Source organism: Mustela nigripes, chromosome 6 (genome assembly GCF_022355385.1).
Source record: "Mustela nigripes isolate SB6536 chromosome 6, MUSNIG.SB6536, whole genome shotgun sequence".
Taxonomy (NCBI): domain Eukaryota; kingdom Metazoa; phylum Chordata; class Mammalia; order Carnivora; family Mustelidae; genus Mustela; species Mustela nigripes.
Window position 1 is genome coordinate 85,924,431 of NC_081562.1, and position 142,987 is coordinate 86,067,417.

Sequence of the window (142,987 nt, forward strand, 5' to 3'; positions counted from 1 at the left end):
ATTATCATCTTGGTTCTGGTTCTAAGGTATACTTGGAGAAAGTATTTGCCTATTTTAAAAATTCTAATTGAAACAATTTTTAAAATATTAATACTTCCCTCCTTAGGCCAAAAAAGAATGATGATTTAGACAACCCCAATAATTTACTTCTTTTTTTTTAAATTTTTAATTTTTTATAAACATATAATATATTTTTATCCCCAGGGGTACAGGTCTGTGAATTGCCAGGTTTACACACTTCACAGCACTCACCAAAGCACATACCCTCCTGAATAATTCACTTCTTTTTAAAAAATTTATAATGTGACTTTCTTAGAGCTTTCACCTACTTTCTAAACCTATTTTCTTGAATCCTGTGCTTGAATTTTATATTCCTTGGGCTCTTTGAACTGTGAGGGAAGGTGGCTAAAATGCTGCTGGGTAAAAGAGGGAATCCAACCTGGGCTAAATTTTATGATGACTAACCTATAAATTAAATTATTAAAACAAAAGAACAAGTTGATTGAATTAGTATCTACTATTAATAAATTCACTTCTCCTTTGAACTTTGGGAACCCATGTACTAAAAGAGAAATTATTTTCTCATCCTTTTTTAAAAATTAATTTATTTGACAGAGAGATCACAAGTATGCAGAAAGGCAGGCAGAGAGAGAGGGGGGAAGCAGGCTCCCCGCTGAGCAGAGAGCCCAATGCGGGGCTCCATCCCAGGACCCTAAGATCATGACCTGAGCCAAAGGCAGAAGCTTAACCCACTGAGTCACCCAGGTGCCCCTTATCCTTGTTTTTATATTTAACTAGTAAGAGTCATCTGGGTGGGTCCACTGGTTATATTCAACTAGCTAAAATCAAGCACTTTGTTTTTGTTGTTGTCCTTTTGTTTTGCTGTAGCCCAATTTCAAGGTTTAACTGAAAGTAAACCTGAGTTTTCCCTCTATTAATTCTCTTGGCAGGGGTACCTGGATAGCTCAGTGGGTTAAGCATCCAACTCTTGATTTCGGCTCAGGTCATAATCTCAGGGTCGTGAGACTGAGTTCCTCCGTATTGGGCTCCATGCTCAATGTGGAGGCTGCTTGAGAGTCTTTCTTTCCCTCTCCCTTGGTCTCTCCCCTCCCTATTTGTGCTCACGGGCACGTGCACACACACAGCTAAGTTCATGTACTCTCTCTCCCTCCCAAAAAAAAAAAAAAAATTTTCTCTTAGGGATCACTACTGGTTTAATGCTCAGGAGGTCGAAGACTGTGGTTTTTACAGGCTTATAAGCAACACCGCTGGGATACTGACTGTTCTTTCTTAAAAGAGACCCAGGTTATCCATTAACAAAGTCTTATAAGGAATTACTTAGTAATGCTTGCATAGCAATCAGCATAATGTGTTAGTCTTTTCCTATTTATACCACCTGAGTACCATTCAGATTCACTTGATAGCCCTGAATGTTAATATTAAGGAACTCTTCTAAAATACATTGGCAGCAAGTTCTTGTTTTTCACTTCAAAAAGAATATCTTAATTACTCTTTAGGTATGTATTTCTAATTAGGCAGGAATTACTACAAGTACTTTCTTGTCTTTTGTCCAGCTTGGATCACTTAAGGCAACTGGAATTCAGTTATATAACATTTCCCACCACCAAAAGAGACTATTAGAGTACAGACTGCAATTTTATTTTTATTTTATTTTTTTTATTTATTTATTTTATTTTTAAAAAAATTTTAGCATATCTGACACACAGTAACAAAATACGTACTTATCAATAATTACTTTAAATAAACTAAATTACTTCAAATGGACTTAAATTACTAAAATGGACTAAATTCTCCAATAAAATGACATAGCGTGACTGTTGGATTAAAAAAAGACAAGACACACCTATATGGAACCCACAAGAGACTCATTTCAGACAAAAAGGCACATGCAGACTGAAATTGAAAGGCTGGAAAAACATACACCATGCAGACAGAAGGAAAAAAAAAAGGCCAGGGTAGAAATACTTATAACAGACAAAACAGACTGTGGATGCAAAAACCCTCACAAAATATCAGCAAACTGAATTCAACAATATATTAAAAAGAGTCATTTACCACAATCAAGTAGAATTTATTCCAGAGATGCAAGGATGTTCAGTGTTTGCAAATCAATCAGCATGATATATCACATTAACAAAAGAAATGATAAAAACCATATTACCATCTCAACAAATGCCAGAGTATTTTACAAAATACAATATCCATTCATGTTTTTTAAAATACACCAAAAAACAAAAACAAACAAACAAACAAAAACGCTCAACAAAGTGGATTAAGAGGGAACATACCTCAACATAATAAAGGCCAGATGTGACAAACTGAGAGCTAACATCATACTCAATACTGAAAAACTGAGTTTTTTCTCTTATATTGGGAACAAGACAAAGATGTCTACTCTTGCCACTTTTATTCAATATGTTACTGGCACAAGTTGGATACTTGTCCCAGACAAGAAAAAGAAATAAAAGGCATTCAAATTGGTAAGGAAGAAGTAGATCTATCACTATTTGCAGGTGACATGACATCATATAAGAAAAACCTGAAGTCTCCACCAAAAAACTACTAGAACTAATTGAACTTAATAAAGCTGCAAAATATAAAATTAATATGTAGACTTTGTGGCATTGCTCTACACTTAAAATGAAGTAGTGGAAAGGGAAATTATGAAAACCATCACAGAAGTGCACCCCAAACAATAAAATACCTAGGAATACACTTCACTAAGGAGGTGAAAGACCTGTGCTCTGAAAATTTTAAAACAATGATGAAAGAAACTGAAGACAATACAAATAAATGGGAAGATATACCATGCTGTGGAGTAGCGTGCACTAATTAATATTGTTAAAATGTCTCTATTATCCAAAGCAATCTACACATCCAGTGCAATCCCTGTCAAAATACCAAGAGCATTTTTCACAGAACTAGAACAAATAATCCTAAAATCTGCATGGAACCAAAAAAACACCCTGAATAGCCAAATCAATCTTGAGAAAGAAGAACAAAGATGAAGGTATCACACTCCCAGACTTCAAACTGTACTAAAAAAGCTATAGTAGTCAAAATCAACACATAAATCAATAGAATAGAATAGAAATCCCAGAAATAAACCCGTGGTTATATGGTCATTTAAAAAGAGGCAAGAACATACCATGGGGCAAAAGACAGTCTCTTCAGTAAACGGTGTTAGGAAAACACATGCAAAGGTAGCATATATGCAAAAAAAAAAAAAAAAAAAAAAAAAAGACAAAAAGAATGATACTGGACCACTTTCTTATACCACAGAGAAAAACAAGCTCAAAAGTCAATTAAAGACATAAATGCAAGACCTGAAACCATAAAAATCCTAAAAGAAAACACAGGCAGTAATTTCGTGGACACTGGTTTTATTATTTTTTTTAATATTTTATTTATTTGCCAGAAAGAGAGAGAGCACAAGCAGGGGGAATGGCAGGCAGAGGGAGAAGGAGGCTCCCCACTAAGCAAGGAGCCTGATGAGGGACTCAATTCCAGGATCCTGGGACTGAGCTGAAGGCAGATACCTAACCAACTGAGCCACCCAGGCATCCCTAGATGTTGATTTTAGCAACTGTTTTTTTTTTTTTTGATCTGCCTCTTCAGGCAAGGGCAACAAAACCAAAAATAAACAATTAGGACTACATCAAACTAAAAAGATTGTGCAAAGTAAAGGAAACTTTCAACAAAATGAAAAAGCAACCTACTGAACTGGAGAAGGTATTTGTAAAGGATATATTCAGTAAGAGGTAAATATCAAAATATACAAAGAACTCATGCAACACCCAGAAAACACGATGTGACTTAAAAAGGGTCAGGGGTTTTTAAGACAGCGGTGCCTGAGTGGCTCAGTTGATTAAGCATCCAACTCTTGATTTTGGATCACATCATGATCTCACGGTCGTGGGATCAATCCCCACGGCAGGCTCTGTGCTCAGCCCAGAGTCTGCCTTAGATTCTCTCTCCCTCTCTCTACTCCTCCCCAAGACTCTCAAATAAATAAAATCTTAAAAAACAAAACAAAAAAAATAGGCAGATGACCTGAATAGACATATAGATATGTCTATATCTATATGTGAATGACATATATCTGAATATCTATATCTGAATGACAATAGATATGTCAAGGAAGACATCCAGATGGACAACAGACACATGAAAAAATGCTCAACATCACTCAGCATCAGGGAAATACAAATCCAAACCACAATGAGATATACCAAACCTCATACCTGTCAGAATGGCTAGTATCAAACCCTTATGCACTAATGGTGGGAATGTAAATTGGTGTCACCATGGAAAACACCATGGAGATTCCTCAAAAAATTAAAACTTCAGCACTTTCCATATAATCCAGCAATTCCACTACTGGGTATTTACCCAAAGAAAATGAAAACACTACTTTAAAAAGATATATGCACCCCTATGTTCCTTGCAGCACTCTATGAATAGCCAAGATACAGAATCACACCCATCATCAGATGAATGGATAAGAAAGTTGTAGTATGGAATATTACTCCGCCATAAAAGGGTGTAATCTTGCCATTTGCAACAACATGGATGGACCTAGAAGGTATACTAAGTGAAATCAGACAAATACTGTATGATTTCACTTATGTGTAGAGTCTTACAAAAACAAATGAACAAGCAAAACAGAGACTCATAAATATGAAGAACAAACTGGCAGTTGCCAGAAGGGAGGGACATGGGGGAATGGGCAAAATAGGTGAAGGCTATTAAGAGGTACATACTTAACTGCAATCAAATAAATGAGGATATAAAGTAAAGCATATGGAATATAGTAAATAATGTTGTAATAACTTTGTTTCCTTGAGGGGACATTCCTCATTTTCACAATCAGAAAGTCAAATAGCAAATATCAACACTTCTATACCAGCAAAGACCTTTCTACCTCTCCATTCACACAAGCTTGTACCTTGCTTTTAAAAAAAAAAAAATATTTTGTTTATTTATTTATCAGAGAAAGATACAGCAAGAGAGGGAACACAAGCAGGGGGAGTGGGAGAGGGAGAAGCAGGCTTCCCACTAAGCAGGAAGCCTGACATGGGGCTCAATCCCAGGACCCTGGGATCATGACCTGAGGCAAAGGCAGACGCTTAATGATTGAGCCACCCAGGTACCCCTTGCACCTTGCTTCTTTTGCTCATTACTTAATGAGGAACCATTCTGAACTGCTGGGCTCTGAGAGGGCAGGGGCTTGGTTTCTTTTTCTTTTTTGTTTTTCAGTAATATTTGTAGCCCCTCTTTTATTATTCAGAATCTACAAACATAAAAGGAAGGTGGTCATATGTGAAATACTGATAAATGAATTAAGCAGTACAAATAAAAATTCTTAAGTTAGTCCAAGTTTACATTATTTTTTCTTTAACAATCTCTACACCCAATGTAGGGCTTAAACTCAGGACTCCCAAGATCAAGAATCACATGCTCTACCAACTGAGCTAGCCAGGCGTCTCCATTATTGTAATAACTTTGAATGGTGACAGGAGGTAACAACACTTATGGTGGTGAACATTTTGTAATGCATATAAATACTGAATGACTACACTGTATGCCTGAAAGTAATATAATACTGTATTATGTATGTCAACTGTCCTTCATTTAAAAACAAAGAAACCAGGGCACTTGGGTGGCTCAGTAGGTTACATGTCTGACTATGGATTTGGGTTCAGGTCATGATCTCAGGGTCATGAGACTGAGCCCCACATCGGGCTCTGTACTCGGTATAGAGTCTGCTTAAGACTTGTTCTCCCTCTCCCTCTGCCCCTCCCTCCACACCCCCACCCCAGCACTTTTACTCTCTCTCTCTCCTCCTCTCACTCAAAACAAACAAACAAACACCCAAAAAACCAAAGCAAAACTCTTTGACAAAGCAGGAAAGAATATCCAATGGAAAAAAGATAGTCTCTTCAACAAACAAGTGTTGGGAAAATTGGAAAGCAATATGAGGAAGAATGAAACTGGACCACTTCCTTACACCATGCACAAAAATAAATCCAAAATGGTTGACAGACCTAAATGTGAGACAGGAAACCATCAAAGTCCTAGAGGAGAACACAGGCCAGCAACTTCTTTGACTTAGGCACAGCAACTTCTTACTAGGTAAGTTTCCAGAGGCAAGGGAAACAAAGGCAAAAATGATCTATTGGGACTTCATCAAGATCAAAATCTTCTGCACAGCAAAGGAAACAGTCAACAAAACTAAAAGCCATCCTATGGAATGGGAGAAGATATTGGCAAGTGCCATACCTGATAATGGGTTGGTATTCAAAATCTATAAAGAACTTACCGAACTCAACACCCAAAAGAAAACAAATAATCCAAATAAGAAATAGGAGATATGAAGAGACACTTTTCCAAAGAAGACATCCAAATGGCCAACAGACACATGAAAAAATGCTCCACATCACTCGGCATCAGGGAGATACAAGTCAAAACCACAATGAGATACCATCTCACACCAGTCAGAATGGCTAAACTTAACAACACTGGACATCAATAGATGTTGGCGAGAATGCAGAGAAAGGGGAACCCTCTTACACTGTTGGGGGGGGAATGAAAACTGGTGCAGCCACTATGGAATAGAGGTTCCTCAAAAAGTTAGAAATGGAACTGATCGGCAACCCAGTAATTGCACTAGTAGGTATTTACCCAAAAATATTGATTTGAAGGGGTACATACACCATTATGTTTATAGAAGCATCATCAACAACAGCCAAATTATAGAAGAAGCCCAAATGTCCATCAACCGATGAATGGATAAAGAAGTGGTCTATATATACAATGGAATATTATTTAGCTGCTGAAAAGAATGAAATCTTGCCATTCTCAACAACGTGGATGGAGCTAGAGTGTATTATGCTAACCAAAATAAGTCAGTCAGAGAAAGACAAATACCATATGATTTCACTCATATATGGAATTTAGGAAACAGAAGAACAGAGGGGAAGAAAAAAAAGAGGGAGACAAATCATATGAGACTCTTAACTATAAGGAACAAACTGAGGGTTGCTGGAGGGAGGTGGGCAGGGGATGTGCTAAATGGGTGATGGGGATTAAGGAGGGCACTTGTTATTATGAGCACTAGGTAATATATGGGAGTGATAAATCACTAAACTCTACTTCCGAAACCAATATTACACTGTATGTTAACTAACTAGAATTTAAATAAAAATTTGAAAAAAACAAAAACCTCTAGTTAAATTGACAAAAAAAGACACATACTATCAGTATCAGTATGGAAAAGAAAGCATTTCTATAGATCCTACAGACATTAAAAGGATTAGAAGAAAATATTGTGAACTCTATACCAATATATTCAGCAACTTAGACTTGTTAGGTGGCAAACTTCTGAAAGACACATTACAAAAACAAACACAAGAAGAACTAGAAAATCTTAAGTTCCTATATTTACTAAAGAAATTAAATTTGTAATTAAAAATATATACAGTATGTGTATTTATATAATTTTAAAATGTCTAAATTTTATTTTAAATGCAAACTACTCAGAATAGTCAAAGCCATTTTGAGAAAGAACAAAGTCAGAGAACTTAAACTACCTGATTTCAAGATTTTCGGTAAAGCCACAGTAATCAAAACAGTGTGGTCCTGGCATATGGGTGGAATAAAGACAATAAAGCAGAACAGAATTCCCAAAAACAGACCCACACGTATATGAGCAATTGATTTTCAACAAAGTTGCCAAGATAATTCAATTGAAGAAAGCATAGTCCTTTCAACAAATTATGTTGGAGTAACTACATTTCCATATGGAAAATATATTAACATTTATGCAATATACTTTAAACTTATAAAGTGCTTTCTGTCAATTATATCTCAACAAAACTAGAAAAAATTAAACTTGTCCTTTATCTCATATCCCATATATTAAAAAAGAAAAAAAAAACTTTAATAGAATCATAGGCCTAGCCTAAATATAAAAGCTAAAACTATAAAACATGTAGAGAGAAAATATAAGATTAACTCTTTACAACTATAGAATATGCAAGGGCTTTTAGGGGGGAAAAATCATGGACAAACTGACTTTATCAAAAGACACACTAAGAAAATGACAACATGGATGGACCTTGAGAGCATTCTTTTTTTTTTTTTAAAGACTGATCAATTTTTTTTTTTTAAAGATTTTATTTATTTATTTGACAGAGAGAGAGATCACAAGTAGGCAGAGAGGCAGGCAGAGAGAGAGAGGAGGAAGCAGGCTCCCTGCTGAGCAGAGAGCCCAATGCGGGACTCGATCCCAGGACCCTGAGATCATGACCTGAGCCGAAGGCAGCGGCTTAACCCACTGAGCCACCCAGGCGCCCCAAAGACTGATCAATTTTTAAGATTATTTATTTATTTTAGCGAGAAAGAGAGGGAGAGGGGCAGATGGAGAGGGAGAGAGAGAACCCCAAGCAGACACCCTGCTGAGTGGAGAGCCTGAGTTGGGGCTTGATCCCATGACCTCCATATCATGACCTGAGCTGAAACCAAGAGTCAGATGGACACTCAACGGATGCACCGAGCCACCTCGGCACCCCTTGATGGCATTATTCTAAGTGAAATAAGTCAGAGAAAGACACATACCGTATGATTTCACTTACATGTGTGAGAAAAAAAAAGAAAAAGAAAAAGAAAAAAAACCCACAAAAGAAAAAACAACAACAAATTCATAGATGAACAGATTGGTCATTGCCAGAGGCAGGGGGAGCAGAAGAGAGGGGACAAGATAGGGACACTGCTAAAAGAATTAAAAAGACAAGCCACAGACTAGGAAAAAAAAAAATCACACATTTGATAAATGACTTATACTGAGAATATACAAAGAATTCTTGCTCTTCACCCAATTTAAAAATGGGCAAAACAGTTGGACACCTTACCAATTAATACACACAAATGGCAAATAAGCCCATTGAAAGAAGCTCAACATTATTAATCATCAGAGAAATGCAAATTAAAGGTATAATGAGAGACTACTATGTATCTTTTTAAATGGCTGAAGTTTAAAAAGACTACCATACCAAATATTGGTGAGGATGTGGGACAGCGAAATCTCTCATACACCTGCAGTGGGAATATAAAATGGCATACTTGCTTTGGAAAACGGTTTGGCAGTTTCTTCAAAAATTAAATATTTGCCTACCATGTAACCCATCCATTCTATTCATAAGAATTTATCCAAGAGAAATGAGAGCCTACGTCCACACAAAGACCTGTACGCTGATGTTCACGTTAGCTCAATGTGTGATAGCCACAAACAACCCAAATGTCCATCAACAAGTGAATGGAAAAACAGTTACGGATCCATACAACAGAACACTACTTAATAAAATCAGTGGATTCGTGCAACAGTGTTGCTGACCTTCAAGATAATTACCCTGAGTGGAAGAAGTCAGACAAAAAAAAAAAGCAAGTAATGCCTGATTCCATTTGCTTATAATTCTAGGAAGTGCCTATCAATCTCTAGTAACAGGAAACAGATCAGAGCTTGCCTTGGGATGGGGCAGGCTGGAGGAAGGGAAGACAAAGGAGCAAGGGGAAACTTCTGGGGGTGATGGATGTGTTCATTATCTTGATGAAGTGATGGCATTACAGGTATGTACATATGTCAAAATGTATCAGGCTGTACACTTTACATATATGGTTTATTGCATGTCAATTCCACCTCAAAAAAGCTGCTAAAAATGTAAAAGATATAACATATGTATAGGATATAACAATAGTGAAACAACAGAACACTCCTGTATCCATCACCCAGTTTAAAAAAGTAAATGTTACCAGAGCCACAGGGGTGGCGTGTGGTGTGGTGGGGTGGGGTGGGTGGGTGGGTGGCAGTGGTGTGTGTCAGTGGATAAGCTTCCAATTCTTCATTTCAGCTCAGGTCATGCTATCAGTCCAGCCCAGGGCTCCCCAGTCCCGAGAACCAGCTAGATATCTTCTCCCTCTCTGCCCCTCCCTCTCCCCCTGCTCATGCTCGCTCTCTTTAAAGAAATAAAATGTTTCAAAAAGTAAAAGAAAAAAGTAAATGTTACTGTTATTTTTTAAAATTTCTGCCTTCCCAGACTTACTCTAAAGCCAGGGCTCACTTTTTTTTTTTAATTTATTATTAAAAACAGATGACTGCTTCAAACTACTTTCTGTGTGCTTTCGGTTTTTAGGTTCCCAAGGATGAATATTCTGGAGACGATTTTTATCTAAATTAGTTGAGTAATGCAGCAGTCCCACACAGTCTGAAGTTCAAACTCACCCTTTGAACCAGAGGGGAGCTGAAACAGTGACTTAAAAATAAACCCGTTGGAGTTAGGAATGTCTGAGAGCCTCAGCCCAGAATGCAAAAGGGGTAAATTCTTATTGACTGTGGCCAGGCAAGCGCGTCTAATCACCTCCTGTTTCAAAATAGGAAGGAGAGGGGCCAAAGGGTAAGCAAGACCGGGACACTTGCCAGCAGCCTTCTGGTTCGGTTTCACCAGGCTCCACCCACAGATTGTTTTCTTTGCAGATGTCATTGGAGGACCCCAGAGGGCGGGCCTAAGCGCAGAGAAAACTCCCGCAGGAAACTCGCAGTAGTTCGCAGAGAAGGAGAACTGCTTTGGAGTTAAGGGACTATAATCAACTTTCCTTCTAAGGGAAGCTGGGAACCTTCTCCCTTGGCTTCGTGAAAACTAAGCTGAATCTTTTGCCAAACGCCTGTAAATTAGGTGAAATGGGCCCCTCACCCATGATGTGACTTCAGCTGCGTCTCTCTCTCCCAACAGGTTCTTTTTTCCTCTGTGGCTGATTGTCCTTGGAGTGTGGCCAGAAAGGGTCCAGGGCTAACTGGTCTTTCTCTTTGGAGTGATGGCGCTTACCATCGTTATCCTCAGGCTACTTGTCTGCATCCTGGCATCTCCCATGTTCCTGCTGAACTTTCTGGGCTTGTGGAACTGGATATGCAAAAAATGGTTCCCCCACTTCATGCAGAGGTTCACCGTGATCTACAACGAGCAGATGGCAAGCAAGAAGCGGGAGCTCTTCAGCAACCTGCAGGACTTTGTGGGCCCTTCTGGGAAGCTGTCCCTGCTGGAGGTGGGCTGCGGCACCGGGGCCAACTTCAAGTTCTACCCGCCTGGATGCCGGGTGACTTGTGTTGACCCTAACCCCAACTTTGAGAAGTTCTTGATCAAGAGCGTTGCGGAGAACCGACACCTGCAGTTGGAGCGCTTCGTGGTGGCCGCAGGGGAGCACATGCCGCAGGTGGCCGATGGCTCTGTGGACGTGGTGGTCTGCACCCTGGTCCTGTGCTCCGTGGAGAGCCAGGAGCGCCTCCTCCAGGAGGTGCACCGAGTGCTGAGGCTGGTGAGTGGGGGGTTGTGAGGGGGACTAGTTAGTGGTAACCACATCACCAAGGGCAGTTTTGTCAATTTCAGGTGGCTCAAACATTCAAACATAAAAAGTAAAACCACTAGAGAAGGCACTGTTGCATTTTTAAAAACCTTAGAGTCAGAAGGAAGCTATAAAGGGAAAGACTGATTCTGAATACATCAATTTTTAAAAACTACAGAGAATAAAAAAAAAAAGTACCAAAACATAGAAGTATTTGCCAGGGATGACAGACAAAAAGATTAACTTCCTTCATTTTAAAAGACATTACAAATCAAGAGATCGATAGGATTTTTTAAAAAGAAGAAAAACACAAGAGAAAAATAGGCAAATGGGAACAGAAATGTAAATACAGATAACCAATTACAGGGGTGCCTGGGTGGCTCACTGGGTTAATGGTGGGACTCTGATTTTCTGCTGGGGTCCTAATCTCAGGGAAGTGGGATCCAGCCCCCACCTCGGGCTGGAGCTGGGTGTGGAATCTGCCTGGGATTCTCTCTCTCCCTCTCTCTCAGCCCTCTCTCACTTCATCCTGCCCTCTTTAAAAAAAGAAAAGAAAAGAAAAAGCAAGCCAATTATATGACAAAAATGCTCAGCCTTCCAAACAAAGAAATACAACACAATACAACACAAGATACCTTTTTTACCTATTATAATGTCAGAGGCTTTTAAGGTCAATATGGTATTGGGGTTTGTTTGGGAAGCAGTACACCCCATACTAGAGGCACTGCCCTCTTTGGAGGGTAATTTGATAATATTCAAAACTTAAAGTGAACACAGTCTTGTATCCAATAATAATTTATCCTATAGCTACACTGCACAAATATGCAAACACTTGCCTATTTGCAAAGACATTCTGTGGAGTATTTGTAATAGCATAAACTGGAATTATCCTAAATGTCCATCAGTAGGAGGCTGTTCAAGTAAATGGTCACATAGCATAAAAGAAGAGCTATCTATGTTAATATGAAAAAATCCCCAAGAGATAATGTTAAATGAAAAAAAGCAATCAAAGCATGGACTATTACGTAGTGTATAAGCCCACTGTGTGAGAGCTAACACACACACACACACACACACACACACACATACATATATGGTAATGGGAATGATAGACATGAAACTTTTTTTTAAAACACTTGTCAAAGAGTTATCCATCTATTTCAGAGAGACAGCACATGAGGGAGGGGCCGAGGGAGAGAGAGAATCTCAAGCAGACTCCACACTGAGCACAGAGCTGGGCATGGGGCTGGGATCCCATGAACCTGAGATCATGACCTGAGCGGAAATCAAGAGTCCGGCGCTTAACCAACTGAGCCACCCGGGTGCCCTGAAATGTTCTGATTCTTATATTCAAGTGCTGGGTTCTTGAATCCTAAGGCTGGGCAGTAAATGGGTAAGGCTGGTAAGTGTTTTGCCTATAGCATTACTCCTACAAAGTAACGATTCCCTGTATTTTCTAGCACTCTCAATGAGATCGCATTCATGATGGTCCTCCCTAGCTCCTGTGAAGCCCCGGCTCTCTGCTGCATTTGACCAGGAGCTGTATTACACTGTCCTTTAACCCTCTCAACAGTCCTTTATAACAGATACTGTCTTCATGGTGTGAAACTTGCCCAAAGTTACACAGCTAGTAGGTCTGACTTTCTTTAACGCAAATATTCTCCCTTTTGCACCATATAGCGCTTGTCATTAGGGCCTTTTTATCTCTCCGACTTCAACACTTCCACCACTTTTACTGGCTGTTCTTCCTCTGCCCATCTCTAAGTTTGCCAGTACCATGCATACACAGATGGTTTCCAAATGTGAACATCTAGCCCAGATCTTTCTTCTGACCCCGCACCTTTGTATTCATCACTGTATTCAACCATCACCTGTACGGGTGACATGCCATCTCTAGCTTAACCTGTGTTACCCCAAGGGTGACATCAGCCTCCCTAGACCCGGGCCGCCTCCTGCTCTTGTCTACCTGTTCTCGTCTACGGAAAAAAAAATTTTTTTTAAAACCACTCAGGAAATTCCAGGTTTTCCATTCTGAGCACAGGTTTTTAAGATTTATTTTATTGTTAGAAAGAGAAAGTGTGAGCACAAGCAGGGGGAGCAGCAGGCAGAGGGAGAAGCAGGCTCCCCACTGAGCAAGGAGCCAGATGTGGGACTCAGTCCCAGGACCCTGGGATCATGACCTGAGCCCAAGGCAGGCGCTTAACCAACTGAGCCACCCAGGTGTCCCCCTCAACCCAGGTCTTCTCTGCCCCCTCTCAGCTGTCTGTCTGGTATAGGCAAGACTAGAGTAGCCAGAGTGTGACTGTCACCACGGGTTTTGGAGGGGATTTGCTCCCCACAGAGGTAGAAGGGGAGAAGACTTCCAAAGTCCTTCTGATAATGTAGAACTGTGTCTACACTGCACCCACATTTATAATAAATAAAAATCCCTGAATAAAATCCCTAATGACACAGTGGTACCATGGCTTCAGTAATGCTTTTAGATGCTTCAGTATTTTAATTCATCATAGAATTTACATCCTCGTGACAATGGTACAAAAGTATAAGACATGCTTGTTTAGTCTCAGGCAGTGCTGGGTGTGGATTCAGACTCTCCCACAGGTTTGCAAAGCAGAACCCAAGAAAAATGTTCAGATGAAGTAAAAAAAAAAAAAATTTTTTTTAAGAGACATTAAAAATTTTTGTACTTTAAAGGCAAACAACTTGGGTGCCTGGCTGGCTCAGTTGATAGAGCATGTGACTTTCTTTTTTTTTTTTTTAAGATTTTATTTACTTATTTGGGAAAGAGAGTGAGCACAAGTGAAGGAGGGGCAGAGGGAAAAGCAGACAACCCATTGAGCAGGAAGCCCAACATGCAGCTCGATCTCAGAACCCTGGGATCCTGACCTGAGCCGAAGGCAGGTTCTTAACAGACTGAGCCACCCAGGTGGGACTCGAGGTTGTGAGTTTAAGCCCCACGTTGGGCGTAGAGATTCCTTAAAAATAAAAAAGGCAAGAAACTGGGGGGAACATATATGGTCTTATACTAAATTACCTAAGGAGTAAGAAAACTCAACACCCTATTAGAAAACTGAAAAAAGACATCAACAGATCAAGCAGAAGAGAAGTCCAAATCACCAATAAGATTTAGCAAAAAAATGTTATATATATTAAGAAATTAAAGATATGCATATTATTGAAAATTAAATACCATTTCACCCATCAAATTGGCAGGATACAGAGGAAAAAGTATAGATGGGAGTTTGTTGGAAACTGGCACTCACACCCATTGCTGGTATGAATGTAAACTTGCAATGCCTCTTCCAAAGGGCAGTTTGACAACCTGCACCAATAGCTTTAAGAAGGCACAGACTTGGGTGCCTAGGTGGCCTAGTCGGTTAAGCATCTGGGGTCATGATCCTGGGGTCCTGGAATCCAGTCTTGCCCATCACAGTTGGGCTCCTTGCTCAGTGGGGAGTCTGCTTCTCCCTCTGACCTTCCCCCTTCTTGTGGTCCCTCTCTCAAATAAATAAAAATCTTAAAATAAGTAAATAAGTAAAATCTTTAAGAAGTAACAGATTTTTGACTCAGCAGTTCCCCTTTTTTGCAAGTTATTTATTTGGAAATAATTAGAGATGGGCACAGAGATGTATGGATAAGGATAGTCACTGTAACAGTATTTACAATAATGAAAAGTTGGAAATAACTTCAATAAGTAAGAGATGGTACCTGCAGTGCTATGAAATACTGTGTAAAGAGCTTTTAAATCACATTTTAGAATAATATTTGAAAACACAAATAAAGCAGGTTACAAAACAGAAGGTACATTCTAGTCCTAGTTTTAGGGAAAAGATACATATTCATACGGTGTGCACACAAAGTTTTAACAGTAGCTATATTGAGATGATAGAACAGTGCTTGTTTTTCTATTTAAACTTCTTCATTTCCTAAGGTCAGCATATGGTCAAGGTAGTATTTTTAAAGATTTTATCTATTTATTTATTGATTTATTTGACAGAGAGAGAGAGAGAGAGATCACAAGTAAGCAGAGAGGCAAGCAGAGAGAGATGGGAGCAGGCTCCTTGCTGAGCAGAGAGCCCAGTCAACCCTGGGCTCAATCCCAGGACCCTGAGACCATGACCTGAGCCAAAGGCAGAGGCTTAACCCACTGAGCCACCCAGGTGCCCCATGGTCAAGTCAGTATTACTAGCCTCTATCAGCTGGAATGTCCAGGGTCAAACCAAACCTGATCTGACATTTACAAGCTGTGTGACTTTGGGCAAGTTGCTCATTTTCTTTGTGGCTCACTTTCCTCATCTGAAAAATAGGACTGATAATACTTACCAAATAAGTTTATCATAAGATCAAGCAAGTTGATGTGTGATAGGCATTCTTGCATCATGATAGCTAAACCTGCAGCAGTTCCCACATACCTTGCATATAGGAACTGCTACCAGGTTTAGTTGTCATTATGCATCACTTCTATGAACAGAAAATACATGTTAATTCCATTAGATTGGCAGCTCTGGATAAAACTAGACCGAAGGTGAGACTATTGGCCAAAACGGTGTCTTAGTAAGTGCTCATTTATCCATGCCTTCTCATAGAGTTAGCCTTTAGGGACCACTGAAATTGAAGATTCCATCATCTTATAAACCTGTACTTCCAAAACTAAAATCTGTGGGGCTTTTTTGTTTTTTTTCCCTTCTCAGGGCGGGGTTTTCTATTTCCTGGAGCATGTAGCTGCTGAGAGCTCAACCTGGATTTACTTTTGGCAACAGATCCTGCATCCTTCCTGGTACCTGCTGTTTGACGGGTGCCACCTGACTAGAGAGAGCTGGAAGGCGCTGGAGCGGGCGGGCTTCTCCGAGCTCAAGCTGCAGCACTTCTGGGCGCCGCTCTCCTGGGAGCTGGTGCGCCCCCACATCTGTGGCTATGCCATCAAGTAGCCTAAGTGGGGAGTAGAGGGCTGAACAGCTCATAGCTTCAGGCTACGCTCTGACACTTCAACTACTAATTGGAAGAAAGAAAACTTTTTTTTTTCTTGTTTTTAAGGTAAAGTTGCATTTCATCCTTAAGGATTTATGTTATAACTTCTTCAGCCATTTTCTGTTGTCTCCCAGGGAATCAAAACCAAGCCAAAGCAAAACAGGGTTCTCCCTTAAAAGGAAACGCTGGGCTTCCATAATTGAAGTTTACTATTATCCCCAAACTTTAGTTTATGGGATAACTTCAAAATCCTTCTGGTTTATATGGCTACCTGGCAGATTTTCATTTCACCCCTCTCTTTGAGAGCTTGGTGCTAAGAGGCAGTGAAATCACTCAAAAGAGGATTTGAAAAGGGAGAAGTGACAAGATCTTGAAACTTCACAGACTGAACCAGGGAATACTGATTAGTTGAAAATCCAAATCTCAACAGCCCAGGTCTTTCTGAAAGAGAAATCTGAATCTGTTTGTTGTTCTTAGTATCAGCAGGGCTGGTGTTCAGAATTAATGGACTAGGAAGCCACACCTAGCTCTGCCCAGTGTTGTTTTTACTCCCGCAGTCCACTGACGTTTATTTTCCTGCATTCCAGTCTTCATTTTTTTTATTACCATATAATGCAATCTTCAGTACTTAAAGATTGTACTTGACATATTAGTGTATCCAGAAAAATAGCCGAGGCACTTAAGATTCTTGAGTACATTTTCCTTATTATGTAGCATATAGTTTGCTGTCTCCTGTCTTAAATTGTAGGCCAACTGTAGTTAGGAAAACCTTGTTTAATTGGGTACGCTTTGTAAGACCCCCTAAAACCTAGGCAGTCTGGGAGTCTGTAGAGAAATAGACACATATTTGGGGGATTATTCTGACCAAATTTCCACTCCTGTCCCGAGATGATTTCTTTGTTCCTTGCCATCGTGGAAACCTCTGAAAATCATAAGTGCTTTGAAAACAAGTGTTGAGGGGCGCCTGGGTGGCTCAGTGGGTTAAAGCCTCTGCCTTTGGCTCAGGTCATGATCCCAGGGTCCTGGGTTCGAGCCCCACATTGGGCTCTCTGCTTAGCAGGAAGCCTGCTTCCTCCTCTCTCTCTCTGCCTGCCTCTCTGCCTGCTTGTGTTCCCTCTCTCACTGTGTCTTTCTCTATTAAATAAATAGATAAAATCTTAAAAAAAAAAAAAAGAATAGCATTTTCAGCAACTGTGTGTATTTTAATAAAGTTAGTACATTTTCTATAAAGTATAATGACTTTACAAAGGGACTATTTTAAATATGAAATCAATCAATAAATTCACATTGATTTTAGAGATGGAAATAAATGGTTTGTGTCTTTGCTGGCTTGGCTTCACTTTTTTAATGTCTCTGGGAGGGGAAAATTAAGCTATTTGAACATATAGATTTTTCTTTCTACTACCAGGTAGCTAGTGGATTTTAGAGAAAGCAATTTGGGAAGGATCAGAGTGAGTTTTGGAAGGTTCAAGCCCAAAGACCCTCACTTATAAAATCCATAGAGAAGAAAGAAAGGACACTTAACTATTCTAGCTCTCTCGAATGTGAAGGCAGTTACTGTTAAGGTGAGGTTGGGACCTTCGTCTAAGGCCTCCTGAGCTCTACAACAGCAATCTCCTCTCTCTACAGTCTCCCCAAAGGAGGACCCTCCTTAATCAGCCACCTCACTATTGGTTAGGTTACTCTAGCGACTGAGAAATTGTAAAAACCATGCATTGACATGCTGATATGTTACTAGCATGTAGGAAGACAATACCAAAGTACTAGACACATTCTTACCAATTCCTTCTTGTCTAAGTGGCATGGAAAATATTATCCTCACATTCTGTACAAAACTAAGACATGGAGAAATAAAAAAAAAAAAAAGGAGTTTCTTATATGCCACAAGTTACTGAGTAGGTGTTAGAAGCCCCAGTTCCCAGAACTATAAAACCTGTTTCGACATGATTGGGGCCGTGTTACCTATGCACTGCTTTCCTCCCCAGGCCAAGACGACACACGTTTATGGCCATTCCAACACCCCATGGAAGTGACCTAAGCCCCTGCAAAATGGAAACAGAAAAACGTAAAACATGTCCAACGTGCTGGTTAGGATTTCTCTGATGGCAAGTGGCACAGCTCTCAACCAAAAAAGGCTTAAGTAGAAAAAGGGCTTTAAATACTCAAGTTAGTGAAAAGACAGGGACAGAAAGCCTCAGGCACATCTTGAGCAAGGCTCAGCTGAAACTCCCTGATGTCACAGTTGCCCTCCTGTCTGCCCTAGTAGAAGTAGGTACCAATCTTCATGCTTTCAGAGTCCGCAACCAGTAGGAAAGATCAAGTCTATTCTTGCAAAAACTCCAACCAAAGTTATGGATTGGGTCTCAGTTGTCTCGAGTTGACAATACGGAGCACAAGCCATGTGTGAACCCATTCTAATGTTTAGACCCGATGGATTATGCCGCATGGCTCAAGTGCAGGTCACAGCGCCTCATTCCTGGGGCTGAGCACACCCAGACCACATGAGCTGAGACAAGGAGAGCTGTATATCCTCGAAATGAAAACAGGGCCAGTGACTGGGGACAGCAGGAATGCATGCTCAGAGCAGGCACACCACAGGCGGCCCCTAGAAGCACATCGCATTTAGGTCAGACCCTCTGCCTTCTGTCCTGTGGTAGGTCACAAAGCACCACATTGAGAATGCTGGCTTCTCAAGAGGCTATACAACAAGGGAAATGAAAAACCAACGACACTGGCTTTGGCACCAAAGTGACCAAAGTCAAGTCCTGGCTGTGTCCTTTGTTGGTTATGTGACCTCGGGCAAGTTATAGCTCTTGTGTCACCTTCCTCACCTGTCAATGAGGGTACTATCCTCCTACAGGGTTATTGTGAGGAATTAACGAAGTGAAGCACATTCACATTCAAGCCTTCACATTCGAGAGAGTTAGAATCTGACCCAGCCAGGGAGGAGGACCACAGGCTTTCTTGAGGAAGTAACATCCAACCTGAATTCCAGAGGATATTAATACTGGGGCATAAGAGAACAGCTTGTGCCGTAGACAAATAAAAGGAGGAAACACAATCTGTTTGAGGAACTGGCAGGGCCAGGCGGCATAGCTGGTGGGGAGAATTGGGAAGGAGAACTACTTTTTCCATTAGCTTCTTCCTTATCTAGTTAAGCCCCGGGATCCATGAGCAGGATAATTGACTTCAACTTAACAAAACAAAACACCATTGAAATTGCTTTTATTTATATTATAAAACATTATGGTCCTAAGTCTTCTAATATTGTAATTGTTTCTTCTGAATTCCTATATACTTCAGACTTGAATAGCAAGTGAAGTGCACATTGCATAATAGTTCCTTTTGGACTCTTGAACCTTAAGAGAAGACTTTCCCTTCAGTGTTGCTTTAGAAAACACAGAACTTAACACAACTGAAATTCTTGTTAATCTGTTAAGGCACTTGAGAGTGGAATGAATCACAGCTGCCCAATGTCAACAAAAGCAAAAAAAAAAAAACACACAAAACAAAACTGTTTAGTAAGCATCATTTTAATGACTTCAGTACCTAAAACCAAGAGTATTCAAGCTACTTTAAAGAATAATCAGAATTCCCTGACCCATGGAACCACTGGAATCAAGAACAGAGGTCATGTTCATTGAGGGCACAGGAAATGAACGCAGAGTGACCAATGTTCTCAATTTCTAGTCGACAAACAAAAAACAAACAAACAAACAAAAAAAAAACCAGAGCAATTGGCTGACCAAGAAAGGTATTATTTTGTTCCTAAAAGAAAGTATTTGGAAACCTGTAAAGAATTACATAGAACCAAGGGAAATTGCCATTCAGAATTTACCATTCTAAAAATAAAAACCTCTCACGTCCAACAGCCTTAATTCAGACTGTGTCCTTCTCAGTCTTTAAAATGTGTCTGACACTGATGTCAACCTTTTCCTTGGAATGATCCTTTTATTCCATGACTCTAATAGCTAACAATATAACTGTCTATGTATTATGTGAATTCTTTATGCCAGGCACCAACTTTTTTTTTTTAAGATTTTATTTATTTATTTGACAAAGATCACAAGCAGGCAGAGAGGGAGAGAGAGAGGAGGAAGCAGGCTCCCCACTGAGCAGAGAGCCCAATGTGGAGCTCGATCCCAGGACCCTCGGATCATGACCTGAGCTGAAGGCAGAGGCTTTAACCCACTGAGCCACCCAGGTGCCCCCAGGCACCAACTTTTTACACGATTTTTTTTTTTAAGATTTTATTTGAGGGGGAGAGAGCATGAGCAGGGGGAAGGGGCAGAGGGAGAGGGACAAACAGACTTCCTGCTGAGCAGGGAGTCTGATGCAGAGCTCAATCCCAGGACCCTGAGATCATGACCTGAGCCGAAGGCAGATGCTTAACTGAGCCACCCAGCACCCCTACCACAATTATTTTCATGTAGTACTCATAAGTCTACAAGGCAGGGAAATTACCTACAACTGACAAATGAGACCAGTGGGTGTTCTATCACTTGCCCAAAGCCACATGGGGAATGGTCATACCAGTATACCTACATAGTTTACCTGATTCCAAAGCTCAGGCCTCTGCACGATGTTGCAGTGCTTCTTGAGGTCTTCTGGAACCCAGGTCCCTATAGGGGGGCCATTTACTGTGAATGGTCCCACAAGACTCAAGGGAAATGAAAGACCAACGACAGTGGAGTCTCTTCACATGGTGCCTTACTTGGGTCAGTCTGTTTCAATCCCTTGAGCATGCCTTATAATCCTAGGTTGTGAGCCATCACCTATTTGAAAAAGATTCTTAAACCTCAGACTTTTGCCATTCCTTTGATATTGAGAATTGAACACGTCAAAAACAAAATTCAAGTTTATAGCAGCAATGTCCACAACAGCCAAACTATGGAAAGAACCTAGATGCCCATCAAGAGATGAGTGGATAAAGAAGATATGTATGTGTGTGTATATATACATATATACACAGTGGAATACTATGCAGCCATCAAAAGAAATGAAATCCTGCCATTTGCAACGATGTTGATGGAACTAGAGGGTATTATGCTGAGTAAAATAAGTCAATCAGAGAAAGACAATTATCATATGATCTCCCTGATATGAGGAATTTGAGAGGCAGTGTGGGGGGTTTGGGGGGGTAGGAAAGGAAAAAATGAAACAAGATGGGATCAGGAGGGAGACAAACCATAAGAGACTCTTAATCTTGCAAAACAAACTGAGGGTTGCTGGGGTGAGGGGGGTAGGGAGAGGGTGGTTAGGTTATGGACATTCCAGAGGGTATGTGCTATGGTGAGTGCTGTGAAGTGTGTAAGCCTGATGATTAACAGACCTGTACCCCTGCGGCAAATAATACATTATATGTTAATCAAAAAAAAACCCAAAAAACAAAATTCGCTGGGTCTTTCCTTAAATAAGCAACACTTTCTAATTTCTTCAAAACCTATAATTATTTCCCAAGGACCAGATAAAGAGATGCCCTTCTAGAAAGCATTTACTGGCTATTTCAAGTAGCTTCCTCCTAGAGAAGTCTCTTAGCATTCAGTAATACCCATGGCTGTTATTTCATACCACTAGTCTCTTCTTCCTTTCTTCTACATGCCAGACACAGTGCTTACTAGATAGCAGGTGCTACCAAAGTATTTACCAATTAATTCATTATCAAGCCCTGCCTCTTCTACATACCTCTCAGATGGTCCCTTCTACTGCGTTTTCACAGCTGCCATCTTGGTCTGAGAACTAAGTCCCAGCTGACTATACATACAGACCGAGTGTGGACGGATGGAATGACAAACCATTTCCATGAGAACTTGCTAGGTATTGCATGATTCAGGGATAGGGCAGAGAAGTAGCTCTAAGGTAAGGGGAAGATACTACATCTGGATATGGTAGTGGGAAAACATGCCTTTTGCAATGAACTCAGCCTTCTTTGCCTTCCTTCACCCCCCCTCCCCACCAACCTAGGATGGAAAAACGGAAGCTCATAACTTTCCTGGGGCACAAACAAGTGGTTTCCTAGGAAAGCACGAATATCTGAGCCAAGTCACAATCTCTCAGGCTAGAAAATGCTTCAAACGGGTCTCCATGCCCTCACCACCCATCTTCAAACCCATAATTTCCAAACATTTTAGCCACTCCTATAGCTCAACATCATAAAGGAAGTTCCTCAGTGTGAAGTTGAACTGAGGTTGCTCAGCAATGTTTAGGAGCACCTGTCAACAGATATCTCAATACTTCTCCCAGCTTCGCGGGGTTTGGGGTCAGAACATTTGAATCCAGATCTCATCACTGCATCTTACCAATATTTTGTTCAGTTAGTATAAGATGAGACCACCCCCTACAGCTCCCGGCATTCTTTTTTTAAAAAAATATTTAATTTATTTATTTGAGAGGTAGAGAGAGACAATGAAAGGAGAGAGGTCAGCGGGAGAAGCAGACTTCCCGCTGAGCAGGGAGCCCGATGTGGGACTCAATCCCAGGACTCCAGGATCATTACCTGAGCCCAAGGCAGCCACTTAACCAACTGAGCCACCCAGGTGCCCCAGCTCCCGGCATTCTTGTGAAGATGAAGGGCATAAATGCAAGAGGTGCTTTATAAACTATCAAATTGATGGTCATGTGTGCTGGAGTTTCTTCACATGGTGCCTTACTTGGGTCAGAGCCTGGCCTCCGTAAGCATTTGTGAGAGGAACAGAATGGAGTTTATCTTGCTGTGTAGGAAGAGATATTTTACTTCTATAAATGTGGTCCTGGAATTCCCATCAACTGCATTATCATATACCATGTTTTCTGGAGATTCAGCATACCTTTTCTTTAAGATTTTATTTGTTTATTTATTTGAGAGAGAGTGAGTGCACAGGCATGCAAGTACAAGTGGGGTGGGGGGAGGGGCAGAGAGAGAGAAAACGTAAGCAGACTTCCTGCTGAGCACAGAGCCCAAGTCAAGGCGCTCACTCAGGGCTTGTCCCACAACACTGAGGTCATGACCTGAGCTGAAACCAAGAGTTGGACACCAACTGTGCCACCCAGAAGCCCCACAGGAGACTTGGCACAATTTTAAAGAATTCTCCCATAAAAAATAACTTGGCATAGGGGTGCATGGGTGGCTCAGTGGGTTAAGGGTCTGCTTTCGGCTTAGGTCATGATCCCGGGGTCCTGGGAATTGAGCCCCGCATCGGGCTCCTTGCTCAGCAGATAATATGCTTCTCCCTTTCTCTCTGCCTATCTCTCTGCCTGCTCCTGCCCTCTGTCAAATAAGTAAAATCCTTAAATTTTTTTTCAAAAAATGACTTGTCAAAGCTCTAATTTTGGCATCTAACAATAAAAAGTTTGGCACCTATGTGAGATGCTGCAAAGAACTTCTACACAGAGTGCTTGAAATGCAAACGTCATTCCCCAAATCCCTTTAATCTTTATTTTACCTGCAGGTAAAATACCTGTCAGCTCACATTTTACCTGTCAGGCTAACCAGGCAGTATTAGGACCGTGAAAGCAGCAGCGCTCAGTTCAAATTCCATCTCACCTCTCAGGTTATGGGAACAGATCATTTACTCTGATCCCAGAGGAAGAGTTTCTTTTCAATTTTATTGTTCACCAAAGCTTAGGAACAAAGAAATCTAAAAACCTTTAAAAAAAAAAAAAAAGAACGGGGCGCCTGGGTGGCTCAGTGGGTTAAGCCGCTGCCTTCAGCTCAGGTCATGATCTCAGGGTCCTGGGATGGAGTCCCGCATAGGGCTTTCTGCTCAGCAGGGAGCCTGTTCCGCTCCCCCCCCCCTCCGCCTGCCTCTCTGCTTACTTGTGATCTCTCTCTGTCAAATAAATAAATAAATCTTTAAAAAGAAAAAAGAAGAAGAAAATGCTGCAATATTAAAATAAATATGTAATATTTATTTGTAAATATAAATGTTGCCATATATCAAATTGCTTACCAATCCATGCAACCTCATCTGCCCAAATGTTGAAAGTGGGAGAAAATGTGGGAGAAAGTGGGCACAGCTAATAAATCATTCACAATCAGCCCGCAGTTTTGCTCTTGGGCTTTTATTTCCCTCCCTTCGTATTCTGGGAAGGAGGACTTCTGGGACTCTGACTAAAATTTTCTGAAGAAACGTTTGCCTTTTGCTCACACAGCCAGTGCACACCCCTACCTGGATGACAGATTATGTCTGAAAGTGTGAGGATGAGGTAAAAAAATGGTGCCACCAGGTATCAATACTTAATTTTTATAGGGGCCTAAGAAACTTCTTGAGAATCTGATGAAAGGTCTGGATCCTCTCCCTGGAAAAATGTTCCTACAAATAAACTTACCATTTCTAGAGGAAAACAGACATGCCTTGCTCCTGGTCATTGTTTCCAAATTGCCGCATATGAAAATTCAAATGCTGTAATCCTATTCTTGAAAGAGCCTTTAGCCTTTCACCACCCCCACTAAACCTAGCTTTCAGCCTAGAGACTTCTAGTGCTGCTGCCCTGCCTCAGGCTGTCTCTGGCTGCCAGCCAGTACGGTGTCCCGTTTTGAACTAGGCTGGACAGCAGACAAAAATCAGTCCATCCTCACACTCCTACTCATGCCTCCTTCTCCGACTGCCATACAAACCTGCCGATTTCTGACTGTGGGGTCTCCTTTACCCCTAATCTGCTGCTGCTTTTTTTTTTTTTTTTTTTTTAGATTTGAGTAAATGGCAAAACTATTCTTGTCACTCTCACTCAAGCTGGAAACCAGGACATCTTCCTGGCTTTCTCTCTTCCTCACCTCCCACAGCCAGTCAAACACTGTTCCTTCCCTTCTTCCCCCAACATATCTGCTCACATTCCTCCTTCCTTGGATTAACTGGCCTCAGCCTGACCCCTCCAATCCTCCCATCTGCCCTCGGTGCTATTCTCTGGAACTGAAATTTAAAAGTCACTTCCTGCCTCAAATCCTCTGATGGCTTCTCATGGCTTTTGGATGAAACCTCAAAATCCTGAGCCTAAAATGCAAGGCTCTTATGATCTGGCCCCACTGGCCGTGTAGGTAGGTCCTCTACAGGCCACTCCCACCCCTGGCTCTGCACCCTGTGCTATCTGGGCTGTGTGTTCTGGACCTTTCCACAGGCCATGCCTGCTGCCTCAAATACCCCTACCCCCTCTCCTCTTCACCTCAAATGTACTTGTTCTCTAAAATATCCCGTAAGTCACTTTCTCCAAAAAGAACTTCCTCCTTTCTCCAGGTTGATTTTCAGGCCCTTCAGCCAAGCCCAGGCCTCCTCCTCCCACCCCCACAATGTGCTGCCGTGTGACACTACTCATCTGTCCCCCATGCCTGACTGGGAAGCTTCTCAGGGATAGGACACCAGTCTTAACTCGGCTTCCTATCAGCAGCGCTCAATCTCTGCGAAACGCACGAACAATTTCAGCCATTTGCCTCCTCTGCTGCCTCAGAGTATGAGGACTGAGTTAGACTTTTCAGGGCTGCTCAGAAGTCTTGAGATTTACCCGCAGCTGCCACAGGGGCCAAACCATGACTATGCTCATCTCCACACGTCTCCTCTCAGCAGAGGACTTCACTGCTCACTTCAGCAGAAGGAAAAACATAAAGAGAGCCACTCAGTGGGTCTGGAAATTTAAGAACCTCACAGATGCCCCTTCCTGACCAGAGCTGCAAGGCCAGCCCTGGGCTCTGGAGTCATCCCTTTCAGGTCTTTTTTCTGCCAAGTTATAATCCTTTTGCTTCTTCACTCTTCCCCTATGTTCAAATTATCTAAAATCCACACCACCTTCCTCCAGTAAAAACAAAACACCAAACAATACAACAACAAACCCAAAAACTTAAAAACAAAGCAAAACAAAAAAAACTTAGCTTTGATTTCTCCTGAAATTATTATGCTCTTTTTCTCCCTTCACTGTCAAATCTCTTAAAAATACCAAATTCAGTTTTGGGTTTTTTTTTTCCCCACTTCCCACTCACTCCTCAAACCATTATCATTGGGTTTCCGGCCCTATCTGAAACTGTTCTCCACAAACTCACTGCTGCTTTCCAAATATAAAGGCCTGTAGGAGCTCTGTAACATCAGATTCTTGTTTCCCTTCTTGAGATCTTCCTCCTTTCTCCTGTGTATCTTCTTGACCCTCTGGCTGCTCCAGCTCCAGCTCCTTTGCTGCCCTCTACCTCCCCAGGATTCCATTCTTAGTCCTTTCCGTTCCTACGGATTTCCCTTAGTGGAGTTCCACAGAGCTGTCCTGTCCAATTCCCCATCAACACCCTCTCCGGGCCTTTGGGGCAGACTGGCTGCTACTGTGCCAGTCCCACGTGAGCCACGTTAGTTTGCTATTGCTGCCATAAGAAATCACCACAAACTTAGTGGTTTAACACAATACAAATGTATTATCTTACAGTTCTGGAGGACAGAATGGGTCTCACTGGGCTAAAGTCAAGGTGCTGGCAGGGCTGTTTTCTCTGGTGGCCCTAAGGAGGATCTGTTCTCTTGCCTTCTCCAGGTTCTAGAGGCTGCATGGGTTCCTTGGCACATGGTCCCTTCCTCCATCTTCAAATCTCTTTCTGAAACTGTCTGACTTTCTTGCCTCCCAGTTTCACTTATAAGGGCCCTTGTGATTATATCAGCCCCGCCCAGACATCCAGAACAACCTCCCCTCTCAAGGTCAGCTGGACAGCAACCTTCATTCCATCTGCAACCTTAATTTCCCTTTGGCATGTAACATAACACATCCAACAGGTTGTGGGGATTAGGATGTGGATACATCTGGGAGTGGGGAAGAGGAGGAATTTTTCTACCCACCATCTCAGCTAGACTGGACAAAAAAGAAAAGACAAATATGTAAATGATAGCAGGCCCTTCAGTGAGGCGCCCGACTGGACTAACATAGAGCTGAGGTGAGAACATTGCGGAATGGCAAATAGTTGTGGGAAGAATTGAATGAGGGATACAAGGGACAAATGGCTATCTGTACACTCTAGGTTTCAAAAAGAAAATTAGGCTGCATTTTATAAGACAGTTCATGTTTGTCCCTGACAAATCTCCCCATGCTAAAAAGACCATTTCTATTTCTGGAGGCTTTCAATATTAATCCCTTAACTCAGAATCCTTTGATGAGCCTGAGGATATTGTCCAACCTTCCCCAAATTTTCCAGGAGCTTTAGAATTAGGAAACCTAACATACGATTTTTAATAATCAAAAATGGCCCTAAACAAGTGAAAATATTTTGGAGCTCACTCACAACACATGAAATGCTACTCAAAACTACTGTGAGATACCATTTCTCACCTATCAGAAAAGACTTCAAAAGTCTGACCACACATTCAGTTGAGCAGGCCATGGAGAGATGGACATTTCCAGAGAATGCTGATGGGAATATAACCTTGTACACCTCTTGCGGAATTTGGCAATATCTAGCAAAAGTATACCTGCATTTACCTTTTGGCTCAGCAATCCCACCTCTAGAAATTCATCCTAAGGCTACACTTCCAATAATATGAAAACGCAGATGCACAAGATAATTCATTATAGCACTGCTCGCAATGTTCCCAAGCTAGGTGTTCGTACATATCAATGCTTGAATAAATTACGGCTTCTGTAGTGGAGTTCCACACACCTGTAAGGCAGGAAGATACACAGAAGCTCTATGAAGTGATAGCATGTGATTTCAGGGCGCTGTTGTTAAGTAAATAAGAGCTATGTTAGGTAAAACTATCTACGGATGTTAGGTAAAACTATCTATCTTCTCCATAAAAAAGATGGGTAAATAAGAAAACACATTTGTATGTGTTTATTTTTGCAAAAAGAAACTTCAGAAGAATAAAGGAGACCCTTGGTTATCTATAGTGGGTGTGTGGGAAAAGAGTAAAAATAAAGGGGAGAGAGAAGTGATACATTTTTAACTGTATTCTTTTAGCTGTTCTTTTAGTTTTGATTTTGGGAACCTTGTTGATGTCTTACATAAAATACACAAAAGAATGTCTCATGTAAAATAAAATGAAAAATGAAGGGACCCTAAGATGGAAAAATAAAAAATAATCTAATTGTAGGGGCACCTGGGTGGCTCAGTTGGTTAGGCATCTGCCTTTGGCTCAGGTCATGATTCTGGAGTCTTGGGATCAAGACCCTTGTTGGGCTCCCTGCTTCTTCCACTGCCCCTTACCCCACTCATGCACTCTCTCTCACTCTATCAAATAAATAAAATCATTAAAACACACACACACACACACACACACACACATCTAATTGTATTACAAACTGTATTCCTAACCATGTTGATACAGGAGGGGAAAAAAAAAATCACCCCAAGTAGCTCTTGTTCCAAGTAACTTTAAAAAAAAAAAACTTTATTAACATAGAATTCACATATCCTAAAATTTAGCTAAAGTATACAATTAAGTGGGTTTTGAAAAAAGATTATTAAATCTATTTGAGAGAGAAAGAGCATGACCAGTGAAGGGCAGAGGGAGAGAATTCTTTTTTTTTTAAGATTTTTTTTTTTTAATTTATTCATTTGACAGAGATCACAAGTAGGCAGAGAGGCAGGCAGAGAGAGAGGAAGGGAAGCAGGCTCCCCACGGAGCAGAGAGCCCAACTCGGGGCTCGATCCCAGGACCCCGAGATCACAACCTGAGCCGAAGGCAGAGGCCTTAACCCACTGAGCCACCCAGTGCCCTGAGGGAGAGAACTCTTAAGTGGACTCCTGGCTGAGTGCAGAGCCCAATGCAGGACATGATCCCAGGACCCTGAGATCAGACCTGAAGTGAAGGCAGATGCTTACCTGACTGAGCCCCCTGGGCACCCCTACTGGTTTTTATTATATTCAGAGTTGTGCAACCATCACCACAATCTATTTATTTATTTATTTATTTATTTATTTATTTATTTTTAAAGATTTTATTTATTTATTTGACAGAGAGCTAGAAAGCACAAGCCAGGGGAGTGGCAGACAGAGGGAGAGGGAGAAACAGGCTCCCCAACAAGCAGGGAGCCCAGCGAGTGGCTAGTTTTCAAGACCCCAGGATCATGACCTGAGCCAAAGCAGATGCTTAACTGACTGAGCCACCCAGGTGCCACCATCACCACTGATTTACAGTTTTTTCATTAACCCCTGCAAAGACTCTGTAACCATGAGCAGTCCCTCCCTATTCTCCCCTCACTGTCTCAGAGCTCTAGGCAACCACTGATCTATTCTCTTTCTCTATAGATTTGCCTATTCTGGACATTTCATATAAAGGGAATCACATATCATACGGTCTTTTGTGACAGACTTCTTTACTTAGCATGTTTCCAAGATTCATCTATTAGGTACACATAACAGTATTTCATTTCTTTTTATGCCCAAATAATATTCCATTGTATGGACATATCACATTTTATTTCTCCACCAAATGATGGATGTTTGGCTTGCTTCCATTTATTGGCTACTGAGAATAGTGATGCTACGGATATCTGCACACAAGTTTTTGTGTAGAAATGTGTTTTCATTCCAAGTGATTTTTGAAGACTGTATTTTGACTATTTTCCCTCTGACAAAAAAGAACTATAAAAATATTTAATAGGCTTGTTTTTCACAGAAGTATGGGTCAGAAATTCTGAATTTTTTGAAATGAATTTTTGTGTGCTCTAGAATTAAGCAAATAAATAAATATCCTGAAGATAGTAGGAGCCAGTTCTCTCAGAGAGAAAGGAATCACAAATATGAAAAGGGGAAGACTAGAATGAACCATGTGGCACTGGGTTGAACATGGAGATGTTACTACTGCCTTATGATTTTAATATAGATACATAGGAATAGAAATAGACATAGATATAAATCCTAATTCTGTCTGCTGACAGGGTATAGAAGTAATGACACTCCAGTAACAATGAATACCTCTAATGCCCAGAACTTGGTTTCTATATACCACTCTCCACTAAAATGAATCCGGGCTCCATAAAGAAATAGCTGATTTCAGGGCTGGGGCAGAAAAAGTACAAAGTTAGCCTGGAACATCTTGTTATGCCAGAATATAAAGAATAATATTTGAAGAATGATGGGGTCATGTCAATAGGACATAGAAGCCAGCTTAAAGGGGCTCCTACTAGCCAAATCTGGGGCAATGAGACCTTCAAAATAAATAATGATAGTAATGGATTATAAGCCACTGAATGAAGTTGATAGTCATGAGTCCAAACTGATATAAATGAATAATTACATAGAAAAAGAGAAAAAAAATGCAGGGGTGGGATCACCTGGGTGCTCAACTGGTTAAGCACCCAATTTTCTTTTAAGATTTTAAAATTTATTTTACAGAGACACAGTGAGAGAGGGAACACAAGCAGGGGGAGTGGGAGAGGGAGAAGCAGGCTTCCTACCAAGCAGGTAGCCTGATGTCGGGCTCGATCCCAGGATTCTGGGATCATGATCCAAGCCAAAGGCAGCCGCTTAATGACTGAGCCAGGTGCCCCAAGCATCCAACTCTTGATTTCAGCTCAGATCATGGATTCAGGATTGTGGGATTGAGCCCTGCACCAGGCTCCGTGCTCAGTGGGAATCTCCTTGGGATTCTCTCTCTCCCTCTGCTCCCCACCCCCTAAGAATGTGCACACATGCATGCTCTTTCTAATAAATGAATCTTTTTTAAACATTTAAAAAAATAAAATAGGGAAGAAGGGAAAACAATTCCTTCTATTAGAATGCCAACTGAAAATTATAAAAAGAATGATGGATTTAGAAAATTACCATCTGGGAAACATATTAATTGATTCGGGCAAGGATCATCAATGGGTGCTGAAATTAATGTGTATAAGTCTGATAAATAACAATGTATTTTTATAATACTGAAGTATCTCCTCACAAAATACTTATTTAGTATAAAGAGAAAAAAATGGTAACTTTACAGTAGAGAAACTGGCAGACAGCACATTTCCCACAGAAATTAGCAGTTGAACTGGTAGATTGAATAAAGATCACCCTCACTAACGCAGCTGAGCATCAACAAATCAACTGAGGGCATGAACGGAACAAAAAGGCAGAGGAAAGGTGAATTTGCTCCCTGCCTATGCCAGGACATCCATCTTCTCCTGACCTCAGACATCAGTGCTCCTGGTTCTCAGGCCTTTGGTCTTAGACAGGGACTTACACCATTGCCAGCTTGCAGATGGCAGATCATGAGACCTCTCAGCCCCCACAAACACGAGCCAATTCCTACAATAAATCTCATCTATAAGTATATATACATGAATACAGGCATATGTGTATGTATGTATGCATATATATCTCCTATTGGTTCTGTTTCTCTAGAGAATCTTGACTAGTACAATGACTAAGGAAATGTTCCAAGTTAAAGGAAAAGAGACTTGACAACCAAACACAGTATGTATTCCTGAATGAATCTTAGACTATGGGAAAAAAAGTTGTCATTAAGGTCATCATTGGGACCTTAACTGGTGAAATATGAATAAAACTTCTTGCTTATAGTATTACAGCAACACTAATACTCTGATTTTGACCATGGTACTATGGCTACAGAAAAGAATGCCCCAAATGCCTACAGAAGTTTTTAGGGGGTAGGGTGAATCAGCACGCGACTTGCTCTCAGATGGTTCTTAGGAAGAAGGGGAGAAATTTGTCTTTGGAAAAATGATAAATCGAATGTGGCTCGGTGTTAACACAAAGGAACCTGGGTGTCGAACGTGAGGTTCTGTGTCGTATTCTGGGAGCTTCTCTGTAAATTTGAACTTACTTGAAGAATTAAAGTTATAAGGAAAAAACCATGAACGCTACCTGGTCCTCTGCGCTCATCTTTGCAGCTGCAGTCAGAAAGAGGTGGTGAACCAGGACTTCCCCGAGGCCTCAAATGCTGGAAGGTTCGGGATACAGCGGACGCCAAAGCAGCGTCCACCACCAGCTCTTCCCAGGCTCGTGCTTCCGGTGCATGCGCAGGCGCAGACGCAAGGCAGCGGCTCACTCAGCACCTTCCTCCGCCCGCCTACCTGCCTGGCCCTCAGATTGGCCAAGGGCGTAGTGACATCACGTCCTTCACAGGTGGGCACTCGTGCAGCTTCGAGGCTCTCCAGTAGTCACAGGTGTGAGGGCCTGGCCTCCAGGTGACCCCAGACAGGCCCGTGGCCCTCAACCCGGGATTCAGACCCCAGTGGGTGCCCTTCTTGCAAGTGCATATTCCTTAAAGACCAGACTCTTGGTCTCAGATGGCTAATAATGCCCACTGCCACCCAAGCCCAGTGTTGTAACAGTGGGCCCACTTTGCTCTTGATTTGGGGTCCTGGAGTCAGGTAGTGAGACTCAGAGCCACAGAGGGAAGTTGGGAGCTCCCTGTGAAGGCAGAGTAAAAGGAAATTAAGTTCTTCAAAGACTTACTGGTTCCTTAATTTGAAAATCTAGTGTTTGTGGTCCAGGTGCTGTTACTAGTGAGTTTCCAAGCAAGGGATGTGGAAACCTCGGCCAATACCAGCTGGCCACACCCCCTTGGGGTGGGACAGCGTTGTTTCTGGGCTTTCCTATTGTCAATTAGTGGGAAATTGAACATATCCGTGTCCTGGCCTTACAAAGCCTCTTCTGATCTACAGCTTCCTGTGAAGGAACACCAGGACACAGCAGGTGGTGTGGTTTCCCAAAGGTATGGTTCTTATGCCACTTACCAGGTTACAATTTCTGATGAAAGCTGATTCATAGGATGAAGTCACCGTATTTGAGTTTTTAGATGAAAATGGTGGGTTGCACGGATAACGGACTGAGGTGCTTGCTAACCATGGTGATTGTGATTATAGTTGCTCTTGCAAGTTTCCCTCATTCCTGTGTAGACAAGGAAGATTATTTCCATTGTCTAGCATAGCATGTGGTAGGTGCTTGGTAAATATCTCAATGTCTTTATAATGCTCTGCACATTCTGAAGAATTGCAGTGATCACTCTCCCATCACTTGTAAATTTGGAGGTAATTTTGCCTATGTTGCCACTGCCATTGTTCTTTACAATGGCATTTTGTAAAAGTATTCTCTTACTGTTTGTGGAAGAAGTCCCAATGATTGAGGTTCCCAATGATCTCAAATGCTGAGCAGTGAAAAGAGACTGAATAACCCGTTTATGATCTGTCTTTATTCAGTATTCATGGAATCTGATTATCATCACCTCTCATTATCATCACCTCTCATTACTTTTACCCCTTACCCCAAACAAAATGAAATGATTCCATAATGAAAAGGGTGAAGGAAATATCATGTTTATTTCAATTGAGCAGACAGGCATGGATCAAGCAAATTGAAGACAGATGAACATATGATCCACAATATACTGGGAGAGGATAAATGGATTTTTAATGATTTTCAGCAACCACATTTATCCCCTCCTGTTACTAGTGAGAAAAATGTCTGCAGATAACCAGTGGTCAGCAGATGAGGAAGAAGGCCAACTCTCCCGACTGATCAGGAAATCTAGGGACTCCCCCTTTGTCCCCATAGGTAAGTACAATCCTTGACTGGATACTAGAGAACTGTTTGTAATAACAATGCATTATCCAGTATCTTTGAGGAATGAAATGTTTTCTATCACTTAGAGTTTTTCAGGTAATTTTATTTCTTTAACTCCCATTCATTAGAGGTCTATCTCAAATTACTAATTCCTAGCCACTCTAACTGGACCACACTGAATGAGCTTTAATACTTCTGTGATGACTCGAGATCATCAGCAGCATCAGCTTATTATATTGAAAGTCTTAGTGACCGAGATGTATAGGGGTCTTTGTCCTCTAACTCCAACCTTTAAGTTCTTATACCCAATTGTTTACAGATTTTTCTGTTTCTTCCAGATAATATTAAGTACAATCAAAAACTTCTGCCTCTAGTATTCTGTGGCATCAGAAGCTAGATACACAAGTTTAAAAGAATTGTGAGTCAATTCAGAGTAAGGAGGCTCTGAATGAAAGCCTAGGCTACCTACCTGTCTGTACACTTGAGAGCATGAACTTTGTGATGTTCAAGTTCAACGGCCCTTTGTGCTGGTTTCCTGATGTGTTCCAGAGGTTGAGGTTGATGGTTAAGTAAACTCTAGATTAAAGAAGTGTTATTATAATTAGACCTGGTCTTAGCCTCTTTATCCTTCCCCAACACAGACTTAGTGTGTTTACATTTGGAATAATACTGTATGTATCTGGACTTAAAAAAAAATTCTAAGCACCAATATTATGTTTTAAAACCTAAGCTTTCTGTTTCTTCTTTTGGATGCTTAAGCTAATCTAAGCATTATTATATTCTGCAGCCATGACTCTTTCCTAGTGTTCATTTGGTCTGGAAACTATTAAAATAATTTATTTAAATAAGACTTACATTATGTAAGTTATACTGATGTAAGTGATTAATTCCTTAAAACCTTCCCAATAGGTATGTTATTAGGTTTTCCTTGTCACTGCAAATCTAGCAACTTCATGTCATTATTTGCATATCAAAAAGAATCAAAATTTTACTTTATTATAATATGTTGTTTAGAATTTAATTTGATTAAAACTTGATAATAGCATCCATAAAAAATGGAAGCAAATAATATTAGAGTGATTAACTCATATTTCTAGCATTTTTAACTAGAAAAACAATTCATAGAACTAGGTGCCACTTGAACAGATCACTATCATGAAGAGACATTAATCACTGTGCCTATCATAAATTAAATTATTTTTCCAGAGACATTTAGGGTGATTAAAGTAGAAAGATAAAAGTGTTTCCAGCTAAATTCAATTATATACAAACTACAGAGACACTATACGGAAAACAGTAAAGGTTCTGACTTTCATCTCTGAAGGAAACAAAACCAATTTAACTAAGAACAGAGCCTTGATTTGATAAGGGAAGAGAATCAAGTTTTTGCTAGATAAATAAATGATAAAATTTGAATATATATTGATGATTAGTTTAGCTATGGTTATTTTAATAATATCTACTATTTCTTGCTGCAGGATAGTGTCCTGCACAGAGAACTTACAAAACATTTTTATTTATTAAACAACTTCCATCATTACAATCTATTTGTACTGTTTCAAACTGTCTTATGATCACTGTTAAGTCTGTGCATACATTACATATATACTGAAGTTCTGTGTTGATCATTTGTTTTTGCTCCTTTCACTTAACATATTCGTGTGTACATTTCTGTGTATTAGCACTGCCCATACTTAATATTTTTTTCACAGCTATGGCAGTCGTCCCTCTGTTTGGGTCATTTCAGTTTGCTGTTGTCCAGTTTTTCCTCATACATAGTGTAGCTTTGTGTCAACTTCTTGATGTTTCTCTTGCTTATTTCCCAGGAATATGAATTTCCAGAGCAGGAAGCACGTTCAGTTTAATACCACTTATTATATATTGTCAGCGTTCTTTTTTTTTTTTTTTTTAAAGATTTTATTTATTTATTTGACAGAGAGAAATCACAAGTAGATGGAGAGGCAGGCAGAGAGAGAGAGAGGAGGAAACAGGCTCCCTGCTGAGCAGAGAGCCCGATGCGGGACTCGATCCCAGGACCCTGAGATCATGACCTGAGCCGAAGGCAGTGGCTTAACCCACTGAGCCACCCAGGCGCCCTATTGTCAGCGTTCTTAAGATGGGGCTAAACTTACAGAGCTTTCAGCATGGTACCTGTTTGTCAATGTATCTATTACTGTTTTTTGCAGTTTTTGTTTGTCATTTTAATTTTTATTTCATTTGCTAATCAGCTTATAAAATATACACATAAATGCAATTATTCTCTTACTTCCATCTATTAAATGGATTCTGAAAGAATATATCCTCACCCACCCGTAGAGACACACGTGTGCCAACACAACTAATCAAAACTTGCTATCCTACATAAATACCAACTGCATGCTATATATTAACAACAAACATATGGAAACTGGGGGCGCCTGGGTGGCTCAGTGGGTTAAAGCCTCTGCCTTCGGCTCAGGTCATGATCCCAGGGTCCTGGGATCGAGCCCCACATCGGGCTCTCTGCTCAGCAGGGAGCCTGCTTCCTCCTCTCTCTCTCTGCCTGCCTCTCTGCCTACTTGTGATTTCTGTCTGTCAAATAAATAAATAAAATCTTTAAAAAAATATATATGGAAACTGAAATAAAAGCATTACAGTATTCATAATCACTCCAAAGAAAATGAAAATGAAATCACTCCAAAGCTTACATACATGCTTAGCAAAACATGCATATAATCTGTATACTGAAAATTACAAAATGTTAATGAAAGAAATCAGAAAGGACCTAAATAAATGTGAAGACTACATGCAGTATTGTGTCCATGGATTGAAAGACTAAATATATAATAAAGAAGAATATAAATACAAAGAATGTGTGTCAGTTCTCCCCAAATTGACCTACAGGTTTTGTGTAATACCTTTCAAAATCCCAGCAAGGTTTCTTGTAGGTAAGACAAGCTTACTCTTAAATTTATATGTGGGGGCGCCTGCGTGACTCAGTGGGTTGAACCTCTGCCTTTGGCTCAGGTCATGATCCCGGGGTCCTGGGATCAAGCCCCACATTGGGCTCTCTGCTCCACGGGGAGCCTGCTCCTCCCCCTCCCTCTGCCTGTCTCTCTGCCTACTTGTGGTCTCTCCCTGTTAAATAAACAAATAAAATATTTTTTAAAATTTTAAAAAAGAAAATTTATATGTGGGGGCGCCTGGGTGGCTCACTGGGTTAAAGCCTCTGCCTTCTGCTCAGGTCATGATCTCGGGGTCCTGAGATCGAGCCCCACATCAGGCTCTCTGCTCAGCGGGGAGCCTGCTTTCTCCTCTCCCTCTCTCTGCCTGCCTCTCTGCCTACTTGTGATCTCTCTCTGTCAAATAAATAAATAAAATCTTAAAAAAAATAAAATAAAATTTATATGTGAAGGCAGAAGTCCTAGAATGGCTAAAACAATGTTAAAAAAATTTTTTAAAGGATAACATGGGTGAAATCACTGTACCTGATATTGAGGCGTACTAGATCGCTACCTAATCAAGAAAGGGTGGTGTTGCTGGAGGGATAAATACACAGATCAACATGATAGAAGAGGGAAACCCCAAAATAGACCCATACTTTTATTATGCGAAGTCTTCTCTAGTTCTCTGTCAAAATATGGCATTTTGTCCTCCCCATTTTCTCTAAAGTCTACTTTACCTTCTTTCAGATGTTATAAATATGCTATTCTATTTTCCTCTAGTTTTTATTGATATTTTTGTTTTGTTTTTTACATTCAATTCTAACTCATGCAGAATTTTTTTGTAGGATCTGCTGTGAGATACACATTCAAATCAGTTCTCCATACTAAAAAAATTGTACCAATGGTATTTATTAAATAACTATTCCCTTATCGGTTATTTGGTTATTTTGATTTGTCATGAATTAAGTTCTCACCGTGTTTTAAATCTCCTTCTGGAATCTTTCCTATTCAGTTGATCAGTTTTCTGTCTTAGAGTCAATTATATAGGATCTTGGTTGTCACAGCAGTATCCTCACCCCGTGATATTTGCAGGGAATACGGAAATACTTGTGTGCTTCTGGAGTTTTCTAGAGTCACAGATCTTTCTGCAGCTACATACTTCTTATGCAAATATTCATACCTTTCATCTCATTAAAATTTAAGTATCTCATTTTATAGAAGATCAAAATTGTTACCACTATATTTCCTCCTTATTTGATAAGGAGCAGAGAGGAGTAAAGCCAAACATTCGAAAGGCATGCATGCTGGGAGGTTTGGTTGGTTTGCTCACTGGCTCAGTGACTTGTCCCAAATAAAAGCCATGCACAACAGGAAATTATGCCTCAGGAACATTAGAAATTACTACACTACAGGATTGAGGTTTTTCTGGGAAGAGTCAAAACTGCAAATATTGAATCCATTAGTGTTAAGGGTCTATTTTTTTATCCAGCATCGTTCCTCTTATGTATCCTTTGGTATCTGTCCTGCTTATCTTCCAAGTACCGACCCTTTAGACACTCTTCTATTCAGCTCTCTAAATCTTGGGGATTCTAGCCTACTATTCACATAACCTCATTTTTTTAATTTACAGGAATAGCAGGCTTTATGACTGTGGTGTCCTATGGTCTTTACAAGTTAAAGTACAGAAAAGATCAGAAAATGTCCATCCATCTTATTCACATGAGAGTTGCTGCCCAAGGATTTGTTGTAGGAGCTGTGACTCTAGGTAACCTGCTTAATTTCTGTCTTATATTCAGCTGTCTTTGAGAATATTTTAATTTATTTTAGAAAATGAATGTTGGGTCAAGGTGATATAATGGAGGAAGAAGGGTAAGAAAGACAGTGAACCTCACTTGAAGTTGATTCCCTGTAAGAGGCTTTAGTCTCTTGGTATTTTAAGCACTGAAAGAAAAAAAAACAGTAGACAGAAGGTATAACTTCCAGTTATAAAAGAGGTAAGTCCTGGGGAACCCAAGTGGCTCAATCTGTTGACTCTTGATTTCGACTCAGGTCATGATCTCAGGGTCATGGGATCAAGCCCCTCATTGGGCTCCAGCCCCACACTGGGCTCCTCACTCAGTGGGGTGTCTGCTTGTCGCTTACCCCCTCCCTGCCCTTGAATATGCTCTCTCTCTCTCAAATAAATAAATAAAATCCTTTAAAAAATTAAAAATAGGGGTGCCTGGTTGGTGGCTCAGTCAGTTAAGTGTCTGCCTTTGGCTCAGGTCATGATCCCAGGATCCTGGAATGGAGCCCTGCATGGGACTCCCTGCTCAGCGGGAGCCTGCTTCTCCCTCTCCCCTTGCTCTTTCCCCCTACTCCACCCCCCCACTTGTTCTCCTTCTCTTTCACTCCCAAATAAATAAAATCTTTTTAAAAAATAAATAAATAAAAATAAAAAATAATGTATGTGGGGATGTAACGTACAGCATGGTGACTCTAGTTAATAATACCATTTGGTATATCTGAAAGTTGCTAAGAGAGTAGATCTTTGAAGTTCTCATCACAAGAAAACAATTCTGTAACTATGCATGGTTACAGATGTTAACTGACTTGCTATGGTGATCACTACATTATATGCAAATAATGAATCATTGTTGTACACTTGAAACTAGTATAATGTAGGACAATTATACCTAAAAAATTTTTAAAAGGTAGGGAGCTTAATTTTAAAAATGTAGAGAACCAGATTATGGGTTCTGTTATTTTGTATAGTGAAAGGAGCAGTGAATAGTTTATACCCTAGGTAACCCAACTAAAGCAGTGGTTCTAGACTCCAGCCTTTATCACTCACCTAAGTCATAGTTCCCAGGCTACATGAACAGCAGGTATAATTATTAATTTAGTTTAACTGGGAAGAATACATTTTTAGAGCCCACAAGCCTCAACATCTGTTCTCCTTTTATTCCTAGTCTGAGCAATGGGTAAACCTTTTTAAATTAGTCTATAAATTAAGCAATACTAAACACAGTCGCATCCAAAGAACAGGTGTAAAATTATTTGGTTAATACATCAATGGCTAAATCAGATAGTTCTCTCAGGAAGTCCACTTTGGGACCTAAATTATCTAACTTTCTTTTCGTCTACATTAATGAGAACAAGCCACCATGTTCCTAGTTCTCCTTCATGCTGTGCAGAGTAGAGTCAGCCTAAGCATGGGTCTAGGATTATGGAATGATGTGTGTGGGGCTTTGCATGTAGGGGGTTACATGGTTACATCTTATTACCATGAGCTGTGATATGCAGGTGTTGAACAAAATACAAGAAACTTCACTACAGAACTATAGTGCTCATTTTCATCAATTAGCTATTAGCAAATAGCTACTGAGCACTTGCTATGTGCAAGGCCCTGTGCCAGTCTAGAGATATAGAAATAAGACTCAGTCCCCACTCTCAGAGTGGTCAGGCTCCTTATGGAGAACAACCAAGAACAGAAGATGGTGGTATAAAATCATGGATATCATGACAGATAGCACAGGTTGCTCTGGAAGCATAACACAGAGGGGAGCCTTGAACGAGTGCGGAGAGTCCCGAGGAGGCGTCTCTCAGGATGTAAACTATAGGAGCCAAGCACGTGGAGGAATTAGGTAGGCAGAGAGGAGACCAGGATTTGAGACAGAGGTCAAAACAAAGGCACAGGAGCATGGCACCTTACTAGGACTGGACATAGCTTGGTGTGGTAAGTGAGTCAGTCAGGGTTTGAGGAGAGAAGCAGAGCTACCAGCTGTAATACAGAAGGAGACATTTATTATAGGCATTTGGCATTATGTGATTGTGAGGCTCTTGCATATGTATCAGCAGCTGGGGCCCAAAGTGGGCAAGCACAAGATGTAAAGTGAGAGAAGCAAAAAAATCTAGAACTTGCAAGGATGAGCTGGGAACACACATGATGAACTGTTTGGAACCTTTGTGGATTTCTCACCATCTCTAAGCCTCTAAATTCGATGACGGCAGTGACAGAGGACAAGATGATGCCCTTCATCTGGGAGCTGGCCAAGGAGTCAGAAAAGGTGAAGGAGGAAATTCAGCAGAAGCCACAGTAGCTGTACTCCCTAGTTGTTGCCCCATGCCAACGAAGGGGACCAGAAGATAACCAAATATGCTGCCTTCCGAGCATAAAATGTATTTGGCTGTTGCTTCACTTCTGCCTTCTAAATCGTATGCAAAATGTCCCTTCTGCAGTAACTCACAGAATAAAAAGAAATGAAATCTGGAAAATGTAGTTACAGTTTAGCTAAGCTGACACAATACAAATTCACCCTTGTCTACCTCTTGTCAACCTGGCATCCATATACACCTCTTTTAATACACTTAACTTTGAAATAAAGACAATGGCAAAATCAACCATTCAATGTATAACCAAAAACATGCTAATTCTCTCCCAAAAGGGGACACAAAAATCCCTTTCTCCATCTTTGAGTGGTGTGGATTTGTCTTTGAGCAGAGTCCCATTTCCCTTTGATATCCTAAAGCTAAATCCTGAAATATAAGGATAATTATCATTAGCACTTCTTCCATTAGATGGTAGATAAATGGAAGTGGCAAATAAAAAAATCATTAATGAATACACAAATGTATTCAAATCAAAATAAGGAAGAAATATTCATAGCTGTCAGACTTTGTTTCTATAACTGGTCGGATGGTCATGCCTGGTGTTATAACCATGTTCTAGCCATTTTATACTCCCTTTGCCTTCAATAAGCACCTTGGCTATTCAAGGTTATTTGACAAGGTTATGGTGACCCATACCATCATTCCTAAATGAAGACCATTAGCCATCCTGCTTATATTGGGTATTGTTTTCCATTGTCTTTAATCACAGGACATGGGAGTACTAAAAAACGCCCCAGAAGAAATGCATTCCAGACACACACCTCCTTATCCTATTTGTATTCTGTAGCACTAACCTAATTTCCCCTTGATAGATCAGATCGATGTAATGGACTAGCATGATGTCCTGTGGAATGGAGGGATGATCAAGGTCCCTGCAGACTAGATTATGGCATAGGCTGGAGACTTCAGGCAGTCTTGAGACAGAATAGTGAAAGTATACTCTTGGCCCAACTGAGTGAACACACACTGCTTCTGATAGTTACTAAAAGGTATACAGGAAAAAAACAATCAACCAGATTACTAGCTGAAAACCAAATAGTAAATATGTTTATACCAATACACTCTAGCAATGAAACCACACCTGAACGGCAGCTGCAGTCAGAGTGATCAAGTTTATAGAAATCCATTATCTTTGTCCAAGATCCACTTGTCTTCTGGCAAAAGAGGCATACTGAATGCCTGTGCGGTAGGAATCACCACTCTAGGATCTTTAAAGTCCTTCATGATGGTACTAATCTCTATAATCCATCTAGGAATGCAGTTTTGCTTTGGTTTACTCTGTTGGTAGGTAGAGGCAAGTAGAATGGCTTATGGTTGGCTTTCCCGACCATAATAGCTTTTACACCACAGGTCAGGGAACCGATGGGAGGACTCTGACATTTGCTGGGTTTGTCCATTCCAATTACACATTCCAGAACTGGGGAAATAATTCAGGGTCCCACCAGGTCAACTGACCACCTGACCTCCAGAAACTTCTAGCTTGGCTGGTAGAGCACCCTAATTCTCAAAGCATCAGTATCAATTCAAAGCCAATACTTAATAATCTCCCACAAATGTGATTATTTGCCATTCCTCGTGCACAGGCACCTTGGTGAGTGGTCATGGATCCCTTTAGGAAAGGCTAGATGGAGTATTTACAGTATTTATATTTTTGGCTGTATAACAGGGTCTTTTCTTAAGGAGATCTGACCTCTCCTTTATTCAAGGGACTCTGGGTCCATAAAGTGATTCAGTCTGAGAATTTTTCGGGGGCCATGGCTGTCTACAATGATGATTTAAGTGAGACTTCTACTCACCAAACTGGGAGATTTTCTGTGTATGCACTGCCCGCCACTCTTATGTCTAGGGATACCACAATCAGTTAGCCAATGCCAAAGAGCTTTGTGGCCTAGACTATGCTTATTACAGTTTGGTCTTTGCTGCCCATTATAGTACATCATGCTCTCCTTGTCTCTGTCGCTTAAATGATGCCACGTGGCCCTGCCACTCAGGATCCCATCATCTCCACTGAATTCAGGGAGCCTAGCAATTCCCACTGTCATTTCTGGCTTACAGAAGACAGTCACAGAACTCTCCAAGGATGCCAGAGACTCCCTTCACAAGTGTATTTCACATAGCCTTGGTGAAGGAAATAGATATATTTAGGGGCTGAGGGAGGAGGATAAGTCCACTTTAACATTCCAATCTCCCTAGGCCTTTGGATACCTTCCTTAATGGTGGAGTTTCTTAATCTCAGCACTACTGACATTTTGACTGAATATTCTTTGTTGTGGGGGGCTGTCTTGTGCATTACAGGATGTTTAGCAGCATCCCCAGCAACTATCAGGCAAACAGCACCCACCAACCTCGAGTGTGACAACCCAAAATGCCTATAGACATTGCCAAATTTCCCTGGGGAACAAAACTGCCCCCTTAAAGAAGAATGACTACCAATGCAGAATCCCTGCTGTACCCTGGATGTAAACCAAGAAAGCTCTGCATTCCAACTTCATTTAGTGGAGATTAACTTTCATTCCAAGTTTTAGTCATTCGCAGGAAGGAGTGCAAAGGAGTCTCAGTCATACAGGGGTTCAAGGACCCTATTTCACAGAAACCTGCCCATAGGTCCCATCCTAATTTTCAATTTTCCTATTTATCCTATTAATTGAATTAATTATCCTATCCTATTAATTGAAAATTATGCTAATTTTCAATTTTCCTAATCCCACTCTTCCCAAAGCAATGCCCTAACTTTGACATAAGAGATTCTGTGAGGTTGGGAATTTTATTATTGTTATGATTAGTCACCATCAGGATTAGTTCCTTTGTATGTTTTTCAGAAATATCAGCCTCATTGCTACGGGAGCTGAGTTTCTTTCTGGAAAGTCATAAGGCTTTCAGGTCCCTCAAAGCACCTGGATTAAGGAATTGAAAACCCTGAGTCCCTCATTTTGTGTTCCCAAGTTCTCCAGCACACTTAGAAGAAACCAGCCTAATTATTTTTCTTATCTCCACTAAATGTTCTCATACAGTAAATACCTGATCACCCAAAGCCCGTTTTCTATAGATACCTGATTAAGGTTTTCTATAGGTGACAATCTAAAAAGATGTTTTACTACTGCATGCCTTAGACTGCTAGCATCCTCTTTACTCCTGGAAAAAAAAAAAAAGGCCATTAATATCTTTAAATCCAAATCAGATCACAGAACCAATTCCAGATGACCCAGAACCAATTCAGAGAACCTACCCTCATGGCTATGCTCCTCTGGAAGCTTCTGTACCAAAATCTGTACCAGTCAGGATCAGAGAAGCAAAACTATCAGTAGTGATATGTAAAAAGGGATTTTTTAATAGAAATATGACCCTAACCATTTTTTTTAAAGATTTTTTAAAAACATTTTTATTTATTTATTTGACAGAGAGAGAGATCACAAGCAGGCAGAGAGGCAGGCAGAGAGACAGAGGGGAAGCAGGCTCCCTGCTGAGCAGAGAGCCCGATGCGGGGCTCTATCCCCGGACCCCGAGATCATGACCTGAGCCGAAGGGGGAGGCTTAATGCATTGAGCCACCCAGGCGCCCCGACCCTAACCAATTTTGAGAGCTGATTAAACAGTCCATATTAGACTGTTGCTTATGTTCCTAAGGCTGGGGCCTAAAGTTAACAAGGCAGCAGTTGGGAAGGAAAAATTAACTGCGATCTTCAAGGAAGAGCTGGAACCCACAAAGAGAAACTTGGGTCAGTCTCTTACTGACTCCAGCTTTGATCATGGTGTGACCTGTAGGAGAAGCTGGACCCTCAATCATGGAGTTCATCCACTGGCTTAGGAGTTGAAGAAGCTAAGAGGAGGAGATCCAGAAGTTGCTGAAGGATCTGTGGGTCTGACTGTTGTCCCACAATGTCAAGGTGAGCCAGCAGGTGAAGAGCAACAGCCAGCACCTGGCTCCCTGCACCAAGCCTTCCAAGTGTAACAAGAACACAGCAGCTGCAGCTTCGACTTTCCCCTTCAAACTTCAAGCAAAATGTCTCTTACGAGCCAAGCTAACCCAGAAATATGCAGGGACAGAAATTCTGCCCCTGCAAAAAAGCAATTACAGCCCAGCAAAACTGATAGAAAACAAATCCCTGATCAATGTCTACAAGCTGAGGCGTTAACTAAAGGACACATTCAGTGGAAGTTTTAAAAAGGGGAGTATAGTAGTCAGGATAGCAGCTGAGAAAGGCGCCTGCCCAAACGCAGGCAATGTGAAACCGTTTGAACAGAGGGTCACCCTAAGAAAAGACAGAACAGTGGTTATTTATGGAAAGGAGGAGGTATGGTCAGAGAGGGAAAGCTGGGGGGCTCCCAAGATGCTTCCCATATTCTATTTCTTGACCTGCAATTCCAGGTCATTGCCTCTGCAACTGTCTGTTAATCGGGTCATTTAGATTGTGTCTACCATTTTCCATGCGTATTCTATTTCACTATGAGGAAAAGGAAAATGATTACAGAGGATTTGTAAAGCAGGGGTGAGAACAAAGGCAGAGAAGAAGTCAATTAGGTGATGAACTAGGTCTGAACTAAAGCAGGAATAGTAAAAATGGAGAGGAGGTGGATTCTAGAAACGTTCAGGACTCAGCAACTAAGTGATTGGGAGAAGGAAGGAGGGAGGAAGGAAGGAAGAAAGGAAGAAGTCAAGGATGATTCCCAGGCTTCTGGTTGGGGCAGCCAGATAAACGTGTGCCTTCACTAGTATAAAGAATGAAGAAGAACAGGTTTGGTGGGAGGATAAGTGCATAATGGACAAAACAGTAATTGCTATTAATGAGTGTTTATGCTGTGCAACCATTCTGCTTTCTATATCACTATCTCAATCTTTTTTTGTAGGTAAACTTCATTAAGCTTTTATTTTCATTCCAGTATAGTTAACACGGCAGTGTTGTTAGGTGTACACCACAGGGATTTAATCTTAATAAGCACCTCCTTCACACCACCGGGTGCACCTTAGCACGCTCCTGTACCGCTGCCAACTGCCCACAGCACACCTTAGCTTCCCAGAGACTGCTGTTACTGCAGAGACCAGCCTCTAGGGAGTTCCCAGGCCACCTGCAACTTCTAACTAACTGGCTGTGAATTCAGGGGTTCCCAAAACTCCCTCAGGTTTGACATTTCACTAAAACAACCTAAGAACTCAGGAAAGCTCTATACTGACTAAAGTTTTATTATGAAGTATCTAAATCAAGACCAGGCAAATTGAGACACGTAGGCTAAGGTCTGGGAGGGTCCCAGACTCAAAGCTTTCTACCCTTTCCCTATGGAATCAGGGCATGTCAACCTTCCAGCACATCCATGTGTCCACCACCGGAGAAACTCTACTGAGCTTCAGCATCCAGAGTTTTTATTGTGGCTTCATTATGTAGGCATGATTGACTGAATCACTGGCCCCACGACAGAACTCCATCTCTAGCCCTACTCCCCTCCCTGGAGGGCTAAGAACCCTCTAATCCTATGGTTGGTCTTCTGGCATGACTAGCCACATCCTGAAGTAGGATCCTGAGAGGCCACTGTGGGTCATCCCATTAACATAAATTCAGGTATAATCCAAGGGGCCCATGAGTAACAAAGATACTCCTCTATCTGAAAAAATTTTTTTTAAAGATTTAATTTATTTATTTGACAGAAAGAGAGAGTGAGAGAAAGAGAGAGCGCACACACACAAGTAGCGGAATTAGCAGGCAGAGGGAGAGGGAGAAGCAGGCTTCCCACTGAGCAGGGAGCCTGATGCAGGGCTTGATCCCAGCACTCTGGGATCATGACCTGAGCCAAATGCAGATGCTCAGCTAACTGAGCCACCCCGGTGCCCCTCTCTATCTGTGAACTTCTAAGCATTTTAGAAACTCTATTGTAGGAACTCCGAACAAAGACCAAAGTCTTTATTTACTAATAATCCCCTTTCCAGATAAGGAAATGGAGTCTTAGAGAGAAAAAAATTCTTGCTAATAATCACCTGGCTTATCAACTCTGGGGCCTGAACTCTTAATTTTGTATTATACTGACTGAGATGCCTATGGCAGATATCTCCAAATTAGAGTACTCTTACTTTAGGAAATGTATAAGGAGATCCATGGGTATGCGGGAAGAAAATTTTTTGGTTTTTTGGGGTTTTTTTGTTTTTTTAAGATTTTATTTATTTATTTGACAGAAAGAGATCACAAGTAGGCAGAGAGGCAGGCAGAGAGAGACAGAGAGAGAGGAGGAAGCAGGCTCCCTGCAGAGCAGAGAGCCCAATGTGGGGCTCGATCCCAGGACCCCGGGATTATGACCTGAGCCGAAGGCAGAGGCTTTAACCCACTGAGCCACCCAGGCACCCCGAAATTTTTTTTTTTTAAAAGATTTTATTTATTTGACAGACAGAGATCACAAGTAGGCAGAGAGGCAGGCAGAGAGAGAGAGAGAGAGGGAGGGAAGCAGGCTCCCCGCTGAGCAGAGAGCCTTATGCGGGGCTCCATTCCAGGACCCTGAGATCATGACCCCAGCCGAAGGCAGAGGCTTTAATCTGCTGAGCCACCCAGGCGCCCCGGAAGAAAATATTTTTATCTTAAAAACAAAAAAAGCTTTACTCATATATAGACTAGCCATAGTACATTTATATTGTTTATAAATAAATGAACACTTTGAGGGGCATGCTCAACTTATTTATGTATAATTCAGAAGTGTGGCAGCCACCTACCTATGTATGTGGAAATTTGACATATGGTGTAATGAATATATGGGTCTCACATTAAAAAGAGAGTTCTAACTTGCTTACCAGTGACGCATTCACAGGTGTGAATGAGGTGAGAAAAGAGTTGAGATCAGAACTCCAGGAAATACCAACATTTAAGAGGCAGGCAAGAGGTAAGCCTTACCTGTGTCTAATAAGCACAGGGAAATGAGTTCTGCAGTTCTCTCTGCATCTGAGAATGTCTCCATAGATACCACAGTGCATCCAGTAAACATGTTTTTGCCTTGGATTTTATACATCTGTGATGGTTCTACTACTATTGTGTTAGGAAACTGTGCAGACAGCTGCCTCAGCCAGCTACAGGGTGCCCCGAGAACAACCTCACCCATCCTTTTTTCTCTGTGCGCTCCCTGAAGACAAGAACAGTGTCAGGAAAAAAAAAAAAAAAAAAAAAAAAAAAGGCAGAAGGAAAGGAAGTAAAGAATTTAGGTTAGACAATGTACTAAATAGCTGGTGTCTTGATAATTGATGTGGACGGAGCAGGAGGTGAGCAGACTCCTTAACCTACTGTGGATACAAACACTTGCTGACGTTCCTGCAACACAATGAAACAACTCTACCCCTCAGGCTATTTCCCTTGACTACTTACCCGTCTGGAAGACCTCTCAGCCTAAACTTCTGGGAGACCTTTGTCTGGAAGACCTCTCAGCCTAAACTTCTGGGAGACCTTTGTCTGGAAGACCTCTCAGCCTAAACTCCTACCTAATTCACCCACTAGACTGCCGACCTCTAGAAGCAAGGATTCTGTCCCTTTACCTTCTTTTCCCTCAAGACACTAAACACAAGGAGGCCCTGAAGAGAGGTGTGCTAGATTGAGATGTCTATTATTTCTATGTTATTATCTAGCCAAGTCTCCCCACTCTCCTTACTTTTGCACCAATATTTTAAAATTCAAATTCTAGGGTGGCATAGTGACATATTATAAATTTGGATTGAGATTTATATGGATCTTAAAGGGGTCTAACTTTTTGGGATTGGTTGGTTTGTCTGGAGCCATTTATATGATCCAAGCCAAAAGTTAATAAGATGGAAGACATTTGTTTGTTTCTAAGTTGAAGGACAGTTTTGGAAAAATACAAGTGGAAGAAATTCAGCCTTCATTTTCCACAGATACTGTATTGATATATATTTTTTTGTTTCTAGGTGTTCTCTATTCTATGTATAAAGATTACATCAGACCTCGGTTCTTCAGTGTGTCCAAAAAATGAAGCTACATCTAAGATAAGAAGCCTTCTGAAAACTATTCATTATGAAGAATTCTCAATATATAGCAAATTATACTGCAGAAAAATGAGACAGGATTCTCATACCCTTGTATAGTAAGTCTCAATTGTTTACAAAGTTGATTTCCAAATCAAAAATCACAGTCAACTCAACGCCTGGGTGGCTCAGTGGGTTAAAGCCTCTGCCTTCAGCTCAGGTCATGATCCCAGGGCCCTGGGATCAAGCCCCACATCGGGCTCTCTGCTCAGCAGGGAGCCTGCTTCCTCCTCTCTCTGACTGCCTCTCTGCCTACTTGTAATCTCTGTCTGTCAAATAAATAAATAAATAAATCTTTAAAAAAAAAATTTCCTTGTTGTCTTTCAGAACCTAGGATAGGATTTTCTGACTTTTAGAATTTTTACTTTCTAGTTAGTGGCAGAAAATAATCTATATTATGCCAAACCAATATGAAAATTAGAATTTATAATAGTGGCTACAGAAAAATTATCTATATCCATATTAAATGTAATACTCTATTCATCACTTTATTCTCTCTGTGTAGGGCAAAGTAATTAGAGCTTTCATAAATTCTTTTCAAGAACAGCAAACAGTTATAAGAGAAGAATGGTCATGTTGTTATTTAAATTTGGTTTACCACTGTGTACCTTACTCTAATCTAAAAACATGACTATTTTGCCACAAACATAAATGTTTAACATTTAAATATATTTATGTATTCATTTTTATACTTCTTGAAACATTTTATAGGAGCACAAAGGTAAATTGCTAAAAAAAAAAAAAAAAAAAAATCCCTTTCCCCCAGATGGCAATTATGGGGGTGAAAGGAGTTAGTCTAATGCTATTGCTAATCTGGTCTGACACTAGAAGACACAGAAACCAAAGCAGACATTAAATGTTAACTATCTGTGACCTCAAACTCCTCATAACTGCCCACGCTTCTAAAAAAATTAACGAGACTTTGTTGAAGTCCCAACTGTTGTGACTCAGATCTACTTCCCTAAAACTCCAAGCCTGAAAAAAAAAAAAAACCAAAATGAAAATGTATTCACTGAAATAAAATCAAGAACGTACTATAAAATGATCTGTGATGGTGATTTCCTTTTCCTTGATGTCTCCTGTAGTGGACGGTTAATCTGACAGCAAGGTGAAGTCTAGTATTTGGGAAAGGAAAAGATGTAAGAATATCTGAAAATACGTCTGCATTCCAGATACTAACCTATTGTTCTGTGTATTATATACACTACTCTCCATTGGCACAGGTAGTAATTTTTAAAATTGTCATCTACCTATCAGGAGGCTCTTCTAGTACCTGTTTTGGTCAACACTGTCCTCTTTGGAAAATAGGCAAGGAAGAATCCAATTACTTTATTCCACTAAATAGTCCAGAGCTAGATCTACTATGTTCCATGGAGGTTAGGGAAATTGAGAACAGCTGGCATAGAAACATCATCCTTCAAGATGATTACACAATGAAAAGAAATTTCTAATCAGGCTACTGAAAAGATTCTACTCTCTAAATATAGACTCTACATTAAAAATAGACTTAAGGGGGTGCCTCAGTGGCTTAGTTGGTCCAGGGTCCTGGGATGGAGTCCCACATTAGGCTCCTTGCTCAGCAGGGACTCTGCTTCTTCCTCTACCCCTTCCCCTCACTATACTCTCTCTTCTCTCAAATAAATAAATAAATCTTTAAAAAATAAAAATAGACTTAAGTGTTTAATTAGAAATGGGCTTTTCTCATAAAACCCAGTAGGTTCCAGAATTTATTAATTTTACTCTGAGAGAACTTCAGTGATATATTTATTGCTTGAAAAAAGAAATGCAAGGTATTTATTTACTAAGAGTAGCTATGCATGAGAACTCACAAATTGTGTTTAAATTAAAATGGAAAATCATCTACGGGCACCTGGGTGGCTCACTTGGTTAAGCATCTGCCTTCAGCTCAGGTCATGATCCCAGGGTCCTGGGGTCAAGTGCTGCATCAGACTCCCTGTTCAGTGGGGAGCCTGCTTCTCCCTCTCCCACTCCCTCTGCTTGCACTCTCTCTCTCTCTCCCTCTCTCTCTGTCAAATAAATAAATAAAATCTTAAAAAAAAAAAAAAAGGAAAAGAAAAATCCAGATTTGTAAATCATAAATTAGAGAATTATTAAATGTTCCTCACTTAGAAAAGAAGTATACCCCAGACTCCCTCTTTTTTTTTTTTTTTTTAAATATTTTATTTATTTATTTGAGAGAGAGAGAGACAGTGAGAGAGAGCATGAGCGAGGAGAAGGTCAGAGGGAGAAGCAGACTCCCCATGCAGCTGGGAGCCCGATGCGGGACTCGATCCCAGGACTCCGGGATCATGACCTGAGCCGAAGGCAGTCGTCCAACCAACTGAGCCACCCAGGCGTCCCACCCCAGACTCCCTCTTTAGAAATCAGTCTCTTCTACTGGTTTTAGCATAACTCAGATTATCAAATTTTTTTATTATAGGAGTTATATGACCTGATCGGTATACTTTTAAACTTTTGTACACTTGAGTCTCTTCCTAGTAACATATAGCTAAAGGAGGGAGATGAGTTAAAGAATCCCCCAAGTGCTTCGTCTCTGTTTAATTGAGCACCTCATCCTTTTAGGAGTGGCAAAACAGGAGTTTTAAAACCTTTTCTTTTTCCTCCTAACACTCACTAGTAATGAAACTGAATTGCCCAGGAAGGGAGGAAAATCTAAATTGGTCCATCTAGAGTTCTTATCTGTGTATAAAGAATCTAAAATACTGAAACTCATTTTAAAAATCTCTTCTTCAAGTGAAAGCTGTTAATTGATGCTAATTCAGTTTCATTTTAAGATTGGAAGGATGCTAACCTACAGCATAAGGACACTACTCTTACCAGAAGTTTCAAGGGCCCCTGATAGAGAAACGAGAGAATTTTATTTATTTATTTATTTATTTATTTAAAGATTTTATTTCTTTACTTGACACAGAGAGACAGCGAGAGAGGGAACACAAGCAGGCAGTGTGGGAGAGGGAGAAGCAGGCTTCCCACAGAGCAGGGAGCCCGATGCAGGGCTCGGTCCCAGGACCCCAGGATCATGACCTGAGCCAAAGGCAGAGGCTTAACCGACTGAGCCACACAGGGGCCCCAAGAATTTTAAAGTATCATCATAGAAAACTTTCCACTTGGAGGGCCAGGTCTTTATAAATGAAGATAAGGAATGTCTGGATTTAACAAAAAACAACGTACTGAAAAGCACTAACTTTTAAAATAAGACAAATGAGATATTTACCTTTTGAAGCTGAAATAGGAAGATAATGCTCAAAGTCATATAAAAGCTGCAGTATTTGCAAACACAATGCCTCTGTGGCTAGAAGGAAGTGAAGGAGTGTGTGTGCTGTCCCGCAGTATAGTCCATGGAGATGGACAGCTGCCATTCATTCCAGCCAACTGCAGTTCCATGCAGGAATATGACCCAGTGTTGAAAATCTCCTTTTCAATCAGATAATTATGCAAAATCTTTCAATTTTTAAGTATTAACTTTTTTATTATAAAAATCTTAAGGAAAAAAGTCCTAGTTAAGAAAAGCGGTCAAAAAGAATCTATAACCCACATGTAGACAGGCAGTTTATGACATGAGAACTGGTCCTAGTCTAGTTCTAATCTCTTATTACTTGGTATAAATATCTCACAATAAAATGCTTAGCATTCAGGGAAATTCAACATTAGAAATATTAGCCATTCCTGGAAACAGACTTTGGACCCAGAAATGGTGTTTGGCGTTTTTATGGGAAAATGGGAAGAAAACACATGGTAGGACTCTAAACATTAGAAAGAAAACAAATAGGTCCATCAACATCTTTATAAAAGTAAATGTTAGAAGTTTCTTCTTTTTATACCTAAAAACCTGAATGGTAAAATGGGCTGAGTTACAATGTCACATGGAAAACTGATCATTGGTTATAGCATGGTTTCTGAATCTTATTACAAGGTATTAAGCTCTTTGGAAAATATCATCATTCCTCCAGTAAGATTTCAAGAAAAGCAACAGAGAGAATTATAATTAAGAAGCACATCAATAACCAGGACCAAATATGAATGCTGAAAAGAAGAAATGTTTTCCTTAGAAATGATGTGCTGGTATGAAGTAGTCGCTAAGGGTCTGGTCGATTAAAACTGACATGTAATTTAACCGGCCATAGTCAAGTATCACTTTAAAAGGTAAGTTAATTTGACCAGGTCATTCCAAAAAAGAGCATTACTCCCTCTCCTTTCTCACCTGTGACCCAGATAAAACAAATATCTGATTTATCTGAATACTGTCTTTGAAAAAAATAAGACCTATCAATTTTATATAACCTTAAAACTCTACCCAAACTGATATGTTCAGGTTTACATAAATATATACACATATATATTTTTAAATGCCAGAAGTCAAGACACAAGCCCATAGGGTGTGTGGCCACAAGAGGCCAATCATTGAGCTCTGGCTATTGTAGGACAGGGGAGGCGGGTGGGTCTCTGTCCTACACTTAACAGCTGTCAGCTTTTAATGTCCTTTCCCATGAGGAAATCTTTACCTTTTGTTCAAAACATCTGAACAAAACTCACCTCTGAACTAACAGAGATATGTTAACAGGACACCTGGCACAAAAGGATTAAGACAAAGTAGTTCTTATACAGTCTCGCGGGCTGTCAGTCATCTAGACACAAGTGAGTCGGCATCCACTGTATTCAGAAGGTAGAGTTCAGGCTGAGCCGTCAATCCCAGATGGTACTGAGGACAAAAAAAACGGAAAAGAGTTAGACTCATTTGCCAGTATTTATTTATTTATGTAGAAAGATTTTATTTATTCGACAGAGAGAAAGAGCACAAGCAGGAGAGAGTGGCAGACAGAGGGAGAAGCAGGACCCCCGCTGAGCAGGGAGGGGGCGGGTGTTCTATTCCAGGAGGACCACAGCCAGCTTGGCAAAGCCCGAGGCAGACACTCAATGGACTGCTGAGCCACGTAGGCGCCCGTGATTTGCAAATATTTAAATATTGTAACTGGTGCATGAGGACCTATAATCAGCACATCAAAAGATGCTTTTTTCCAGTACTACTATATTGGTTTTTATTTCAGAAAAGAAATGGCTTGCAGATAGATACATGAATGGTTTATGGCACATAAAATAGCTAGGTACTGAAATAGTTAAGAATTGAGGTAGTGCCAAATGCCCTCAGCAAAATTTGCACTTTGACTATTCTTCTGACACACTTGGCTGCTGCTGGATTTTTTTTTTTTAAGATTTTATTTATTTGACAGAAAGAGAGAGCACAAGCAGGGGGAGGGGTGGAGGGAGAGGGAGAAGCAGGCTCCCTGCCAGACTCCAACTCTGACTCTGTGGCTGGATCCCAAGACCCCAGGATCATGACCTGAGCTGCTTAACTGACTGAGCCAACCAGACAACCCAGGATGGCTACTTCTGATAAGGACATTCAGAGCCAACACACCAAGTGCTTTTGTATTCTGGTACTGTTTTAGAAATCAAATAAATTCTAAATAATGAAAATCAAATATTAGAATGAAATATGAATTCTAAATTATTAGAATTAAACACTAATTCTAAACCCTGAGCTCAGTCTAAATCCTGAGCCATATTATCCAGGCTGGCCTCATGATCTTTTGGCACCTGAGCAGAGAACAGCCTTTCATTTAAAAAAAAAAAAAAAGTGCTGAGAGAGGGAAATGACCTATGGGTCTCAAATGTTTGTCAGGCTGAACTGAAATTACTTGGACTGCTTTTAAAATATGGCCAGACCGCCTTCCTGGAAACCTGAATCCCTATGGTTTATTTTGTTTTGAAGTAGGCCCCACACCCAGTGTGGAGCCCTGTACTGGGCTTGAACTCTTGACCTTGAGATCAAGAGCTGAGCTGAGATCAAGAGTAGGATGCTTAACTGAGACACCCAGGCAACATCCCCCTTTATTTTCTGAATCCCTATTGTTTGAGATCTGTGAAGTTATTGCTTACTCCTTTTCTCTCCTCTACATACACTGAGACAATCACTGAATCTCATTTTAGCCTTACTGTTATTACTTAGGGTTTTAGGAAAGTTATCACCCCTTGGCATCAACAGCCTGTATATTAATGCAGAATGTAGACTATAAATCCATAGAAGGAAAACATCCCTATTATAGTATAGTGGAAAAGTCACCAGAGTTGGGTTCAAACGCCAATTCTGCTACTTGAGAGGAGCAGACCTTGAGCAAGTTCATGTACACTTCTGGAGCCTTATCCTACTTATTTGTAAAAATAGGAATAAATGCTACATTTGAGAATACCAAGTACATTAATACGCCGTTAGTCTTCAACAAATGTAATTTTTTAATGTATTACAAATTGTCCCGTATACCTCATAGGCTTGTAATGGATGTGTGAAGATGACCCCAGATGAAGCCCAAGATAAAACTGTTCTAAGAACAGTGACTAAGAGTGGCCTCGGGGCAGAGAGACAACTCTTCAGACAAGCCTCCTTATTCATTTCAGGGTCTTACATCTCAGGTTGGTAACCAAGAGCGATTGTCATATACACTATAAACTCACTGCAGCCTTTTCACAAGAGCTGAGGTGGTGGGCTTCCTCATTATGTAGTAGGCAAGAGTGGCATTATTAGTCCTGTGATCCCCAGAGTCACTCAGATGACTTACTAGACAAAACCTCCTCATCGGAGAAGTTTGTCATATTGCTCTGAGACACTGAGAAATGGGGCCAAATGACCCAGGAGTAGGCTAAATACTGTCAGGGGCAGAGAGGTAGTGCAAATGAGTAAGCTTAATAGTTCTTAGCTACTACTGAGGTAGAATCACAGAGGGCCATGGCCTATTTTCTGTGCTTACCAAAAAGCATTCGAAGTTGTTTCAAATATAGCAAAGGTCAAACAAAATTAGTCTACCAGCTGGCAAATGGTGAGCTGAAACATATTCTATCACTAATTAGAGTATCACACAAATGCTTTGATATGTTCCTGGTCCTGCCAAACACCCAGCTTGGTGTCTTAACCCTGCACAAAATGTGTACTATGTATTATATAGCATGGTTTGGGAATGACAGTGTGGGCTCTGGAGTTAAGCTATTCAAGTCGAAATGCCCATTGCCTATTCACCAGCGATGTGATGTGGGGAAGTTACTTTTTGGCCTTTCAGTTGCCTTATCAATAAAGAGGCGGATCCTCTTGTTGTTAACAATTAAACGAGGTCATAAGAGTGCTCAGACCAGGACTAGCACATGGTAGTGGTTTTTAACATTCATAAAAGCTAAGATGCCAAGAGAAGCAGATACATTTAGATGCACTGGTCCTGTCCAATAAAGGAGCAGATAGCATTCCAGAGGGCGGAGCTAAAAGAAATGTCTCAAATCAGATCTTCAAATTGTTGCCTCCTAGTTTAGTTCTGAATTTAAACCCAGGTTAAGAAGGGAGAGCTAAATGAGGCAGGACAACATGGAAAACAAAATTCCCAGATTACTTCTATCGTGTTTCAGTATCTGTCTCCTGTAAGACACACAGGAAAAGCTTACAACAGAGAAAGGGAAAATGCAGTTCTGTGCCAACCTTGGGATAAATGAAGTGCTGACTTAGATTTTCCTGTTGTTTATATGGTGACAGGAACTGCAGTTTACTATGCCTGAGCTTTGTCTTTGTTTTATTAAATGGTGCCAGTTTTTCCATTTATATCAGTTCCGCCAAAATGCTCTCAGTTTTTAAGCTAAACAATTTTGGTTTCTCTTTTCAAATACTCATACTTTTTATTGGCATCATACATACGGAACATAAAAGCTTACTTCAATGGCGAAACAAGACTACAGATAGAAAAATGTTCAACTCAGGGCAAAGAAATGCAGAATAACAATTTTTTTGGACTTTAAGTATTGCAACGATGTGACCTTTAGAAGCAGCAAAACTATGTGACTAAGTGGGTAAACTGGTATGACTGTTTGGTGTCTGGGGTCCTGAAAGTCTTCTCAGGACTAAAACTATTTGCACCTCCATCCCTTTAGAAGAGAAAATCACTAACAATGTGGGCTTAAAATGTCATCTAGGTGGCGGCTGATGTTGCAGTATCTCGGAAGTATTTTCTTTTCTTTTCTTTTTTTTTAAAGATTTTATTTATTTATTTGTCAGAGAGAGTGAGCACAGGCAGACAGAGAGGCAGGCAGAGGCAGAGGGAGAAGCAGGCTCCCTGCTGAGAAAGGAGCCCGATGTGGGACTCAATCCCAGGACCCTGAGATCATGACCTGAGCCGAAGGCAGCCGCTTAACTAACTGAGCCACCAAGGCGTCCCTTTTCTTTTTTTTTTTTAAGATTTAATTTTTATTATTTATTTGGCAGAGAAAGAGAGAGTGTGCAAGGGCAAGCAGGGGGAGCGACAGGCAGAGGGAGAGGCAGGCTCCCTGCTGAGCCAGGAGCCCGATGCTGAGCTTTGGTCCCAGGACCCTGGGGTCATGACCTGAGCCAAAGGCAGATACTTAACTGACTGGGCCACCCAGGCATCCCCAGAAGTATTTTTAAGGTTAAAAAAATACCCAGGAAACCAAACAGGAAAAGGAAAAAAATCTTTTAATTACAAACCAAGTTTACATAGTTAAATGGGCACTAACAGCTCAGTTGTAACCACTTATACTACTAGCAGGACCTTACAGGAGCCAAACTCCAGCTCTTCCCCATCCATTAACTCCCAGTGTGCTGTGACAGCACAATGACTTCATGTCACACTTGTGGAAAACAAGGACCACTTAACATCCGACACAGACAGCGCGCATACTGGCGCCGGGAGACTTCACAGCATTGTTTATTGCACCCAGAGTACTGGCTGAAGTACACTTTCTTTCTGACAGGATCAAATGAAATACAGTATTGAGTATTTTTAACACTGTCAAACACTACACACATAGTACTATAAAATGCCATTTAACTGGGAAGAAATTTTCCATCATCTCAAGTCATAAACAAAACTTTTTAAAGAAAACAAGCAGCTTTACCTGAACTTCTAAGTCTTATGACTCTGAGAGTGACTGGACCCACCCAGATTCAGGGCAAAGGTAGTGTGTGTTATTATACTGTCTTTACAAAGAATTTTTTTTGTCAATTTTGCCTCTACCTAGCCCAGCCAGATGAGAGATTAAGATGTCAGCCCCCAGTATCTTCACAGAGTGCCCTTATGACCAGTTTGGGACAGGGACAGGGGCAGATGTGAGGAGGAACAGTGAGGGAAATTTCTCTTTCATGATCCTGTGCTTGAGGGCCTAAAGTAAGGTATGGTCAGTGATACACAGTGGTTTACCCTTAATGCCTTATAAAAGTCCATCCAGTCTATACTCTTGGCCTGGTATCAGCAATAATGCGTTTAGGGGCTCAGGTGAATAGAGAAGGTCAATCAACCAGGAATCTAGAAGGAAAGCTCCAAAAATGAGAAGTCATTGCCATTCAATGCCATTCCCATTACTGTTCTCATCAAGTCAATGGCTAGAGCAGACTTGATTATTTATCTCCACCAGACAAATGTGATTTGCTTTGATATAATCACATAATCTCAGGCTCCATATGTAAAAATGTCAGCAGTGGCTGAAGAGAAGCAGCTTCATGCTGAAGGGACCCATGTCCTCTGACTCCAGAGCTCCACCATCTGGTCTCAAAGTTTTTCCCTCTGAGGGAATGGCTGAAGAGAGGTAGCCCAGTGCAACCTTGCTGAGAGAGAACTTTCAATCACAGTGATTCCTACTGACTTGCTGAGAGACACAGAGCTTTCCAACAGTTAGGTCCATAGCTCCCGAGATTGCCTTGCAGGTTGTCTTGGGCATGCTTCGGAAAACCATGACAATTCTGGTAGGAGGTGTCTTTTAGGAATAAAACAGATGACTCTTCTTTCCTTTAAAGTCTTTTCTCATTCCAAAATCTCATGAGAATGTCAGTTCATAAATGCTACCATCTTTTTTCTAAAACCAACCTCCTGAATGAGGAAGGTGAAGGCTTTGTAAATCTATATACTCAAGAGTAAATATCATCAGGAAAGCTCTGTATTAACACGAAAGTTAAGAAAATCGGGACTGGAAAGAAAATCCTGATAAGCTTTCAATCTCTGAAGAAAATCTGCTCAGTGACTTTCCAAGGTGATTAATAACCAACACCCACATGCCAGCTTTGCTGTTTGTTTATCACCATCTTTATCCTTTCTCATCCCTCTTAACTTCCACCAGGAAATTTAAAATGAAAATAAGTTAAAAGAATCCTGAACCCGAAGGAGGTAGATTTTTCATAATTTTATATTTAATATGGATGAAACCAGTTTAGTTGAGATTTTATTTTTTTTATAATTAAAATAACTGACAGGGTATGCATAAGAAAAGTATTTCTCAGCCTTTTATCTTTTTATGAACAAAACCTGCATACCCATTCTGTAATTTGTCTTATGAAAACTTTAATACATTTCTCAAATATTTTTTTTTAATACAGAGCCTGGTTAAGAATAATGCATATAGGATTATCTCTCAAAAGGATAAAACAAGCTGGCTCTTGGGCAGCTACGTAAGAGTTAGTGTTGGAATGATAGCAGCACATGTCAGTTTTTCAAAGATCCTATCTAATGCAGTTCCCAGGTTAGAAGGTCAGGAAGAAAAAAAAAATTTCCATCTTTTCAAACATATACTGAAACAAAGTCTTTCCCAACAAAGAGCTGAGTCTTAAATGCACTCTGTGCAACAGCACATACTTTTGGCTATGTTCACACAGTAAACCATAGAAACACACTGGCTCTGATGGCTACCCGTGGAAGACAGACAGACTGATCCAGTGTCTACTTAGCATAGCTGCCAGTGGCTTCTCCGGTCAGCAGGACTTTGGAGATGCTTACCGTGCGCCCACAGTCCAGGAAGGACATGCCCAATGCAATCAAACATTGCCAACCCTGAAAGATAAAGTATGGTTATCATTCGCCAACCTCTCTGCAGATCCCTCTTCCCATCATGACTGCTCACACTTTACTGCTCAAGATGCAAACCTGCTCTCCTCTTTTTTTTTAAAGATTTATTTGTCAGAGAGAGAGGGAGGGAGAAAGCACAAAAAGGGGGAGTAGCAGGCAGAAGCAGGGTCCCTGCTGAGCAAGGAGCCTGATGCAGGACTCTAACCCAGGACCCCGGGATCAGGACCCGAGCCAAAGGTAGACACTTAACCAACTAAGCCACCCAGGCGTCCCCCTGCTCTCTTCCTTGAACATCCAACTCTGCTCATGTCCTACCACCCAGTTTGCACAAGTCATTCTCCCAACCCCACACCCCCATTAAAACATCCTGGAATCTGCTTTTCTCAACAAAGTTTCTTCATACTATTACTATTTTCAATATCGAGTTCCCTGTTCCTACTGCTTGGTTTGTTGTTTCTTTTGTCCAACTGGGAGTTCCCTGAAGACCATGTTTCTTCAGTCCTACCCCATTCCTCATGATGCAGCTGGAGGTAATGATTGACAGACCAATACAACTGGGACAGCACCCCAAACTGCTCAAGTATGTGTTTGGGAGCTTAATAGCAATAACCAACCCTAGAATCAGTCCCCAGCCTAAAAATGGGTCTTCAACAACCTCAACAGTCTCAGGCTACCTGAGGACAACTCAGTCTCTTCAGAGCTAATCTGCAGGAAGGAAGGATTCCCTTAACTTCTACAGTGAATTTTAAAAATAATTCCTGTCAAGGACATGTTCAGTTACTTGGGTTTTCTTGGAGTAAATCCCTAGAATATAGGTTCAGCATAATCCTAGGGTGCTCAAGGTTTACTAGGGAGGAAAGAAGAAAAAATAAATCAATCCAGGGCTTAATTTTTCAATAGTCACTAAAGTTATTTTCTCAATTGAGTACTTAACCTGTGTCAGATATTAGCATGGGGACTAGGTAAGTGTTAAAAAGATCAGCAGGTCTCCAGCCTCCATCCTTAACCATTCTCTGAAGCATATATGGTACAAATTCTGCTGTCCCTAAACCTCCACATATGCATTTTTCAGAGAAACCTGTAGAGAACAGGGAGGTGGGTTTGTTGTCTTTGTTGCTACAACTATTTTCCATTAATATAAGTAATGTTACAGAAGATTTAGAAAATAAGACAAAAGAATATATCCATCAAGGAAACATCCTAACACAACTACTATCACCACTTTTAACATAATTTACCCCTGATTTTTAGGGGGGAAAAAAATGATCATCTTGGAATACATTATTCTGCATTTTCTGTATAGTGATGCTTTTATAACCAACATTTTTAAATAACTCTAGAGTAATTCAATGAGAAAATATCACTATTCTTTCTTTTGTAGACAGCTATTAAAATCTTGTGCCACTCTCTACTTTCTATATACTATTCTTTTAATTCTTCAAAAACACGATACTCTCTTATCAGGAATTTTTAAAAAGCTATTAATTTATTTATTTGAAAGAGAGCACAAGCATGAGCAGGCAGAGGGAGAAGTAGACGCAGACTCCCGGCCGAGCAAGGAGGCTGAAATGAGGCTTGATCCCAGAACCCTGAAATCATGACCTGAGCTGAAGGCAGATGCCTAACCAACTGAGCCACCCAGGTGCCCCTCTTATCAGGAATTACTAAGAATGGAAACCAGACAGAAGTAACACGACAGCTCTTAAGAGCCAAAATAAATTTTATGGTTAAAAATATTTTGAACCACAGGTGACTTAACAATTTCACATAAACAGTCTCATTAACCTGGAGATAGGACTTTTATTTTTTTTTATTTTTTTGCTATGTGCTTTTAAAAAAAAAAAGAAAAAAAATTGCTATTTTGCTCTTTTGGATCCTTTCATTTTGGTGTTCATAAGCCCCATCTCTACCATGTCTGATACCTACACCCCTGCCCCCTTCTGAAAAGACTTACCAGGTAAAACACAAAGCTCAGATAAGCCACACTGACCACAGCAGCTACCACATACAGTGCCACATGCCCTAGTTCCTGGACATAAACCAGGACGAAGTACATGTTGATGGAACAGACAATAAGGACCAATATCCCGCCTGCAATCCTCCAGCCTCTGTAAAAGAATCATCAGTCACTGGGGGAATAGTCTAACCCATTCACAAGCAGAAAAGGACACTGTCCTGTGGAGTAGACAGGACAGGAGTTAAGAGGCATCTCAAAATGCACTGAAAATTATTCTTATCATGTCCCAAGTAAAACATCAATAGGGAGAAAGAGGGGGGGAAAATACTATCAAGTAATCCTTAATATTTAAGTCCCTAAAAATGCAACAAGTCTCAAGTACCTAGAAAGCAACAAATAATTTCAAATACCCCATACCCTTTCAAGAAGTACATAAAAGGTATTCATTTATGCTTTTCTCATTTAACATGGAATTAAGGTGCTTTACACTTCAGTGACCAAAGCTAAAGAATTAAAGCCCTAAGAGTGGAACTTTCTCATGCTAGAAATGAAAAATGTGCTTGCCTTCTTTACTACATTCATAGTCTCTGTTCTCTGAGCCAAAAACTAAGGGGCAGCTCTAGCATTCACCTCTCAAAACATGTGGTTCCCCCACCTGACTCATTTTCTCACTGGTCTATTCAATGAAGATATGCTTCCCCACATATTTTTGGGGAACTGAGAAGTACACTCACATTCCATTGGTAAAGTCATTCATTACTGGCCGCAAGCTCGTAAATGTGAGGATGGGTATCAGAGCAAAGGGAAGCTGGAAGAGAAAGAATGGAGATCAGATGGGGCTACTGGAGATCCTGGTATTATCCCAAGAGTAGCACTGTTAGCACATCGGAAATACATAATAACCTGTCTCATCTACCTCATGAGAAATTATTCCTATTATCCCAAGATGCTCATGCATTATGTTAAAACCTATGGAGTCGTCTGATCCGATGTCTTTATTCTGTCAATGGACACCGATTCTGATCCAGTGTCTTTATAAACATTCCTATCTGTCTTGCTTTTTTAACCTCAATAGGACCTAGCCATGTCCTATGTTATTTAATGTTTGCTTGGATTAAAAAACAGTAATTTTATACTCCATATATAATTATAGCAGATAATTCCCATTCAATAGGCTTTTACAAACCAAAACATTTCTAAAAGCTTTTCAGATACCAGGGATTCCATACATTTACCGAGACTGTGCCTCTTTCTTCCTCTGAATTTTTCCCAGGACCCAGCACTACAGGCTTGGTACCTAACAGCAATATATAACACTGCCTGATTAAATGGGATGGGGCTTCCCCCAGCTCCCTCCTTACCTGTAAGCTCTGCAGAACATTCAGGAAGTCATTCATCCCTGTTAGATGCTCTACATCCTGGAAGATGGCAACAAGCAGAGTGGGGATGATGGCAATAGAGCGGGTCAGAATCACTCGGGCAAAGCGTGACCATTTTAGGTTCAAGAATCCCTGGAAGAAAACCCAGAAGCAGGATAAATGTCTAGAACAGGAAACAGAAAAAGGTTTGGGAGGTTCAGGAAGACCCTAGAAACATGGGATTAAGAAGATGTCACAAAAGGGCAATCAATGTTTTCTTCCTCTACTCTATACCAGTCAAAACAGCACATACCTCCATGACAAACTGGCCAGAGTAAGTTCCTGTCATGGTGGAGCTCTGTCCTGCAGCCAGGATCCCAACAGCCCAGATGTAGAGTGCAGCTGGTCCAAAGTAACATCCCAGTACAACACCCTGGGGGAGGCAAGGGAGAAAGATGTTTTTGTCAATGATCTGCTTAGACAACGACCAAAACAAAATTGCTCTGTAGCAAGTGCTGTGCTGGGCCCTACTCCGCAGAAGCCAGACTCAGGACCTGACCTCATTTTAGGGGCCTTCGACCTAAATTTTGCTGGATACTCCTTCATTCCTCTGCTTAAGTCTTTTCTCCGAGTTCCTAAAGCCTTCATCCTCAACTTACATCCTAAATATGTTTAAAATTAAAAAAGAAAAAGAAAGAAAGTCTACACAACAATTCCCCAATTATATTACTTAACACACTATTCTGGAAGATAGTAACAGGAGTGAAGATAAAGGTCAAATACATTTGGGAAATACTACATAAATTATGCATCCTACTCTTGGGAGGTTCATAATGTAACCAGCATTAAAAGGGACTGAGAGGTTCCAATAAAGAATACTTTACCAGGAGCACTTTCTTTAGTCTCCCCACAGTTAACATCCTATAAAACAGTATACTACCACCATAACTCTACAGTTCATCTTTTAGCTGATCCTCTATTCCCTCCCACATAATCCAAAAATGCTTGCCTGGCACCTAGACCTCTGAAGTAAATGACACTCCAGAGAAGATTGTTTCAGCTCCAAAGTGAACCCACAGAAAATTATCAGATACTATGCCAAAAATACTGATTCAGGAGCAGTGATTACAAATCTGAAAAGGCTTACCCCTTTGTAGATGTCCACTGCCAGTGTTGAGTTATCATCAGGAAAAAGGTGAGTATGGGGACTGCTGTTATTTCTACAGACTGCAATCTGGAACACAAAGCAGTTCAGGAGCAACTTTTATTTTTGAGGCAAGGACCAGACCAGAAGGGCATTCCTACAGATCACAAACTACAGGTCACATGCAAGTCACCTAGGAGACATAGGCTGGAAGTTAAGACACTGGATACAGGTTGTAATGAGAGCAGGGACTGGCAGTAATGGCATTTACGGTCTTCTTCCATAATCCTTCTACACCCTCATGCTATCAAAAATATTTACTGTTGGGGCGCCTGGGTGGCTCAGTGGGTTAAAGCCTCTGCCTTGGCCTCAGGTCATGGTCCCAGGATTCTGGGATCAAGTCCCACATTGGGCTCTCTGCTCAGCAGGGAGCCTGCTTCCTCCTCTCTCTATGCCTGCCTCTCTGCCTACTTCTGATCTCTGTCTGTCAAACAAATAAATTAAATCTTTGGGAAAAAAAATATACTGAGTTAAGAGTGTGCATGGTGGGGTGCCTCGGTGGCTCAGTTGTTAAGTGTCTGTCTTCAGTTCAGGTCATGATCCCAGGGTCCTGGGATCGAGCCCCTCATCAGTCTCTATGCTTGGTGAGAAGCCTGCTTCTCCCTCTCCCACTTCCTCTGCGTGTGTTTCCTCTCTCACTGTGTCTCTGCCAAATAAATAAAATCTTTAAAAAAAAAAAAAGGTGTGCACAGTAATACATGAATGCTGGCTCGCTTTAAGTGATGACAGGAGGAGAGGGCCCTTAAGAAATATGAGTGGACTCCTTAGTCATAGCAGAGCCAGAAGTCAGAGATCCTATAGATAGGCCATCAGGAATTAAGACAATAGAGTATTCAAAATACAAAAGAGGGGTGTCTAGGTGGCTCAGTGCATTCAGTTCAGGTCATGATTCCAGGGTCCTGGGATCGAGCCCCGCATCAGGCTTTCTGCTCAGCAGGGAGCCTGCTTCCTCCTCTCTCTCTGCCTGCCTCTCTGCCTATTTGTAATCTCTGTCTGTCAAATAAATAAATAAATAAATCTTAAAAAAAAAATACAAAAGAGAGTATCTTAGTCAGTTTTGCGTTCTGTTTGTTGACTCCTCCCTACCGGTCCTCACCTCCAAATACCGGACTGGCAAGCAGGCTGGCAGTTGATAAACAGGAAACAAAAGGGGATGATGACAAAGAGCCAAACAGACATGAAGGCACGAACACAACAGCGTGAGGCAATCTTTATTCTGAGGCAAACTCCCTTCTGAGCCAATAGCTTGGAAACATGGGTCCAGGCCTGGCCTATCCCCAGACTCTGGACCCTGAATAGTGCCATGATGAGGGGGCAGCCCCAAACCTGGAGATCTGTTTCCCCTGAGCTCCAAGTCCCTGTCACTCTTCCTGTTTTCCGGCCTTCACTACCCTCACATTCACTACCACTCATGACCCTGGCTTACTCACCACCTGGTCGTTGGTTTTTTCAAAAAATGCTTCAGCAAAGACTGAGACGACAAAGACGTTGATGATGAAGGAAACAAAGAGAGCAATGCAGGATTCGATGAAAAAGTACTTATTAGCTTCTCGAACTTCCTGCTTATTGGCTCGGTTTACCTGTCTGGACTAGAGACATAAACGTCAAAGTCATTTTTTGATTAGTTAGAACAAGTTTCCTTGTACTATTTCATAAGTTTGGAGTTAGCTGAAAGATTTAGAGGGCAAACAACTGACATTTTCTCACAAGAAATGTGAGAAAACTTACTTACATCCTGGCTCAGTGATTAAGGACCTCATGACCCTCTGACAACACTGCACGTTCCTCAAACAGGAAATGATGACTATGTGCTACTGAGCTCGCAGTTACTGTGGCTAGAAGAACCACTGACATAAAAAAACCACCTGATTTTCAGTCCTAACAACCTTCATTATAAAGGTCTCTGAGATCTCCCAGCAAACTATTGTATAAGATGACTGATAAAATCTTGGTTTGGGCTCTTTACTCCTGATCTCCTCAAGGTCACTGAGGCTCTTGGGATTTTTTTTTAATCTTTTGGGATTTAAACACAAGAGATTTGGTGCACTTTTCGACCTTTTATGAAGAATTTTAGTCCCAGTTTCTCTGTGGGGTCACTTATTTCTGGTCACCTTTGTGACAAAAACAGAGTCTGAGTGTGCAAAGTTTATAAACATCCAAACATGGAAAAACCTTTCTCTCCTTTAGGGCTCTAATGCTTTTCAACTAAGTGTGTGTTCCCTGCAACTAAAGGAAGCATAAACTATCGGACAACACAGATATAAGGGACATACCTTGACTAAGGCAGAATGCAGGTACATATTGTGTGGCATGATGACAGCTCCCACGATGCCCACAGCCTGCTCGATCTGTGGGGTGTGGCAGCCTGAACAGGATGGCAGGAACATGCCTTTGAGTACCTGGCTCTGGCTGGGTTTCACTGTAACATACTACATACCAACATAACTATTAGAATATGAGACCAGGGGAGGAACACAGTACTAGGAAACACTCAGCATCCATTGCTCCTTACAACACTTTCTTCAACAACCACCTAGAATAATGAGGAATATAGAACCATCAGAAAACAAAGCAGCATGAGGAACTTGCTTCCAGAGGTCCGAGAATTCAGGCCTGGGATATCCAAGTATTTCACATCATATTTTAGATATACAAAGTAGATGTGTAGAGAATGTCATTAATATTCTAAAGAATTAGATGGCTGCTAAGGGCCTCACTGACATTATTTTCACAACGGCTCCTATGAGGCAGACCCAAGAATATAGTCAATTCTTGATTATCCATACTTATTCCTCTATTCACCTATGTTTATCTAAAAATATGTTTGCCACTAATGTATGCTGAGACACATTCATAAATATTTCTCATACATACTTTTTCCTGGTTTAGCCTTTCTCTTGGAAGCCTTAGACTAATCTATTACATAATCTACTCACAGATTAGATGTGCTTTTTAAAAATGATTTTATTTCTTTTAGAAATAGAGAGTGTGAACAGGGAGAGGGGCAGTGGAAGAGAGAATCCGATCCCTGAGATCATGATCCGACCCAAAAAATCAAGTCAAGACGCTTAACCAACTGAACCAGCCACCCAGGCATCCCAGATTAGATGTACTTTTAGAAGTTCAACCAGGCCAATGAGAAAAAATGAGTTTATAACAATTGGACATAGAAAACTACTATCAGGGCACCTGAGTGGCCTTCAGTTCAGGTCATGATCCCAGGCTCCTGGGATTTTGCCCCACATGGGGCTCCCTGCTCAGCGGGGAGCCTGCATCTCTCTCTCCCGCTCCCCCTGCTTGTGCTGTCAAATAAATAAATAAAATCTTAAAAAATAAAGAAAGCTACCATTATTGCCTATAATGGTACTGATTCTTAGGAGTATCTGGGTTGGGGAACAAACCAAGAAACATCCACTATATCCTTTATAGTTCATTAACTTGGAATACAGAGAAAGTTCAAGCTGCAGGTGGTATAAGCCAGGATAAGCAAAACCAGAACTCTTCCAAGTTAACAGCCAGGAATAATGCTGCAACTCCCTCCCTAACTCTCTCTAAGGCTGCTCTGTAATGGGGCTAGCCAACTTGGAACCAGGGAGTCTAGTCTAGAAGTCCTACAAAATCTGGTCATTTTTGACCTAGGAGACCAGCAGGCTTTCCCAGAGACTAGTCTCTACAGATCATATCTCTTCAAAATTGGCCTAGGCTGAACTGGCTTTTTGTTAACACATGTGATAAAATTAAACCATCCTAGCATTATACAGGCTTAAAAGAAAAGGCAAAACAACCCCGTCTCTTTTGGTTATAAAAGTAATGAATAGCCTGCAACACTTGCCTCATATCCAAATGTGAGGGCCATAATGGTGATAAGAAAGCCAAAAAATGCTTCTAGCTTCCGTAAGCCTAAAGGGGAAAAATGCAACAGTGAGCTCACAGAAGGCAGGCTTCTCCACCAGCCAGATGAAGGGAAGTTGCTCCTTTCACTGACCCCTCCATTCCCAGTCTCCTTACCATATTTGTCCAAAAAGAGAAATACAAAGGTATCTGCAATGGTGATGAGAACTCCACCCCATAGAGGAACCCTAGGTCAGAGACAAGAAATGGAGATTAATGGGAAGAAATGGAGATTAGTGGTTGAAAACCACTTTCTTTCCAACAGCTCTCCAGATACACAACACTTGGAGAAGTAAGGACTCGTGGGAGAGGGGACAGTGGCAGGAGGTCAGGCCTTGGGTAGTTTAGGATCACAGCACCAAATGAACAAACTACATTCATTCAAACATTGTCTACTAAGTGACAGTTAGGATGCAAAGCTAAAAAGTATGGGTCTTACCCCTCAAGGAGCTCACTGTCTAGTGGGACAAACTGATATACAAATACATAATTATAACACACATGTCAGACACTGTATAAACAGAGGGATGCATAACCCAACATGAGAACACAAACATACAGAGCCTACAGCTGCTGGGAGAGAAGGTGGCTCCAGAAAGGTTCCACAGAAAAAATAATACTTGAATTGAATCTTGAAAACTGAAAATTAATTTGGTTTTTGTTTTTACATTTGCTTTGAAATCTAGCAAAATATTACTTTCTGGAGGAAAACCCTCTCACCTTCCTACAGACAGGAGATTGATGGCAATGGCTGAGCCAATAACTTCTTGCATATCTGAGCCAATGATAGCCAACTCCACCATCAGCCATAGGATAATTCGTGGGACCTAAATACCAAACAGCAGAAAGACATAGTTCTAATTAATCATTTTTAAGAACTTTCCCTATAGTTTGGAATTCACATTTGGCACTGACCCATCAACAGTCCTCCATAAGGCTTCAGTCTAGAGATGAAGTACCAGAACTGGGCTCCACCTGGCCTGTCACTGCACTGTACCCCCAAGCTGGAGAAAGCAAGGGTGCTTCTATGTGGTGATGCCTATGAGCCAAGGTCAGGACAGCAGCTGATCCTAATCTTTTCTCTTACCTTCCATTCAATAGAGGAATGGTTTCTGATCATTAATTTCCACTTAATTTCCTGACTAAAAACAATCCAAAAGTTTTAGGGGAAAATGAGGATGCTAATCTGGTCAAAATATTGTTCAGGAGAGAAGAGAAAATGACCACAGAAGACAATTATCCTGACCATGGCTGAAGAGATAAAATAAAAATGAAGATGCTGGGGTCAACCTTAATATAATGATAATATATAAGCAAATGAAAAAGGACAAATATGTAAAGGGACTCCAAGCAAACTGGTTGAAACAGAGTGGCATATAACAAAACGGGAACCTAATCTGGTCAAACGATCCAGCTGAAAGACAAATTTAGTTAATACTGGCTCACAGAGGCCAAGAGAAAACCAAAAAATAAAACCACAAAACAAAAACAAAAACCCAAACCCAACACAACAGCTTCAGGTATCTACTACATAAAAAATGGTCACAAAAAAATAACTGTTAATATACGTGAAGAGAAACTACAAGAAATTATAAATTACTAAGGTTTTTTCTGAGAAGCATATAAGGGGGGATAAAGCAGATAAGGATAGCTTTTCGGAGTCAGAAAAGGAGATTATACATTTAGGACAAACCAGAGGCAGATCATTATCTTATCTAAAGATGAAGCTAGGTTAAAACTATCTTCCAGACATAGGGTCCATTCCTGCCTTAGGCAGCAATAAGAAAAGGCCCAAAATGTCCAGAAAAGAGCTGTGGAAGACAGTGTAACTTCCAGAGTCAGGGTCAATTGAAAAATAATTCTTCACAAATCCAAAGATCCTGCCACATAGAGTTTATAGTAAAAGAGAATACGTTACTTTTCTTTTTTTTTTTTTTTTTTAAAGATTTTATTTATTTATTTGACAGAGAGAGACCACAAGTAGGCAGAGAGGCAGGCAGAGAGAGAGAGGAGGAAGCAGGCTCCCTGCTGAGCAGAGAGCCCGATGCGGGACTCGATCCCAGGACCCTGAGATCATGACCTGAGCCGAAGGCAGCGGCGTAACCCACTGAGCCACCAGGCGCCCCGAATACGTTATTTTTCAAATTGATGACAAAGTCAAACAAAAAAGAAAATAACGTGTATTAGGAATATGGATGTATGAATGAAAGTGCTTAAAGCACTCCCACCCCTCCATGCGCTGGGCACTGCTAGATATCAGAAGGCGGAATGAATGGTAAATATTTACTCTAACTGAATTTTTCCAAGGAAGCTTTCTGTCTAAAAATGAGTCTCAATTTAAATTCTAAAGAAGTACAGAACCATGAGTTGACAGCAAGAGAGGCTACAGAATTTCCCCTGGAACTGATCCGCAGGGCCCCTGACCACTAAGTCCTCCACTATTTCAGTATATACCATGAGGCCAGCACATTCTGTCAGACACACACGTTTCTCTGAGATGAGTGACAAACAGGACACTACATGACTCACCTTAGGATACTGACGATGACACACTTCAGCAAGATGCAACCCCGTGACCACGCCCAGCCTGGCTGCAAGGCGCTGGAGCAGCAGCCCTACGACGGTGGCCAACAGAAGAACCCAGAGCAACTAGAGAAGAAAAAAATCCCATCATAACACTCATTATACAACTGGAGTATTTCCATTTCGTTGTTTGGCAATGTGAATGAGAAATACATTCAGGAAAGAGCCCAGCTCAAGAATCAAATGACCTGGAGATCTGTATCAGGTTCTGCACATAACCTGCTAGGTCATCTCACACCTTTCTGAGCCTTAATTTCTCCCTTGTTCAAGTCAAACTATGTGACTGGATAAAAGAAAATAAATTTAAAGCTAACTATGTGTATAAAATAAATTTTAAAAACCAGATGGCAAGGTACTTTTCACCCAAGTGTCCCTGCCAATGAAGTTGCATCTAACTGCCAAGGCTGATGATATCCAACAGGCAGAGAAGGGGGAAAGAATGTGAGGGTGGACTGCATGTGTTTAACAGGGGCAGGGAGAGGACTAGATGTTCACCTTAAATCCAGCCACTGCTCCAGACTGCAAATCAGATTCGATGTTTCCTGGATCCAAGTAGGCAATGCTCATAAGAAAGCCGGGTCCCGTGAAAGCCCAGAGCTTACGAAAGCTAAAACAAGAATACTATACAAGAGAGGAAGAGATCAAACTAATTATTACCTCCAAAATACTGATCTAATTATCTGTTTTGTTTTGTTTTGTTTTGTTTTTCACATATAAAGCAACAATATCAGCTTCTGCATATTGGGTGTGCCCAACTTCAACTTCATCTTACCCACTTCTTATCAATAACCTGGCCACTTCTCTGTCCAAATAAGAGCCCTTCCCTTACCTGCTCTTTCCATCCACCAGCCTCTCATTCTAAAACGTGAGTATGAGTATCAGTACCCCTGTACCCAACCACCACTCAAAAGGGACAAAAGCTACTGTAAAACACATGAAATTCATACTTTCTAGATCAAAAAATAATCACTAGAACAATGTGGCAACTGTTCTCAAGGTCCTCATTTTCCTGAAAGTTACTATAAACAGTTACTCTGATTACAAAAGTTGTCTTCAGAGACTGCTTGCAAAATTAGATCTGAAGCCACTGCTCTTGAGTTGTTCAGCAGACTTTCCACTCCTAAGTCTTCCCTAAATAACGTTTTCCTCCAAGGATTTGTCACTAACCTCTTCTTCAGGAATGGTGATCTTCTCATCAAAGTAGGTGGTAAAGGGCTCCTGTGAGTGCTCCTCGGACTGGGGGAGAGATGAGGTACTATAGGCAGGGTTGAGGGCACCAAGACTGGGAGAGTCCCCATGGTCTCCAGAAATATCATCTAAATTAACAGATTTGAGAAGAAATAAAAATGAACAAAATACACTAACAACTTGTCCTTAGTAACTTTTTTTTTTTTTAAAGATTCTATTTATTCATTTGAGAGGGAGGGAGAGAGCATGAGCAGGGGAGAGAGGCAGAGGGGAAAACAGACTCTCTGCTGAGCAGGGAGACCGATGTGGGGCTCCATCCCAGGATCTTGGGATCATGATCTGAGCTGAAGGCAAAGGCTTAACCATCTAAGCCACCCAGACGCCACTCCTTAGTAACTTTTAAATCAAATCTTTTTAACACCTAAATGCACAAGACCAACCTGGCCCTACTCAATTTATTTCCAATATTTTATTTTCATCTATATTTTTAATATAGAATAATTATAATTCTTTATAGGGCAATACATTCACATGGATGGAAATTCAGGAAACTAAAAAAAGCTTATGGTAAAAAAAGCTCCCTCTCACTCCTCCTCCCAAGTCACTTTGCTCTGGATCAGTTTTAACACTCATCTCACAATGGTTTTCCTACTTTCACACTTCTGCATTCCTGGTTGGCAACTTTTAGTATCATCTCATTTTCTTCTAAATACACTGATGCCTAGGGCTCAAAATATAACATTCCCTGTCTAGCCACCCTCGTAACCTAAAATCCTAACTTTCAGAAGAACAGAACTAGGTCCATCTAGTTACTACCCTACTCGGCCCCCACCCCCATCCATTATTTGGTAGGACTGAGCCAAAGAATGGTCCTCGGACTTTACACCTCTGTCAGGCTTCTCAAAAAATGTGGAAGTTGAAAAATCCTGCCACAGTTAGGTTAAAATCTGAAGCTGCAGGGAAACCACCAAACAGGAACCCTTTGCCTCCTGACTAAGGCCTGCCATGAAGAGCTTCAGGTCATGGGGTGTGGGCACCCTCGTGACAGGAGGGCTCATCTTAGACTGCTTATCAGCATTTCCAGGTCCTGCATTTTGCCGGTAATCTTAAATGCTGGTAAGGGAAGGGTCTGGGAGAAAAGGGCTAATCTGCCAGAAGGATACAAAGCCGAGTTTGGTAGCCATCAAATGGCAATTTCAAACCAAAGAGCTCTAATGTCAGGGTTTCCAAGAAATCCCTGTAGCATCCAACTAGAAAAACAAAAGCTTCTTTCTATAGGGAGCTGACCCACTTCTGTGAAGTGGCTCTGAATTATGAGGAAATTTAAAGAAAAGGAATAAAAATTCTAAAGGGGAAATTTAGATTAGAAAGAATTAGAAAACTCCCTCTAATGGATTACACAGTTAAATGCGTTTGCTCGGTATTTTACTGTTCCTTAATGTAAATATCCCAGTGCTGTGAAGAGCCAAAGCATTCTAAAGGTTTTTATGCCAGGCCTGTGAACACTTGCCCTTGGAAGCATTACTGCTACAGAAACCAAACTTGCAGCTAATCTTGGTTCATCTCAGAATTGGAAATAAGATATGAGACAGATCTTCATGGTTATCATTTACAGCTTAAGTTACTGGATGGTGACTGGATTGGACCTGATTGGAGCAGGCCTCTATGATGATACTGTTAGCTAGGGAAGAGTTCAGGACAATTTTTGTTGTGATAGATGATAAGAAGGAAAATACGGTCAATTTCTATTACTGATTTAAACCAAATTCCAAGTAAAAATCAGACAATAACACAGCTATAAATTACCATCTGGCATCTTTTGTTCAGGACCCAACACCATGGTAGATGCCTGAGTGTCCGAATTCTTAGAATAGGATTCTAGAAAGGAGAAAAGGGAGACAGGAATGAGCAAGAACAAAATAGTAAGTTCACCAACATTTTGCTACTCTGTATAACTGACCCCACATTAGATGAAAAGAGTAATTCTTCTTCTAAATTAGAGAATCTTGAAAATAATTACAGCTTTCAGAGCATTATTAAGAAATAGTTAATAAAAATTAAAGAGTCTTAATCACTTTTTGCTAGCAAGACTTTAAAACCAAACTGAAGCAAAAGGTATTTCAGGGAAGTAGGCAAATACTTTTTAATAAGCATCCACAAAGAGGCTACTAAGCAAACCCCCAGTCTCTGCCTTTGCTTCTAGATTAAGTCAAATATTTATTTAAAACCAGACTGATTTCTCCCAACTTTTACAAGTTTTTAAGGACAAAGATCTATGACTCTTTTTTTTTTTTTTTTTACTCTACTCTTTTTAATCTAAGAAACAATTTAAGCTCATGATTCAATTTTCTGGAAAGGGGGGAGAAAAGCACCTCACCACCGTACTGTCGTGGAGGGCCATTATTTCCCAGCCTCATATTTCCCTGAGGAGAGAGAGACTTCCCCTATAATGTTTCTCATTCCCTAACCCTTCAACAACCGAAAGAAGAAACTAATCATTATGGCTGTCCCTTCCTGGCCACTCAGGGAGAGATGAGGCATCAGGAGGACTAGACATAGTCTGCAGGATGCCATCCAGCAATTCTATCGTGGAAGGGAGTTAGGATGAGCAGTTTTCCCAGAGGTCTATCACCCTGTTAGGTCAAGTTTAACTGTGGGGGGTGGGGGTGGGGGGGATGGTCATAAGCCCATTTGGCCACAGATCTATGGAATATTCTCCAGTCAACCCCACCAATAAGGCTGATTTTTTTACATTTCAATTTACTGATTAAGGAATCTACTTCTCAGTTGATTTCAAATTTACAAGGAGGGGGCACCTGGATGGCTCAGTGGGTTAAGCCTCTGCCTTCGGCTCAAGGTCATGGTCTCAGGGTCCTGGGATCAAGCCCTGCATTGGGGTTTCTGCTCAGCAGAGAGCCTGCTTCCCCCTCTCTCTCAGAGCCTACTGAGATCCTCCCTGCCTACTTGTGATCTCTCTCTCTCTCTCTCTGTTAAATAAATAAAATCTTAAAAAAAAAAAAATTTAGAAGGAGAAAGACGAGGTAATATTTATTGTTAGCCCCAAACCCCACTTAAATCCCAGTAAGAATGATCCTAGTGAAAAAGTTAAAAAGCCTCTCCTTAGTTATCTTTTACTGTAGAAAGTCTTTTCCTCTCTACTTTCTTTTCTACTTTCTTTTTTTTTTCTCAATAATCTACCAATATATTCTGTATCTGTTTTAAAGAATTATCAGAGTGGGAGCATTCTAGGTTTCATCCATCTTCCCAGATATAAGACATATCACCACTTGCTAAGTTGGAAAACATAATCTTTTTTCTCTAGAATCACCAATATCAAGTGTTTTGTTACAGTGGACAACTAGCCATGTCCTTCCTATCAGGTTTTAAGGCACCAGATAACTAAACACCAGCCAGTAGATGCCAGTAACACTGTCTACATTCAAACCCTCTTTAGCACCTCATCTGAATGGAAGTTATGTATCTGACCACTGAGAACAGCAGGAGACACTTGGTCCAATCACAGCTCAGCCCCTTGGCCCCATCCAGAGCCCTTATACTTTTATTTTACATATACTTCTAAGAAGCCAGGTTATCAGGTTATCCTAACCCTTAATAAATTAGATATCACAAATCAGCTCTGGGACTTTATAACTCTCATAGGAAAAGGTCTTGGGCCACTTCATATGAGGCAAAGAGCCCTTCTTTATACTTTGATCAACTCTGAGAACATTATTATTAAAAATAATGTTATTAATATTTTATCATTATTAATTATATTACGCATAACTCAAGTTTCTTCTAAAGTGGCCCTACTCACCAAGAACTGATTACATTAGATTACTTTTGTAGTGATGATTGACATCCTGTGTAAGTCACAGAAGTGTTTAGTGCATCTGAGGAAATTTCCTTCCCAAAATAAGCCTTTAAATTATATTTAAAAAACAAACAAATAACGGTAGTAGTTAGGGCCATCTGGATGGGTGAGTTGGTTAAGCTCTGCCTTTGGCTTGGGTCACGATCTCAGGGTCCTGGGATCAAGTTCCACATCAGGCTCCCTGCTCAGTGGGAGTCTGCTTCTCCCTCTGCCTCCCCCAACTTGTGCTCATGCTCTCGCTCTCTCTCAAAAACATAAAACCTTAAAAAAAAAGTGATAGTTAAATAATTTTAGGCAGAAATATTTCATGATAAAATTTTAAACAATTGTTATTAGTATCCTAAGGGATTATTTATATATTAATTACATACACAGCTAATAAATACAAGAAGTCTGGTCTTCTCTCTGAAATCTCAGGAATGCATTATTCCAAGAAAGAAAAAACAATTCTAGATTCCCTCTTTCTCATCAAAACTTTTAGCCAACAAACTATAAACTCTATTGCTTCCACTGTCTAGAGAATATAACTAGGGCAGGAAACAGAGTGGGTTAGTTAGACTTGGTGAGCTACACAGTATTTAATTTCCATGAAAATTTAAGACCCTACAGAAGCAGTTAGTACTGAAACAGTTTTGCTCTCCAGGTTGTTTTAGTCATTTAACTACATTAAAGCAAAGATCAAGATGAAATACAAGCAACCAGAATCAATCCAGCAATACTTTGATAATTATGATTAAGATAGCTTTTATAGGGACGCCTGGGTGGCTCAGTTGGTTAAGCAGCTGCCTTCGGCTCAGGTCATGATCCCAGTGTCCTGGGATCGAGTCCCACATCGGGCTCCTTGCTCTGCAGGGAGCCTGCTTCTCCCTCTGACTCTGCCTTCCACTCTGTCTGCCTGTGCTCGCTCTCACTCTCTCTCTCTTACAAATAAATAAATAAAATCTTAAAAAAAAAAAAAAAGATAGCTTTTATATTCTAGCTCACCCTCGACCATAAATTGTCACCTTCTTCCAAATCCAGTAAGTTTCCTCCTGTCAAACAGCAATCAACAACAGAAAAAATGGCACTCCTGGTTAAATGTAATATAAGTATTTTATCCCATTCCTTATCAAAAGTTGTTAAGAAAGGGGGTGCCTCAGTGACTCACTCGGTTAAGTGTCTGACTCTTGATTTCAGCTCAGATCACATCTCAGGGTTGTAAGACGGAGCCCCACATCACCCAGAGTGAAGCCGGCTTAAGATTCTCCCTTTCCCTCTGCCCTTCCTCCCTCTCCCCCTCCAAAAAATGTTAAAAGAATGATTTACAAGTGGGTGCCTGGCTGGCTCAGTCAATAAAGCATGTGACTCTTGATCTCAGGTTCATGAGTTCAAGTTCAAGTCCCACACTGGGTGTAGAGATTGCTTTAAAAAAAAAAAAAAAAAAGTTTTACAAGATAAAAAGGCTAGGGGTGCCTGGGTGGCTCAGTGGGTTAAAGCCTCTGCCTTTGGCTCAGGTCATGATCTCGGGGTCCTGGGATCGAGCCCTGCATCAGGCTCTCTGCTCAGCAGGGAGCCTGCTTCCTCCTCTCTCTCTGCCTGCCTCTCTGCCTGCTTGTGATCTCTCTGTGCCAAATAAATAAATAAAATCTTAAAAAAAAAAAAAAAAGATAAAAAGGCTAATAAAATTACACTGTCTTAAAATGCCAAAAGTGCACATACCTTTTGACCCAGCAATTCTATTTCTAACAATGGATCTTAAAGAAATACTCACACAAGGAAAGTATGTGCAAGGAAATTTCCTGTAACATTGTTTGTAGTATCAAAAGACTAGAAACAACCTAGATATTAGTTGAGGACTGGTTAAATAAACTATGTACATATAAAGGATGGAACGCCATGCAGCTATTATAATAACGCAAATCTAAATGTACTGATAGGAAACAATCTCCAAGACATGTTTTCAAGTAAAAAACCCAATGTATAGAATGGTATACAATCATTTATGTTAAGAAGAAAAAAAGAGGGACCCCTGGGTGGCCCAGTGGGTTAAAGCCTCTGCCCTTAGCTCAGGTCATGATCCCAGAGTCCTGGGACTGAGTCCCACATTGGGCTCTCTGCTCAGCAGGGAGCCTGCTTTCCTTCCTCTCTCTCTGCCGGCCTCTCTGCCTACTTGTGATCTCTGTCTGTCAAATAAATTTAAAAAAAAAAGAAGAAGAAGAAGAAGAAGAGAAGAGAGAGAATACACACATTTACATGTATGGACTACCCCCCAGGGACATGCCAAAAACAGGTAATGCTGTCCCCAAAGAGAAGGAGAGGGGGAGCACAAATGAGGTCAGGTGAAGGGAGACCTCTCATTGAATATACACTATATACCATTTTGCACTTAAAAAAAACTTTGTCATGTACTTGTATTATCTATTTTTTTTTAAAATATAAAGGTTTCACTCAGCTGGATTCACTCAGCTTTCGAACACTTCTGAACACTTTCAGGGTGTTTAGCTGAACTCTGACAAAACTTCTATAGTGAATTAATCAGAGATCTATACCTATCCAGCTGGCAGGCATACACTGTCTAAAACTTACCTTACTACTACTTTGCCTTAGTGCCCAAAGAGCCATGCTCTGAAATTATGAACGTGGAGTTACATGTGAATGTAACTTAATGTAATGTAATCAGGAAAGCGTTTCCTGACTCCTTAATTTGGGTATCCCCCAAACACAAACTAGCTATAATCGATTCTGAACATCTAATTAACATGAATTCATGTGCTCTCTTACCACTCACAAGAACTCTAGAAAAACAATTAAAAAAAAAAAAATTAGATAGGAGCACCTGGGTGGCTCAGTTGGTTGGGCATCTGCTTTAGGCTCAGGTCATGATCCCTGGGACAGATAGGTCCTGGGACAGAGCCCCATATTGGGCTCCCTGCTCAGCCGGGAGCCTGTTTCTTCCTCTCCCTCTGCCCCTCCCCAACTTGTGCTCTTTCACTCTCTCAAATAAATTAAACAAACAAACAAACAAACAAACAAACAAAAAACACCACTGAGATAGCTCAAATCTGTTTTAAAAATTGCCCCTAAGAAAGTCTGAAATACTGAAATACCGAATACTAAAAAACATGTAACTTAAATTGTTTAAGTTTAAAAAAATTTTTTTGAATTTGAAATACTTCTTGTAAAATTCTCCTATGGACAACAAAGTCCTCAAAATTATTTCACTGATTTCAGAGCTGTGTCCAACATTGCAAAGGTCTCCCTAAAATTAATTATAAGGTTTAAAGAGGAATGTCTTTGAACAGTCCTCTAATTCATCCCCTCTTTTTATCTCCCCTTCCCTATATGAATAAAATCAAAGACCGCATTAAAGTAGGAAAAGAACTCTCATAGAGGGAACCAGAAGTGTCTGCATGGTAGCGACTAGTTAAATAAATGTGAACAGGAATTTTTAAGTTGACTGGCAAAACTCACAGCAAGGTAGTCAAGAATCACTCTTGCAAAAGAGGGAAGGACCAAACACTTCCACCCCAATTTAGACCAGTGGGCATTGCCCCAAAACCTCCACGAAAGCACATGTAGGGAGCTAAGTCCTTAAACACTGAACAAAAATTGTTCTCTGGGGGAAAAAATAGAGATTATAATAAATAAAATAAAATAAAAGTTGACTGGCAAAGCCACCTCTTCTCTCTCTTGATGCTTCTCTTAGACAATTTTTCAGTGCCAGCAACATGCTGGTGACACAGTCAAAACTGCCAGATGCAAGAGATCTAGGCTTTAGAAAGTGATACCTGAGTTGTTTATTTGAGAGTAACAAGGAGTTGTCATAAAATGAAAAATTCCATTTGTCTTGAAGAAAATGTAAAAATTTCCGGATCCTTCTAAAATCCTTTTCCCTAAAAGTCTCCTTTATGGCTAAAGTACTTGATATTTCTATTAAACCACTATTATTAATCTAACACCTATGTCATATAAGACATTCTTCATGAAAGTAAGCCCCTGTCCTGGATGACTGGGAGTCAACAAAACTCTGAAAAATTCAAGCGGTTTGAAGAGAGCTAATTGTTTCCTGAATGCTATGTGTTTTTTTGTTTTTTAATTTTATTTATCCATTTGAGAGAGAGAGAGTGAGAGTGAGCGTGAGAGGGGAGAAGGTCAGAGGGAGAAGCAGACTCCCCTGATGCAGGACTCGATCCTGGGACTCCGGGTTCATGACCTGCACCAAAGGCAGTTGCTTAACCAACTGAGCCACCCAGGCACCCTAAACCCTATGTATTTTTTTTTTTAAAGATTTTATTTATTTATTTGACAGAGGGAGATCACAAGTAGGCAGAGAGGCAGGCAGAGAGAGAGAGGAGGAAGCAGGCTCCCCGCTGAGCAGAGAGCCCGATGCGGGACTCGATCCCAGGACCCTGAGATCATGACCTGAGCCGAAGGCAGCGGCTTAACCCACTGAGCCACCCAGGCGCCCCAACCCTATGTATTTTAATAAGGAAGATTACTAGCCACTTTTTTTTAAAAAATAGGATATTATTGCTTTCTTTGTTTTTCATTCTATGTCAACAAATAAGTTCCATTTTCTGAGTCATTCCATTGAGGATATCCACCTCATTAGTTCCAAAACTCAATTTGCCCTCACTGGGAATGAGGGGGAAACAAACAGCTGAGAACAGCCATGTGAACCAATTACCAGTTATGGAACTGAAACAGTAATCAAAACTCCCAACAAACAAAAGTCTAAGACCAGATGGCTTCACAGATGTATTCTACCAAACATTTAAAGAACAGTTAATACCTATTCTTCTCAAACTATTCCAAAAAATAGAAGAGAAAGGAAAACTTCTAATTTCATTCTGCAAGGTCAGCATAACCCTATGATACCAAAGACACTACAAAACAAAACACTTCAGGGGCACCTGGGCTCAGTCAGTTAAGCATCCAATTCTTGATTTTGGCTCAGGTCAAGATCGCAGGGTCATGAGATCAAGCACCCCCCCGGCCCGCACCCCCACCCCCGGCTGTGCTCAGCAGGCAGTCTGCTTGAAATTCTCATGGTCTCCCTCTCCTCTGCCCCTACCCCCACAACCAAGTAAATAAATCTTAAATAAAAACAACACAAAAAACTACAGGCCAACATCCCTGATGGATATAGATGCAAAAACCCTCAACAAAATATCAACAAACCAAATTCAACAATACATTAATAGGATTATTCATCATGATCAAGTGGGATTTATTTCAGGGATATAAAGGTAGTTTGATATCTGCCAATTGGATATCTGAAAATAGTTGTACCTTATTAACAAAAAGAAGGATAAAACCATTCAATCATCTCAATAGATGCAATAGATGCAGAAAAAGCGCTTGACAAAATATGACATCTGTTCATCATCAAAACTCAATGAAGTGCGTATAGAACATACCTCAGAATATAATAAAGGCCACTTATGACAAATCCACAGCTAATATCATACTCAATAGTGAAAAGCTGAAAGCCTTTCCTCTAAGATCAGGAACAAGACAAGGATGTCCACTATAACCACTTTTATTCAACACAGTACTGGAAGTCTTAGCTCCAACAATCAGACAAGAAATAAAGGCATTCAAATTGGTAAATAAGTAAACCTGGCACTATCTGCAGATGACAGGATATTACATACATAAAATCCTAAAGACCCCAGCAAAAAACTATCACAGGGGCACCTGGGTGGCTCAGTGGGTTAAGCCTCTGCCTTCAGCTCAGGTCATAATCTCAAGAGTCCTGGGATCAAGCCCCACATCTGGCTCTCTGCTCAGCAGGGAGTCTGCTTCCCTCTCTCCCTCTGTCTCCCTCCCTGCCTACTTAGGATCTCTCTCTCTGTGTGTCAAATTAAAAAAAAAAACAAAAAACAAAAACCCTATTACAAGTAAGAAATGAATTCAGTAGAGTCAAAGGATACAACATTAATACACAGAAATCTCTTGTGTTTCTATACACTAATAATGAAGTAACAAAAGAGGAAATTAAGAAAACAATCCCACTTAAAATTGCACCAAAAAGAATAAAATACCTAGGGATAAATTTAAGCAAAGAGGTTTAAGACCTGTACTCTGAAAACTACAACACACTGATAAAATGAAGATGACACAAAGTGGAAAGATTCACCAATGTTCATGGATTGGAAGAATAAATATCATTAAAATATCCATACTACTCAAAGCAGTCTACAGATTCAATGAAATCCCTAACTGAACCCTTTGAATCTATGTTTTTGTATCCTTTGGATAAATACCTAGTAGTGCAATTGCTGGATCGTAAGGCAGTTCAATTTTTTTTTTTAAGATTTTATTTATTTATTTGACAGAGAGAGATCACAAGTAGGCAGAGAGGCAGGCAGAGAGAGAGAGAGAAGGAAGCAGGCTCCCCACTGAGCAGAGAGCCCGATGCGGGACTCGATCCCTGGACCCTGAGATCATGACCTGAGCTGAAGGCAGCGGCTTAACCCACTGAGCCACCCAGGCGCCCAAGGCAGTTCTATTTTTAACTTTTTGAGAAAACTCCATAGTGTTTTCCGGAGAGGCCACGCCAGTTTGCATTCCCACCAACACTGTAAGGGGGTTCCTCTTTCTCTACATCCTCACCAATACCTGCTTCCTGCATTAATTTTAGCCATTCTGACTGCTGTGAGGTGATATCTCCTTGTAGTTTTGATTTGCATTTCCCTGATGATGGTATTGGCACAAAAAGAGACACACAGTTCAGTGGAACAGAACAGAAAATCCAGGGGTGCCTGGGTGGCTCAGTGGGTTAAGCCTCTGCCTTTGGCTCAGGTCATGATCCCAGGGTGCTGGCATCAAGCCTGGCATCAGGCTCTCTGCTCAGCTGGAAGCCTGCTTCCTCCTCTCTCTCTGCCTGCTGCTCTGCCTACTTGTGATCTCTCTCTGTCAAATAAATAAATAAAATCTTTAGTATATGTGCTGCCGAAGCGAGCACAATATATAAAATCTTTAAAAAAAAAAAAAAAAAAGAACAGAAAATCCAGAAATGAACCCACAACTATATGATCAATTCATCTTCAACAAAGCAGGAAAGAACATCCAATGGAAAAAAGACCGTCTCTTCAACAAATAGCACTGGGAAAACTGGACAGTCAACATGCAAAAGAATGAAACTAGACCATTTTACACTATGCACAAAAATAAACTCAAAATGATTTAAAGACCTAAATGTGAGATCTGAAACCATAAACCTCCTAAAAGAAAATACAGGAAGTAATCTCTTGGACAACCAGCCTTACCAACATAGTTACGGATATAACTCAGGCAAGGGAAGCAAAAGCAAAATAAACTAGAGATCTATATATAGATATATAGATATATGGATACAGATCCCCATATACATATATGTATATATATGGTTACAGGGAGATATATATAATATATCCCAAAATAAAAAGCTTTTGTGTGTATATATATATACACACACATACCAAAATAAAAAGCTTTTCTACAACAAAGGAAAATGTCAACAAAACAAAAAGGCAACCTACAGAAAGGGATATTTATAAATGATATATCTGATAAGGGGTTAATATTTGAAATACATAAAGGACTTCTAAAAACTGAAGACAAAAATAATCTGATTAAAATTGGACAGAGAACCTGAACTGACATTTTTCCCAAATAAGTACAGATGACCAACAGACACATGAAAAGATGCTCAATATCACTAAACATCAGTGAAATGCAAATCAAAGCCACAATGAAGTATCCCCTCATACCACTGAAAATGACAAGTATCAAATATAAGAAACAAGTGTTTATGATGATGTGGAGAAAAGAGAACCCTTGTGTACTGTTGGTGGAAATATGAACTGGTATAACCACTGTAGAAAATAATACGGTGATTCCTCAAAAAATTAAAAATAGAGGAGCATCTGAATGGCTCAGTGGGTTAAGCCTCTGCCTTCAGCTCAGGTCATGATCCCGGGGTCCTGGGATTGAGCCCCTTCTCTGTTCAGCAGGGAGCCTGCTTCCTCCTCTCTCTCTGCCTGCCTCTCTGCCTACTTGTGTTCTCTCCCTCTGTCAAATAAATAAATAAAATCTTAAAAAAAAATTAAAAATAGAAATACCAAATGATCTAGTATTTCCACTACTGGGCATTTACCCAAAGAAAATGACAACACTAATTCAAAAAGATATATGCAACCCTAGGTTTACTGTAAAATTATTTACAACAGCCAAGATATGGAAGCAACCCAAGCGTGTATAGGTAGATGAAAGGATAATGAAAAGGTGATAAATACACACACACACACACATACACACGACTATTACTTAGCCATAAAAAAGAATGACATCTTGACATTTGTGACAACCCAAATGGACCTAGAGGGTATTATGTCAAGAGAAACAAGTCAGACAGGGAAAGACAAATATCATATGATTTCACTTATCTGTGGAATCTAAAAAGCAAAACAATGAACAAATTCTTAAATATAGACAACAAACTGATGGTTATGAGAGTGGAGGTGGGAGGGAACATGGGCAAAATAGGTGAAAGGGGATTAAGAGGAGCAAACTTCCAGTTATAAAACAAGTCATGGAGATGAAAAGTACAGGATAGGGAATATAGTCAATAATATTGTAATAACATTATATGGTGACAAATGGTAACTCCATTTACCAGTGGTAAGTATCCTATAATGTATAAAATTGTCAAATCACTGTTGTACACCTGACACTACATTGTATGTCAATTATGATAATTAATTTTTTTAAAAGCCATGTGAATTTCTAAATTATTCTTGAGGATGTAAAGTTTAGAATTTTTAAAATTTAGGTGTAAGTGTATCCTATTTTTCTCTTATGAAAATGAATTTGATAAAAAATGATAAAATGAAGAAAAGATAGGCTGAGAACTGATTACACCTACTTCTGTGAAGGAACAAAGTGAAAAGGCCCTGTGGTGTCAGTTTAAGAAAAAGGTCTCAAAATTCTAATCCTCACTACCTAAGTAGAGAATGTCTTCATATTAGAATGTTTTCAGCCAAAAGCTACAGGAACACACCCAGTTCATAAAGTACAAACAGTACTCCTATTGCATCATGTGCTTAATACACACCAGGGTTTCTGTATGTGTATGTCTTTCTCACTCTGACACAATGGCCATTAAGATACCAGCTTAGGCTGTTCTTTGTCTTACTGACTTTGTATACCGAGTAATAATATCAAAACCGAGAGAATCTCAAATCTACCAGAGACTACAATTTCAAATCAACATCAAGTCTATGATTGTCACCTGAGCTGGACGTCTGTGAATCTATGTTTAGAGTTGAAAGAAAAACCTGACATTGAGAACATCTAACGATAAAAAAGAAGAAAAAGAAAATGTTAAGCAGCAAAGAGGGAAAGAGTCAGATATAGGGAGAAAGAGGACAGTTGATAATGAAACTGGCTGGCTGGCTGTCAAAGATGATAACAGCTGGGAGAAGTGTGGCCAGGCTTCAAGAAGTACTGATCGCTTAGACAAAAATATCACTCATCCACCAGAGACTTCAGAATTAGAAGGGCTTGATACCTACGAAACAGAACTTTCCCTGACCATTGCTGAGGCTTAACTAGCTTTCATACCTCTTTGATGGCTCATACGTCAGGCTCACTGAAGTCTTCCTTCTACATAGCTTGGTCTTTGTTCCTCTCAGTTCTCATAGAGAGTTTCCTCTGATTTCCCCCTAACCAGAGATACATAGCAGTGTATTTCCCTTTGGGGGAACCAACCTGACCTCACAGCCTCAAACATGGATCCTAGAACACAACTCTCAGCTCTGTGAACAATTTCAAAGACCCCTTTATATTGAAGTAACACAGTCTATTAAACAAATTTATACCCACTCATGCCTCAGAAAAAATATTTTGCCTTCACATTTGCTCAATTTTTCTCTCGCAAATGTGAAGAATGATTATTATTGAACTACTCATTTATTCCAATGACACATATTGGTCCCTTGAATGTAACCTGGCCTTAACAATTTGAATACATATTTTCCTTGACATGTCTTTTCTTAAAGCAAATAAAAATTATATGCACAGACAGACAACATTTACTACAAGATTACTACAAGATTCTCTGGCTGCACATATGCCTCCTTCTGCTCTCTGGAGCCTGTTAAATTTGTAATAATTCACTTGTAGCCTTCTCCATTCATTACAAAGGAGTTTTAACAGACACTTGATCATGAGTGACAAATGGACCAGACCTAACAAAAACAACCCATATAAGATGACCTACTAGCAATAAGCACAAAGAAACGACTGAGAACCCTAACTTCCCAATTTAAGTTTTCACTGGAAACTGGTCCTTACATTTAAAAATGTAAATTACTGGGGTGCCTGGGTGGCTCAGTGGGTTAAAGCCTCTGCCTTCAGCTCAGGTTATGATCTTGGGGTCCTGGGATTGAACTCCACATCCGGCTCTCTGCCCAGCAGGGAGTCTGCTTCCCCCCACCCTCTCTCTCTGCCTATCTCTCTGCCTATTTGTGATCTCTGTCTGTCAAATAAATAAATAAAATGTAAATTACTTCAGCCTTAAATTAAAAGTGGAAGAATTAGACAATAAATACATTTTTATCATTCCCAGCCAAATGTTTTATATTCCATTCTGGTATTATTATACTTTATAACACAAACAATGTTGCATTTTATCCACCATATTCCTGATGATACCTGAAGGGCTCTTCTTTGTGTCTTCATGGGCCAATAAATGTTAACTGCTCAATATATGTTTGTTAAATTATCAAAAGAATAAATGGCATCTGATGAGTGAGATGACAAGGGTCAAGGTCTTCCAAATTCTTATATTCTGCATATTCAAATACTCCCTACCTTCTTTTCCAAAATATTTTATTCAAACCAGAGAGACTCAGATGACAAAAATGACAACAATACTAGGGAAAAAATGCTTCCCTTTCTGCCTCAAACACTCAACTCTTTGAAGATGTCACACCCCTTCCTCTTTATCCAGGCACAAGCAAAAAGACACTGTTCTCTACTCTCAACAAGCCAACATTCGAATTTCAACCCTACAGAACTACTAAACTGTCTCATTCTAGAGCTAAGTAAGTGAACTTATAGCATCCCTACTTCACCCAAATCGGGCCAGCATACTGCAGCAATCAGCGATGCTCTTTTTCATAAATATAGAGTTTCTCATTTTGTGATTATGATATGTGTATAAACAGCAGCTTTCACGGAAGGAAAGAATCAGAAGACAGTACAGTCTTCCACTAGCGCCTTCCAGATAACACCAAGCTCATAGAAAGGGTATAAATCTGTCAGCAGATATATGTATTTGTGTACATGGAGAGACGACAAGGAATAAAGAGGTCTTTGACTCCACAGCACCCACCCAAAAGATGCTATTTTTATCCACACCATTCTCTAACCACTAACCTCACACTTCCTTGAGTCGAAACTGAAGTAAAGCTGCTTAGTAGTTGCTGTATAGAGTAATCCAAGAAACCACTGCTGACATCCTAACACTAAAGATTAGGTTCATACCAAGCTTCCCCATTCATTAACAAGAAATACAGCCAGGCTGCCCAGAAATTCCCCTCCGGAGTCCCACAGCCATCCCGGAAACATGAGAAACCAAGTATGCTGCAATCCAGGCCTTTCTGGTATTGGATCCAAAATAAACTGTGCCTAGCCTAAGACTGTAAATGAAATATTTTCCAGTAAAAAACTAAACAGCCAAAGAAGTTCTGAGGTTTCATTTACCCGACACAGCTATCACAGACATTCCTAGTACAGCGATAGTTTCCAACCTTATTTAATGATTAAAAATAAATACCCAGTAAAAAGCCTCTAATCATATGGAATTATACTATACCTTCAGGTCAGCATTACTGCCGTGGATGGAAAACAAGGGCCTAAGGGTTCTTTCAGGATAGGCTCAGGATTCTGAGCAAAGATTAAGTAAGTAGTAATGTCAGAATTTCTTAGTTTGGAATCTTTAGGGGAAGGAAGGCACAGATAATAAAAACTCCTACATGCCAAGAACTGTTCTAAGCACCTTATGTGTATTTTTACTTTACCCTCACCAACAACCCTGTAAGACTGATATTATCAATCCCCATTTTAAGTACTTGGAAACAAAAGAATCAAGAAGCTAATAAGCAACTTGCTCAAAGGGTTACACAGACAAAAAGTGGTGCAAACTGGTGGGCCTTCGGTTTCACAGGATCAAGATAAACAGTGTCCCCCAGTTTCACCAATATTCACTAAAATTATGGCCAGCAAAAGTTTCTGCAAGCCTATCTGCCCTTGCCTCTCCTACCACAGAATTTTGCCTTTTGTCTTCCACTTTAAAGATATGCCACCCCAGGGGCGCCTGGGTGGCTCAGTGGGTTAAAGCCTCTGCCTTCGGTTCTGGGATGGAGCCCCGCATCGGGCTCTCTGCTCAGCGGGGAGCCTGCTTCCTCCTCTCTCTCTCTGCCTGCCTCTCTGCCTACTTGTGATCTCTGTCAAATAAATGAATAAAATCTTAAAAAAAAAAAAAAAAGATATGCCACCCCGTTCCTTTAACTTCACAGCACTCCTCTGAAGGCAACAGACAATACCATTACGCACAGGTTTCTCAACTTCTCCCCTAATGATGCTCTTTGAAATCGTCGGGTCCATGAGGTGGGTCATTGGGGATATCAAAAGTGTAAAGGAATCCAAAGACGGACTATCAAAATACAAGCGACAGGGCGCCTGGGTGGCTTAGTGGGTTAGGGCCTCTGCCTTCAGCTCAGGTCATGATCTCAGGGTCCTGGGATCGAGCTCCGCATCGGGCTCTCTGCTCAGCGGGGAGCCTGCTTCCTCCTATCTCTCTGCCTACTTGTGATCTGTCAAATAAATAAATAAGATCCTAAAAAAAAAAAAAAAAAGAAAAAATAAAAAAAAAAAAAAAATATATATATATATATATATATATATATATATATATATATATATATACAACTGATAGCTTTAAAAGTAGGGATCTAGGAAACCGACCAGCCGGAGAGCGTACAGCCCACTTACACACCGTGTGCCACAATGCCCCCTGGAGTAGTACCTGGAGCCTGGCAGGCGCACAACAGCCCTACAACCAATCTACACTCGAGCACTCAGCGGCCTCCCCAAGCCCTGCACTCGAAAGCGCTCCACGGTGTCGGCTGCACTACAGTGAACTTGATTGTTGGAGAGGAGCGGCTCGAGGCCTCGGGAGCGGGCGCGGACCCAGGGCTCTGCAGATAAGGAAGCTGCCAGGACCTTGCCCCATGCCCGTCGCCTCCTCTGCGGCCTGAAACGGGTTAGCGCACCCTGGGTCACGGGTTCCCGCGCGGCGGCAGGTCCAGCCGGGGGTTCGGCCATTTCTCTTAGGCCTCCGCGCGGAAGGGACGAGGCCCCCACAACCTCCAGCGTCCGCTTCCCGCCCCCCGCTCTCCATCTTTCTCGGAAGAATGCTGCTCCGTCTGGCCCCCCGCGCCTCAGGCCCTCCCGACCCGCACCGCCCCGCGTTGTTCCGCAAGGCGCCCCGCGCGCCCCACACTGGCCCCGGCGCCTGCTCCCACCGTCCGACCACCCTGCGCCCTCCCGACCCGCCTGGGGAAAGTGGTGCGGCCGCGTGACCCCTGACCCCGCCTGCCCCTCACCTTACCGGCTCCGCAACCACCTGACGGGACGCCCTCACGCTGACCGCTCCATATCCCGGGAGCTAGCGCCAAGCCGGCCAACCCCCTACACGCCCCGCGATTGGCCGACAGGACCGCAGTTGCACATTCCTATTGGCTGGATTCCTCGTATTCCCCGCAGCTGCGGGCGCGCGTGGCCAGCGGACGGCGTCCCGAGGCTCCGCCCGCCCCGGGGTCAGAGTGTAGGCGGGGCCACGGCGGCCCCGGCGGGAGGTGCCTCCAGCGGGGCCATTGCCTGCGCGCGGCAGAATCGCTGAATGTGGATTTGGAGCTTCCCACGGCGCGGGCGGTCCCGGGACACGTAAATTTCCCACCGTAGTTAGCCGCTGCCTCACATTAGATACTGGCGGTGGAGCCCTTTTTTTCTGTAGACTTGGCCCTGCGAGATACGTCACCACCATCTAAAGTTTAGCCAACCCCGCAGGACCATTTCCTGTCGTCCCCGGAGCCACATCGTAGCCTCTGCTGCCTCACCAAAAGCAATCCACACCTGGGAGAACCGCGAAACACCAGCTAGTGCCGCCAGTTCTGGCGAATCAGGTGCCCTACTCCCATCTTGTCTATCTCGCTTCCCCCCTCACCCCCGCCCAGGCTTTATCTCTGTCAACCTAAAAGCAGTCCCACTCCAGCCCCAGCCTCAATCTCACGCGCCAGTCTTTCCCTGAAGATAATGGCCAGACTAGTAGTGCTGTAGAGGCAAGAAAAATGGTCTGACAAGCCACCCTCACTTTAAACAGTGTCCTTTAGACCATCCAGAAACATTTCGACACCTCCCTACAGCTTGCATTAAAGATAACCAAGCTTATTTAACCAAATTGTAGACCTAGAAAGGAAAAGCATCACCCCCTCCAACTTCTTTCTTCATGTAAAAACTGGTAGGAGAAAATTTTATTAGGTAGTAAAAAAAGAGTCCAAGAGAGGATGATAGGAGAGTGAACTGCAAAAAGAAAAATCAAAATCAAGAACAAAGTAAAAAAAAACCTCAGGGACAAAAAAAGTGGGCCGAGCATCATCAGTTATCTGATACAGGCTGGTTTCCATACAGAATTTCTCCTGGAGAGAAAAAGAAAATGCACAAATTAGTTCAGCGAATCTCTCAACAAAACATCTGGGTAGTTTCAGCAAGACTTGATGAAGTCCCTCCAGACCAGAACCCCTCCTTTGGGAACCTCCGCTGCAACTAGAAAGTAAAATGGCTAGAGCCATTCTTGTCACCCTGCCAGCTCTGCTCAGCTGAGCAACCTCCTTGGGCTTTTGCACACTTGCTGGCTACTTACTGAGCTCACAGTGTGGAGCTTCCTCCACCTTAGGTTGCCTCTTCATTGTGCAGACTGGATTAGACTTTTCCCAGTGTCGGCTCCTGCCCCTATATATGCAGACAAGCGCGCCTCCCTGGGTTAGATAAGGGCGCTTTGGCTGCCCTAAGCAATAGCACATTGGTAAAAACACCGCGGGGAGTTTCAAGAGGCAAGCCACACCCTTCAGAGCCTGATCACATTTCATCTTTGACCTGCCATGAAAAAGGAAGCATCATATATCAGCCACTCCTGGATATTAATGAACAACTAATTGAGTCTGAAAACTTTTATTCTAAGATTTCATCTTTGATCAGTTTGGGAGGAGCTGGAGGCCAACCTATGAGTACCAGTGGATGAAAGGGGTGGGGTAAAAGGAATTGCCTTCCTTCAGGATGCCACTCCCCTTAGTGTGAAGCTAGTTGGGGCACTGGTACCAGGCCAGCATGTGTGCAAGGACTCTGCTCCCCTAAGGTGTGAGCTGAAACCAATTAACCCCAAGCCCGACAGGCTACCAGTATTTTCCGTAGGTGTGTGCAGCACTGATGCAATTATGAGGAGTCTCAGTGTGTGGGTAAAAATACCGCCCAGCCTATTCCTTGGGCTCTGAGGGACCTGCTGGCATCAGCCTGGTTAATCAGTGATCCTTAAGCCGACCACAAAGCCTTGCAAACCCAGGACTGGGGTGCCTGATGGAAAAGATAAAGAAAAAACAAAAAAAACCCCGAGACGGTAGAAAAAAACAAATCCAGAGCAAGAATTTCTCAATCTGGGAGAATGGGAACTGAAAGAATGAGGAAATGATGCCTCTGGCAAATAGTTTAGTAGGCCAGCTGGAGGCACAGGTGGAAAGGAGAGAGAAGGGGGTGGGTGAGGAGAATGAGGTGGGATACTGGGAGGAAGAAGTTGCTGCCTTCAGAAAGTTTCCTGATAGTTTTTTAAAAAATCTGCTTAATGCCATGAGAAACATATGCAATAAGATAGAAAGAAATATCTTAGAATGGAAAAGAAAGAAAAGAGTATATATTTATTAAGATTTATATAGTCAGAGTAAGCTTTTAGCAAGTGGTTCTGCTTCCTCCTCAGAACAGCCATATAGGGTCAGGAGAAGAATCTATGGATCTCCTGCCCTGGACCCAGATGAAGATCTCTTTGCTCCAGGATGCACACAAGCACTTAAAGTCATATCATGACAACTTGACCTGCTCTCTATCCTTGTTCTGCCTCAGACAAGTTCCCTAATATAAAGCTGCCTTAGATGGGATAGGCCACCAATTTAATCCCCTTCAAAAGAAAGTAGAAGTACATATGCAGTCATCCACGGGCTAAAACGTTGGAGGAAAAAGCCCTATTTTCGTTTAGGAATTCCAAAAATAGGAATGGATTTTACAATGAGACTCTACCATAGCGCCTGTTTCCTTTACTCAGCAATTTCTGCCAATATATATGCTCTACTCATTGTGAGTCTGCAATTCCTATGCCGTTAATTAAACTCTTACTACGTATCTATATCAAACACCATATTTAATGTCATGAATGTGAATTATCCTCACAATAGTTTTGTAAGGCAGGAACTGTATTTTGCAGTTTAGGAACCTAAGTCTTAGGGAGGTTTCTTGCCTAAGTACATACATCTAGTTAGAACTGGGCTTTGAGCACAAATCTGTTCTTCAAGAACCAGCACTCAACTACCACACCGTATTGCCTGTATTGTGTACACCTAAAACAATTCCCTTTCATGCAAATTTAGTTTGAAAATGATCTTTCATAATATCCTATTTTAAGTTCCCCGAACATTCCACATTACCACCCTAGGCAACTCATTCCTTTATAGATATTAATATGTATTTGCCTCATGTGTGCCCTTTATTGAAAGAGAAGACTTTTCTTTCCATGCCTACCTTCTACTCACTCTCCAAGTATTCTTTTTAATGCTTTTGTTTTCTCTGAAACAGCTGCCTGGATTTTAACCCCTCCCGCCCCTCCCCTTCTTTTTATTATTATTATTATTAATAATAATATTATCATCATTATCACTAATATTAAGCTTTCCTTAAAATATACCCCCCTGACTCCTCCAGGCAGCATTAGCCCTACATTTTGTCTTCTACCCAAGGACTTCTTATTCTACTCTATCACTGGCTCATTTTGTGTATATTTGACAGCCTACTATATGCCAGGCCTACGTGGGGTAGTACAGATACAACCACAAAAAAGATAAGCACGGCCCCTTACAAGGTTATTGCTTTTGTGCATTTTTCTCCCACTAAATTGTATGCTTCTCAACAGGGGTGATTATCTTATCTTTGTACACCTGCTGCTAACAAAGGCCAGCTCCATGGGAAGTGTTTCATAAATGTATAAGCCCATTTTTAAATATGTTATGGCTGACATGTTGCCTGACAGGGCATTACAGAATAATAATTAGGATACATCTGTTTCTATGTGTGTATCTATTTCCAAAGTTGGGTCTTACCTATCCTAAAAATATTCCTCCCCTGACTTCTGCTAGCCTGGTAACGCTATTCCTGTGATAAACACTGGAATGCACAGGCAGGACTCCCTTTGAGAATGAAGGACTTAAGACACCAGCTGTCTGAAGTGGGAACGCTGCTGGCAGATGGCCCTCAGCTGTCCTGTCATGCCCCTTTCTCAGGCAGCCCACACTGAATGACTGATTTACGTGAGAGTATGATGATTCAACCTTCTCATCCCTAAACAGGGACAGTTCTGAAGGTTAGCTAAGCCTTTGTCCTACATCACAGCTGAACTTCTCCTTCTGTGAAGATTTGTTTCCTTCTCTTCCCTTACTGGTGATCTTAAGATCACTTCCTAATAAATTTGCTGCCTCCATCTAAGTTGACTTCCCTTCTTAATTCTTCCCGTAACCCAAAATCAGTGTTTCTGAAAAAGTGATCTGCACTTACTCTACTTCCTCAACACTCATTTATTTTTCCACCCTTTGTGGAAATTACTTTCATGTTATCTAAGTGATATCATCATTGGCCATCTATGGTCAGAAATTCTTCAGCTCTTGTCACATTTGAAATGTACCACTGCTCTTCCAACTCTTTCTTTGGATTCCATCATACTCTGTTCGCTGGGTAGTTCTCTTGTTTTGTTTTTTTTTGAAGACTTATTTATCTTATTTTTTGTTTGTTTTGTTTTTTTAAGACTTATTTATTTTAGAGAGCAAAGAAACGAGCATGCACAGGAGAGGCAGAGAGAGAGAGAGAGGGAGAGTGAACCTCAAGCCGACTCTGCGCAGAGCCTGACAGAGGATTGGGTCTCACAACCCCAAGATCACAACCTGAGCCAAAACCAAGAGTCAGACGCTTAACTGAATGCACCAGCCAGGTGCCCCTAGTTCTCCTATTTGGATTGATCTTCCTTGACTTTATTCAATTCCTATATTTCTCCTCTTCCTCCTATTCCTTAAATGTAGGCATTCCTTAGGTTCAGTCCTTAATCTGATAACTCCATCTAATCTCTGCAACTTCAGTGTAATAGTACCAGGGCCCACCCAGCATTAGACACATTTGTGGGACAGGTTGGAATAATGGAAAGAACAAACTCTTTTTTTTTTTTTTTAAATATTTATTTATTTATTTGACAGACAGAGATCACAAGCAGGCAGAGAGGCAGACAGAGAGAGAGGAGGAAGCAGGCTCCCCGCTGAGCAGAGAGCCCGATGTGGGGCTCGATCCCAGGAACCTGGGATCATGACCTGAGCTGAAAGCAGAGGCTTTAACCCACTGAGCCACCCAGGGGCCCCAGAAAGAACAAACTCTTAAGAGTAAAGTTGATCCTGATTCCAGGGCTAGCCAGCTAGGAAACCATGCATGTTATTAAATCTTGGTGTTTCGTTTCTTTATCTGAAGAGGTCGGGTATGATACTGACCTCATAAGGATGCTACCTCTAATTTTTTGTTCCCCAAATGTACCAGTGTTCTTTCTTGCCTCCCCATCCTTTCAAAATGTTGTGCTTCTGTGGGAACATTCTTGGCTTATGCATCTTTCATCTGGCTAACTCCTACTCACCACTGAGGTCTCACTTTAAATGCTTCTTTCTCCAAAATCCTTCCATGAGCCCAGTGTCTGAGTGAGGCTTGGCTTCTATGTAGTCCTATGATGCACTGTATTCTTCCCTTTTCCACAGGGAAATATGCTGTATTCTTCCCTTTTCCACAGCACTACCCCCACTGAATTGCTTTTGCTATTTGATTTCTTCTTGAGAGTCAGGACTTTGTATTGTTCACTAGTGTATCCTCAGGGAGGACTCCAAGGCTATGGTCACATCCCTTCATAGCCATAGCATCATTTCCTTCTTGACTGTGATTCCCAAAGGCCATTATTCCCTGTATCCTCTTTCCCTGAGGTCTGATACCTCGACTCACAGTTCTAGTATCCACTTTTTAAGACCTAACTCAAATGCTACCTGCTCCTTAAATCCTTTCCTGATTCTCACAGGATGTGACTTCTACTGCTCCTGAATCTTTGTAGGGGTTTTTTTGGCTCGTATTTTTGCTTTTATTAATTATTTGAGTTTATTCTCTACTTTCTGTCACTAGATTATGAGCATCATATAGCTATACATACTTTATTTTATATCATTCACTGCACCTAGCAATACACTTAGCACATCCTTGGCACTCAATAAACATTTGTGATATTGAGCTTCAGCTAAAATTTGACTTTACATATATGTAACCCATAACCGTGCTTTTCAAACTGGGTTTCAATCCATCTTATTGAGTGACAAAATCAATTTAGTGGGTCACAATCAGAATTTTTAAAAAATGAAACAGGAGGGACGCCTGGGTGGCTCAGTTGGTTAAGCAGCTGCCTTCGGCTCAGGTCATGATCCCGGCGTCCTGGGATCGAGTCCCACATCGGGCTCCTTGCTCGGCAGGGAGTCTGCTTCTCCCTCTGCCTCTGCCTGCCATTCTGTCTGCCTGTGTTCGCTCTCTCTCCCTCTCTCTCTCTCTGACAAATAAATAAAAAAATCTTTAAAAAAAAAAAAAAGAAAAGAAAGAAACAGGAAACATCAAAGACTGTCACACATACTAAGGTAGATATTGCTTCGTTAAACTTTAATAATGTGTGTGTAGTTTCTTACCTTAGCAGTCAAAAAAGGTGGAAAAACACCACTGTAATACATATGCATTATTTCAGTCAGCTGATTACAAGCTCCTTGATGAGAGAAAGCAGATCTGGCAAACCCTTAATCTTACAATCAGTGAGAACCAACCCCCTACTCTGAGTCCGACTCATAGCACGAAGCTGCCCGAGAGAGTAAAAGAGGGACTCAAGGCAAACACCAAGGTCATATCTTAAGTGAGCACAAGAGATGAAAAAATAAATTCATGAAGAAACCCTACAAATACTTAAGCAGATGAAGAGTATAGAATAGGCCTGGGATTTAGATTCAGATGACCTACATTTATTAGCTGTGTGATGCTGAATGAACTGCTAGACTTCTCCAAGCTTCAGTTTGACCAACTAAAAGAATAACATATATCCCACCTCACATAACTATGTTAAAATTAGGTTCCAGGGGTGCCTTCGTCGTCAGTCAGTTAAGTGTCTGACTTAGACTCTGGTCATGGGATCAAGCTCCACGTCTGGCTCCCTGCTCAGCAGGAAGTCTGCCTCTCCTTCCCTCTCTGCCCCTCCCCCCTCATCGTGTGCATGCTGCACGCTTGCTCTCTCTCTCAAATAAATAAATAAAATCATTTTTAAAAGTTAAGCTTTATATACACAGACACACAAGATTATTTTGTGAAGTATAGACATGTTACAAAATTTTAGGTAAAAACCTACATGTGTCATTCAGTAAACAAGTGAAAACTGATGTGGTACAAATTATACGGTTAGATGTGTCCTGGGGGGGGAAAAATAAATGTGCACTAGGCATGATTTCCATCTTGACTTTTAACTGTGAGTGACAGCCATAACCCATTCAGGCCAGTTGTGCTCAAAGGGAACTGAACATCCTCAGATGAGTGGGAAATCTAATGGCACATCCAGCTTTGAGCTGGGCTGGACCTGAGGACTCAAATATCGCCAAGCCACCGTCCACCTGTCTCTTTCTAACTCCCTCTCACTCTGGACTCTGCATCAGTCCTAGCATGATCTCATTCTCATGCAGGTTCTCCTTGCATAGTGGAACCATAGCCACCATCAGCTCTGGACTGATGTGATCCTCGCAACTTGCAGGTGAGAGTATCTCTTTCCTTACTGTTCTAGCAGAAGCATCAGGGAGGGCTCTGTCTGATACCTAGCACAGGTAGGTATCATGAGCTGAAAACGGGGCCCAGGGGTACCTAGGACACAAGCTGACCCTTAGAGTTAGGGGGTGTGGTCAGCCCTACCTGAGTCACCTGGACTGAAAAAGAGATTGTGGGGAGTCTTCTGTATGGGTGGGGTCAGAGATTCAGAACGACAGAGATTCAGAGTGACCAAGTTTCTAAAGCTGAATAGAATTAGTTTAGAAAGACTTCATGGTTTCTTCTGTTTAACCTCACTGTACAGAAGATATTGGACCCAGGGGAAGCTCAGTAAGTGGTGTCAGTGGGGATAATGACCCATGTACCACAGTGAATAGCAAGACCGGTGGCAGAGGTCCTGGGTGACCCCACCAATGATGGGTGGGGAGAACTTCCCTCTAGTTTTCTTACCCCGTCCTTTTGCTCTGATTGCTGTGGACGTGCCAGGCAGCACAAAGTGGCTCCTGAGGGTGGTTCCTGCTGATGCTGGGTAAAGGTCCCTTATCCAAAGTCAAGGACTAATACAAAGGAAAAATTCCTCTGATCTCAGTCCTTAGCAAGGGTTATGGTTATGTCCTCTGGAAGAAGAAAAGCTTGGGGTGGGGCCTGTGTGCGTGGGGGGGGGGGTGTGTGGAAAGGAGATGTGAGAAGTCAGAAAGCAAGACACCCGCCCTCCCTAATTGATTGGTGACAATTTCCCTGAACTTGGAACCCCTATAACCAATCCCTACTTGGCACTGCTCTTCATCTAGCGATGCCCTTCTCCTTGAATTGACCGGACTTCTGGCATGTTTGATGTTAATTCTTTACTGTCCATGGTAGCTAGATTGGTCTTTTTTTTTTAATTGTCAGATGGATATGTCCTCTGCTTATCTGTTTCTATTAATTTTCGTAGCATATGAATTCTTAGACCATGTTCATGAAAATATATATTCTCCATTTAGTTTAATGTCTACCTTAATTGCCCATTACAAGGAGACACTGATAAAGGCGTTTTGATGATGATTATGACTGTAAATTACACTAGAAATCAAAGGCTACCTGTTGTAATTTTGGACTAAAACTCCTCTGGACACGCCAACCTCCTCTCTTGTAAGTCTTTTCTTGCAAACTGGCTTCCACTGGACTCAGCCGAAACCTTCAGTTTGATGGCCAGGAGACCTGGGTTCTAATCTCAGATTCACCAACTTCCATGTGACTCATAACATATCTTAGCTTCACAGTCTTCTAGTGCAAGACAGAAGAAGTTCACAGGACTTTCAGGGAGGGACGAGAGGTAAAATAAGAAACTAGATGAGGGGCGGTGCCTGGGTGGCTCGGTTAGTTAAGCATCTGCTTTTGGCTCAAGTCATGAACCCAGGGTCCTGGGATTGAGCCCCAGGTCAGCCTCCCTGCTCAGTGGGGAGTCTGCTTCTCTTTCTTCCCCTGTGAGTGTGCTTTCTCTGTCTCTCACTCTTCCTCTCAAATAAATAAATAAAATTTTAAAAAAGAGAGAGCAGATGGGATAGATGTGGAAGGGTTTCAAAAGTAGGATGCAAGGATCCTGTCAGAAGTCTTTCTCCGTCAGGGCCAGCTCTCTGAGACACTCTTCTTTCTCCCTGCAAGCCCAGTTCTTCTTCTAGGAGCCTCAGGTTCCTGCTGTGAGGAATGAACCATCTTTGCATTTCATCTCTTGCAAAGATTCCTCCCAAGGACTCTCTTTACCTCATTTTTGCCCCTTACTTCTTCACTGGAGGTCATTTATATTCCCGTTCTGATATTTCTAAGAGAAAGACTTAGACGGAGGAGGAGATAAGGTACCTGGGGTTCCAGAGACAATTACTGAAATGAGACATGTGGTAGAGTCAAATGACTACCACGTTTCAGAATACAGAAAAGGAACAGGCAAAAAGAAACTCCAGGTGAATTAAAGACCTAAAATTGTAAAACAAAACCTTCAAAATTATCTGAAAAAATACATAATATTTTATGATCTTAAGATAGAATTTAAAAGATCAAATTATGGGGGATGCCTGGATGGCTCAGTCAGTTGAGCGTCTGTCTTCAGCTTAGGTCAAGATCCCGGGGTCCTGGGATCAAGTCCAGCATTGGGCTCCTTGCTCAGCAAGAAGTCTGCTTCTCCCTCTGCCTGCTCTGCCTGCCTCTCCCCCTGCTTGTGCTCGCTCTCCCTCTGACAAAAAAATAAAAATCTTTTAAAATTAAAAAGAAAAGATCAATTTATGAAAAAGTAGAAGTTACAATAGCCAATTTTGATAAAACTAACAAAAATATTAAAAACTTGTACACAAAAAAAATCTCTTTTTTAAGGAAACGAAAGGTGTTGGTGAGGATGTAGAGAAAGGGGAACCCTCCTACACTGTTGGTGGGAATGCAAGCTTGTGCAGCCATTCTGGAAAACAGAATGGAGTTTCTTCAAAAAGTTGAAAATAGAGCTACTCTATGAGCCAGCAACTGTACTGTTAAAGATTTACCCCCAAAGTACAAATGTAGTGATCCGAAGGGGCACGTGAACCCAAATGTTTTATAGCGGCAATGTCCACAATAGCCAAACTATGGAAAGAGCCTATGTGTCCATCAACAGATGAATGGGTAAAGAAAATGTGATATATGTATTATATATATATAATACATATATCACACACATACATATATACATACACACAGTGGAATATTATGCAGCCATCAAAAAACCTGAAATCTTGCCATTTGCAATGATGTGGATGGAACTAGATGGCATTATGCTAAGTGAAATAAATCTGTCAGAGAAAGATAATTATCAGATGATCTCACTGATATGAGGAATTTGAGAACCAAGACAGAGGATCATAGGGGAAGGGAGGGGAAAATGAGACAAGATGGAACCAGGGAGGGAGACAAATCACAAGAGCCGCTTAATCTCAGGAAACAAACGAAGGGCTACTGGAGGGGAGTGTGAGGGATGGGGTGGATGGGTGATGGACATTGAGGAGGGTATGTGCTATGGTGAATGCTATGAATTGTGTAAGACTGATCACAGACCTACACCCCTAAAACAAATAATGTGTTATATGTTAAACTTTGCTTAGCAAAAAAAGGAAAAAAATACTTCTTTTTTTTTAAGGAGGATTCACACCCAATGTGGGGCTTGAATTCATCACCCTGAGATGAGGAGTAACATACTCCACCAACTGACCAAGCTGTCCCTCAAAAGATATCTGAACAAAGTTAAAATACAAATGACAGATGGGGAGATAGGGAGAAGGTATCTGCAACATACATGCCTATCAGAAAATGATTGATATCTAGCATCTGGAAAGAATTCCATAAACCAGTAATAACAAAAGGAGGATAAACAACCCAATGGAAAAAATGGACAAAAGGTATAAATAGGTAATTACGAGGAGACATTCAAATAACCAATAATACATGGAAAAAACTATTCCACCTCTCCACTACTTGGGAAAATACAAAGTAAGCTAACAATGAGATTCCTTTCACATCACTTGGATTAGCAATAATTTAAAAGTGTGACCACTGTAAGTGTTGGTGAGAAGCTAGGACTTGCGTATCCTATAAAATTGACACAACCACTTTGGAGAGCCACCTGGAAATATTTACTCAAGTCTAGAACGTACGTGTCCTTTGATGCAGAAAGTCTATTGTCTTAGAGAAGTGTTCTCAATCCATGAGTGGGTCATGAAATCAATTTAGTGAGTCATGTCCAGCACTTTACAAAAATGGAATAGAATAGAAAATAGAGTGCATATAACCCAAGTAGATATTACTTCACTAAACTTGCTTCGTATAGGAAATGAGTCTGATATAAAATGTATTTCATACTATGAGTTATGGTTTAAAAAAACCACTCTGATCGCTTCTCAGCCTTTTGGCTAAGATCAAGTGTAGTATCTGTTCTTATCAGCTTAAAAAAAACACTCTGAAAACACTGCTTAACAGAAACTTTCATACATAAGAACAAGGAGATTTGTTCAAGGACATTCCCTATAAGGGAATGTTTGTAATAATGAAACATTGGAAACAACATAAATCTTTGTAGTAACAAATAGAATAACAAATTGGAGTGTGTTCGTGTGATGAATACCACACAGCAGCTCAAATTAATGAATTTAGTCTACATAGATAAATTCTGAAAACAAATTTGAGGGAAATGAAAACAAATGCCACATGAACAGGGACCTGGATGGCTCAGTCAGTTAAGCATCTGCCTCCCACTCAGGTCATGATCCCACAGTGCTGGGATCAAGCCCTATGTCCAGCTCCCTGCTCATCAAGGAGCCTGCTTCTCTCTCTCCTACCTTCTCATGCTCGCTCTCGCTATCTCTGTGGTTATCTCTGTTTCTCTCTCTGAAAATATATCAATAAATAAAAGTGAAAAAACAAATGCCAAATGAAGCCAATTACAGGGCGCCTGGGTGGCTCAGTGGGTTAAAGCCTCTGCCATCGGCTCAGGTCATGATCTCAGGGTCCTGGGATCAAGCCCCACATCAGGCTCTCTGCTCAGCAGGGAGCCTGCTTTCCCCTCCTCTCTCTGCCTGCCTCTCTGCCTACTTGCGATCTCTGTCTCTGTCAAATAAATAAATAAATAAAAGTCCATATATTATTTGTGCAGATGTATATGTATATTCAAAAATATATATTATACATTATAAGATATAGTCAGTATATAACTATATATTCTATCCATGTGTTCATACATATGTAATATATATTCAATATGCAAATATATATTATAATATATATATTCAAAATATTAAAAGGGGACTGATATAAAAAGGATGCTCAAAAAGGGAATGAAATGGGACTTTAGGTGGTAGATACATAAATGAATGTTATAGAATTGTGTTCTCTTCCTTTTAAAAAATTTAAAAAAATTTTTTTTTGGTATTCTCCACCCAATGAGGGGCTTGAACTCATGACCCCAAAATCAAAAGTTTCATGCTCTTTGAGCCAGCTAGGTGCCCCCAAAACATTTTTATTTTCTCTATTTTTATTTTGGGGGGAAGTCTGCCTGGTTTAGTCAGTGGAGTGCACAATTCTTGATCTCAGGGTCATAAGTTCAAGCCCCATGTTAGGTGTGGAGTCTACTTAATATATATATTAACTAGTATATATAAATACATATATGTATATATAAATATTAATATTTTATTTTAAAAGTAATCTCTATACCCAATGTGGGGCTCAAACTCATGACCCTGAGATCAAAGGTCACATGCTCTACCAACTAAGCCAGCCACATGCCCCCCTGACATTTTTTTAAGATTACTTATTTATTTGACAGAGAGAGAGAGAGTGAGAAAGCACAAACAGGGGAACAGAAGGGGGAGAGGAAGAAGCAGACTCCCCACTGAGCAAGGAATCCAAGGCCTGACTCAATCCCAGGACCCAGGGATCATGACCTGAGCCAAAGGCAGAGGCTTAACCAACTGAGCCACCCAGGCACCAACCCCACAACAACATTCTTAATAGATAAGAAAAAAGGCAATTAAGTTTTCATCTTGTTCAGAATTGATAGGGTATCATAAAATTGTATTGAGCACTGGTTATTAAAAGTCTTTCATCCTGTGGGTTTTTTTTTTTTTTTTTATTACCTTGGGAAGAATAACCTGCCAAAGGCAGCCTGTCAGACTCAATGAATTAGTATCTATAAAGTTGGCAAATCACTGCAATTAGAATTTCTCCTAGCAAAAGAGATTTCTCTTTCCCTTAAGTCTCATTTCTTTCCTATCTTTGGACATGCTGCTCCTTCTTCTCAAAAAGCCCTTCCTTCAGTACTTGTCCGCCAGGCAATCTCCAATTTATCTTCCATGATCTATTTCTTCTCATTTGGATGCCCCACCCCTGACCGGCAGAATTCATCAACTACTACTCCTTCTTTTAATTCTCACTGTGCCTTGGACATTTCTCTGTTATAGCACCTAACACATGATAGCACAATAATTTTTGAATGGAGTCTTCTCTACTAAATCTCTGAACTCTTTGGAACTTCTGCCTCTAATTTGCCTTTGTTTTCCTAGAATCTAGCAGAACTGCTGTAGAGTAGACTCTCAAATGTTTGTAAAATGAACACCAAATTCTGATGACTAACTAAATCACATGGGTCTTGGGAGTTCAAATCTGATTCCCATTTTCACACTGCAAATCTGGAGCATTTAAAGGTGGTCACCATTTTGGGATATTCTAGTGGTTCCTCACTTTCTCTTGTCCAGATCCTTATAATAACCTTTTTGGTATCCTTAACCTCCAGTCCCTTCCCATTCTGATCCATCCCTGACACCACTGCAGACTAATTTTTATAAAACATCATCTTCATCTTGTCATTCCTTTGGGCAAAATGCAGTAGGACTCTCTAATCCTTTCCATTCCAATCTAAACCTCTAGTCTTCACACATGAGGCCCCTAGAAATGAAGCCTCACTTTAGTATTCCAAACACATTTCTCGATCATTTTATAATATGAACTATACTAGGGCCAGAATCTTTACCTGTCTGACCTCTGACTTATTCTGAGCAGTAAGAACAATGGCTGGCCTGTGGGAGATGCTCAGTAATTGTGAGATGAATGAACAGATGAACTATTCCTAGTACACAACCATTTGTTTCAGCTAATTTTCTTCTTGTTCTCTATATATATTTGGGCCCATCTTTGTGTCTGCTAATACCTAATAAACAACACTTAATAAAATGTATTGCAAATTTTAACATATGTGCCCAAATATAAGGCAATGCCTTGTTTTCCCATAGAGAAGAACTAAAAAAAAAAAAATGGGTTTTGGTCAACTTCACATATATGAAATAGTCAAATGTCTACTTTAAGTAGTTATTAATTTAGTGAAAATATTAATATTATTCAGCAACACATATTTAAAATCGCACATAAAATATTTATTTAGAAAGAACGTTTTTTCACTCAAACTTTTTTTTTTAAGATTTTATTTACTTATTTGACAGAGAGAGAAATCGCAAGTAGGCAGAGAGGCAGGCGGGGGTGGGGGGGGGGGAAGCAGGCTCCCCGCCAAGCAGAGAGGCCAATGCAGGGCTCGATCCCAGGACCCTGAGATCATGACCCGAGCCAAAGGCAGAGGCCCAACCCACTGAGCCACCAGGTGCCGCTTTTCACTCAAACTTTATCATCATTCAAGCCATTTTTACATCAACTCAGATGATCAACTCAGCTCAATTTACAGCTCACACCATCCTCACATATATCTAAATTGTTTGAGGACAGCTTTTTTTCTAAATTCATACTCTGCATATATATTCCTGACATCCACAATATAACCTCTTCCTGTGGCTTTCTAAAAGGCTTACTCACAATAAGATCTAACACTTGAAACTGTAAAGTCCTAAGCCAAGAATAATTCCTTAAATCTATGTTAAATTTTTTTGCCTCTTTTTTGTTTATAAGTGATTCCATCCAGTGATCTCCAATTGCTAAAAGCTTGTGGAACTAGCATCAGCTGGGGCCCTGGGTGGCTCCAGTCAGTTGGGCATCCGCCTTCAGCTGAGGTGATGATCCCAGGGTGCTGGGAATGAGTTCTGAGTAGGGCTCTCAGCTCCGCCCCTCCTCCCACTCATTCTCTCAATCTCTCAAGTAAATAAATAAAATCTTAAAAGGAAAAAAAAAGAACTAGCATTAAATGAGGTTATTTCAGGATCATCTTCCCCAAACCCTTTGACTCAAAAGAAAATCTATAAAACAGACATCGTGGACTAGAACAAGAGTCTTTGTGAGAACACAAATTACAAGGCAACTTCCTTTCTGAAAAATTATTTTGAGAGGAAAAGTATACCTTATATTCAGATATATAATACATTTGTTCACTTAACAAATATTTAACGAGCACTTCTTGTATGCCAGGCACTGTGCTAGGGACTAGATACCTTAGCATCCCGTGGGGAAGATAGTCAATCAATATATAAGGCCAAAACTAATTAATTATGATCATTCAAGTACTATTAAGGATAAGTGTACCTAGCTACAAGATAGAGGAGTAATAGAGGAACCTAAATCTGTGGGATTATAAAATAGTTTCTCCAACAGAGCTATTTATATACAGTGCGGCAGTAATTCATGTACCCAGTCTATCTGGGTTCAAATACTGACTCAGATCTTGAGTGGGTTACTTAACCTCACTTGCCTCATTTATAAAGTGGAGCTAACAATAGTACCTACCTCATGAAGTTATACTGAAGTTCAAATGACTTAACACATGTAAAGCATTAAGAACAATGTTGGCACATGGCACCTGCTTAATAAATGCCAGCTATTATTGTCATTTCAGCTAGAACCTGAAAGACAAGCTGAGAGAAAGGAGAGAAGCTCCAAGCAGGGGTGCTCAGGTGGGTCAGTCAGTTAAGTGTCTATCTTTGGCTCAGGTCATGATCCCAGGGTCATAGGATGGAGCCCCACATGAAACTCTCTGCTCAGCATAGAATCTGCCTCTCCCTACGGCCTCTCCCCCTGCCTCTCCCCTACTTGAGCTCCCTCACTCTCTCTCTTAATAAAATCTTCAAAGAAAGAAAGAACAAAAGAAAGAAAAAAACTCTAAGCAAAGAGCAACATGTGGAGAAGCCCAGAGCATAAAGTTGCTTAGCCTACAGTAGAACTGAAAGGCCAGTGTTTCAAAGCATAGAAAGCCAAGGGGGTAAGGATACCATGAGATATGAGATGAGGCTGGGAAGATAGGCTGAGGTCAATAATGCAAAGCTTTGTAGGTTGGGTTAAGGAGTCTGAACTTTATCCTAAGAGTGAGGAAACCTGAAAGGTTTTATAAAGGGGAGTGACAAGCTTAGATTTGCAATTTTCAAAGCTTTCTCTGGCTTTGGAATGGAAAACTTGTTGGAAAGAGGCCTTTGGCCTCTATTTAATAGATGACAGAAACCAGTAAGAAAGGTGATCCAGTCTTCTAGATCAGAGGCGGCTGGTGGCACAGAAGAGAGGAGGAAACTGGATGACTAAAGAAATAGAAGATAGGGGGCGCCTGGGTGGTTCAGTGGTTAAAGCCTCTGCCTTTGGCTCAGGTCATGATCTCAGGGTCCTGGGATCGAGCCCCGCATCGAGCCCCGCATCGGGCTTACTGCTCGGCAGGGAGCCTGCTTCCTCCTCTCTCTGCCTGCCTCTCTGCCTACTTGTGATCTCTGTCTGCCAAAGAAATAAATAAAATCTTAAAAAAAAAAAAAAAAGAAATAGAAGACAGAACCAGCAAGACTCACTGGGTGTATGCTGCAGTGAGGGGGCATGGAAGGAGAGGCACTATACAATAAACATGTATTTAGGGAAGGAAGGAATTCCTCTGATCCTGCCATATTGTTATACTGCATGAAATGCTTTCCCTCTACTCCATTTTTCCAGACACAATACCTTCCCATTTCCTCTACAAAACTGTCTCTGATTGATCTTTTCCCCTTCTTTCCAGGAGTGTTCTAGAATTGTAGAGCTGAACATTCTTTTTTTTTTTTTTTTCTAAAGATTTTATTTATTCACTTGACAGAGAGAGATCACAAGTAGGCAGAGAGGCAGGCAGAGAGAGAGAGAGGAGGAAGCAGGCTCCCTGCTGAGCAGAGAGCCTGATGCGGGACTTGATCCCAGGACCCTGAGATCATGACCTGAGCCGAAGGCAGCGGCTTAACCCACTGAGCCACCCAGGCGCCCAGAGCTGAATATTCTTGAGGTACAAAGCGGTTGAGAGAACTTAAGACACTGCCTGAAGACAGAGATCATGTTTTAGTCAACTTCTTGTCTCACGCACCTCATCTCCCCAACACTTGTAGAGATCGTTATTACAGAACAGTCTCTGACTTCATGAGTGGTACAGTCATGAACAGCCCATGCTAGTATAAAGCTCCCTGGCCTATTAAGCATTATACGGATCTTTCATAACCATTTTCTTCTTGGATCTTCACAGAATTGTTATAAGTACTATTACAGAGGAAATAAACTCAGAGCTATGAGTGACATGTCCAAGATCACACACACTAAAGGAAATGGCAGTGCTAAGATTTGAACCTGGATCCTGTTTCCAAGTGTGATGTTTTTTACAACTCTATGGAGGTAAGTATTATGTGCTTGAGGCTGTAAACTCTCAGAGGCAGCTAAGTGCCACTTCTAAGACTCCTTCCCAGTTTCAGTAATTAATTAACTTATTCAAGAATATTTATTGAGCCCCTAGGGGTTCCTGGATGGCTCAGTTGGTTAAGACCCGGATTCTTGATCTCAAGACTCAGGTCTTGGGTGCCTGGGTGGCTCATTGGGTTAAGCCTCTGCCTTCAGCTCAGGTCATGATCTCAGGGTTCTGGGATTGAGCCCCGCATTGGGCTCTCTGCTAAGCAGGGAGCTTGCTTCCCCCCCCGCCCACACACGCCTGCCTCTCTACTTGTGATCTTGCTCTGTCAAAAAAATAAAATCTTAAAAAAAAAAAAAAAAGACTCAGGTCTTGATTTCAGGGTGGTGAGTTCGATCACGGTGTTGGGCTCCACGCTGGGGTTTTGGCCACTTTAAAAAAATAAATATTTATTGAGCACTTACTACATTCTAGGAATGACACCTAGTATTAAGGCTAAGGTACAACAGTGAACAAGGCAAGAAGGTACTTGCCCTGTCTAGTTCCGGGAGGGGGCCAAAGAAGGAAACAAATGTATAAACAGTGTTAAGAGGTAAGTGCTATACAAGATGATGGGGGGGGGGTGTACCTTATTATGGACATTGTTTTAAACAGGGTGGTCAGAGAAAGCCTCTCAAAAGGTAACATTTGAAACCCGACCTTGGTCTTCAGGAGGCGCTTAAGGAAGGGCATATCCCCACAAACCTAGTTTGGAAACCGGCGTCTGAAACAAAAAGGTACTGAGTGTGCACAGGGGCCGCTCCCAGGCCTCCAACCCTGACCACCTCACTGGCACTGGACAGTTCCCGGCCTATTTCGGCCGCCACCACTAGAGGGAGCAGCAGGTCTCCCCAGCCCCCAGGAGGCGCCGCGGCCCCAGGCAATGCGGCACTGGCACCCGGCACCTACCGCGTCTAGGCCCGGAAGCCCGGGGTACGTACAGAGGACAAGGGCGGCGTCAAAAAGCCCTAGGGAATCGCGAGGGATCAGCAGGCCCTCAGTGAGAGGACGTCCTCAAGACCACAAGCCCAACCACCACCATACGTCCTCATCTGCCTCGGGGATAGCCAGTTTCCGGCGCCTTTAAACCAGGAAGTCCTGGCTGCGTCCAATCGTGCTCCTTCTTTCTCCACTTAGTCTTAGCGTTGCCTCCTCGCCTGAGGAGCGCCAGACAGGCCGTCCATGGACACCAATCAGCACTCAGGAGAGGCGCATGCGTTCTCCAACAAACGTGACGTACGGTGAACTTTGACCTGAAGGAGACCTCCTCCCTTCTACCCCTCCTTCCCTGTGAAGATGGCGCTCTCCAGGGTGTGCTGGGCTCGGGCTGCTCTGTGGGGTTCGGCGGTCACCCCCGGACCTCATGTCACCCGGAAGCTGCAACTTGTTCGCTGTGGCCTGGCCTGGGGGGCCCCTCGGTGAGGGACCTGGGAGAAAGGAAAGCGTTTCTGATGTACAGGGCTTTCCAGTGTCAGCCTTGTTTGCATGCGGTCTCTTAATCCTCAGCGTTCCACGCCCTGGCCCCGGGGCTTTTATTCTTCTGCTCAGAACTCGCATCCCGGTCGCACCAGTGAGGGAGCTTCCTGACCGTCACAACTCTGAGTGCCCCATATTTTCCGAATGCCCCACGTGTCCTGAACTTTCTGTCAGCCTCCCTTTTCGGCTTAGGTTTTACGGCTTATCTCGATCCCATCTCTTTGGCCTTAGCACGCTGTTCAAATGGTCCCTCAGGCTTTGCGCTCCCTGCAGACTTCTACCACACCCCATATTCCTTAATGCTTGACCTCTCGTCCGCGCGACGTTTTTCCTCAGTCTGATTGCTTATCTCTCCTTATGCCCAAGATCTTCCTTGGATTTCCGAAGATTCAGGTCTTAGCATACATCCTTTGAGACTGGTGTTTTACATTAGTGTAAAGGACTGATTCCCAGTCTCTGATCTCCCTTGTAGGTCTTCAAAGCTTCACCTTTCACCAAAGGCAGACGTGAAGAGCTTGATCTCTTATGTGGTGGCCAAGACAAAAGTGATTAATGGGAAATACCATCGTTTCTTGGGTCGTCATTTTCCCCGCTTCTATGTCATGTACACAATCTTCATGAAAGGTAAAACCAAAATAGAAATCCCTTGAATCCGTTCGTGGGCAATGTCAAAGAGTTTAGAATAAGTAAGATGACTTGCATGTTCTGCTCTGTGGTGTGAACTGGGGTGTTTTCTGTTTCATATATGCTTGAGGATTAAATTCGTTCTCAGCACTTTCGAAGAATGTTTCTAGAAAATATCCAGGGGGAATATAGTTATTGTTGCATTTTTCTTAGCCGCACACAGCCGACTATTATAGGAATTCTTTGACATGCACAAGGACAGGCATCTATGGCTTCACAGACCTTGCCTTGAGATGTCAGTTGACTTGGCACATAAGAAAATGTGGTCAAATGCTTGTCACAGATCTGTCCTAGATAGCATATCGTGGAAACAACACTACATATACTTATTTTCTAAATGTTTTTGTTCAGATCAGAGCTGTGCTAGTTACTAGAAGAGTATATAATGATAGGTCACTACTACCTATATGATGATAGGTCACTGGCTGTGTGACTGGACTAGTTATTTAAGCTCCTCCTCCCTTCGTTTTCTCATCTGTAAAATATGGAAAATAATGGGACCTACCTATTGATCATATGGCTGTGAAGATTAAATAAATACATCAATAAATTACTTATGGCCTGATCATAGTATGTGCTCAATAAACGTGTCTATGTTATTGTACTCTATGCTTTTATCATAACTGCAATTACAGTAAACTACCATGTTGTCAGCTGTGAATGTTATCAAGATTATTACTAGCTTCATGGACTTGCAAAATCTAAAGTAGAAATAGAATGGCTGCTATGTCTGCTACCAGGTTTATAACTAGGATTAAATGAGAAAAGGGCCTGGAAAAGCATTTTGGTTTTGGGTTTTTTTTTAAGCTTTTATTTTTTCAAGATTTTATTTATTTTTTTAGAAAGAGAGCTCGAGCAGGGGGAGGGACACACAGAGGGAGAGGGAGAAGCCAATTGCACTGAGCAGGGAACTAGATACAGGGCTGGATCCCAGTACCCTGGGATCATGACCTGAGCCAAAGGCAGAACGCCTAACGTACTGAGCTACCTCTGTGCCCTGTTTTAAACTTTTAATTATGGAAATTTTTAAATATATACAAAAATAGATTAATATAATGAATTTTCATGTACTCAACCTCACTTAAACAGTTATCAACTCGTGGCCACCAATGTACTTAATTTATACACTTGCCTTCTCCTGTATTATTTTGAAACCAACCTAGACATTATATCATTTCATTCATAAATATGAAAACTTTTTTTTTTAAAGATTTTTATTTATTTATTTGACAGACAGATCACAAGTAGGCAGAGAGGCAGGCAGAGAGAGAAGAGGAAGCAGGCTCCCCACTGAGCAGAGAGTCCGATATGGGGCTCAATCCCAGGACCCTGGGATCATGACCTGAGCCGAAGGCAGAGGCTTTAACCCACTGAGCCACCCAGGTGCCCCAAATATGAAAACATTTTTAAAAACTAAAGTCTTAGGTAAAATGTAAGAATTATCATCAGATAAACAAAAAAAATTGCAACCATAGAAATATATTGAATTACAGTATTCTGAAAGTGTTCTAGAAGGAGATAAGTTAATATCTGGTTGGGGACTACATAAGGGTAATTGAGCAAGATTTCCTGAGGTTAGGGAGCTTTTGCATTTTACTTTAAAGAGGGAATGAGTAGAGTGAACCAGAAGAGGGAGAGCATTCCATAGTAGATCACAGAAGGCCAAGTTAGCTGGAAGAGAGATGATATGCTAGGGGGATAAAGAATGAGAAGAGAGATACAGTGTGGCCTCACAAGAGTTTCAAGTGTCCTGGTTTAGAGCTCTGATTTAGAGTAGTGTCAAGTAGGTGTGTTGTGGGTAAACAGGGAGTTGGAAGCTGTGGTAAGATACAAACTAGGATAACATCACACTCTTGTTCTCTACTTTAATGAGGCAGGATTGCAGATGTTATGGGCTGATGCCAAAAAGGCTAGAAGAATAAAGACAAATATGTGGAAGCATAACATAGAGTTTCATCAACTTCCATACCGGGAGATGGAGCATTTGAGACAGGTATGGGCCAGGGGCAGATGTCCAGAAGTTCATGGTGAGGTAATTAAAGCTAACCAAGAGCGCAAGCATTTTTCTTTCCTGCCTTGTTCACCCCTGATCAACCTTTTCCCCTCCACTGTGAGATCAAGCATTGAACTAAATGAGAGCATCAGGTTATTTGTTAGACTTGGGTTTATTCAGAGTTGTAGCCCTCTAAAATAGAGCTCCATAGAGAGTCTGGAGGACTTTCTAAATACAAGTTATAAATACTAAAATCCAGTTCATTTCTGAATATATAAAAATCTGCAGGGATCCAAAAGGCAGCAGGAAAGTAGTATTTGGTGGTGACATGATGGGTAGTTTGGAAGCTAGAAGTGAGAACCTAGGACCCATTTGGCATATCAGGAAGACTTTGTTGAGGGATTTATTATAATGTCAGGCCCCGTACTAGACATGACTTGGGATATCAAAATGAACAAATCAGTGCTTCTATCCTCAAGGTACTTACCAACTAGAGGTAGATAGAAATGACCTTGATCCTTTTGTGGGCTGCAGTGGAAGTTTACTGCACAGTATGGGGGAGGGATTGTTCACTGTATTAAGAACTTACTTGGGTTAAAACTGCATCTGTCTTTATTTCTGCTTAGTTCCGTCGAGACGTCACCAAGTGTCTTTTCCTAGGTATTATTTCCATTCCACCCTTTGCCAACTACCTGGTCTTCTTGCTCATGTGAGTATAGATTTCTATCTTCCCAGCATATTGAAGAAACAGGTTTTTTTTTAATTAAAAATTATTTAAAGAACTCTCCATTTCAAAAGTAGCAGAGATTATTACACTTCCTGCTCCAGTCTTCTAATTAGCCACTCAGTAACACTTGGATTACTGGATCAGCTGTAGGTGTAGGTAGCTTAGACTTTGCCTGTCTCTTAGCTACCCCCATGTGTTGTGAAATAATATTATGACCTTTTCCATCATCCCTAGAATCAGCAGCCCACTTCCTAAGAAGCATAGGAATTTGGGAGAATCTTTTTTTTCCAGGAGAGAAATGCATTTCATATTCTGGTAACATAAATCCTTATTACTTTACCTTGTATTCAAAGATGACTGTTTTATTTAATTAATTAATTAATTTCAAAGATTGAATTTATTTATTTATTTATTTGACAGAGCAAGAGAGAACATGAGCTAGGAGAGAGGCAGATAGAGAGGAAGAGGCAGACTCCCCGCTGAACAGGGAGCCTGACATTGGGCTCAATCCCAGGATTTTGAGTTCATGACCTGAGCCAAAGGGAGACACTTAACCCACTGAGCCACCCAGGCGTCCCAGTTTTTATTATTATTTTTAAACATTTATTCATTTATTTTGAGAGAGAGACGACAGGAATGAGTGAGCACAGGGTTGGGGGGAAGAGAGGGAGTCTCAAGCAGACTCCCTGCTGAGCATGGAACCCAATAGGGGGCTTGATCCCACAACCCTGAGATCATGACCTGAGTCGAAAACACAAGTCGGACACTTAACCGACTGAGCCACCCAGGTACCCCCAAAGATGACACCTTTTTTTTTTTTTTTAAGATTTTATTTATTTATTTGACAGAGAGAGAGATCACAAATAGGCAGAGAGACAGACAGAGAGAGAGATGAGGAGAAGCAGGCTCCCTGCTGAGCAGAGAGCCCTCTGCGGGACTCGATCCCAGGCCCCTGGGATCATGACCCGAGCCGAAGGTAGAGGCTTAACCCACTGAGCCACCCAGGCGCCCCAAGATGACACCTTTAAACTGTGATCTTGCATGTTATTTTAGTTATCTGTTGCTGTATAACAACCCTGAAGGTTAGTAGCTTTTCATGATCTTATGGGTCAGGAAATTAGGGTTCCGGTGGATGACTGATTTTTCTCTTTCATATGGTGTTGACAGAAGTCCCTCTGGTATTTAGCTGATGAAGGGACTAGTCTGGATGTTCTCAACTCACTCATATCTGGTACCTTAACAGGGAGGCTGGAAGGCAGGATCTCTGAGGTAGCATGCCTGCAGGCCTCTTTAATGTGGTGGCCTCAGAGAAAATGGCAGCTGAGGGCTCCAGGGGTGAGTGCTTCAGCAAATAGGAATCTGCTTGGCCTTTTATAACTTAGCCTTGGAGGTCACAAAGACTCTCTCTGCTTTGTTTTATTGGTTCAGTTAGTTACCCAGATTTTAAAAGTAGGGGGACACGGGGCACCTGGGTGGCTCAGTGGGTTAAGCTGCTGCCTTCAGCTCAGGTCATGATCTCAGGGTCCTGGGATCGAGTCCCGTATCGGGCTCTCTGCTCAGCAGGGAACCTGCTTCCCTCTCTCTCTGCCTGCCTCTCCATCTACTTGTGATTTCTCTCTGTCAAATAAATAAATAAAATCTTTAAAAAAAAAAAAAAAAAGTAGGGGGACATAGACCTTCTCAGTAAGAGGAATGCCAAGGAATTTGCGGCCATGCTTCAAAACCACTACACATGTGGAAAAATGAATTAAAAAAACAAATTTGCGTTGAACGTTTTACATACACATATGGACTGTGCCACAGTTTGAGGTTGTCAGCATCACATACGAGGAGCTGCTCTGTGTGCGCCTCTCTCCACCTCTATCCAAAATGTGTTCTTCAGATGCTTTAGTTCAAATGAAGCCGTTTTATCTAATTGCTGCATGTGAGGCTGTTCCAGTACCGCTTCCTTTCATATAAGCTCAGTAATGGCGCCTGAGATTGTGCTTCAGTGTATCTTTAAACCTCAGGCTGAGATTCATTTACAGAAAAGAGCAGTGAGGTAGGGAGGGAAGTCATGTCTCCATCTCTTCTTCCTAGTGCTCATGTCTGCTGAAGGCCTTCTTGGATCGCTTTGAAAGAGGCCTGTTGTGACAGTGGCAAGTGACATTGTGATTCCTTTTCCTTTCAGGTACCTGTTTCCTAGGCAGCTCCTCATCCAACATTTCTGGACCCCAAAGCAACAGATTGATTTCTTAGATATCTATCATGCTCTCCGGAAGCGGTCCCACCCAGAAATCCTTTGTTATTTAGAAAAGGTTATCCCTCTGGTTTCTGACGCAGGACTCCGAGGGCATATGACAGAGCTGTGCACCAAGGTACTCCTCCAACTAACCCTTCCTGCAAACTCCGACTCTTGTGAGATCCTGTTTGCACTAAAACTAGGAAAAAGGGCCAGGCAGGACCTTCCTAACCTCTGCCAATCTCTCACCTCTCCCAAGATACAGCATGGTACCCACCCAGCAGTACATGACATCCTGGCTCTGAGAGAGTGTTTCTCTAACCATCCTCTGGGCATGAAGCAACTCCATGCTTTGCAAATGGTGAGCACTTTGAGGCTTTCTGTGTCCCGCAGCCTCACCTTGCCTCAGGTTGTGTGGGTGGTGCTAACTGTGTTGACTTTCTCCTCCTGTGTTGATGTGTTACAGAAAGCCCTGAGTAGAGCCATGCTTCTCACGCCTTACCTGCCTTCTTTCTTGTTGAGATACCGTTTAAAGACTCATACCATCGTAATTCACCAGCTGGACAGAGCTTTGGCAAAGCTGGGGATTGGCCAGCTGTCTCCCCAGGAGGTGAAGTCGGTAAGAACTTTCTGCGATACCAACCCTCAGTCCTCGGTGGGCTCCGGAGCTCATGGGGCCGGGAGCTTACAGAGAGCTCCGTGTTTTGCTTGTTAGAACTAAGGCCAAACTCTTTATTCTTTCACCCCCTTTCTGTGTCTTTTTTCTCAGTGAACTTAACTCATGGAAGAGGAATTGCCCATGTAATTTCAGTCTATATTTCTTTTCCCTGGGCCCTTCAAAAACCAAGGACACGATTTTTTTTTTTCTTTTTAAGATGTTATTTATCTGTTTGGAAGAGAGAGAGAGCACAAGCTGGGGGAGCAGCAGGCAGATCCCAGGACTCCAGGATCATGACCTGAGCCAAAGGCACCTGCCTACCTGCCTGAGCCCCCCAGGTGCCCCCGCGGACACTATTCTTTAGACCTACCATTTTCTGTTATATACGCCCCTTTGCTTGTCCTCTTGTGTGTCGTAGTTCAGATTGCCATGGAGAAAGGTTTCTTGTGGGCATGAGGTTATAACTTATTTAAAGGAGATTTTGAATTATTTGTGGGTTTACAGTTCATGGGCGTATTTGCTATGTGATTATTGAGGACTGTTCCTCTTCTGAGTGATCCAGGCTTGTTATCTTCGTGGCCTGAATTCTACCCATATTGCTGAAGAAAGGTGTCGAGCTTGGCTGGGAGAGTGGCTACAGATTTCCTGCAGCCTGAAAGGTGAGACACATCCCTGTGGTTATGCCACTAAAATCCAAAGTATTTTTCTCCTTGATTCCAAGATTATTTTGGAGTGGATTATGGAGTACCGTGGGACCCTTATTTAATGTATATATCTAACTGAAAGGGCATAAGCAGTAATGAAGTAGACTATGCAAGACAAGAGGGAGTAGTGAGGACTGTGGGAGCCCAAGACGGCACGTGTGCCGTCCGGAAGCAGTTTCTCAGGCCCAGCACTATTGACGCTAATGTCCCATGCGTTAGAGGATCTCTGGCACTGACCCTGGTCTCTACCTATGAGATGCCAGTGGCATCCTCCACACCAGTTCCAACAACCCAGAATGTCTCCAAACATTGCCAGATGTCCAGTGGGGAGAAGAGAACAGAATCATCCCAGTTGAGGAGCACTAGTCTAAAGGCCTTCAAATTCATAACAAAAACACTCAGCTGGCTAAATGCAGAGTACCCAAGGGTGGGTATTAGGCCTTGGATCTCCTGGTGGAACCTTTGGCTAGGCCTTGATGTTTTCTAAGCCTGTGAATATCAGGCGAGGCCTACTAATCTCCTTGGAGTCGAGAAATGTCCAGAGCACCAGCTTCTACCAGAAGAATCCCAAGGGTGACAGTGGTGTTTAGTAGCACTACCATCTCTGAATTTTCTACCACCACCCCTTCAGAGTCAAGAAATGAGGCTGAGTAGAAAGGAGTGTCTGGTGGAAGGAAAGGAAAGCATACATGCAAGGACCAGAACAAAGCCAGGGAACTTTGACAGTAGTAGCCTCTTGATGTCACACCTCTGCACTCGGCTTCTGCCTCTAGTATCCAGCCCTATTCCTCAAGGCAGTTAGAAGGCTACCTGTCCCCTGGCCAGGCTATTAACACTGATGGTGTTTACAGAAGCTGAGCTGTCCCTCTTACTACACAACGTGGTCCTGCTTTCCGTCAACTACACTGGGACAGGGCGCTGAGTGAACGTGGAGTGGATGGCCTTGTCCTGCGGTCACAGAGGACAGCCGCATGGTACCAGACAGCACTGGTCGGCAGGGGGGCTGTGTGCACCATTAGGCGTGTGGGAGGCAGAGGAGTAGGTACCGTCGGCTTCCCCGCGTGGTGCCCATGTGGGAGCTGGAACTGAAAGGAACCTTCTTCCCAGAGGGCTCCCGAGTACACCATCATCCCAACTTCCTCAGAATCAGCCGGAGCTGCCAGTGGCCTCTATCCTGGCCTTTCCTTGTAAGGTTTTAAGTTCAGGTCCTAGGAAGTGAGCTTTTTCCTCATTTGGCCAAGGGCTTGACGACTGTTGTATTCCTTACAGCTGTGTTTTTGTTCCATTTTCTGGGTGGCGAGGGCAACGGCACTGTTGAAATCGGCACATTTACATCTGTGCGTGTACTTCTGTGCTGCCCTCAGTGCTTCTTGTGATGACCAAAAATAGCTTTTTTTTTTGTCCCCTCACTGCACTGGGTTAACCACTCCCTTTCCTTTCCAAATTCTTGAACATTTTTCACCCCCAAGCAAATAGTTACTCATATATGGGAACTAATGGAAAAGATAAAAGGAAATGCAAATGCTTCTTGCCCATTCACCGCCCCCTTATCTGTTTCTTGGGCTGTGGGGCAGCCCCTAAGGATCTTCAGCTCTGCTGCCTCCACTGTGCTGTGACAGACAGTGGCCCCTTCCCTGGGCCATGAATTAAACCTCGAAGGTTCTAGGCACTGCCCCGCCTGGGAGACCAGGAGAGGCCTGCATTGTGAGCAAGTTGGGTTTAGCTTCCGTCTGTGTAACTTATTGTAAATGCATGAAGCACTGTTTTAAAGCCAAGTAAAGACTGCCTGAAACCAGTTGCTGCAAATGACTTATGCATACTCTAATTTTTTGCTAAAGCTCCTTTGACAAGACTGACAGAACCTAATTAATGGGGGATGGAGGTGGTTGGAACAGAAGCTTCTGGTGGGATGGAAGTTCTGAGGGAGCTGATTCGACGTCAGTGCTCTTTGATTTTAAGATGGCCCAAGGAAGAGGGAATTTGGGATTAACAAATGAGCCCCCAAAGTAGGGACTATAGGCAGAGGAAAGCTCCAGCAGGGTAGGATCAGGACCTACTTTAGCTGAAGAGGTACATAAAAGCATATGATGCAAGTCAAGCTCTTGATGCTCCAAAGAGAATATTCTATTTTTCTACCATAATGTTGTTAACATTAACCTCTAACTGACTTAGTTTTATAGATGATGCTAGAGAAACACCCTTTCTCTAACAATTAACAAGACTGCCAAGATAAAGAATAACACACTGTTCTTTTGAATATTTCTTTAATATTACATTTAAATATTCTCTTTAAATACAGCATTATCACAATGTAAAGGACCTAAAAGGAAAAAAAAAATCTTTTCAGAGACCCAGACAAGCTTTGGATTCACATTGAAAATACTACCTGTGTACAGGATGTGAGAAAGGAAACTTGGAAAATGAGTTGCAATAATGAGATTTCTTTTATTTAGGCCTAGACTGAGCAGGACCGAGGCCATCTGCTCCTGTGATCAGAGGCCTAGGCTTAGCTTTTCTAGCAACCATGAGCTAGAATTCTGTCCAGCTCAGGTAGCACCAGAAACGAGATGGACTAGGTTGTAGAAAAGGCCCTTTGCTTGACAAGATGATTAATGCTCAATGTTAATATTCAGCATTAAAAAACTTGGGATCAGCATGAGTCAGAATTGTTGAGTTAATGGAGGGATGGACTTGGATGAAAAAACTAGTTTTTCAGAAAAACCAATTATCTTGGGGGTTGGCCATCAGTTTGACAATTAGATTTAGATTCCTGGTTTGATCCCAAAGGCTAAAGTGTCTCTTATTGAGCAGCTAGAATCCACTTCCTAGGTGAGGCTCGACCCTTCCTGAGGAGGAAATGTGTAGTGCCCTCCCCCCACCAGAAACTTTCAGGAAAATTCTTTTCCAGAGTCGAATTTGCAGTGAAGCTTCAGTCTTGTACTCAAGTGGCCAGCCGAAGGTGAGAGAGTGGGGCTCAGCTTGGGAGTGTCTAGATCTCAGGTACTTAAAAGACTGTTTTGTGAGGCTAGGGGATGGGGGAAGACAAGGTCCTGTACTTAAGAACTCCCCTCCAAATGTAAAACCAAGCAAAACCGGGAATGAACAGGAGAGGCAGACTGGGTTCATCTTTTAAGTACAGGGCCTCACAGGCTCAGGTGAGAGATTGGATAGGTAAACTGATGCTGGGACATACAGAAAGGGTGCTTTAACGGCCCACAGGAAAAGGCTGGGTGAGCAAGGTAAGTGGGAAGAGTTCTCTCCCCCACCAAAATCAAAAAGGTTTTCACTTGTTCTTTGCCAGTTAACATACCAGAAGTGAAGCATGATGTAAAGGGTGCTAGACAAGAGTATTCTGCTCCCTCCTGCCTCCAAACGGAGACAGAGAGAACTACTAATAAAAAGAATTTCGCAGTGGTCATCCTGGAACATAAGCTGGACATTAAGGTAAACAGGAACCGTGTCCCCCCCATCGAGGTAAGAGCTGAATTTGAGTCCCACTTAATAGATCTCAAAGGTCATAGAACTTGAATTCTTTGGAACCTGGGAGCTGCATTTAAGAATTGGTTTGGCTTCCAGTTTTTACTTATCAGGATGGAGGGATCCGATAAATATTTGCAGTTCTTGGGGTTGTGGGGGAGTGGACAGGAATAGTTTAAGAGCTCTCCAACCCTGTATATCCAAGGACCACAAGGGTAGATACAGAAAAATAGAACAAAAACTAGTCCGTGACTTTAGATTGCCACATCCTCTCTTCCTTTAAAGCTCAAACCTCCCAGAGTGGGGGAAAGACCTGGGTGAAAAAGCAAGTGTGGCACAAATAAAGTCTTCTTGCCAGACAGCACCCTGTCCCCGCTGCCTCTTTTGGACATAGTGTTCTATATATGCCTCCCGTGGGATGTGTGAGTCCCAGCCTGAAAGTGCCTGACAGAGCGGGCCTTAGACAGGGGACTCCGGCTCTTCAGGCCACATCCCCAGCCAGTCTAGCTTTTTCTTGAAGGGAAAAGGACAGAAGGGGAAAGAAAGATAAATAGACAAGTTTAACTTTAGTACCTAAGAACACATGAAAGAAATAATTCAAGTTACAGACCGGGTATCCCCAGTGTGGGGAACAGGTCAGAGAACACCAAACAGGTCAAATATTAACTTATTTACCAAATGGGGGGCCAGGGAAGGCAGGTTAAATTTTCATAAATCCTGGAGGTTTTCTACAGGAGCAGAGACCCTTCCATCTGCTCCACTCTAGATCTGACCAGATACTCCAGCTGATGATACCACCCAAGAGGGGTATCGGGGTGATTGATGAGAAAGTGAGCTTGTACCCCACCTGGAGCTTGGGAAAGGAGAAGGGGCTTTGTCATGCCATTCAAATCACTGTGTTCTGGTCCCTATGGAACGAATAGCTGCTTGAATTACCCAACTTCTCCTGGGAGATCCTCCTCCTTTGTTCCAGGGGCCCAGAAGGCTCAGTATACGGCACTGTGCAGCCGCCTCTGCCCCAAGACACTCCCCAGACTGAGCTGGGACTGGTCTCCTTGGTTCCGTTTACCCTTTAAAAAATACTTTTACAAACAATTCTTTCCCACCCATCCCTCCCCCCTGACCCCAATAAAATAACATGGGAGTAGCAGCTGCTTCTACAGTTTTGTTTTGAAATGGTGTTAGATAAAATAAGGGAATAAATAGAGAATGGGTAAGAGGCGGACTCTCCATCCCCACGTCAGACTGTCAGAGGGAGTTCTAACGAAGAATCTTCCGGGGGCCTGTCCTCACTCGGCTGGGAGGTTTTCTCCACCACACAGCCCTCTTCATTGTCTGTGCGGAAGGGGAGGCTCGAGGGGGACCACGAGGGGCGGAAGTCTTCATTCTCAGGCTCCTCAGTGTTACAATCTCCGGGCACTAGCGCTTCCAGAGTGGACGTTTTCCCCACTTCGGATTTACACAGGGCAGCTGGGTCTGTGGGGCTACAAGCCACCAGTGAGGTAACCGGGAGGGAGAAGACATTCAGATCCTTCTCCTTGGGGAAAGAGGGTGGGACTTCTTCTGTATTGGGCTCTCCTTTCAGCCCCAGGACTGGCCTCTGCTCCACCTGGTAATACACCAGGGGCCCGCTGTTCAAATAGGATGGGCTGGTCACTGCTGAGGCAGTGGGGTGGTCGGAGTTCTCAGCAAAACACAGGACCGAGGAGCCTGGGGGCAGCTGAGCCTGGATGAGAATGGGGGCCGTCAGGCCCGGGCACAGCTCTTCGGGAACAGCCAGGGGCTCCTCCAGAATGCACACGCCCAGGCTCTCTATGCTGGAGTCCAGGCTGGCACTAGAGCCGCTGGCGTCTTCCTCTGCCTTGAGCCGCTCGAGTTCCTCTGCGCTCTGCAGGTGCATCACTGCCGTCTCGTTCTCAGCAATGAACTCCTGGAAGTCCTGTGTCTCTGAGCCTTGGGCTCCCGTCAGGCTGCAGCTGGCCGTGGGTGAGGGCTCCTCGTCGGGGGCCGGTGGGCGGCTCACCTGCCGCTTGCTCTCCAGCTCCAGCTTCATGATGGTGTGGAGGTAATGAGTCCGGACCCGGATGGGATTAAATTCAATGCGCCCGGCCATGTTCCCACAGCCATCCCTCGAACAGCCACATGGGAAGGACATGCGGTCCACCTGAGGAGAGGACAAGAAGGTTGAAGAAGTTGAGACCACCAGACTTAACGATGGAGAGTGGAGACATGAGCTGGCAGCAAATAGGCAGCTGGAATTTGAGGTCTTAAAAGAGGAACCACCAGGAACAAATGTAACTCGCAGCGTGACCTAACAGAGCACTACGTGGTAGCTGTCAGGTAGTTTCAGTTCCAGCACAGCCATGAAGTAGCAGTGTGCCCTCAGGAAGGTCCTTTATCTCAGGGGCACCTCGTCACTTAAGCATCTGACTCTTGGGTTTAGGCTCAGGCCGTGGCCTCAGGGTCGTGGCATCAAGCCCTGCATCAGGCTCCACGCTCAGCGCAGAGTCTTCTCATTCCTCTCCCTTCCTTTCTCTCCTCTTCTTGTTCTTTCTCAAATACATAAAATCTTAGGGGGAAAAAAAAGAGGCCTGAGTGGCTCAGTCGTTAAGCGTCTGCCTTTAGCTCAAGTCATGATCCTGGAGTCCTGGGACTGAGTCCCACATCAGGCTCCCTGCTCAACAGGAAGCCTGCTTCTCTCTCTCCCACTCCCCCTGCTTGTATTCCCTCTTTTGCTGTCTTTCTGTCAAATAAATGGGTAAAAATCTTTAAAAAAAAAAAAAAAAAGTCTTTATGTCTTCAGGGCTTTGTTTCCTCTACCAAATAAAATGTAGCCAAAAATGTTAAAGGGCCTTTCCAGTTAAAAAGTCCAAAGATGGGCGCCTGGGTGGCTCAGTGGGTTAAGCCGCTGCCTTCGGCTCAGGTCAGATCTCAGGGTCCTGGGATCGAGTCCCGCATCGGGCTCTGCTCAGCAGGGAGCCTACTTCCTCCTCTCTCTCTCTCTGCCTGCCTCTCTGCCTACTTGTGATCTCTCTCTGTCAAATAAATAAATAAAATCTTTAAAAAAAAAAAAAAAGTCCAAAGATACCTCTGAATGCTGACAGTTCTCACAGTAGAAGAAATTTTTGTGCCTCAGAGACTTATCCAGAATTCACCTAGTTTATTGAGAAAACAAAGGCTGGGGCCCAAGCCTACTACTGCCTTCTGCAGTGACAAGGAAACGAAGTGGAAGATCTAGCTGATCTAAAGCAATATATTCTAGGGAAACTAAGCAAAAGTGCCTTAGTTTTGCTAGGGTGCTACAATGACAGTTCAAACATTAACAATGGCCAGCTTTTTACCACCTGGTTCATCTTTCCCTGATGGTGGACCAGCTGAGGTCCAGAGCAGTTACTAAGGTATGTAGTTTACAGACCAGAAATATCTGGAAAGGAGATCCTCTCTGCCTCCTTTAACTCCCTTTTGGACCCCAAAAAGGAAAGAAGCCCACACATACCAAAAAAAACCCCACAAAAAACATGAGCAAATATACATATACAAATATACAATGTCTTCCTATGATACCAACTTCTAGAACTCTCCATTCCAGTTCTTAGGAGCAGTCCAATTCTTAGGACTATTCTCAGGACTGTATAACAGACTGATTCATTATGGGACTTCAGTCTGAAAAGCAGTATTTGGCCAGATCTGCTACAGCTATTACCTACCTAAAAACAAGAAAGAAAAGGTTCATTAGGATACATTCAACCACAAGGACTCAGCACCACATCCTCAGTATACAAGTTCCAAATAAATTTCATCCTTTGGGATGGTACTGCTATTTTCAATGGAGAACTGCCTTCTAAGCTGTCTCTTCAGGTCAGCTAGGGGATGATGTCTTCCATCTTTTAGGACACTGGACTTGAGCTCTGCCAGGCCAAGTCTGATCCTGAATTACATGAACCCGAGAATTATTTTGAGTTTTACAAAATTGGAGTAGAGGTCCTGTGAGTGTTTGCAAGATAAAACCTGAAGGCCTACCTCATCTCTCTGCTTCCTTTTAGCTCATGAAATCAGTCAATATTTAAGGATCAGCTACTGACATTAAATGTATTAACCCATGTTCCCCCATCTGCTGACAGCTGCTGCTTATCACTTCTGAGGTGAGAAACACAGAAAGATCATTGCTATCTCCCCAGCTTAGGAATCCTGTCATACTTGGTTTTTTCCCTTGGTGGAGAAGGGCTGTGGAACTAGGGAGTGTTGCCAGTCATGGGGAATCCACCCACAGACGAAGGGCAGCCTCCCATGTTCACTGGTCCCCATACCACCTGCCCGAGACTCTAGGTCTGCCATCTCAGGCAAACTTGTAGACTCACCTGGCATTTAATCCCAGCCTGACTACAGGCACAGGCTTCTGGGTCACAATAGAGGCGACAGTCACAACCACACTCTTCACGTGACAGGCGGATGGCTCGAAGTTCTTGCTTCTCTTCAGCATCAATGCGGTGAACCCCTGAAGCCCTGAGCAAAGCCCGTCGCCGTTTGGTGGGCAGGGGCTGCAGGAAGAAGTAATCGTCCACCTCCACATTTTCCACATCGATATCTTCATCTGAGACATCATCCAGGGTCAGGCCATCAGCCTCCACCGACTCCACCGTCCCATTCTTGGTCAGCTACCGGGAGACAGGAGGAAGGAAAGGTTAGCCTTGAGAGCAACAGACCCGAAAGAACTTTCTGCTATGATGGGTATATCCATGCTGCTCGTAGCACATGTAGCTACTGAGCTCTTGTACATGCGGCCAGCACAAAGCAGAAGGGAAACTTTTTAATTTTATTTCATTTTAATTGAGTATAAATAGCCACATGTGGCTACTCGCTACCACCATACTGGATTGTTTAAGAGAATAAATCGAGAGCAGGAAGGCAGGCAGCCTTTGGCAGCTCTAACACCTCCCTATCAACACAGAGGCTATCACCTTTCTGGATCAAAGTTTCTCAAAGCCTGTGTCTCATTGTCCCTCCTAGAAAATAGTATTTTCCCACAAATATACCCTCCATTCCCAGCCCTGGGTCCCGTAACTTTAGCGAACTTGCCTTCTAACGACAGGGAGGAGGTCTGCCAATGACTGGATGTTCCTTGGATATCTAGACAACTTGCAAGACACCCTTCAATCTGTACCCCCAAGGACCCAAAACCACAAAGAGCACATTAAAGTGTAGTACAAGGCTACCAGGTCTTCGCAAGGAAACTGAAGCCCCACAGTGTGAAGAATTGTCTGCACACACACAAGAGCTTCATTTCACTGGGAGGAGAAAAAAACCGACCAATTAAACAGCTATCCAAGCCCTCACTTCCAACCCACAGCCTAGAATACACTCATTCTCCTTCCTAATCCTTTTTATTTGATTTCAAAGAAAAGCTGTAGGTGAAGTAGGGAAGTGTATATAATACTGGGGTACTCTCTAGAGGCAGAAATCTGGGTTCTCTGGACTGAGAAAAGACAGAGAACCAGGAAAAGGGAGTCTTCGTGGAAGGACAGGCTGAAGACAATCTGGCCAGGTGAGTTTTGAAAACTCACGCGAGAATTCAAGGAAAGAAAATGAGACTGCATGATGCCCAGAGCTCTGAAAGCTACCAGCAGGATGAGAGCCAAGCTCCTGGAGGGGCCGGTTTATTTCATCAGACCCAGCCACAGATGAGTGCTAGTAAAGGAACAACTCCTGGGAGACAGATGATGCAACAGACCCGGCTAATCAGCTCCACACCTGTTGTGTTTGTTTGGGGGAAGGGGGGCAGGGGGGACAAACACAGCGGTGCTTCTGGGTGTTTCCTGGTCTGTTATTTCTGTGCCAGGCAGACCCATGGTGAGGGGCCCTTCTGCCAACCTTGGGACTGCTCCCCTTGTCTGTTTTGCTGGGGATGGGCTCCTCCCAAGCACCCTCCCTCCCGCTGTCCTCTCCAGGGAGAGAGATTAGAGATGCAATAGGAAGAAACCCACATAGATGTAAGAGTTTCATGTAACACAACAGAGGTGGCATTTCAACTCAAGTGAGAGAGAGAGTCCTCTGGTCATTAAATGATATTGGGATAACTGGATATTTTTCTGAAAACTAAGTAAAGCTGGATCTCCAATTCAACTCCCCCAAATAATGACTTCTATGTTAGTAAAAGGCCAGAATTAAAAATAATAGTAATAATAATAATAATGGAAGGATTAGAACAATTACACATCATTAAAGCTCCAGAGTACCAGGAGCTTTTTTGGGTGGGTAGGGGGTGGGGGAGCGAACAGCCTAAAAAGGAAAGTATTAGATGGCACACGGGAGATGCAAAGGATGTATTTTTTTAGATTAACATTCTCCCCCGCAGAGTACTGAAGATTTGGGAAAATTTTCTAAGAAAAGAAAACTGGACCCGGGGAGGGCAAAGTAAGGGTCTTCTCTTGACACAGAAAGATTTATCAGTTGCCACACTCCTGCTGCTCTTCACTAAATCAGCTACTAAGTAGTAATCCTACGTCAGCCTCAAAGTTGCCTGGCTCTGTCCCTAGACCTCTGACAAGCGAGGCCAGAGAGCAGGACGGAATCGTGCTTTGCCAGGTTATCCCTCGACCAGATCTAGCAGAGAGGTCTCTTCTAGGCAAAGGGAAGAAAAGCCTTCGCTGCAAATGGTGAGAACAGTGTTTATTTCCCCTGCTGTTGCTATAGCAGCAGGAAGGTGATAGGGTCAGTGAAGGAATTCCTCAGACACAAGAAAGGGACGCCTCAATGTCATTCCAGTCAGAAAAACAGGTGGAAGGCTCCGGGTGTGGGCTGCGGGAAGGAGACGTTGCTGGCAGAGGGAGACAGGAATGAGATGCCATTAGCCCATATCCTCTGCCCTCAGTTCTCCAACCACCCCATGTTCTGGGATTTCACCCACAACTCTGGAAATAATGCACCCACCTGTTTGAATATAGGTCCGCATGCTTTGGGCCCACAAGAAACTTGGCCAGGCGGAGAGCAGTGTTCTCCAAATTTGGAACCAGGAACTCAGGGTAGGGCGGGGGGAGGGGAGTTGTTGCCGCCCGGTGGAAAGTATGGCTGTGGAGGGCCAAGCAGTGCCAAGAGCAACTGGGCGGCTGTAAAGAGCCATCCCGTACGCAATGGGTCTTCTTCCAGCCCTGCTCTCCTCCTAAACTCGAAGAGCGGGTATGGCATCCAATGGCAGACCCAGTACCGTACAAACTGAAATAGCTGTGTGGTAATGCTGTTGCTTACACCCAAAAGACCATCACCTAGGGGGGACAGAGGTTTCATAAACAGCAGGGTCTACTGGAGAAAGCCTGTTTTGTGCCTGGGACAACAGATAGTCATCTGACAAGAAAGTGAAACAATGCGCTTCCTCGGGTTCCCAGGGTGACAGACTTGAATGTTTTCAGGTATTCGCACCTTAAACTTGTAAAAAACTTGCTGAGGGGGCAAGGGTAGGGAATTCTAAGCAAGTCATTTTGCTATCTTGTGTAGATTCCCCACCAGAGACAGAAAGAATGGTGTCTCAGACTGAGATTTGATTCCAAATCTGAGACTTCTCACTAGAAAGATCTGGAATCTCTACACGCCAAGGGCAATAGACAAATTAAATAACCAAGAGACCTAGATGGTTTCCCACTTTTGTCTCGGGACATGGTTAAGTAACCGCACCCCAGACCCCAGACCCCTTTAGGCACCTTCATCTTCTTGGCATGGAGTTTCTCCTCCTTCAGATGCTCACGAAGAATCTCCCGATGGTTGACCTCCTGCTCCTGAGCAAACTCACAGAGCGTGTAGCTGCGCACAGAGTTATGGCGCTGGGCCATGCCCAGCGAGCTCCCTCCCTGGCTGGGCACACTGGTGAAACCCTGGCGCCGGGCAAAGTAGTATACAGTCACCTGGTCAAAGCGGACATTCTTCCTCCGCAGTTGCTTCTGTCGCTTGAGGATGGATGTGGCTGAGAAGGGAGCACAGAGCGGTTTTACCAACCCCAAAATGGCCTGCCTGGGGCCCTCATTCTTTTTCATCAGCCTAGGTGCTCAGTTATTGTCCAAAGTGCTCTCTGTGCCTTGAAACACTTCTAATCTTCCTGTCATAAATGCACAGTTGGGAGGGACCCTGAACATCGGCTGGTCTGTACCACTGCCTCCAGGCTGACTTTACCCAAAGAGATGACCCCAAGAGCTAATTTTGGACATTAGCTGGGAAGAGGATCTCTAGGTAATCTTTTCAGGCTCTAACAATCTATACGGCTTCACTGTCCAATGCAACAACTACCAGCCACATGTGGCAATTGAAAGTAGTAATTTAAAAACAAACAAACAAACAAAAAACCCAAAACTTAAATTCAGCTCCTCAGTTACACTAATCACATTTCAAGTGCTCAGAGCTACATATGGCTAATGGCTACCATACTGGGCATTGCAGATATAGAACACTTATATCATAACAGAAAATTCTATTGGGCAGTGTTATCTAGAGCTGGGGATGGTGTACTTCTTCTTTAAGGGGCCCAACAGTAAATACCATAAGATCAACTCTGCCACTGTGATATGAAAGCAATTACAATGTGTATGGCTGTGTGCCAATAAAACTTTATTTACAAAAATGGGCAGAGGGCCAGATCTGGTCCATAGGTAACCTCTGATCTATAGAATCAGAGGTTCTTTCCAAGAAATTAACAGAGCCATGAGAATTGGGAAATCTGGAGCTGCCCCAGTTGTCCAGGCAACATGTATGTCCTTCTAGAGCTACAACTGTGTGGTACTCTGGTCGGTTAAGGGTAGAATCCTGGACGACTTCTTCAATTTAATTCTGCCAGTTCTGGGGACCTATAAACCATAGCATAGGAAAAATCAGCTAGAATAAGTTAGACCTAAGTCTATGATATTAGAGCAATCAAGTCCTCCGAAGAGTAAGGTTGGGCTAAGAATGGAAAAGACCATGATTCGGGAAAAAGCCCCCTGCCAGAGAGAAGAAGCTGTCTCAAGGACTGCAGTGGGCTCTGATGCTCAGAGGACGTGGGTGGAGGCTGGGGGTGGAGGGGCTCACTCACGTGTGAAGCTGGCAGCTGTAGGAGGATTGAGGCTGTCACAGCTGTCAGCACTGTCACTGCTGGAGATCTCATCATCTGAGTTGGAAACCGATGAGCCCACATCCACATCATCAAACTTCCTCTTGAGACTCGATCCCGTGAATGCATCCATTGGTTTCAAAGGGGTTTCCTTGGGGAGCCCACCACGTTGGCCCCAAAGGCCCTGCTCACCACCGGTTAGTCAGGCGCATTAGGATTCTGCCCAGGGGAAAAGAGGAATCAGCATTCCTGTTCTGAGCCGGACCCCTCCCAAGTCTATACACACAGCTCTCCAAATGAAGAAAATAAGTCCCTGATCTAGCGCTGATGTCTGGTCTCTCGAGACAAGGTCATTTCTCTACTTATTCTGGCCAACGTTTTCCTACTTTTATTTTCCCTTCAGGCCCTCCAGTCTCAGTCGCTCTAAAATAATGAGATGAGTAACAGCAGCACCTTTCTGAGCAGAGTGAAAGCCTCTGGTTCCAGGCCAGCTGGGCTCTGGGTTTCATTAGCCCGGGAATAATGGGAGCGGCTCCTGAGCGCACACGGGAGAGCTCTCCAAGGGGCCAGCACCAGGGACTGGAGATCACAGGCAGAATTAGGCTGGGCCCAAACCCAGACTAGATCCAATTATTTTTCCTAGTGAAAATTTAGCCTGGCTTTTCCCAAAGTGTATACATTAAATCAACTAGTTCCACGGATATTAATAGCTTTACGTGGAAATAGGACCGCTGTGTCCAAATAGTTTAGAAGAATGCTTATGACAGGACAGCTTGGAGGCTTTTACTATGCTAACGAGCGTGGTGAAGGGTGAGAGCAAACATAGCGCAGGGGTCCCCACACCTGATCATGGAACCCTCTGTTTCCATAGTGTCTCACTGCGGGTGGGCAAGTGATTCTTGGAACACACTTTGGGACAAATACTGCTCTAGGCTCTGGAGTTCAGAGTTTATCAGAAGCCCAGGAAAACACTTACACCCAGATCTTTACAAGGGTGAAGCTTCTCATCAGGCTGCTAGAAAGGTCAAATTCCGTTCTGAAGAATGGACTGAAGATTAGAATCGGCACTGCCTTGAAAAGCCCGACTCCTTTTCAATCTCAAACATCTCCATAAAATTGGGCCCAGCTGGCCAACCACCATCCCCTGTGCGAGGAAAACTTAGCTTTACCATCTTAGCCCTCTGCAAAGAAGCCGGCACAGGAAAAACAAATAGCAAAAAAGTGACAGTTGGCTCTGGTGTCGTCAACATGGTAGGCAGGGTTTTTAACACGTCACCTACACACAGAGTCTGGGATGGTCCATTTCCCAGTGACAAAGCTTTCTCCTTCTCCGTCTTTGAACTTAAGTTCCCAAGAAGATGAATCTGCTTGACAGAAATGCTGTCAGAGCCAGAGCCACACGTGACGCTACGAAGCCTCCCTGCTTTGCCTCAGTAATGCCAGAATCTCCCCAGACTATGATCTCACTAGTTGCTAATTATGCAGCAGGAATAACACTGCCCAGGAAGACAGGGCTGCATTACTGCAGAGCAGCTACCCAGAATACACCGTGGTGCTGCGAGATGCCTGCTACAGATTCAACCAGACTTAGTAAGTACTCGAGCGAAGACACTTCCTGATCTATCTGTCCAGATCCCATGAACATTCACACTCTAGTCAAAAGATGTACCTAAGAAACCTCAGCCATCGTAGGTCTCCGACAAGCACATTCTTGAAATAAATTTGGCCAGGGAGGGGGTTAAAATCAAGTACTTGCTAAGAACTGTAATTAAATGTAAAAAGGAACCCAAGTTGTCAATTCTGTTCCTTAGGTTACTCATCTTACCACTGGAGGTCACATTCCCAGGACATGTAAAAATAGAGCCAAGGACCTTTTAATGTGGTAAGATTTCGGCTGGGCTTAAAGATACCTCTTTTTAAATTTTTTTTAAAGATCTTATTTATTTATTTGCTAGAGACACAGTGAGAGAGGGAACACAAGCAGGGGGAATGGGAGAGGGAGAAGTAGGTTTCCCACTGAGTAGGGAGCCCTATGCAGGACTTGATCCCAGGATGACCCTGGGATCATGACCCGAGCTGAAGGCAGCTGCCCAACAACTGAGCCACCCAGGTACCCCTTAAAGATACCTCTTAACTAATAAATCCCCATCCATTCGAGGATGGGGGGGTGGTAATCTTTAAAATTGAGAACTTAATGTGGGTGGGATAAAATTAAAAGCGAGTTGGGGCACTTGGGTGGCTCAGTGGGGTAAGCCTCTGCCTTCGGCTGGGATTGGCCCTAGCCCTGCACCGTAGGTCCTGTGTTGTAGGCCCTGTGTCGTGGGGCTTTCTGCTTAGTAGGGAGCCTGCTTTCCCCTTCCCAGCCTACCTCTCTGCCTACTTGTGATCTCTCTCTCTGTCAATAGATAAATAAAATCTTTAAAAAAAAAAAAAAGAGAGAGAGAGAGAGAGAGAGAATAATGTTGACAACCGAACTGAATTTTTCCTCCCCACTTAAAAACCTTATCAACCAGATGAAAACTCAGACTGCGCAGAAAAATCTGCTTTCTCAGAAAGGGCCTAAGACCAGCTCTAGTTTTCACTGAGATGTCTAGTGTTGCTATGGGGAAAGTGGCTTCTTCCTTGGCCTGGAAGCAGATGTGCAGTCCTCTTCTTTCCTCCAGGGTCTCTTTGCTTCCAGGAGTGTGGCTTCCCTTTGACTATTTCTCTTTCTGCCCTGCATGAGGCTGGGTTTGGTCCCAAATCCTCTTTATTATTAAAATTCTTACTGTCTCAACCCAGCTGCCCTCAGGGGGATCACTTCCTGTGGTGCAGCAAGGATTGCTGGCTCTTTGTTCCACTCTCCTTTGCCCTTTTCTCTAGGTCTTTCCCACTTCCACTCCTGGAATAGTGGCTTCCGGGCAATGATAAGAGGGAGGTAAGAAAGAGGGGAGAAAAAAGAAAGTAGAAAGAAAGAAAAGATGTGAAACCTAGGAGAAAGGTATTTTCCTTAAAATGCCGGGGGATCATCTGAACCCCTGGCTATGTGTGCATACTGACTGAGCTCTCCTCACCCTACCCAGGACCGCTCTGCATCACTTTCTCTGACATTTGCTCCACTATATATACAATCCATTGATTCTGTCCTGACAACCGGTATAAATTTAAATTTCAACCCAGCCTTCCTTGCCCAACTCTGGTGTGAACTTGACTTGTCAGAAAAAGATACTCGGTTGCGCACCAAAAACAAACCTCCTATCCATTTGCACAGTGGCCTGAAGAGACCTCTCTTTGCAACGGAAACAACCAGAATAGGTCCCACACTTTCCAGTTCATTAGATCAACCTCTTTTCAAACCACACCTCGAAATCAGTCATTCCCACCTCTCTCAACCATTCACTGGCAGAGGATCGATGTCTGTGTTCAAGAGAAACACCTGTGATTTATACTCCAAGCACCTAAACCCATACAGAAATAATGAAGGTTAAACTGGAAATGCAGGCCATAACTGACAGTTAACTGTCAAAATCACCAACTCAAACAACAAATGCTTTTGGGGAAAATAGTGCAAACCCCCATAAAAGCTTTTTAATGCCAGTGAAATGAAAGGTCAGCTGACTTTCTGGCTACATGCCTTATGGTCCTTTCTCAAGTGTTTCTAGTTGAGTATTTCCCAAAGGTATAAGAAATAAAGCATACCTACAGAGTACAGAAGATATGACGCTAGCACCAAGTAAAGATCTATAGCGTACGTGCATTTTAGTACTAGATCTAAGCCTTTTCAGGCCTGTAGGATTCCTATCACAACCTCTCCAAAACAAAACAAAACAACACAGCTTATGTGAGACTAGCAAAAGAGGGACTTGCCCGGGAAAAATTCTCTGGATTCAACATGTATTTGCAAAGGTTAGGCAACAAAAGCCTCTCTCTTGAGTATAAAATAGTAATACAAGGTATAACTCACAGGAGAAAGCCTCTTCACGCCATTGGAACCCAACCTCCTGCTAAAGGTCAAGGGACCAAAATCTCTGGTAGGATTGTCAGGGTTATCTTCTGTAGCTGGGTTAGAAGGAAGGCAGGTTTGCTGCCAAGTGTTTGGATAAACCTGAGTAAGATAACCTGACCTGTTTCTTCTTTTACAAGATATTGCTGTTGATTTTCAAATACTATGAATTTCATGGATCCGCATGTCCTTCTGATTACCAGGATCATGAACTTATAAAGTGCTTGAGTGCAAACATACTGTTTAAACTAGGTATTTTAAGGAAGCCCCCCTCTAGCCCACACTGTTTTATGTTTTTGGATTTTTTACCCATTCATTACCACAAGGTTAGAATTCAGCTTTCCACGTCTAAACTACCATGGTATGGAGGACACAAGATTTCTGTGGGAGACCCGGAACATGATGCTGCAGGAACCATTAACTCTCAAGGATATCCAGTCATTTATAACTCTGGCACACACCAACATCCTCCTGGGTTTGGAGATTAGCAAGATGTAACGTCAGAAAAGAAATAAAAATCTGAATAAACTATGAATTTACCTTAAACTGAAAACTATAGGACAAGAGGACACTGTGTCTCTTGGGGATAACTTCTAACATTTCATACTGAAGAACGGTTTGTGTGTCACACTGCCACTCTAACCCCTTTAAAAGGATAAATCAAGACCATGGCACTAAAAGGGATGGATGGCAGTCAGTTGCGTGTTTGGGCCTGTGGAAAATGATAAAGATAGCAGCCAGGGCAAGTGATGCTTTCGTTTTCCCCCACAACGCTAGAAAAATGGGAGACATCAGGAACCTGAGCCGAAAGGACATGTCAAGGCATCAGTTCCTTTTAATGGACACCCCCTACTGAACCCTTCAGCTCCCGGCCCATTTCTCTGATTCCTGCTAACCTTCCCGCTCATTCCAATCGTCTGCAGCCCCTGCCCAGTCTTCCTCATCCCTTCCTGCCTGCTACTCACAAATTCCCAACCACTCCTCCCACATTTTCCTCTATCCGCCCTCCCCTTCCTTCACTTCCCTCCATCCTACATCACCTCCACTCCATTCCGAACTCAACCCTCATCCGCAATCCTGCCAGCTTCCAAGCCGCCCATCGGTCTCCCCCGAGCTGCCCCCGCAGTCCGGGCCCGCGTCCTCCGTGCCCCTAGCTCCCACGCCTCTCCCGACTCTTTCCTTTTCCAGCGGCGCCCTGGCTCCCCGCCCCCCGACCGCTCCCGTCCGAGCCTCCCTCATTTCTGACCCCTCCATCCGCGCAGCTCTGGGTTGACCACTCCTCCACAGCCGCCCGAGGGCCGATCCCGAGAAAGGATGAGGCGGCACCCTCCGCCCCGCACCCCCAGGCCCATTACCGGCCCCGCCGCTGCTGCCTCCTCCCGTGATGGTCTCTGCCGCCCCCGCTGCCGCCGCCGCCCTAGCCCGGGTGGGAAGGAAAGAGGAGATAGCGAGTCCCGGGCCCGCGGCGACGGTCGGGGAGTTCCCAGGGCGGCAGGGCTGGGAGGGAGGGCGGGTGGGCAGGTCGGCCGGCAGGCGGTGGAGGGCGGGCGGCTCCAGCAACTCGGGCGCCCCCGGTAGCAGACGCCCAGAACCGCCCCGGCTCCGGCTAACAATAGGCTCCGGCCGCAGCGCTCTGGCTCTTATAGGCGCCGGCACGTCCTGACCGAGCCCCGGGGCAGGCTGGGAAATGGAGTCTACGTGCCAGCCCCACCCCCGCGGCATGCCGGGAATTGGAGGCGGAGACCGGCGCAGAGCCGAAAGTCGCCGGCAGACTGGCTCTGGAGGCGGGGTCTCTGCTGCAGTGGAACCTGGGAAAGCGAGTTTGGCGCCGCTGCAGCCCTTAAAAGAGGAAGGGGGACAGCCTCAGCCACACATCTTCAATGACTAAACGAATCTGTCTCTAAAACTCACCTTTTCCTTTCGCCAGGACCACATTCCCATACCTAAAGAACACGGTCCCCCTTATGCTCGCCCGTTGGAGCTTAGTCTTTTTTTTTTTTTTTTTAAGATTTTATTTATTTATTTGACAGACCACAAGTAGGCAGAGAGGCAGGCAGAGAGAGAGAGAGGAGGAAGCAGGCTCCCTGCTGAGCAGAGAGCCCGATGCGGGACTCGATCCCAAGACCCCGAGATCATGACCTGAGCCGAAGGCAGCGGCTTAACCGACTGAGCCACTCAGATGCCCCGCGGGAGCTTAGTCTTAAGCAGCATGACATGCTGCAACCTGCCTAAGGTATAGAAAAGACAATACACTGTATGGAGTTACCGCGATACGGATTGACTGGTTGATGTGTTTTCTATCAAAAATAGGTTTACATGATCTCTGATCTTAACAACTTTGCAACTCATTTTTAAGATGGGAAAACCGAAGACTCGGAAGTCAGAAGTTCTATGTCATTTACCAAGGACACCCATCCTTGGCTTCTGGCCTCACTCAGAATAGGAGCATACGGCTCTTCTTTGACTTACAAGGCCCTATCACATATAGGTAGGTACATTCCCTCTCCCTAATAGCCTCATCACCCCCCATCCTGTCATCCATCTTGTTTCCTTCTACTTTTCCCCTCCTGTACTCTGTTTTAACTACAACGGCCCATTGACCTCGCTGCATTTCCTTCAACGATCATGCTCTCACCTCAGGGCCTTTTCCCTAAAACACTTTCCCTAGCAGGCCACATACCTACTCCTTTGCTCAAATGTCCCCATATCAGACTTTCCTTAACCATTTTTCCATAATGGTGCTTCCCCTTAGTCTCTATCCCGCTGGCTTATATTTCTTCTTAGCATTTATCACCTGATTGATGTATATTTTTGTCTTCTCTCACTTGACTAAATTCCATGAGAGCAAGGAATTGCTTTGTTTACTGTATCCTGAGCACCCCCTACAAACCCTGGTATTTGACATTTAGGAATTCACTAGGTATTCACTGGATATTTATTGGATGGATGGCAGGACTTAAACTCAGGTTAGGCTGGTTCCATAGCCTAGTGCATTTTTCACTGCAACCAAGAACTATAGAGCCAGATCTGCTGGCTACCAAGCCATCTCAGTTTTAGAACTGAGAACTTGGCTAGCTTGGACAAAACACCAAAGATTCCAATCCTCTCACCTAGGTGACATCAGAGGCTCCATGAGGCCAGCAAACAGCAGTGCAAGATGAAAAAGCAAATCACAAAAAAGCAGTCCTTAGCATACCATGCACTGACCATCTCCCTATCTGCTGAAATTTATGGATGATATAACATGTGATCCAGAGCCAGACTGCCTGAATACAAACCCAGTCCATCACTCAGCAGTAGTATGACCCTTGGCAAGGCATGTAACTTCCCTGTGCCTTAGCTTCCTCATCTGCAAAGTGAGGAGTGTCGACTATGTATCACATAGGGTTTCATAAAGATTAAATAGTTAATATAGTATAAAATCTTTACAATATAGCTGGTGCCATATAAATGTTCACCACTGTATTTCCTGAACACACAGATAAAAGAGAATGCCCCAGAGCACTCTGTGAGCAGAGTTACAAAATAATAGCCAAAAGCCCATGTTAGATAGGCTTAAAAAGTGTCTCATATGCCTATGCATCCACAGTTTGAGTCCTGGAAATTCATCAGAGTACCATCAGCTTCGATGCCCACGATTTGAACGTTAATGACACCAAATTAGAAAATAGACTAGCCAAACCAAAGTTGGCATACCCTTTAAAAACACAGCAGAATCCAATTTGGCAATAAGCGTTGTATCAATCAGAAGATCATCTGCACCTGTAACAAACATCACAACTACATATCATAGAGTCACTTATTCACCACATTTCATTGTCTTGGTAGAATCACCAGATATGTTATTACAGTGGTGCCAGTTTGCTCATAATTGCAATTCTGCCTCCTGCCTAAGCAGAGCCTATAGAGGGCAAATGACCAGGAAACTCAAATGCAGAATAGAAACTACAAAAATAAAGTGAAAAGAAACACTAATAGCCTTTGGTTTCTAATTCGAAATGTTACTGCTTTGTTCCAAACCACACTGCAACATACGTATGAACCAGCTCGGAATGCACAAATCACAAATGGGTGGTTTGTTTTAGGGACAAAAATGTCAAAGCAGAACAGGAAGAAAAGAGACAAACAAAAACAGCAGCTACAGATGAAAACCAAAGGTCAGATTTCATGTCCTGGGCAGTTTACAAATCTGTCTTGCAGTTACATCTCTCCACGTAGAGGTGGTTTGTAATCCATAGTATCCGAAATTTATTGAGCAATTGGATAAGCGTACTAAACACAAAACCGTGCTTTATACTCAATATCCTTTTTAATCTCCCAATCATATAAATTAAGTATGATTTCCTTTTTAAGATGAGAAAGTTGAGGTTTAAGAGAATATTTTGTCCAAGGTCACATGGGGGAAGGGCAAGATTTGAGATTTGAACAGAGGCTTATCTGACACCAAAGTATATACTGTATCAACTATTCTTTACGGGGTGGGGGGGTCGTAGGGTAGGGTCGTGATAATTAATAGGTCAGAGGATACTATGTGTTAAACTTTTTTTTTTTTTAAGATTTTATTTATTTATTTGACAGAGATCACAAGTAGGCTGAGAGACAGGCAGAGAGGAGGGAAGCAGGCTCCCTGCTCAGCAGAGAGCCCGATGCGGGGCTCAATCCTGGGATCCTGGGATCATGACCTGAGCCAAAGGCAGAGGCTTCAACCCACTGAGCCACCCAGGCGCCCCTGTGTTAAACTTCTTAGAGAAAAAGAGTTAACCAGTAGATTTAGCCCTGAGGTTGACATTACTAATTTACATTTAATTATAATCCAAATCTAGAGAGGCAGGCATCTCTTTGTGACTAGTTACACAACAACAACAAGAGATTAGTATGCACAAATCTGGGGAAAAGTGCCACAGCAATTTAAAAGCACAAACAATGAAGAAACTGTATGCTTCAGGAAGATTTCAAAAAGGATGCACACAAGTTGATCTATATATGTGCACAATATCCACCTTTTTAAAAAGGGAAAATAACAATCAGGTTTAAGGGGTAGAGTGCAGGGGTGAATTTACAGAGGAAGTGAGTGTAAGTCTGAAGTTTGAAAGATATGTAGGGAAAGACAAATTAAAAAATCAGTCAGAGGGTCCCTAGGTGGCTCAGTCGTTAAGCGTCTGCCTTCAGTGGCTCAGGTCATGATCCCAGGGTCCTTGGACTGAGCCCCACATGGGGCTCCCAGCTGGGTGGGAAGACTGCTTCTCCCTCTCCCACTCCCTCTGCTTGTGTTCCCTCTCTTGGTGTCTCTCTCTGTCAAATAAATAAATAAAATCTTTTTTTAAAAAAATCAGATTTCAGGGGGAAAAAAAAAACCCAACAGGAATCTGTAGCAATTAAAAAGAGGAATGTTTACCTCATCTTATACAAATATATGAAAACACAGATTCCATGAGAGAGACTGGTTAGTACTCATACCCCCAGAGAGCCCATACAGTACAAAATAGTACAATAATATAAATACAATCACATTTTTAAAAAACAAATAGCAAATTAAAAAGCAAATTTCCTTATAATTTACATTAATCCAATTGAAAATTTTAATACATGTAGAACTTTTAAAACTCTGAATTTGAGAATGCAAATACTATACTTAGGTACAATTTGTTGATTAGGCCACTGTTCTTAAGGAATAACACAGAGGAGACCTGGAAGTAAAAAGGAAAGGTGAAGAAAAAGAGGAGGAAGTGGAAATAGATGGACGTTTAAGGTCAAAGGTAAATACAAGGTCATTAAACAAAGCAAGAAGGAGAAATAAAGAGGTAACAACTCAGAGAGAAAAATAGATGCTGTTATCACATAGGGCACCTTTTTTCCATTCCATTTTGCAGTGGTAGTAAATTCTTCCTCATTTAAACCTTAGAGCTTGGGTAATGAAACAAAAATTTAACCACAAACTAAAAATAAATAGTCTAGCTTTAGGGAAAGCCTTAGCCTACAAATGAGAACATAGATCATTTTTAGGAGAAGCAGAAGAATGATGCAGGATACTCTGTATGAATTAGTACATAAGTGATACAGCTAGGTGGGGCATTTGTGCCATTCCTGTTGAAATTGGTGTTCTCAGAACAGACCACAGTAGAGGCCACAAACAGATCCAATTCCTATAGAGGAACCATCCATAGCCAAAGAAGCAGAACAATTCATTAAAATGATAAAACAGCTCAATTTCAAGCTATCTAGCATTGTTAGGCATTGGCTGGAAAGAAAAGCTACAGAGAAGAGGGAAAGATCAGTCTTGACTTCAAATATTTGTACCCCAAATTTACTTTCAAAACCAAAAGCTGACCTTCATTCAATCCTTCCCAGTAGTTTACAAAACAGCCCAAATCTCTGCAGCAATCCTGTCCAAAAGATTTGCTGAGAAGCCTGGGGGGCTCAGTCAGTTGGGCATCTGACTTCCCCACAGGTCATGGTCTTGGGATCCTGGGATTGAGTCCTACATTGGGCTCCTTGCTCAGCGGGGAGCCTGCTTCTCCCTCTGCCTGTGTGCTACTCCCCCTGCTTGTGCTCTGACAAGTAAATAAATAAAATCTTAAAAGAAAAAAAAATTTGCTGAGAATACTTAAGGACAAAGGGTTGTCAGAACACTCCTTATTAGCATAAATTAGAAAGGACTAGTTCCATTTTGCCAAGCCCTCTTCACTCACCAAGCTTCCCCATGTGCTACCCCTCACAGCATTCCTAGTGCCTGACTCTCTAGAGTTCAGGAATCAGAGGATCTGCTCCCTCGTGTGGACCCTTCTCTGGTCTCTCAGGCTCTGCTTGTCTTATACTTGATGTAAGGTCCTCTCTTTCCAGCCACTATGACCATTTTCATTCCCCCACCCATGAAATAGCTTCCTGAATAAATCACTTATGTGGGTAAACATCTTACTAGGCCATAATATTGGACAATCTTATTTTTAATAGCCGTATTTCTGTAATGACTAGGACTTAATCCTTGGGAGTCCTGCAATGACCTACTTACCCTTTCATTTTCCAGTAACTCCCTTTTAACTCTTAAGTCTTTATATAGCTGATTCTTCTAGATAGAACATACCCCTTGAAGGGAACAGTACACACAATGCTCAAATAGAAGCTTGCTCCACTCCTTAGGAGGGTCTAAATTGAACTGTCCTCCTTCTCAAATACCATCACTCTAACAAAGCCAGTAAACCATCTACTCAGTTTAAATATCAACTGGCACATTGTTAAAAAGATAAAATCCTAGGACTATATCTTAGAGGCACATGCAAAAAACTTAGTTACATTTTTCAAAGCACACTTAACCTAAACAACATCTATAGGGAATGGCCATCTTTAAAAAAGAATGATGTAGAACTATAAATTCTAATAATAGAAAGATGTTTAAACTATGTTAAATACAAAAAGCAAATAGGCCATTAGTGTAACATGATCCCATCTGAGTGTGTGTGTGTGTGTGTGTGTGTGTGCAAGAGAGAGGGAGAGAGAGAGATGGGGGTTTATTTTGCAATGATTCTCTCTTTAAAGATCTTTTTTTTTTTTTTTTTTTACAGAGAGAATGAGATCACAAATAGGCAGAGAGGCAGGCAGAGGGAGAGGGAGAAGCAGGCTCCCGCTGAGCAGAGAGCCTAACGCGGGGCTCAATCCCAGGACCAAGCAGAAGGCAGATGCTCAACCCACTGAGTCACCCAGATGCCCAATGATTATCTCTTTACAGTGGAACTAGGAGGCAAGTACGAAAAGTTATACTCCTTTTTATTGTTTGAATTTATCATTTTGTGTATTATTTTCATAACAAAAGCTATTTTAAGATTTTCACTGAATTGAAATGGATCAATAATAGTAAATGGATGTGATTCTTAAAAGCAAGTTTAATGATCACAATGTTCTACCAATATGCCAATTCTTACCAACTGTATAGCATTGGCCCTATAACTACTTTATAGAGCTAAAGAAAGCCTAAATAAATTCCTGGTTAATTTAGGACCCGTGATTGCAAACTTGTATAAATTCATTTCTTTTTTTTAAAAGATTTATTTGAGAGTGAGCATGCACAAGTGGGGATGGGCAGGGGCAGGAGGAGAGAGAGAGAGACTCTCAAGCAGACTCCCTGCCGAGCAAGGAGCTTGATGCCAATACCAGGCTGGATCTCACGACCGAGATCATGACCTGAACCAAAATCAAGAGTTGGACGCTGGACTGACTGAGCCATGCAGGCACCCCTATAATTTCTAAAAAATATACAAATGTATGTATTTTTTTATAGTAAATTTGAAGACTACTCTGAAAAACTCTAATAACCCTAAGTAAATATAATGTAATTTGTGGTAAATATAGTAAAAAGACTTCTGTATGTCATTTGCAGTAAAGAAGAGTCACAGATTCAGAAAGAACCTTAAAAGGCATCTAGTCCATGGGGCGCCTGGGTGGCTCAGTGGGTTAAGCCACTGCCTTCGGCTCAGGTCATGGTCTCAGGGTCCTGGGATCGAGCCCCACATCGGGCTCTCTGCTCAGCAGGGAGCCTGCTTCCCTCTCTTTCTCCCTCTCTGCCTGCCTCTCCATCTACTTGTGATTTCTCTCTGTAAAAAAAAAAAAAAAGTCATCTAGTCCAAACCTCCCAGCCTAATATTGACAGAATAATATTAAAAAAAAACCCAACAAACCAAAACCAAAACCAAAACAACCAAAACCAAAGAACTAACAGTAGTCTGCTGAGGACAGAAGTGACTTCACTGAAATGGAGAAGTCCCAGGAACATAATACAACCAGAAATGTCCCCTTTCTAAAACAGGGACATCTCGTAATCAATACTTTCATTTAAAAAATATTTTTAGCCTAATATGTCAAGTTACCCTGGTCAGTTTTTAAAAGTCATTTGACTTCATTTTCCAGTTTCAAAGTCCTCCCCATTTGTTTCAAACCAAAAGAAATCAGACCATATTGTGGGTTGCTTTTAATGAACAAAATTCTCTGTATAAAAACATTTAAACTTTATCAAATGCTTTAAAAACACACACACACAGATCCAAATCCATTACAGAATCTTGGAACATTATCTTTTTTCACCTCAACATAATGTTTAAAGGGGATTTCTGGATAAAACTACATGTGAATAAAGACAACCCGTAGTCTTACACATGTGTGCACATACACACGCATACACACGCACAGACACACACACACACTCTGTAGGAACTAAAATAAATGGGAAGAGTGTGACTAGGGTCGGAATGAATTTCTCATGAAGCTTATATAAAAGAACACCACATAAGTAAAAGAATTTCCTATGCCAAGGAGAGATGCAGAGAGGGGAAATGGAAAGCAGGGGCTGGCCAAACGCATGAATAAATATAGTCTGAGAAGCTCAGTCAAGAACAGTGAATTTGGGGAGTCACGGACGACCCTTCATCTTCACCACCTCAGTCTGTGACTCTGACAACTGATGATGCTTCAGAAGCACATATGTTCTCAGGTTTTGTAGGTCTTGATCTGTTCTCCATTATTTAGGTGTGGTTTGTCCCTGTCAGTGGTTAATTCCTCAGCTGTCACGCGGCGTTGCGTCCTATCTGCCGGCAGAGCCACGGTCAGAGACGGCAGCGAGCACAGGGTGGCATTGTGGCTGGCGTTTCAGACAAACCAGACTGCTCGGGTTTGGATTTCAGCGACTATGCTTGCTGGTTGCCTGTTGCTCGGCAAGCCCTTTAGCCCCTCTATGTCCATGGCCTCACCTTCAATTAGGGATCATTATTACTTACTTCATAGAGGATTATTAAAGAGGAGTTAAACAAGGTAATCCACTTAAAGAATTTATCACACTACGAGGCACAAGTAAATGCTCAGTAAATGTTAGCTAAAATTACTATTAGTCTTGGTATCACAGGGCAACCAAAAGAAAAATTCTATTCTATTTCTGTATTTCTCCTCTTTGATGAGGTTTTCAGGGGCTGACTGTGGCAAAAGCCAATATGTATGATGCAAAAGAGACTGAGGATCTAGTCTTAGGAATATAGATGTTCACTTTTATATTAGAAAAAAAATTACATGGCTCCGTATCACAAAATTTAACATCTTTCCATTAAACATCACACAATTCTCATCATCGTTATGCCCTACGAACACCCTAAATGGTGTGGAGTTTCTAATGATATGCAACAACAACATAGTCCATAAATTTTAACTAAGAAATAGCTGCAGAAATGCATGTTGGGCAATAATCTGTGTGTGCCACAAGAGCCTGGGCCGAGGGATGGCTGGGATTCTGCCTCCACGACCTGGACTCCCCCACACACAGTCAAATGGGTCAGGTTCCTGCAGACCTTCCAATCTCCATTAGGTAGCGACTCCCTTCAGGAGGGAAGCTTCCGAGGGGCGAAGGAAGCAGCAGCCACTGAGGATAGAATGCCCGGCACCTACTTCAGGATGATATGATAGCTATCATTGGTTTCTGCTGTAAAAGACAGAGAGAGCAATCTTTAGTCACCTCTAAAACACAGTGGGAGATAAAAAAATATATGGTAAGGATCTTTTGAGAAGGGGGAAACAAAAAAACCCACCATCAGGACAAAGGACAACATACTTACTATCACATAATACTTAAGAATAAATACACACTATAAAAACATGTCCACGGAAGGTGGGAGAGGGGCAGAGTCATCAGTCTGTTCTGATAATGGCAAGATGCAATTCATGCAAAGGAACAAACTCCAAAGACATCACTTTCTCTACCTCAGATACAGTGGTTGATACTTTCCCTCCCTCCTCAAAGAAGTCAATCATGAAAAACATCTCTTA

General features: G+C 42.1%; 6 protein-coding genes and 1 pseudogene across 22 annotated transcripts in view; 4 read left to right on the forward strand and 3 right to left on the reverse strand.

The window, feature by feature from the left end:
* The first annotated feature begins 10,582 nt into the window (after positions 1-10,582).
* On the forward strand, positions 10,583-17,713 carry TMT1A (thiol methyltransferase 1A). Its single transcript, XM_059403111.1, has 2 exons — positions 10,583-11,388; positions 16,107-17,713. Exons 1-2 carry the CDS (start codon positions 10,891-10,893, stop codon positions 16,341-16,343), a joined length of 735 nt encoding a protein of 244 aa, XP_059259094.1. The 5' UTR covers positions 10,583-10,890; the 3' UTR covers positions 16,344-17,713.
* A 14,339-nt stretch (positions 17,714-32,052) lies between these two features.
* On the forward strand, positions 32,053-49,164 carry HIGD1C (HIG1 hypoxia inducible domain family member 1C). Of its 2 annotated transcripts, XM_059403113.1 has the most exons (5): positions 32,053-32,386; positions 32,929-32,978; positions 33,716-33,817; positions 38,381-38,515; positions 48,787-49,164. In XM_059403113.1, the coding sequence occupies exons 3-5, from the start codon at positions 33,724-33,726 to the stop codon at positions 48,849-48,851; spliced, it is 294 nt and encodes a 97-aa protein (XP_059259096.1). In that variant the 5' UTR covers positions 32,053-32,386; positions 32,929-32,978; positions 33,716-33,723; the 3' UTR covers positions 48,852-49,164. The 2 variants fall into 2 exon arrangements, with proteins under 2 accessions (XP_059259096.1, XP_059259095.1); XM_059403112.1 differs by lacking the exons at positions 32,053-32,386; positions 32,929-32,978 and having other exon boundaries at positions 33,575-33,817.
* Positions 49,165-51,831: 2,667 nt separating this feature from the next.
* SLC11A2 (solute carrier family 11 member 2) lies at positions 51,832-90,921 on the reverse strand. Of its 7 annotated transcripts, XR_009404829.1 has the most exons (18): positions 90,813-90,919; positions 73,792-73,863; positions 71,965-72,113; positions 71,293-71,418; positions 70,744-70,863; positions 68,935-69,041; positions 68,332-68,402; positions 68,156-68,223; positions 66,597-66,752; positions 65,754-65,912; positions 64,267-64,353; positions 63,433-63,552; positions 63,123-63,272; positions 62,496-62,569; positions 61,759-61,912; positions 59,736-59,789; positions 53,458-53,623; positions 51,832-52,338 (listed from the first exon to the last, which is right to left on the reverse strand). XR_009404829.1 is itself a non-coding variant. In XM_059403115.1 (17 exons), exons 1-17 carry the CDS (start codon positions 90,856-90,858, stop codon positions 53,546-53,548), a joined length of 1,791 nt encoding a protein of 596 aa, XP_059259098.1. In that variant the 5' UTR covers positions 90,859-90,919; the 3' UTR covers positions 52,617-53,545. The 7 variants fall into 7 exon arrangements, 6 of the variants coding, with proteins under 6 accessions (XP_059259098.1, XP_059259100.1, XP_059259101.1 ...); XM_059403115.1 differs by lacking the exon at positions 51,832-52,338 and having other exon boundaries at positions 52,617-53,623; XM_059403117.1 differs by lacking the exons at positions 51,832-52,338; positions 90,813-90,919 and adding an exon at positions 89,502-89,676 and having other exon boundaries at positions 52,617-53,623.
* Positions 90,922-100,948: 10,027 nt separating this feature from the next.
* LOC132021061 (U2 spliceosomal RNA) lies at positions 100,949-101,102 on the forward strand (annotated as a pseudogene).
* Positions 101,103-108,461: 7,359 nt separating this feature from the next.
* On the forward strand, positions 108,462-122,185 carry LETMD1 (LETM1 domain containing 1). 5 transcript variants are annotated; one of them, XM_059403126.1, is made up of 9 exons: positions 108,463-108,619; positions 109,150-109,301; positions 111,239-111,354; positions 111,981-112,063; positions 114,252-114,438; positions 114,562-114,663; positions 114,769-114,921; positions 115,523-115,619; positions 121,265-122,185. In XM_059403126.1, the coding sequence occupies exons 1-9, from the start codon at positions 108,498-108,500 to the stop codon at positions 121,327-121,329; spliced, it is 1,077 nt and encodes a 358-aa protein (XP_059259109.1). In that variant the 5' UTR covers positions 108,463-108,497; the 3' UTR covers positions 121,330-122,185. The 5 variants fall into 5 exon arrangements, with proteins under 5 accessions (XP_059259110.1, XP_059259109.1, XP_059259112.1 ...); XM_059403125.1 differs by lacking the exon at positions 121,265-122,185 and adding an exon at positions 116,516-116,682 and having other exon boundaries at positions 108,465-108,619; XM_059403127.1 differs by lacking the exons at positions 115,523-115,619; positions 121,265-122,185 and adding an exon at positions 115,178-115,449 and having other exon boundaries at positions 108,462-108,619.
* On the reverse strand, positions 117,894-133,833 carry CSRNP2 (cysteine and serine rich nuclear protein 2). Of its 3 annotated transcripts, XM_059403124.1 has the most exons (6): positions 133,546-133,833; positions 129,185-129,352; positions 128,191-128,427; positions 126,833-127,092; positions 123,500-123,796; positions 117,894-121,305 (listed from the first exon to the last, which is right to left on the reverse strand). In XM_059403124.1, the coding sequence occupies exons 3-6, from the start codon at positions 128,339-128,341 to the stop codon at positions 120,382-120,384; spliced, it is 1,632 nt and encodes a 543-aa protein (XP_059259107.1). In that variant the 5' UTR covers positions 128,342-128,427; positions 129,185-129,352; positions 133,546-133,833; the 3' UTR covers positions 117,894-120,381. The 3 variants fall into 3 exon arrangements, with proteins under 3 accessions (XP_059259107.1, XP_059259105.1, XP_059259104.1); XM_059403122.1 differs by lacking the exon at positions 129,185-129,352; XM_059403121.1 differs by lacking the exon at positions 129,185-129,352 and having other exon boundaries at positions 133,437-133,833.
* Positions 133,834-141,136: 7,303 nt separating this feature from the next.
* Positions 141,137-142,987, reverse strand: part of TFCP2 (transcription factor CP2) — a 57,500-nt gene continuing 55,649 nt past the window's right edge. For 2 of the 4 annotated variants that reach the window (XM_059403131.1, XM_059403134.1), the window contains exon 15: positions 141,137-142,640. In XM_059403131.1, coding sequence (XP_059259114.1) covers positions 142,606-142,640 — 35 coding nt within the window. In that variant the 3' untranslated portion in view covers positions 141,137-142,605. Of the gene's footprint in view, positions 142,644-142,987 lie in introns of all 4 variants that reach the window. The other 2 variants (XM_059403130.1, XM_059403132.1) reach the window with 1 other exon arrangement.

Excerpts from the sequence above, each read along its gene's own strand:
- TMT1A (XM_059403111.1), top strand. The coding sequence starts at position 10,891 with ATGGCGCTTACCATCGTTATCCTCAGGCTACTTGTCTGCATCCTGGCA. Across the intron at positions 11,389-16,106 it reads TGCACCGAGTGCTGAGGCTG|GGCGGGGTTTTCTATTTCCT; the intron begins GTGAGTGGGGGG and ends TTCCCTTCTCAG.
- HIGD1C (XM_059403112.1), top strand. The coding sequence starts at position 33,676 with ATGATTTTCAGCAACCACATTTATCCCCTCCTGTTACTAGTGAGAAAA. Across the intron at positions 33,818-38,380 it reads CTCCCCCTTTGTCCCCATAG|GAATAGCAGGCTTTATGACT; the intron begins GTAAGTACAATC and ends TTTAATTTACAG. Across the intron at positions 38,516-48,786 it reads TGTAGGAGCTGTGACTCTAG|GTGTTCTCTATTCTATGTAT; the intron begins GTAACCTGCTTA and ends TTTTGTTTCTAG.
- SLC11A2 (XM_059403116.1), bottom strand. The coding sequence starts at position 89,215 with ATGGCCGAACCCCCGGCTGGACCTGCCGCCGCGCGGGAACCCGTGACC. Across the intron at positions 72,114-73,791 it reads TGAACAAAAGATGCCAGATG|ATGATATTTCTGGAGACCAT; the intron begins GTAATTTATAGC and ends CTGTTAATTTAG. Across the intron at positions 68,403-68,934 it reads AATCTCCTGTCTGTAGGAAG|GGTTCCTCTATGGGGTGGAG; the intron begins GTGAGAGGGTTT and ends TCTCTGACCTAG.
- LETMD1 (XM_059403125.1), top strand. The coding sequence starts at position 108,498 with ATGGCGCTCTCCAGGGTGTGCTGGGCTCGGGCTGCTCTGTGGGGTTCG. Across the intron at positions 114,664-114,768 it reads AACTCCATGCTTTGCAAATG|AAAGCCCTGAGTAGAGCCAT; the intron begins GTGAGCACTTTG and ends GATGTGTTACAG. Across the intron at positions 114,922-115,522 it reads CTCCCCAGGAGGTGAAGTCG|GCTTGTTATCTTCGTGGCCT; the intron begins GTAAGAACTTTC and ends TGAGTGATCCAG.
- CSRNP2 (XM_059403122.1), bottom strand. The coding sequence starts at position 128,341 with ATGGATGCATTCACGGGATCGAGTCTCAAGAGGAAGTTTGATGATGTG. Across the intron at positions 127,093-128,190 it reads TACAGCTGCCAGCTTCACAC|CCACATCCATCCTCAAGCGA; the intron begins GTGAGTGAGCCC and ends CTCCCTTCTCAG. Across the intron at positions 121,306-123,499 it reads AGGCTGGGATTAAATGCCAG|GTGGACCGCATGTCCTTCCC; the intron begins GTGAGTCTACAA and ends TCCTCTCCTCAG.